We start from the raw sequence: 144,179 nt of genomic DNA on the forward strand, positions 1-144,179 counted from the left end.
AGTTGGATATTGTTTCTATCATCCCCAAGAAACAAAGGTGTTTGTTTCTAAGAATGCAACCTTTTTGGAAAAGGAATTTCTATTGGATAGAAAAGGGGAGATGATAGAACTCGAAGAGGTTCGAGAGACACCCACAATTGTAGAACCCACACCCGAAGAGCCAAGAGAGGAGATACAAGCTCCTAGAAGATACGAGAGAGTCTCGAGACCACCTATGAGGTATGGTCTGCTTCTTGAAGAGGGCCATGATGAGCCTATTCATGGATGTGATCCAAGGACCTTCAAGGAAGCGTTATCTGATGCCGATTCATCCAAGTGGCTTGAAGCAATGGAATCTGAGATGAATTCCATGCATTCGAACCAAGTGTGGGATCTTATGGATCCACCTGAGGGAACGGTTCCCATAGGGACTTGGGGCGGATGGGAAGGTATTGACCTTCAAGGAGCGATTGGTGGCAAAAGGATATACTCAAAGACAAGGAGTTGACTTTGAGGAAACCTTTTCTCCAATTGCAATGTTCAAGTCTATAAGGATATTGCTAGCCATGGCTGCATGGTATGACCATGAGATATGGCAGATGGATGTCAAGACAGTCTTTCTTAATAGGGATTTTAAGAAAGTGATTTACATGTCTCAACCTGAAAGGTTTACATCTATCGGAAGTGAGCATATGGTATGCAAACTTCAGAGATCTATTTATGGTCTAAAGCAGGCATCTAGGAGTTGGAACCTCATATTCGATAATACAATCAAAGAGTTTGGTTTTACTAAGAATCCTGAGGAACCCTGTGTGTATAAGAAGGTCAGTGGGAGTGTGGTGACATTCCTTGTGCTTTATGTTGATGACATTCTACTCATTGGGAATGATGTAGGAATGTTGCAATCAACTAAGATATGGTTAGCGAGTAAGTTCTCGATGCAGGACTTGGGTGAAGCATCTTTTGTATTGGGAATACAGATCTATAGAGATAGTTCAAGAAGATTGCTTGGTATCACCCAGTCCACATACATGATACCATCGTGAAGCGGTTCTCGATGGATGAGTCCTAGAGAGGACATCTACCAATGTGTCATGGCGTGTCCCTATCCATGTCTATGTCTCCCAAGACTGATGCAGAGATAGCGGCGATGACGAGCATTCCTTATGCATCTGCGATTGGTAGCATCATGTATGGGATGATATCTACACGTCCTGACGTGGTTTTAGCACTAAGTGTAGTGTATAGATATCAATCGAACCCTGGTCTTCCACACTTGAAAACTGTGAAAGACATCCTCAAGTAATTGAGAAGGACCAGTAAGTTGCTATTGGTCTATGGGGTGGAGAACTGAAATTGGAAGGCTATACCGACTCTAGCTTCCAAAGCGATATCGATGACTCAAAGTCAACCTCTAGGTTCGTATTCATGCTCATTGGTGCTGCTGTCTCTTGGAAGAGTTCCAAGCGAGACAGTACTGCGGATTCCACCACTGAGGCCGAATACATTGTTGCATCGGATGCAGCAAAGGAGGCTGTTTGGATAAGGAATTTCGTCCAAGCGTTGGACGTCATTCCTAATGGAGTTGCTCCTATCCCGGTGTTTTGTGAAACACGGGAGCCATAGCTCAGGCAAAGGAGCCAAGGTCTCATCAGAAATCCAAACAAGTATTGAGAAAGTACCACATCCTCGGAGAGATTGTGGAAAGAGAAGTGTCTATCGACTAAGTCGGCTCCGCAGATAATGTTGCTGATCCACTAGCTAAGCCTTTACCTGAACCATTATTCGAGATGCATCGCGAATCAATTGGTTTGAAGTATATGGGTAGTTGGCTCTAGTGCAAGTGGGAAATTGTTAGAGTAGGTGCACGTCGAGCCAAGTGTTGGCCGAGTGTTCACAATGAAACTCTATGTATAAGCAATCTTTATTTTAATAATATTTGAAATTATTGTTTTGGCACATCTTTATCTGTATACCCATGCTAGTTGCATAGATAAAGCCCTTGAATATACAAATAGTAGAAAGAATATGAGATGCTCATATGATGAGTATCATGAAACTCATATTTGGAATACTGTATATTCTAAACGGTTCCTAGTCGATTCAGCCGCCGCTAAGAAGGATATAGGCCGCTCGAGCTTGAGACTAGTATCTGCGATGTGAGTACCATGTTTCATTGGTAGGGGACATTGTGATGTCCGAGCATGCAGATAGGTGCTCCTGGTAGAGTGCACTGAACAACCCTCCATTAAAGGACTTTCCAAGTGGTTCTCACTTATCGAGTGGAAAAGTCCTAGTTTATGGTTGTACACCATTAGTCCTTATGACCCGGGACAACATTGAGACTCTATGTGCTAGAATTACACTTTGACTTGTTTACCGACTCTCATGGGGTCATCAGGTGGCAAGGTTGGGTGTTCTGTCGAAACATATAGGAGTCGATGCATTGTAGTCGGGGATTCACCGCTTACCTACGGGTATGGATATCCTATGTGTTTTTCATGTATATGTAGTTTGAAATCTCTGATCAGAGTATGGTGGTAATTATGAAAGGGGTTTCATAGATTACACCATCGATGCAACTACGACATGACACATAGTATCGATTCATTGACAACTCTCGATAAACCAATGGTTGTCGAATCGGTCGGGATATATGAGATGAAGGGACCGTACTGTACGCTAACCATAATTGAATGGTTCTTGCAGGCACTATCATTTGATACCTAGGGAATCATGTAAGCGATGCTGCTAGACGTTTAACATGATTGGTTGGGTACTATCAGACTTGAGTTCTGACGTTCTTATTATCAAGGAGTTGATAAGTAAGAATGGAGCAATTGGGGTATGCTCGAATAAGGACATGTTTAGTCCGAATCACATGGAGATGTGAACCCGCGGCTAGTTGTATCAATGAACCATTGAGGGCCACACAAGTACTAGCTTTCTAGATCCCGATGAGAAGTAAAATAGTTCAATGTGTTGAACGGCTTATAAATGAGTTTATAAGCGTAAAGAAAATGGAAGTATGACTTCTATGAGAGAAATGTAAATTTTAATTTATGGAAGTGTTCCTAAATTAAAATTTGGCCAAGTAAATAATGTATTTGAAAATTGTGATTTTCATAAACATTATTATGGACTAAATTAAATTAATTCAAGTGTTGAATTAATTAAACACTAGTGGACCTAGTAGAGTCCAAATAATTAAATTAATTCAAGTGTTGGATTAATTAAATCATATGGAGTCTTGTAGAGCTCAATTAAAATAATTATTTAACTAGTGGGACTTGGGTAAATTCAAGTAATGTTTAATTAGTCTCAAATATGTTTGAGATAATTAAATTTAGTCCATGGTTTTTAATTTGATTAAAAACCATATAATATACATGCATGGGAGGTGAAAGGTTGGGAGACTACTTTTTGTGTTTTCAAGGCATGGCATGCAACTTTTGTTTTTGCTTTTCTCACAACCAAGACAAGAAAATTAAGACACACTCCTTCCCTCCCACTCTCCACCTTGGCCGAAATTTTCAATTTTTCTCTCCAAGTTTTTCTCTCATTTTTCTTCTTCAAGTGTTGAGGAAGAAATATTCTTCTCATTGAAAAATCTTCTTGTTTTTCTAGTGCAAAACAAGAAGGGATTTACCTAGCAAGTGGTGGGCCTAATTTTGAAGGTTGGAAGCTTGTAGATTAGTCATCCTTTGAAGAGCTAAGGTGTTTACACCTTAGTTGGAGCCATACATCAATCCTTGTGATTGATAGGTACATTTCTTAACACACTATGAATGTCATTTTGTTGTTTTTGTATTTGCTACACCAAGATATGGAGGTGGCCGAAATTTTTACTTAAAAATTTGATTTTTAAACTTCCGTTGCGCTTCCGGTCACCGTAACCGATCCCCTTTCAGATATGTGATATTATGCATGAAGGATGATCAAAAGTCCAAGTCCAATTTGCTAGGTGTATGCTAGGATATTTTGTGTTGAATGATTGTAATAATTATCAATTTATAAAGTGGGCTTGGTTTATGGCCCGTTCCCACCCATATGAGATGTATCCCTATTTGCTATGGATATTTATTTGTAAATATTAGTATAGTGGAAGATCAAGATTGGAAGATGGTGGCCTTGATGATTATGAACATCGAAGACATGTAAATATTGGAAGCTTATGTAAAAGTTGCATTTGCATCCCTTGCATTTCCCTAGGATTGGACCTAGGCCCGTGTTTAGCTCACACGGGCCATTAGTTTTTGGACGATTGATCATCCTTGTTTTGTTTACTGTTTATAATATATGCATGATATGTTATAAATAATGAGTATGTGCGTTATTATTATGATAATAACAAAGTTGCATGAATCCGACAATCATACGATCAAACATGGCGAGCTTTTAAAATAAAATTAATGATGAGACCTTTCAAAATTAAAAAACCCTCATTTTGAATAAGATTCAAAATTAATATCAAGCCCGAAAAGGAGAATTATAAAGGTGTTTATAATTTCCATGTCTTCCATCGACAATGGGTGCATGATGAACGCTACCCGTGTTTGGGGCTCGGCTCATATTATTGGGGGGCCTTGGACACCGGAAAGCTGTGACATCCATTGACATGGTGATATGAACTACGTGGAACTCCCATGATTTCGGCTTATATTATTGAGGGAACTCATGGCGACCGTCCATTAAGGTTCAACATCGATGGGTAAGGCTTGACACGTAAAGATGAACGACGTCATATTATTGGGTCCTAATCAAACGTGAGACAAAAGTTTACGTAAAGGGTTGCATGAATATGCAATTGGAAACTACCTTTTAGGAATTTTGATTGACTGATATTATTCGGGATCATAATTTGCTAATTGGACCTTGCGTACCAACTGAGGAAAGGAGTTTCCCGTTTTCACTAGAGGGTAGTGAAAGATGTCAAAACAGTGGGAGTAAATATTTATAAAGTAAAAGTCCATACTTTATATCTTACCAAATATTTTAAAATAGTCAATAACATTTATCTGTTTTAATTTTCAGTACAAATTTGACAATGTCTTCGATTTGCAATCCGTTGTCTGCTATACTCGACAAACATATTTTAACCGGACCTAATTACCTCAATTGGCTAAGGAATCTAAAAATCGTCTTGAATTCGGAAAGGATCGCATATACACTGACTGAGTCGCCCCCTGTTGAGGCTCCGACTGACTGCACTCCTGAGGAATTGCAGACTTACAAGGAATGGTGTGACCATGACTTGAAAGCCAGGTGTTATATGCAGGCTTCTATGAATGATGAGCTGCAGAGGCGTTTTGAGGATGCAAAGAGTGCTACTGACATTCATTTGCATCTCAAGGAGCTCTTTGGAGAGCAAACACGTTCTCTTAAGCATGCTACCGTCAACGAGCTAATCACTTTGCGCATGCGAGATGGGGCCTCGGTCCATGAGCATGACCTAAAGGTGATTGGGCTCGTGGACAAGCTCGTTGGCATGGATCTGATGTTGCCTTCGGAGTTGACCACCGACGTGTTGCTCGTATCGCTGCCTAGCTTATTTGATCCTTTTGTGGTGAATTTCAATATGAACAAGATGGAACCGACCCTTGAAGAGTTGGTGAATATGCTTGTTACCTTTGAGTCCACCATCAAGAAAGAGAAGTCGATTCTTTATGTGGGCTCTTCATCTGGTACGAAGACTGGTCCACTTGGGAAGGGAGAGAAGCGTTCTTTCCAACGTCTCAAGAAGAACGTGCCCTTGAAGAGGCAAGCTCCGAGTCCTTCTGTGGCAGCCACGCAAGTGAAGGCTGACAAGACTGTTGACATCTGTCATCACTGCAAGAAGCCTGGACATTGGAGGCGTAACTGCAGGGAATATCTTGCCCAGAAGAGTTCTGGAAATGGTATGTTCTATATCGAAGTAAATATTTCAATTAACTCTACTTCTTGGGTATTAGATACCGGCTGTGGCTCACATCTCTGTAATGAGATGCAGGTGATGGGAAGAAGTAGGAGACTAAGGGAAGGTGAGACCTTCTTGAGGATGAGCAATGGAGCAAGAGTTGCTGCCAAGGCTATTGGAGATGTTTACTTGATTGTGAACAATGATTTTAAGTTAGTTTTAAGAGATGTTTTGCTTGTACCTGATTTGGTGAAAAACATTATTTCCATTTCTATGCTTGATAAAGATGGATATTCTTGTTTATTTAGCAAAAGTGTTTGCAACATTTACAAGAATGAATGTTTGATTGATACTAAAGAACTTGAAAACGATCTCTACAACTTAAAATTGAAAGATATTCCACTAAACAATGTCCAAGCTATAACAACAACAAACAAGCGAAAACAAAATACTCTAAATTCAGCACAATTATGGCATGCTCGATTAGGACATATTTTCCTAAGAAGGATGAACAAACTATTGGGAATGGACATGTTTGATATGTCTGATATTAATGCTCACACGACTTGTGAATCCTGTCTGAAAGGAAAGATGACCAGAATTCCCTTTAAGGGCCATATGGAGCGAGCCAAAGGGTTATTGGATTTGATCCATACCGATGTGTGCGGTCCGCTTAGCATCACCACTAAGCATGGACATGCCTACTTCATCACCTTTACCGATGACTTTGCGAGGTATGGGTATGTGTATTTGATGAAATACAAGTCTGAAGCCTTTGAAAAGTTCAAAGAATTCAGAAGTGAAGTAGAGAAGCAGTTGGGACGAAGCATCAAGACACTTCGATCGGAGCGAGGTGGTGAGTACTTGAGTGCCGAGTTCCAAGAGTATATTAAGGAGAATGAGATTCTCTCGTAGTGGACTCCGCCCGCTACACCATAGTAGTTGAATGGTGTTTCGGAGCGTCGTAACCGGACTTTGATGGACATGGTTCGGTCTATGATGGGGTTCACGGAGTTGCCACCATCTTTTTGGGGATATGCGCTTGAGACAGCGGCACTGCTGTTGAACAATGTCCATTCAAAGGCAGTTAATAAGACTCCATATGAGGTATGGTCTGCTTCTTGAAGAGGGCCATGATGAGCCTATCCATGGATGTGATCCAAGGACCTTCAAGGAAGCGTTATCTGATGCCGATTCATCCAAGTGGCTTGAAGCAATGGAATCTGAGATGAATTCCATGCATTCGAACCAAGTGTGGAATCTAGTGGATCCACCTGAGGAAACTGTTCCCATAGGGTGTAAATGGATTTACAAGAGGAAACTTGGGGCGGATGCGAAGGTATTGACCTTCAAAGCGCGATTGGTGACAAAAAGATATACTCAGAGACAAGGAGTTGACTTTGAGGAAACTTTTTCTCCAGTTGCAATGTTCAAGTCAACAAAGATATTGCTAGCCATAGCTGCATGGTATGACTATGAGAAATGGCAGATGGATGTCAAGACAACCTTTCTTAATGGGGATATTAAGGAAAATATTTACATGTCTCAACCTGAAGGGTTTACATCTATCGGAAGTGAGCATATGATATGCAAACTTCATAGATCTATTTATGGTCTAAAGCAGGCATCTAGGAGTTGGAACTTCAGATTCGATAGTACAATCAAAGAGTTGGGTTTTACTAAGAATCCTGAGGAACCCTGTGTGTATAAGAAGGTCAGTGGGAGTGCTGTGACATTCCTGGTGCTTTATGTTGATGACATTCTACTCATTAGGAATGATGTAGGAATGTTGTAATCAACTAAAATATGGTTAGCAAGTAAGTTCTCGATGCAGGACTTGAGTGAAGCATCTTTTGTATTGGAAATACAGATCTATAGAGATAGATCGAGAAGATTGCTTGGTCTCACCCAGTCCACATGCATTGATACCATCGTGAAGCGGTTCTCGATGGATGAGTCCAAGAGAGGACATCTACAAATGTGTCATGGCGTGTCCCTATCCAAGTCTATGTCTCCCAAGACTGATGCAGAGATAGCGGCGATGACAAGCATTCCTTATGCATCTGCGATTGGTAGCATCATGTATGGCGTGATATCTACACGTCCTGACGTGGCTTTCGCACTAAGTGTAGTGAGTAGATATCAATCGAATCCTGGTCTTCCACACTGGAAAGCTGTGAAAGACATCCTCAAGTATTTGAGAAGGACCAATAAGTTGTTCTTGGTCTATGAGAGTGGAGAACTGAAATTGGAAGGCTATACCGACTCTAGCTTCCAAAGCGGTATCGTTGACTCGAAGTCAACCTCCGGGTTCGTATTCATGCTCAATGGTGCTGCTGTCTCTTGGAAGAGTTCCAAGCAAGACAGTACTGCGGATTCCACCACGGAGGCAGAATACATTGCTGCATCAGCTGCAGCAAAGGAGGCTGTTTGGATAAGGAATTTCGTCCAAGAGTTGGACGTTATTCCTAATGGAGTTGCTCATGTCCCGGTGTTTTGTGACAACACGGGAGCTATATCTCAAGCAAATGAGCCAAGGTCTCATCAGAAGTCCAAACATGTATTGAGAAAGTACCACATCCTCCGAGAGATTGTGGAAAGAGGAGAAGTGTCGATTGACAAAGTCGGCTCCGCAGATAATGTTGCTGATCCGCTAACTAAGCCTTTACCTGGACCATTATTCGAGAAGCATCGCGAATCGATGGGTTTGAAGCATATGGGTAGTTGGCTCTAGTGCAAGTGGGAGATTGTTAGAGTAGGTGCACGTCGAACCAAGTGTTGGCTGAGTGTTCATAATGAAACTCTATGTATAAACAGTTTTTATTTTAATAATATTTGAAATTATTGTTTTGGCACTTCTTTATCTGTATACCCATGCTAGTTGCATAGATAATGTCCTTGAATATACAAATAGTAGAAAGAATATGAGATGCTCATAATGATGAGTATCATGAAACTCATATTTGGAATACTGTATATTCTAAACAGTTCCTAGTCGATTCAGCAGCCGTTAAGAAGGATATAGGCCGCTCGAGTTCGAGACTAATATCTGCGAGGTGAGTACCATGTTTCATTGGTAGGGGACATTGTGATGTCCGAGCATGCAGATAGGTGCTCCTGGTAGAGTGCACTGAACAACCCTCCATATAGGACTTTCCAAGTGGTTCTCACTTATCGAGTGGAAACGTCCTAGTTTATGGTTATACACCATTAGTCCTTATGACCCGAGACTACATTGAGACTCTATGTGCTAGCATTGCACTTTAACTTGTTACTGACTCATATGGGGTCATCATGTGGCAAGGTTGGGTGTTTTGTCGAAACATATAGGAGTCGATGCATCGTAGTCGGGGATTCATCGCTTACCTTCGGGTATGGATAGCACCAAAAGCGTGAGGGGGGAAGGGCTTATAAAGGAGTTTATAAGCGTAAAGAAAAATAGAAGTACGATTTCTATAAGGGGAATGTAACTTTTAATTTGTGGAAGTGTTCCTAAATTAAAAGTTGGCCAAATAAATAATGTATTTGAAAATTGTGATTTTTATAAACATTATTATGGACTAAATTAAATTAATTCAAGTTTTGAATTAATTAAACACTAGTGGACCTAGCAGAGTCCAAATAATTAAATTAATTCAAGTGTTGAATTAATTAAACAATATTGGGCCTTGTAGAGACCAATTAGAAATTATTATTAAACTAGTGGACTTGAGTGAATCAAGTAAAGTTTAAATGGTCTCAAATGTGTTTGAGACATTTAAAAAAAAGTTCATGGGCTTTGTAATTGTTACATACCCAAATAAAAATAATGTTCATGGGGAGGTGAAGAGTTGGGAGACCACTTTTTCAATATTCAAGGCTTAGCATGCTAAAAGGGGTTTTAGCTTTTTACACAACCAAGACAACTCATTCTCCAGTACTCCACACACATCTTGGCCAAATTTCACACACATTATTCTCTCCAATTTTGTTCTTCAATTGTTGAGGAAATCCTACACTTCTAAAAGATAAATGCTCTAATTTTTCTAGTGCAAAATTAGAGTGGTTCTACCTTGTTAGTGGTGGACCTTATTTTGAAGGAAAGAAGGAAGCTTGTAGATTGTCTACCTTCAAGAGCTAAGTTGTTTACAACTTAGTTGGAGCCAAACATCAATATTTTAAGATTGACAGGTATATTTCTTAAACACACTATGTATGACATATTTTGTGTTTTCGTATTTGCTACACACTTAGTGGGAGCTCGGTTTTTCATGTTCTTGTTGAAACAAATTTTAAACTTCCGTTGCGCAACCGGACACCGTAACCGATCTTCTTTCAAAACTTTCGTATTGTTATGTTGTATTATTTCTTTTGAAATAAAATTTTAATCTACTCATATTAAAACGAGCAGTTGAGTAAAATGGCCAGTTTATTCTCGGTTACAGGTAAAAACTCAATACGTGTCACATATTTTGCCTTCCACCACAACACAGAGCAGCGGCTAAAAGTCTATACGTGTCACATATTTTGCCTTCCACCACAACAGAGAGCAGCAACCATGAAACATGTTCTTCTCTCCACCGCAGTAGAGAACATAGCTCACTCCTGGCTCGCTTTTGTTCGGAGCTTCTGATTTCTTTTCTCCACAGCGTCGGCGAGCAAAAGGCAACAACAAAGGTTGGCTTGCTCTGTTCTCCACTTCCATCTTCTTGCGGTTTCCACGTTCTCGACCCTCGTGCACGGCGTTCCCCCTTGTTGGCATTGGAAAGCTCCTACTGAGTTAGTTTTCTCCCTCTTATTTTTGTTGTACTTTTTCCCAATTTTCCTTCATTATCGGGTTTGTCCTCTTCTTGCTCTTGTTTGGGGTTTCCGATTACTTGGCGTGTTTTGTTTTTGTTGGGTTGGTTTTCTTTTACTGTTTTTGTTTTGTTTTTCTTCATTTCTCTAACTTCCTCGCGTCTGCCCCTGTATTGCTTTTTTTTTTTTTGTGGTTCTTGTTTTCCTGACATGCTTCGTTGTTGCTGTCCTTGTTACTTGAGAATTTCAGTCTCATCAACCAGCCTGAAAGGAATATTATCCTAGGGAAACCTACTCGTTTTCTCCCTTCCATGGGAGCGGATTCGAGCTCTGTTCCATCCATTGCAGCTTCCGTACGGAAGGTATAGGATTTGAAAAGGACAAGCTAGACATATAGAGGCGATACTCGTTTATTCAGTATCGGGACATCCTAGCCCACTTGTGATATTGTCCGCTTTGGCTCGATGTCTCACGGATTTAAAACGCGTCACAACATGCGGCGTCCACTCAACACTAGCTTTGATACCAAATTTAACCAAAAAATGGAGCAACTCTTAAACAATTTCCGGAATCATGATTTGTACCTCAATATTTATACCAAAATGAAGCCTACGACCCAGAGAACAAAAGCCCTCAATAAATTTTTGAACTCCGGCGATGTACGACGAAGATTTAACGGCGAAAGAGACGGCGGGTTTCCGACGGTTTTTCGGAAGTGACGATTTTACTTAGCGAAAGTGGTATCAATGGATAGCTTACGTCGAGAACTTTCCAATTGTATATTTACTTGAATTTTTCAGCAAGCGGTGCGGCCACAATCGACAGTCAAAGGTGGCGAAAATGGTTGAATATGGGTACGGGAGAGAGAAAGAGAAACAATGAAGATGATGATTAAAATTTCTTTTTCCTTTTTTTAAAAATTAATTACTCAATGGGTTGGGCTTTGGAACAAATGGGCCGGGCTCTCACATACCCGCCGCCTATTTCGCCGTTAAATCTTCGCCGTACGTCGTCAGAGTTTGAAAATTTATTGAGAGCTTTTGTTCTCTGGGTCATAGGTTTCATTTTGGTATATATATTGATGTACAAATCATGATTCCAGAAATTGTTTAAGGGTTACTCCATTTTTGGTTAAATTTTGTATCAATATTGATATTTATTATATTGTTGATTGTAGGTACAAGGATTGAGCCGATTAGAGGTATCTATCAGATTTTCGGAATTTATTTGGATTAAATTCGAAAATTCAGATTTATGTAATTTGGTTTTCGAATTTTAGTGTTCAAGAATTATATGTTTAGATGCTATAGAATTGTCGTATATTAATTGTAGAAATATTAAAGCCTAAATTAAATTTTTTTGGAATTTTAGGCTTAATTAGTGAATATTGGAAAAATAAATTGAACTTGATATGAAATGTATTATTTGCCACAGGATTGGATTGTTCGAGAAATCCTTAAAATATTTCGGTGGTAAATTAGGTGTTCAGTTGAGGTACGCATGAACTGTTTTATTATGACGGCTATAGCGATGTGGAATGACGTTAAGTATTTTGTAATGAGTTGTGGCGTGTTTTATGTGCTTCTGTGAATACGTGATGCATTCATGTATTTATTTGAGTTGATATTATTAGTGCATAGCATGTCGAGCCTTGACTCCGTTGATTGCTATCATTACTGATCTGTTGAGTTGTTGAGTCATCTATGGAGCGAGTGATAGGATTAGCTCACTCCTGACATCTTATCGATTGAATGAGTGATAAGATTAGCACACTCCTGATGACTGCACGAGGACTGACCGGGTCGCTACCAGACCCTCGATGCTACGTGCATGGATGAGCGGCGCCATGATATTATGTTGCTGCATTCCTAGCACGGGTGGCCACTGTTCCTGTGGCTGATGCGTTTTATTTGGACTCCGTTTTGGTATCCATTATTTCGTTGTTACCGACACGCATTGCATTTCATTGCATTTTACTTGATTTTATTTCACGTCAGTTATTATTGACATAATTTTACTGGTTCGTCGTACTGGGATCTGACCCCTCTTTTCTGTTTATGATGTGGTTGTTTTGATGCCATAGCAGATTATCCAGGAGGATTTGACGCGTCTGGTGGAGCGTCAGGTAGCGGTGCCCAGTAGTTGGATTGTTGATAGTTCTCAGCTATATAAGTACATATATGTATGTATTATCTTCTCGAGTTATATATTTGTCAGGGGATGCCCTGTGTAGTTGTAGTGATACTTTTACGATGTTTGAATTGTTGTTGTGTGATATAGCATTGTCGGCTCTGTATATGTTAGTCTTGGCCAGTGTGGCTATAGGTTTGTGAATTGATGTTATGATTTTATTTCGAGTATATAAATGTTGTTTGTGTTGTTTGGAAATTTTTGGGATGTCATACTTACGAGAAGGTCATGCCGAAATTTCTATTGGCCCAAAAGGAAAATTTTTAATCGCTTTCGCTGTTTACATTAACGAATCTTGGTTGTTTGGTCATTAAATGTGAGGCCCGGGGCCGAAGAGGGCGGGGGGTGATCGCCGGTGCCATGAGGTTGCACGGACAATGAGCGGCTCCTGGCAGGCTTCTGGGCGGAGGGAACATGAATGAACCGATCTTACACCGGAAGGAGGGGGATTCCGAAACTGTTCAATGTAATGGACTGTACAGTTGAAGAAGGCTTAAAAGATTTGATATGTACAAATCATACCAATAAGATGCATCTTCTTTTCGGTAGCTCATCACATAAGAACTCCAAAGTTAAGCATGCTTGACTTGGGGCAATTATGGGATGGGTGACCTCCTGCGAAGTTTCCTAGGATGCGTGTGAGTGAGGACATAAGCACGTTGGAAAGACTCGTATTGGTACAGTAAGGACAGTCGTCGAATCTGGGGCGTACAGTTGGTATCAGAGCCGACCTCTCCTAGTATGGTGTGGTTCGGGGATGAACCAAGCGGAAGCTGGTGGGTATGTGAGGCCTGGGGCCTAAGAGGGCGAGGGTGATCGCCGGTGCCATTAGGTTGCACGGACAATGAGCGGCTCCTGGCAGGCTTTTAGGCGGAGGGAACATGAATGAACCGATCTTACATCGGAAGGAGGGGGATTCCAAAACTGTTCAATGTAATGGACTGTACAGTTGAAGATGGCTTTAAAGATTTGATATGTACTACTCATACCAATAAGATGCATCTTCTTTTCGGTAGCTCATCACATAAGAACTCCAAAGTTAAGCGTGCTTGGCTTGGGGCAATTCTGGGATGGGTGACCCCTTGGGAAGTTTCCTAGGGTTCGTGTGAGCGAGTACATAAGCACGTTGGAAATACTCGTATTGGTACAGTGAGGATAGTCGTCTCATCTGGGGCGTTACAGTTTATCGTGCTTGTCCTCTTCTTGCTCTTGTTTGGGGTTTCTAATTACTGGAGGTGTTTTGTTTTTGTTAGGTTGGTTTTTTGTTACCGTTTTTGTTTTGTTTTTCTTCATTTCTCTAACTTCCTCGCGTCTGCCCCTGTATTGCTTTTGTTTGTGGTTCTTGATTTCCTGACATGCTTCGCTGTTGCTGTCCTTGTTACTCGAGAATATTTAGTCTCATCACTGTCTTCTAGCTTAAAAGAGAACATAGCTCACTCCTGGCTTGCTTTTGTTCGGAGCTTCTAATTCCATCTCTCCACAGCGTCGGAGAGCAAAGGCCAACAACGAAGGTTGGCTTGCTCTGTTCTCCACTTCTATCTTCTTGCGGTTTCCTCATTCTCGACCCTCGTGCGCGGCGTTCCCCCTTGTTGGCATTGGAAAGCTCCTACTGCGTTAGCTTTCTCCCTCTTATTATTGTTGTACTTTTTCCCAATTTTCCTTCATTATTGGGTTTGTCCTCTTCTTGCTCTTGTTTGGGGTTTTCCGATTTCTAGAGGTGTTTTGTTTTTGTTGGGTTGATTTTCTTTTACTGTTTTTGTTTTATTTTTCTTCATTTCTCTAACTTCCTCGCGTCTGCCCCTGTATTGCTTTTGTTTGTGGTTCTTAATTCCTGACATGTTTCGCTGTTGCTGTCCTTGTTACTCGAGAATTTCTGTCTCATCACTGTCTTCTTGCTTAATAGAGAACATAGCTCACTCCTGGCTTGATTTTGTTCGGAGCTTTTGATTTCTTATCTCCACAGCGTCGGCGAGCAAAGGGCAACAACGAAGGTTGGCTTGCTCTATTCTCCACTTCCATCTTCTTGGGGTTTCCACGTTCTCGACCCTCGTGCGCGGCGTTCCCCCTTGTTGGAATTGGAAAGCTCCTACTGCGTTAGTTTTCTCTCTCTTATTTTTTTTGTACTTTTTCCCAATTTTCCTTCATTATCAAGTTTGTCCTCTTCTTCCTCTTGTTTGGGGTTTCCGATTTCTGGAGGTGTTTTGTTTTTTTTTGGGTTGGTTTTCTTTTACTGTTTTTGTTTTGTTTTTCTTCATTTCTCTAACTTCCTCGTGTCTGCCCATGTATTGCTTTTGTTTGTGGTTCTTGATTTCATAACATGCTTCGTTGTTGCTGTCCTTGTTACTCAAGAATTTCAATCTCATCACTGTCTTCTTGCTTAACAGAGAACATAGCTCACTCCTAGCTTGCTTTTGATCGGAGCTTCTGATTTATTCTCTCCACAGCGTCGGCGAGCAAAGGGCAACAACGAAGGTTGGCTTGCTCTGTTCTCCACTTCCATCTTCTTGCGGTTTCCTCGTTCTCGACCCTCGTGCGCGGCGTTCCCCCTTGTTGGCATTGGAAAGCTCCTACTGCGTTAGTTTTCTCCCTCTTATTTTTGTTGTACTTTTTCCCAATTTTCCTTCATTATCGGGTTTGTCCTCTTCTTGTTCTTATTTGGGGTTTCCGATTTCTGGAGGTGTTTTGTTTTTGTTGGGTTGGTTTTCTTTTACTGTTTTTGTTTTGTTTTTCTTCATTTCTCTAACTTCTTCGCGTCTGCCCCTGTATTGATTTTGTTTGTGGTTCTTGATTTCCCGACAGCTTCGCTGTTTCTGTCCTTGTTACTCGAGAATTTCATTCTCATCATTGTCTTCTTGCTTAACAAATTCGTGTTCTTGTTTGGGTTTTTTGATTTCTTCACATGTTTTTCTTATGTTGGTTAAAGGCTTAATGTATTTTTTTTTTTTTTACAACATTGTCATTGTCATAACAGTGGCCTACACTTCTTTAAATAGGGGTGTCAATCGGAGCGGATTTCGGGTCAACGCGCGAATTTTTTTCCCTACCCGAACCCGAACCAACCCGAAAACACCTAACCCGAACACGAACCCGTCTAACCCGACTCAACCCGTCTAACCCGAATTTTATTTATTTTTTAAAAAAATTAATGAAAAAAATTCGAAAAATAAAAAATAATAATAATATTTTAATTTAAACATATAATAACAAAAATTTCGATTTAAATTTGAAAGTTTAATTGTAGAAAATTAAAAGTATATTTACTAAATCAAATAAACAATTGTTAAAAAATAAAAAATATACAAAATAAATATTAAATGATGAAAATTTATCATATAAATATACAATAAATTTTGTTCAAACATACAATATATAAAAATATAGATAATATTTTTTTTAAAATAAAAAAGTTCTCGGGTCAACCCGCGACCCAACCTGAAACCCGTCTAACTTAACACTAACCATAACCCAAAAAACCCCAACCCGAACCTGATTTTTTTCGTGTTGGGTCGTGTCGGGTTGACGGATAGTGTTGCATTTTGACACCCCATCCCTCAACAATTTAATATACGACATCATATGGTATATAAGATGACTATTGTTATCAACGAAACGCAGAGAATAATTTCACACAGATTGGCCTGTAAAACAATGCCCAGTTCATTATTACCGATGGTTAGACCATGGAATTAATAGACAAGCGACACACCAACTGTACTTCTGTTCGGGCCGTCGTAGATCATGTGCCTGAATCCAGCAGCAAACCATTCTTGTTTAGCAACGAGCTTTGCAGTGTATATAAGTTGGCCAAGAATCTCACAATGCTTCTTTTCAAGATACGGAACATACAAACCAAAACAGTACCAATAAAACCCGAGAATCAGGCCACAATCTCAGAGCCTCGAAAGGGCAAATTTCAGGTTTTCGAGTCAAATGAATTTTATTCCAACCCATGTGACCTTCCAACCCATGTGACCGATGTAATCGTACAAAGGCAGTCACAACAAATACCTTGGAAATCCCTGTTAAGTCATACCTTACTTTAGGACTAGCTATATAGGTTTTCGACACTTCTTTGGTTGTAAATTGCCTCACAAATTTTTTATAATTTAAAGCTACTCTATTGTTTGTAACAATGTTATTTGCATTGACACATACCAAGAGTACTATCATACATCCTTATAGAACATTTTTTACCTCTGCGTACGTAATTTCCATTTACGTATTTTTCGCTAGCCTTCAACTTTAAAAAAAAGCGAATGTAAAAACAACAAAATAACTTGTATTACTTATTTGGCTAGTGTATAGATATTATCTTTCGTAAATGTTTTCTAATTGCCTTTTCTTAATAATATTCTCCATTTTCGAAAGTTTTTATTCGAGTTCTTACGTTTGCTGCCTATATACCATGAGGTTTTTTTTTGGGGGGGAAGCATATGAATATTTTAGATTAATCCATGGATTTTTAGGTATATGAGTTCATGAAAAACTAAAATTATCTAGCAACAGATATTTTTCTGGTGGCAGCCTAAATTTTGTGTTTTGTTATCATACTTCATCATGCAAGTAAACACCCATGAAATTAATAGCAAATCCCACAGATATATATATATATGGTAGGCATCATAATTGCTTTAGTTTACATATTTTTAATATGCAGCAAAACCAAACTATAAATAAAATTAAAATTGAAACTATTACCTTTTAGATTTACTATCCAACATGCATAGTTGTTTATTTCCCATTTCTTACTCTTACTTAGATTCATCAAGTTCTTTCAATAGTCGTTAGTTTTAATGTTCAATAGATTGAATCACACTTAATATTTTTAAAACTTGAAAAACCAATTATATGACGTTCATAAGGCCGGCCACATAAATATAGCTGATCATAAAAACCTTATACTTGTTATCATATATTCAATATTAGTACTTTATTTTCAAATTTGTGATAATTTATGTATATTGTTGCCATATGATTGGGGTTTAATTTAAACATATAGTTCATGTCTAATGTCAAACAAATTAGTAACTTCGACTTTTAATTTATCTCAAATCAACATTTTTCTTTGTTATTTCTACCTCCACAAACTTCGTAATACTCATTTCTTTAGGCGCAATTCCAACATGAGATAATAACTACGTTGCTAATATGAAAGAATGTAAAAATCACTATAGTTATAACTTTTTCGTAGAATACTATATGTGTATGTGTGTGTGTGTTCAGTTTTCCCAACTTTAAACCTTCAAATTATACGAAATTAGTAAATTTATAAATTTTCATATATATACTGTCATATTAAAACTATCGGCTCAAAAATCTAAATTAAGCAATTATATATTATTGCTGATAATATATAAAGTTTTTCAAGTGTTTCAACGGTTCTAATTAATTTTTCCTACTTATATAAATATCAATTAATATACATTAAACTATGGTACACATTCATCTCTATACATAAGTAAAATTAAACTGTTCAGATGGATGAAATAACTTCATATTAGCATGTTTTTTTCCTTCCAAAACACTTTATTTTTCTTAGATACAAAACATTAATATCTTTTTTTCCTCCTATTCATAGCTAATTTCTGTTACATTCTTTGTATAAAAAGTTTGTTTAATTCTATTATTTTTAGCTTCTTCTAAATTTTATATGTTATTCATCTTTTTCTTATTAACCACACATGTATTATCATTTTTAAAATTGACTAGGAACATGAATTCTCTTCATTATGAAACTATACACACGTCTTCATAATTGTTCTATTGTTTATAACAACGTTCATTTCACTTCCACGTATCATGAACAAATGATGACTAGCTTTTTTAGGACATTACATGTGGCAGAAATAAACCAACTATTGTGATGACTAAGGTTTCTAATTTAAAATACTAAATCATAACTTACATCTGTCAAAAATTACAGATGACTAACCTACTTTTATTGGAGTTAACAAAAACAATCACAACCTTTGGTATAAATTATCCATGACTCAATCTATTTCAAATAATATATGAAAATTCACTTAGTTTCATCTATCTTACCTTATATATACTGATATGCTTAATTAATTGAAGTTTTACATACATAATGTGTTATAATTTATCAATACTTATCATTTGCTAATTGAAAATTCAGTGTATATATTAATTCCAATGGAAAACAATCGTTAGTTTACATATATCGACTGTAGACAATATCACTACAACTACCTATTTCATAAAGAAGTTGACGAACTAATAAGAAGATTTTACTCCAACTCAGTGTGGGTCGTCATCTTACGAAGAGTACTTACGATGAAATCAAAGTTTTCGCTCCTTGTAGACTACGCAGATGGCATCGAAACAGACCTAAATACCAACGAGCTCCACCAAAACCAACATGTACATTAAATGAATAATAAAATCGTTATCTTATAGTACCGAGAATGTTTAGTTATATAGGATGTGTGTGAACTTATTAAAAATTTTAGATTATACTTTACCAAACCTACGTGTATAGAAACTGATTATCATTTCTTACATCTATGTATTTACATTTATTTTCTTTGCAGCATATCAATTGTTTCTCTGTGAATTTCTTTTAATTACATGATACTGAACTTTTCTTTCTTCTTACTATGAGCTCCAAATAACTTCTATTCATACAATTTAATTACTTTTATTATTCCCTCGTTGTAGTAATTTATTCGGTTGCCTTATGAATTAAATTAACTCTCATGTTTAAATATCTTTAAAAATTGAGGTTACCAAATTCATAACTATGTCAACTAAATTCTTAAATAAAGATTGAGATCCTCCTTTCTACAATAACATTTTTTCAATTTTTTTTTATTAATTAAACTAAGGTTTTATGTGCTCTTATTGATTGTTTAATAGATCATATTACAATTAATATTTAAGTGCAAGTTACTAAATTCATAAATCTACCAACATCAATAATTTATTATGTTTGAAAACCTTATAGGCGCTACCTTGAATTAAATATGGATATTCTATTCTCAAATTTATAATACGCTATTTGCGGAGTAGATATATGACTAGCTTTTAATATGAGCATACTCAATCATTTTCCTAACTATTTGCACTACTATAAGTTCCTTCTACTTTCGTATTTTTTTTATTTTCTTAAGCGCAATTCCAACCTGAAATAATAATCGTGTAACTACAAATATAAAAGGAAAAAATCATTGTAATCATAATACATATGGCTTTGACCAAAAAATTATAATATTCAAGGCATTTATTCTGGTTAACTAAATCAGTTTTAAAATTGGAACAATAAACTTTTTATACGTACATTACGATATGCACATACTTTTTTAACATGATTAAAATGTCAAAATTTACAAACTCTTAAATTTATAAATTTCTACATATAACATTTCATCTTATATCCAAACATATCACACATAAATAAACCAATTTATCTCATTTTTTTAATATATTACAAAATTAAATTCACATTTCTCATATTTAACATTGACACAAGTTATCACCCAATTTTTGTTTCTTTAGCATATATACTTGACACGATTATTTTTTTATTAATACCTTAAAAACTTACAATGTTTATTGTTAGCTATATCATTTAATTACGAAAAAATTACTACCTTTTTTTTAACTCATATTTAATGATTTATTGCCCATTAACAAAAAAACAGATTATTAAATAAGACCTATTCAAATATAAACACATGTTTACTTCCTATTAAAAAAATATAGATGATAAGATGTTGGTCTATAAACTTGGGTGAGATACTTCAAGAATTGAGGTTTCCTTTCCTAGTATTAAATTATTTGTACTATATAATTGTAAAAAAAATACATATATTCAATATTAAATAAAAATATTAATAAAAAATTATAAATAATTTTAATTAAATTAAAGATAAAAATAAAAAAAAGTATACATATTTATATGAAAAAGATAAATAAATATTAATAAAGTGACAATGGGGCGACGTTTGATTGATGAGATACTTATTGTAAAATGTAAAATATTTGAGGAATGGGATATTTGATTGATGATAAAGACCAAAAAGCTCGTAAATAATTGAGAGAAATGTTTGGGTTATTGTAGATGATCTACGTGTAAAATATTGTTATTAAAATTGACACATGAATAAAAGCTATATTTAATCTCTTTGGCTACGTTTGGTTGCAGGATAAAATAAACTAATGATTAGTATGTAAATGATAAAGAAAATGATTGTCGTAGATATGTAATATATGGTAGTATGTTTGGTAAGATTTTTAAGTGTAAGATAATTTTGAAATTTTTGATGAAAGGACAAAATTGCCCTTCATTTTTTTTTCTTCTTCCACTCCGGTGGCGGCAATGGTCCGGCGACGGATCCGGCAGCCGACGCGGCGGTGACGGCGGTAAGTCGGCGGTCCGGTGGCGGCGATGGAGTTCCGGCGAAGGTCTGGCGGTGCGGTCCGGCGTATGTCCGGCGGCGGCGGCGGTCCGGCAACGGCGACGGTGGCGGAGGTCCGGCGATGGCGTTCCGGCGAAGGTCCGGCGGTCCGACGACGACGACGGTGGCGGAGGTCCGGCGAGGGCGGCGGCGGCGAGGTCGGCCGGAGACGGCGGCGAGGTCGGCCGGAGACGGCTGCGGTGGTCGGCGACGGCGGGGTCGGCTGGAGTCGTCGGCCGGAATCTGCGGCGGCGGTCGGCAGGAAGCGGCGGCCGGAGGTGGCCTGCGGTGGTCGCCGGTTGCCGGTGGACGGTCGGTGGAAGGAAGTGGTGGTGAGTTTGAATTTAGGAGAAGGGTAAAATTGGAAAAATAGGATGGATTAAGAGTGGGATAAATAATCCTAGGAGGTGAGGAGGTATTATTTTAACCTACCTAATATAACCTTATCATTCATAGGAGGGATTGACTTGGTTAAATAGTCACGCGTACCAAACGAGGGATAAGGTGGGTTAAAAAAAATAAACCCACCTTATCACATGAACACAACGCCCCCTTTAAGTCATATCATATATTTCCCAACATAATACTTCCTAATAACTACCATTATTTTTTTTAAAAAAATAAAGCATAATAATTCAGAAATCAAAACATTAACTTTAAAATAAAAATTACTCTGATCTCATTATATTTCATATATTATATAATACATATATTACATAATTTTTTATGCAGATAGAATCTACAGCCGTTACTTTTGGTGCACGGGTTTTTTTTTAAAATAATTTAAATTTAAAAAATTATTTCAAAAATAATTTAAAAAAAAGTTGGACACAAATACCTCAATCCGTGCTCTGTAAGCGCGGACGCTGGTCCATGTATGCAGGGTTCGTGCTTACGAAGCACGGACCCTGTATATTATAAATTTTTTTTAATCATTATCGATTTTTATTGGCTGTTGAGATTATCACCTTCCACATGGCGCTGCTCCATTCGACCGCTNGTCCGTGCTTACGAAGCACGGACCCTGTATATTATAAATTTTTTTTAATCATTATCGATTTTTATTGGCTGTTGAGATTATCACCTTCCACATGGCGCTGCTCCATTCGACCGCTTCTTATCTCTGACCATTTCAGCTTTTTATCTTATCTCCGACATTTCACGTGAAAGCTGAAGATATGAATTTGCACGTGAACTACAATATTGTAAATCTGAATAATTTTCGCGTTTTTTCTCCTATATAATTGATAAGAAATGCAACGAATGAGTTATCAATTTTCTCGTAAATTTTCTTTCAAATTTCGTTAGCAATGTCTAACATCGACGTATTCTTATATTTTGGTGGTCATATAGTTAGCGATAATGGATTAGTTTAATATAGCATTCCATTTGTTAGACCGATACGAGTGTTACGATCTATTAATTTGATGGAGTTAGCTGAAGTTGTGCATAAAATGTTAGCAATCGATCCAGCGAATTTTTCTCTAAAGATGTCAACAAAGTATTCATTCATGGAGAGAGCATCTTGGCATGAAATTCAAGTCAATCTCGTTGATGACGATGCTTTACAGTTTGTAATGCATTGTGACAATATGCATATTTTGCATCTGTACGTGGAAGCAAATTCAATTGAGCATGATGTTGGATTTGGTGATCATGAATCATATGTTCCACATGTATCCGATTCAGGTTTCTATAACCAACCCGATACGTCTACATATGGTGGTTTCCAGGAGCAAGAATCTTATGTTCCACAGGTTACTGAAGGACTCGGTAATATGAGTTTCGATATGTAAGTGGGTCTTGGGATCAATATATCAATGTCTCGTCGGAACAAATTAATGCTCTATATTGGCCGAATCCAACATTACATACGAGTGCTCGTTGTCCGGATCAGGCCAATAATGATGATATTTGTAGGACTGACTCTGAACCCGATATGTCATACAGCGAGTCTGAAGAAGAAGATGTGAATGTTGATGATAAAGTGAATACTTTTACAAATCCTGATGAGGGGACATCATCTCGACAACCACCGCGTGAGACATTACAGAGGCAGACCGTACCATTTCTTTCAAACATTTCTAAAATGCCATCTTTTTTCAACAAATTTTTTGGGGAAGAACCTGCTAATTCTGTCGATGTACCTTCTGAAGTGCAATCAAGCTATTACAATCCGGATAAGGATGAATTATGTGTTAATATGTTATTTAAAGATAAGAATGATCTTATTGCATATGTGAAGGATTATTCAGTCAGAGTTGTCAGGCGTGAGTACCGTGTCGAGGATAGCACACGCAGTTTGTGGAAGTTACGTTGCAAAAATAATTCTTCTACGGTCATTTGTCGATGGGGACTTCGCGCTTCTTTCAAGGCCAAGACTGGTTATTGGAAAATAACAAAATACGTCGGGCCTCACACATGTATATCTACCTCTGTCGGTATAGACCATAAGAATTTGAACAGTGAGATGGTGGCACATATGCTATTGGGAGTTGTTCGTTGTGATCCTGCTTACGAGATTAAGTATATCATCGAAAATGTGAAAGATAAATATGGATATCAAATCTCGTACAAGAAGGCATGGCGAAGTTTGAAACGTGCTATGGAAATTGCTTATGGTACATGGGAGAGCTCCGTTCAATTGCTTCCGAAATATATGTGTGCTTTGTCCCAATATAATTCGGGAACAGTTGTGGAGTGGAAGCATCTCAGAGCCAACACTGATATTTGTAAACACTGAACTATGTTTTCTGGGCATTCAGGCCGTGTGTTGATGGGTTTCGACATTGTCGAAAAATAATTAGTGTCGATGGTACACACTTGTATACCAAATACAAGCACAAAATGTTGATTGGTGTGACTCTGGATGCGAACAATCAGGTTCTACCTCTAGCATTTGCTATTGTTGATGAAGAAACAACAGATTCTTGGAAATGGTTTTTGGAGAACATAGAAGACATGTTGTTCGTGGTGAACAATGGTGTGTGTCTTATTTCTGACAGGCATAAAGGAATCGTGCGAGCAACGAAAGATCTACTATATTTTCAATCTCCTTACGGTGTGCATCGTTTTTGTTTGAGACATGTGTGTTCAAACTTTAACGCTAAATTCAATGACGTGCATTTGAAAGATTTATGCTGGGCGGCAGGCACACAGAATCAAATCTGTAAGTTTGATTCAATAATGGAGGCAATCAAACAAAAAAACATTTTGGCGCACCGATATTTGGCCGGAATTGCTAAAGAAAAATGGAGTTTGGCTCATGACGGTGGTTTGCATCGTGGTGTGATGACAACCAATATGTCGGAGTGTTTAAACAGTGTGTTGAAAGGTGCTCGTAGACTTCCTATATCTGCCATAGTACACTTGACACTTTTGAGGTGCATACAATATTTCAGTGAACGTGTGACAAGAAGTGGTCGTATGGTTCAGGAAAATCAACTGTGGTCAGATTATGCATGTCGAAAGTATGAGAAATGGGCGAGAAAATATAGTGAACATCGTGTTTCCAAATACGATGTACATGATCAAACTGCTTCTGTTGCAACGGTAGGAAGACCAAGTCGTGGTCAACATATGCATATCGTCAAGTTATCAGCGAGTGATTGTTCATGTGGTAAATGGACGATTTTCGGCATCCCATGTTCCCATGCTATTTGCACAGCTAAGTGGCACTCCTTGGATCCCACGACACTTGTGCAGCCCTGGTATAACCTATCTGAGTACTTAGCAACGTACGATGGCAGATTTCAACCTCTTGCAGATGAGCGATACTGGGATCCTCCAACTTTCGAATTGCACCACAACCCGGTTAGACGTGAAAGAAGAAGAGTTGGTAGAGACAGAACAACTCGAATTAGAAATGAGATGGATACACCGGGTTTAAGAGACAGACAACAACGCTGAAGTATTTTTTTTAATCTGTATTAACATATCATATGTAATCAATTTAAGTGTTAGAAAAATGTAGTTGACAAAACTTTCCTCTCATCTCATTCAATGTGTTGGTTTTTTTTTTTTTTTTTTTTTTTTTGTAAATGGTAGCGCCGCGGCGCTAACAAATTAGCGCCTCGGCGCCCCATTTGCGCAAATATGGCGCCGCGACGCTAACACACAAGCGCCTTGGCGCCAGATTTGCGCAAATGGGGCGCCGAGGCGCTTGTGTGTTAGCACCTCGGCGCCATATTTGCGCAAATGTGGCGCCGAGGCGTTAATTTGTTAGCGTCGCGGCGCCAGATTTGAGCAAAAAAGGCGCCGCGGCGCTAACACACAAGCGCCTCGGCGCTTGTCCCCTGAGAAAACAGCGCTGCGGCGCTACGTACACAGCGCCGCAGCGCTACACCACTTACTTAAAAAAAAAAGATTTCCCTCACCTCCTCCTTCAAACTCCAATATCCTCTCCCAATTTCTCATCCCACTAAAAATCAAATGATTTCAACAAATCGCTCACGGTCGAGTTGCAATACATTTTCAGTTCATATATCAGGTAACATTATTTGTGTTGTTAATCATTCATCAATTTCATTTTAAAATGTGAATTAACAATGTTATAGAGTTTGTGCATATAACGTGTTCGATGTAATGCTTCAATTAGGAAGTTGCTAATAAAAAGTGGTTTTTTGACAAGTTCTAGGTTATTAGCGCGATTTCAACCATGCCGCCAAGGAAGAGAGGCAAGCAAGTTCAGTCTGGGGATGGTCAGTTGTCGCATGCTGGTTTTGATAGACGGCGTTTTTGGGATGCAGTTGCAGCTGAAAATTATTTTAAATTACAAGAGAAAAACATGCAGCGAGAAAGAGGGATGGATCATAGCGTCCAGGGTTGTGATACTTCAATTCTGGCTCAGCATTTGCGTTGGGCTGAGTTTGTGAAGCCACCACAAGATGCTGTGATGTCACTTGTCCGGGAATTCTACGCTAACTTGATGGTTAGGCATGAGGACTACCACGTGAGAGTAAGGGGGTAAATGGTTGCCTTTGACAGCAAAACAACATTCTTCTGTGGTCGAGTGTCATGCACAATATGCTGTGGACCAACATTAAGCAAATTCGTAAAACTTTGTGTGTTCGACCAATAAGGAGGCTGAAAATCTGGCTGACCAAACGAACGAAAGTCAGCAAACCTTGAATCACTGAAAAAACCAGGTTGAGTGGTAGAGGTTCCAGCAATATTCAATTCAGCTGGCGTATTAAGAGTAGAGGCTCCTGCAAACCCACTTGGTTGTCTAACCATGTCACTTCTCCAACCGAATGACGACTGATGCAAAAAAGAAGAAGGCGTACTGAAATTTGTTCAACATTAATTTGTCCAACAAAAGTATTGTACGGATGTGGTTGAAAACCAACGACAGTAACTTCAGGTGATATGGTGCGCACAGTGATTCGATTATACCATTGGAAGTAGTCTTCGTCAGTTTGCATCGATCGCCCGTGTCGCACCCCTTTAGAAACATATCTCAGCCTATTATTCCACAGCTCAATTGAATTTCTATGATAATCTCTCCATTCGGTGTTTCGATGTCCTATTCTCGTGATATTATGCATCTCGTCATTGTCGACGGCAGACCCTGGAATTGATTGTCGTCTTCGAAATTATCGCATGACCCGATTAGGACGATGCATCTCCACGATGTCAAAGCATATAAGGGGACAAACACATCGCCATATTTTGTTGTCGTATGAATCAATAATAGTCTTCACATCTATGTCATTCTTCTGATAAACGATCCAATTAAACTGTAAAAAAAAGTTTAAAATAATTATTCATTTATTCAAATCAAAATAGTCTGAATTTAATCACTATTAAATATTGAAATTCTATAATACCTCATTATTATTCATACGATCTAGAGAATCTCTTATAATTCTTACAGAATGTGTTGGCGAATGTGTGTAATTAAATCCAACATTCCACCTACATTTATAAAAAAAATTACATATCAATATAATATACAAGATATATATGATATTATCACAATAATTATTAATTATTACCGTGCACCATATGGAGAAACTGGAATAATAGCATCCGGATCAATGGGAGGTACAACTAATGTTAACCCATCTCGTTCGGGGTTAACACATTTAATCCTGCTCCATGCCCATAGCTGCTTATAATAATAAAAATAGTTCAACAAATTTAACAAAAAAATTGTGTTACATAATCACATCACATTAAAGATACCTGCAGGATATATAAAGGTCCGGCAATTGTAGTCTTCTCTATAAGTGACGCGTTACACAATTCACGGTAAAAAATGCTAAAACTGCACTACCCCAACTATGAGACTTCACGTTATCAAATTCTCGTAGCAGTTGCAAAAATATTAGCCTAGCAGACCCTCCTTGATAGTTAGGGAACATTATTCCTCCAATAATCATTAGCGCAACACAACGAGTAAATTTCACAACATTTACTTCTGAAGTATCATCATTAACAAGGTTCGACATACAATAATCGTATAGTGCAGTCACAGAAAGATGACCGCCTTTCAAATGTTTTGATGCTGGCAAAAATCCCAACATATCCAAACATATGTGTTGTCATTCATCAACTTTATGTGACACATCTACTCCAGTTACTGCTTCTCCATCAATTGTTAGCCCCCAAATTATTGAAACATCTTGTAACGTGACTGTTGCTTCACCACATGTAAAATGAAACATGTGTGTTTCGCGTCGCCAACGTTCAACAAGAGCAATAATCAAATGATTATCATACACTTGAGAGCCACATTCTAAAACTCCATAAAAACCCATATGATTTAAATATACCAGTACACGATTGTGTAAGTAATTATCAGTATATAACTTCCAAATCAAATTGTCTGACCTCTTCACTTTCACAATATCATCGACGGTCAACGAAGAAACTTTTGATGACATATGTGTAGCTTGTAAATAGAGGACACTGGGATCTTCTGGATTTCGATTATCTGCCATTCTGAAATATGTTGTAGATCTTCTCAACTTCGTCTCAAAAATTTTTCAGAGAGTAAATGAGAATCTGAAAATGCAAAAATGAGACGGGAAAGAAAAGAGAAGGAAAGAAGAAGGAATCCAACAGATAAGAGGCGGTCGAATGGAGCAGAGCCATGTGGAAGGTGATAATCTCAACAAAAAAAAATTTACAATATACGAAGCACGGACCCTGCATACATGGACCAGTGTCCGCGCTTTGCAAGCGCGGACGCTTGTCCACGTAGGACATGTTAAAAATTAGGAGTTTGAAAAAACAAACAAAATTGAAGAGCTTCAGGGTATCTAATTTGAAAAATATACACAAAAACTTTAATATAGACATTGAATATAAAATAAATAAATAAAATTTGAAACCAAATACTTTAGTTCAATTTACACATCCAACATATTGAAATGGGCAAAGATGGAACTCCAATGTATCCCTGTATATATGGTTCTGAATTTACACAAACAAGTCTCATATCTAAACAATACACATTACAATTTACAAAACCTATAAGCCTCGACTAATGGCTCTGTGTCTAAATTTTGAATTCAATCTTACATCTAATTATTCCACTGGTATATAAATATTTATATTAAAATTGACGAGGAAAAAAATTGGCGTATACCTAATATAATCCGAGTTTATTTATTTATTTCTTTCTTTTTGTCGATTTTAATGGTGATTTGAAGGTGTGGACTGCGAAGACGATGATGGCACCATGGAAGTAGGGGTCGCGGTTGGGGTCGGAGGCGAGTTCCTACACAAAGGGCAACTCCCATTGAGCTTAAGCCACTCATCTATACACCCAACATGGAAATAGTGATTGCACTCCGGTATACTCCTCAACCCCTCTTTAGGTTGGTAGTCACACAAACAAATCGGACATATGCCATCGGCGGGTTCCGGGAGCCGACCACTTTCACCCAACACGATCTTGGGATACGAAGCGATGGTGGACATGTCCAGACCAACAATGGCTCGGACCACTGATTGGGGTTCGGGTGTTGTGGAGGCCGAAAGGTCAGAGTTAGGACGACTCCGAGCCTTGATCATGCCGAAGGAGTATTTCGCTAGCCCGATTATGCATAGTAGTCCCGGTATTCCTATTCCGAATATGATCCCATATTTGGCACTTCTTGGAAGCCCTACGCATATTATTGTGGTATACACATCATCAGTTAGTTTGATATATAAAATAAAATATACTTTTAAATAAAGAAAGAAAATATGTATTGATATAAAATATTAGAAAGTGTTGAAAATAAAGAATTATTGAATGTTGAAAAATAAGAGTTAAAAATATTTGAATGTTGAAAATAAAAGTTGTAAACATTGAAAATTAGTGTGTAATGATGTATGTAATGATATATTTATTTTTGGATTATTTCCAAAAAAATTCTATAAACAGTTCTCTCAATTTGTGAAAAAAATCACAATTGAGTAGAGAGAAAATTTTATAAAGTGTATAGTTTAATATATTTTGTGAGTTTGAGATTTTAACTTTTTACCGAAATNGCAGTATCTGAAAATTTAGAAATGCGTCTTATGGATGTTGTTACAGCTTACTTATATGGATCACTTGATAGTAATATATATATGAAAATCCCTGAAAGATTTAAGATGCTTGAAGCACAAAGTTCAAAACCCCGAGAATGTTATTTTGTGAAATTGCAAAGATTATTATATGGGTTAAAGCAATCGGGTCGAATGTGGTATAATCGGCTAAGTCAACACTCAATGAAAAAGAGATATGTAAACAATTCAATATGCCCTTGCGTTTTCATTAAGAAATCATCCGAATGTGTAATTATTGCTGTATATGTTGATGATATAAACATCATTGGAACGAATAAGGAAATTCAAGAAGTTGTGTCGTATTTGAAGGAAGAATTTGAAATGAAGGACCTTGGAAAAACAAAGTATTGTCTGGGTTTGCAAATTGAACACGGAGAATGTGGAATATTTATTCACCATTCAAATTATACAGAAAAGGTCCTTAAACGTTTTAATATAGATAAATCAAATCATTTAAGTACTCCCACGGGTGTTAGATCATTAAACATAGAAAAAGATTCATTCCATACATCTAAGTGTTATCGGTGCCCTTATGAATCTTGCAAATTGTACAAGACCTGATATATCTTTTGCTGTAAATTTATTGACAATATTTAGCTCATATCCAACAAAGAGACACTGGAACGAAATTAAACATATATTCCATTATCTACGAAGAACGACAGGCTTGGGACTTTTGTATTCAAAAGATATCAATCAAAGTATAATTGGTTATGCTGATGCTGGGTACTTATCTGATCCACACAAGTCACGTTCCCAAATCGGATATGTATTTACTCGTGGAGACACTATAATTTCTTGACGTTCACATAAACAAACACTTGTAACAACTGCATCAAATCATGCCGAGATTATTGCACTACATGAAGCAAGTCGTGAATGTGTGTGGCTAAAGTCAATGACCGAACATATCCAAATCTCATGTGGATTATCATTTGGCAAGAAGCATGTGATACTATACGAAGATAATGATGCATGTGTTGCTCAAATGAAAGAAGGATACATAAAAAGCGACAGAACTATACATATTCCCCCCTAAGTTTTTCGCATTCACCAAGAACTTGAGAAGAATAAAGATATTGATATTCGTTACATTCAATCAAGTAAAAACTCATCAGATCTCTTCACAAAGACACTTCCTACGAAAATATTCAGAAAGCATATATATAACATTGGGATGCGCAATCTACGAAATTTGTGAAAAATCGTTCGAGTTAACATGAGGGGGAGTTTACGTGACTGCACTCTTTTTCCATTACTATGGTTTTTATCCCAATGAGTTTTTACTAGTAAGCTTTTTAACGAGGCAGTATAAAAACACGTATTGAAGACAATCATTGTATCATGATCATCATTACAAGGGGGAGCGTTGAAAATAAAGAATTATTGAATGTTGAAAAACAAGAGTTGAAATATTTGAATGTTGAAAATAAGAGTTGTAAATATTGAAAATTAGTGTGTAAAGATGTATGTAATGATATATTTATTTTTGGATTATTTCCAAAAAAATTCTATAAATAGATCTCTTAATTTGTGAAAAAAATCACAATTGAGTAGAGAGAAAATTTTATAAAGTGTGTAATTTGATATATTTTGTGAGTTTGAGATTTTTATTTTTTACCGTAAATTTTTACTTTTAACAGAAAGGATTCATTCCGAATATATGGTAGTTGATACACAATTATTTTTTAGTCGATTTCTTGTTAGACTGTCTCACGGTTTTTTATTCGTGTGATGAATTAACTCTGCTCATATTTACAAAAATATGTAATAATTCTGACATAAAAAATAATATTATTCATAGATAACCCAAACAAAATATCTGTCTCATAAAATTGACATGTAAAACCATATCAGTTTTTGTGATTTTTTTTATTCTAGATCATAAAATTTTCTTTTATCCGTAAACATCAAAGTTGCAAGCTCAAATCATGAAGTCTTGGTCTAATTTGGTGACTACCCACATATATGATATATTTATTTATTCTTTCACAATACACGTAGTAGCCATAAGTGAAGTCAATAATAAATTAATGAGTAGGTCTTTGTAAGACGGTCTCAAGGATCTTTATATGTGAGACGGGTCAACTCTACCGATATTCACAATAAAAGTAATACTCTTAGCATAAAAAGTAATACTTTTTACGGACAACCCAAATAAGATATTTGTCTCACAAAATACGACCCTTGAGACCGTCTCACACAAATTTTTGACTAAATTAATTAATTCGTTTTCTCCATACCTTCAAACAAGTACATACCAAAAAAAATTAACTTGTTCGATTCGAACCCTAGAAATTTACTTACATTCATAAAAAATAAAATTGTTTTCTATGCTATAGACGAGTATGAATATAGAATATATAATTTTAAAATATATTTAAATAAGTCATACTTTTTTTAACTGTTTTTATTAAGAGAAATCTCTTTCGTAACCAACACTATTTGTTTTAAAAATATTTTTAATCCATTGATTTCATGTTTTTTTAGTCTTATTTATTAAAAAAGCAAAAAAAATTTTAAAAATGTAAACCCAAATATATATATAAAATAATTAACTCTTAATTTTTATTTTTATTATTTGATAAGCAAATCTTTATATAATTAAAATTATCAAGGCATGTATATTTATATAATTAAATATAATAAAAAGTGGAGCATGAATATGATATATTTCTTAATCAAAGAACTCACCCGATCGGGAAGAACTGGAGCACCCGATTTGACGACCCGAGCCGCCTATATACCCGCATAACCGGCCCCGATTCTCGCAATCCCAGCAATCGGGCTGCCTCCAAACCAGCTCCAGATCTTCCGTCAAATCCGGCGACTTCCAATAAAACGGCGAGGTAGACCACTGCAGCGGGACCAAGACGCTCGCAACACCCCGGCACGACGGCGGCACATCGGAAGCCGACAACCGGGACCTAGCCGCCACGATCGTGTAGTTCCTCCCGCTCAGACAATCCAACAGCACGAAAGGATACGAATACGACGAGCTGTAGTTCATCAATCTGGAAGAGCAGTTGAAGAAAGTATATCTCCTCGCGAAAGCTCTGGCGAACGGGGAACCCGACAGGCTGAAGTTCAAGATCCGATTAGGGAGACAGGAATTCGGGTCGTTGATCAAAAGGGCCTGCGTGCTGTAGTCAATGTAGTCCACTCTGAATTCGCCCGACCGAGGAAGATTCAAAATCGTCCGGTTCTTGCCGTCGCAGTAGAGGTCAAAACCCGGGTACCCACAACCGGCGGGCTGCCGATTCACGAGCCGGAATGGGAACCGGACTTCCAGGTCGACGGAGGCGTCGCAGGTCGCCGTTTGGCATGGATCGAATGATTGAGCTAAGATGGAGAAGAAAGTGAAGAAGGAAGTAGAAAGTACGAAGGATTTTGCAATGGTTTCCATTCTTCTTGGGATCGAGTCTCCTAAAATGGCATAATATTATATAAATTGGGTTATTATTATTATTATTATTATTATTATTATGTGAGTAGGTTTTTTCATAATAACGAATTTTTATATATGAGATAAGTCAAATTTATCGATATTTACAATTTGAAAAAAAAATGTTTTGATGTATAATGTTTATTTAGTAATGAAAACATTGGCTTATTTGACATGGTGTGTGCCTAAATATGATTTAGGAAGTAAGTCATTTAATTAGATTAAAATTATGCGAATCATGTTAGAACAAAATCAAGTTGACTTTGAATAGATATGTTTTGTTTAATTTAATATTAACAAAATTAGTCATGAAGTTCGAACCCGACTCGATAAATCGAGAGCTTAACTTTTGATGGTATGCATATTAAAGCAAATGTTCCTTGTAATGAATTTATTTTTTGAAATATGAAATTTAATGATAAAAATTAAGGGTGACTAATATTGCTAGATTATATATGTTTATTAGGTAGATTAATAAACCTAACTTGCCACTTTAACTAAATCGATAGCTAGAAATATAACGATGAGAACTTCATCTTATGGTTATTATCGGAACTAAAATCACATGTTTGATTATCGTAAATTGTAAGATGATATAATTATCGCGAGATAACTATTGAGAGAGAATAATTACTCAAAATATAATAAAGATCAAATTCTATTGTTTAATTTAAAATATTTAAATCATACTATTTGTTATTTATTATATCTTTTTATAGAAACATATAGGAAAATACTTGATGGTTGTAATACCTAAAGCAAACGTCCAATCAGTCTGTACATGTAGTGTGAACTATTGATAGTTGTTGTAGAATTATGATAATTTTTAATTATACGGTCGTTGAGTGAAAGGATATAATGCTTAGTTGATTTCAAATTCTAGTAAAAAAAAACAACTTAAATTTTTTTAAAATATTTATGGATTTAAAATACTTTAGCTAAAATTTCAATTTTATTTTTATATAATAAGAATGGATTTCGAACTTCAATTGTTCGAAGCAATTAGAAATCTAGTTGTTTAATTTCCACCAACAATAAATTTAAGTCAAAATTAATCAGGTCAACTCCAAAAATTTGGGAATAGCGAGAAGATTGGAAGAATTCCATCAATAATTCAAATGGTTTGAATAAGTCAAGTAGCATGCAAATCATGGACGAGATCGTAAAAAAAGATCATGGGTAGTGAGGAGACTGGGAGAACCGCTCAAACTGAGAAAAAAATAAGGAACATCGACAGATTGGAGGACACACAACTCAACATATTCAATTCAGCAAAAAAATTCCAGCAAGTTTTATTTTAATTTACATATTGCGAATTTTTTAGTGATTTGTGAAAATAAAATCATGTTTGAAATTTATTTTCTTCAATTTACAATGTCATTTGCATCGATTTCTTTTATTTTGGTGAATAGATTTAGGTCAGGGCACTATAACTAACAGTCACGTTTGAGATTCATATTATTTGATTTCATTTAAGTTAGATTTTCATTATTTTCACTGTGCTTGTAGCACCTGACACGCCTGTATCATCTAAAAATTATGCAAACAAAATTAGAAAAGCTTGTGGGACATGAGCTACGTAGTCAAAGAAGAGGAAATGTTGATAAGGGAATCAAGGAGTCTCAATCCAACCTAGATAACCTCATATTGAAGAAGTTGCACTAGAGATTTACTGCAATGTCCCGAAAATATGAAGGTTCACGTGAACCACATACATGTAATTTATCAAATTTCTTATGTATTTTAATTAAATTGTTTTAATTGCTTAAATTGATTATGGTAGGCATGTTTACATGTTTAAAATATAGTTTATACTAGAATGCTTAAAAACTGTGTTCTAAAGGTTATTCGAGACGCAATCGAAGAACGGAGACTAGGGACTGTAAAGGAAAAATAATTTTATTGAATGATTATTTTTAATTATTTAATATGTGGTATGCTTTAATGTATATTTTCAAAAATGACAACTTTTAAGGTGTTTTTAAGAGCCGTTTCGTATTTTAAATCGGTATTCGATTTTTGACGAAAATAATGACTTTTTGGGAACTCAGCTAACATTTTAAAAAATTTTATTCAAACAAAATATTTTAAATATTATATAATGGGCTTAATGGACCTATTATATTAGGTTAATGAGCCTAAACTTACACCATGTGTTTTTATTAAAATAAAAATCCAAAAACCCTCTCCATACACACACATCACACGCGCACTTCACCTAATAATACTAGGACTCTTTTTCTCCATCAGCAACACACACTACATGAGAGTTTGAGAGGAAAGTCACAAAATTCTGGAGGGAAAATTCAGCAAGGTCTTCTCTCCGCCAACGTTCCTCGCACGCAAGTTGTTTTTTGTGCGTAAAATATGCAAAAGCACGCTTTAATCTCTCTTTTCTCATCCTTCACACCATAGTATATGCTTTGATACATGCTTGCATGCAAAAATATGATCAACATGGTATATTTTCGTTTTTATGGCTATACATGCATAAAACTTGTGTTTTTGTGATACAAAACTTATGTAAACATTACACAAAGTGGCTGCCATGGTAGGGGGCATCATATGGGACGTTTTCAGTAGGTTTAAGGGTCACAAGAGACATGGCTAAGGGCTGGACAAGAACTAGGGAATTGCTGAACGAAAACCTAGGGTTTAAGGGCATGTTAGGGCACGACTTGTGTTTCAACAAGGGCACGACCTTAGCTGCTGTTAGGGCGTGACCAGGAGACCTAAGGGGGCTATGTGATGGTCCTAGGGTGGCTGTACGATTGTTGGTCCGATAGCTAGGGTGATCACGTGAGCTTGGGGCCACACGTGACTTGGGGGGTTGCAGTTTTGAAGGCTGCGTGTGCAAGGGCAGTAGAGATTGTTCCAGGAGGTTTCTAAGGGCTTGTTCGTGGTCCTAGGATGGGTAACTAGGGGCTGGACATGGTGGCTATGGGGCTGGAGTCGAGGCAATCTAGGGATCAAACCAATTAGGGCTAGGGTTTTGTGCAGAAAATTTCAGAATTTTACTAGGCTGGTCTATGGGTCTTAATTGGCTTGATTTGGATTGTATATGGTATAGCTAGTTTTTATTAAGCTATGGTTCAAGTTTGATAAAGTATGGTTAAATTTCGAGTTTATACGAGTTAAAACCGAGATGTACGTCTAAGTTCAAAAACGAATTAGAAAATTAGTCGAGGAGCTTATGTTTACGTCTAAGAAATATTTATTGGTGTATATTAAGGTGATGTGTTAAGTTTGGATTGATTTGGGTCGTCATTTTAAGGTCTAAGGATAAATTTGGAAAGCTAGGGTTTCAGAGGATAAAACGTTAATGCAAAAAGACATGTTGCATGCTTGGTTTAAAAGAAAAATGATGTATACATGCATGAATTTTTATAAGTGATGGAAATATGAAATGTTGAAGGAGGTGAATTGATTGTGACTAATACAATGATACAATGATATGTAAGGCCAAGGCTCAGTTGACGGGTGAGAGTGTCGCTGATGTCCCCGCCGTCCGGTATCGGGTTAATATATAGATGGATCCATCGACCTACATCTAAAACGAAAGTCACAATTGAGGATTTGAATTCAATAAAAAAGGAAAACATATACGTATATGATGAAAATGAAAAAGTATATGATGAAATGAAAATGTTTAAGGTTTATGTTCATGAAAAGCTATTTTCTTACAAGTGTTTTTACTGTTGCATGTGAATGTATATGCATTACTTGCTATCATGATTAAGGTTTGTCGACTCAATAGACTCACTAGGTGTGATCGATGCAGGTGAGCATGATATTGATAGATGATTTGATGGTTGAACACATCAATTTCTCTTCTTCTCATTTTTCTTCTAGTTTAGTTCTATATACGAATTTTTAAGCATTAGCGCTTAAAGTTCAAATTTTCAAGATATAAAATCTTGAGTTTCGATTTTCTAAGTTTATACGCTTAAATTCGAACTTTGATATTAAATTCGAGAGTTGTCTTCTAGTTTTGAGTTTTTTTAAACATATGCTCTTAAATCTAAGTTTTGCAAGATTTAAACTATTAATTGAATTTTTAAGTTTAACGTTTAGAATTCGAAATTAGAAAGTTTGCATATCATCATGATAGCATCCTAAACATTTCAAGTTCGTGTGGCTTTAAAATTTGTAGTGCTACTATTTTGAAGACATAGTTGTTGTATTTTGGGAAACGAATTGCCAACAACCGTGAGCACCGGAGTGAGACAACATCGTTTTAAGGAAAAAAAGTCAAACTCTTGTCTCGACTAGTTTTTCGTAGCCATTTGGTTCACGTATTTCTATCTCGAGATTTCTCAAAATAAAAAATAAAAAAAAACCTACCAAAAGATTTATCCAATAATGATCATCTAAATGAAAAGATCTAGCTGCTTTGAGTGTTCACTTGTTCGACGTAAACGAGGAGCTAGTTCTTGTGGAGAGATAAAGGTCGGCATTGAGAAAACAATATTTACAAAAATGCTAGATTTATCCGGCAATTTCGGACACCATTGACAGTGGAGAGAAATGACTAAAATAAAAATGGAGAAGAAAAATTTGTATATGACTTTCTTCAAATGAAAACAAAGCTAAATTACTGGTTAAGATTTAGATCTAATTCAATCTTAAAACTTAACTTAAAAGATTGATTGTCAAATCTATATATACAACTTTCAAAAACTTACTCTAACCGATATGAGATATTTAACATACCCTTCACGCTTAAGAATGAACATTTGAAGTATGAAATATACATCGGTAACTCATAGAATAGTCTAACACATGAGGATGAGTCTGGACGAGTATCGGAACCTGTCTCTGATACGATGTTAAGATTGAAATTCGAATTTAACTCAATCCAAAAACTAACTCGAAAGAAAAAGAACATTCAAATCCATATATACAATTTTTGATAACTTAATTCAATCGACAAACGACATTTCACCTTATTTATTTTTCTGATCTCAAACAAAGAAAGTAGAAGAAAGAGGGTCTAAGCACACACAATTGCTGACACATGGATTGACAAGCAACTTGAGTTTATTATTGGTCGACAGTTTACCCAAACTCTAAACAATAAAACCAATAAAAATTGGTTCAACTTTTGTTCAAATACAAAATTTTGCTTTGAGCTCGATTCGTTCAAAATTTTATTTCGAAATTCTAATCATTTCATATTTTATTCCGAGTTGGATTCATTTAGCTAAGTCTAAAACACGATGAAATTATTAATATTGTGTTTGGATCAATAAATTTGATTTTAAAAATAATAATATTATATTTGGATGGATGGATTTGATCTCGTAAATAAATTGGTATCAGAATAGTTTTGCAATAAAGTTAATTTATACTCCTTGGCAGAGTTGGAACAAAATAATATCTTTCAAATCAACAAAGTTCACAAAAAATTTCAGCCATTCTTCTTTCACGAGATTCTTCAAGTTCAAGAGCGCACAGGTTTCAAAATGGGCGGCGCAGGGCAGGCGATGAAGAGGATTCCACGCATCAAGTTCCCTCAGCGGCACCCCAAAGCTTCTGGTAATGCTCTTGCCGCTTGAATCTGTTTCATTCTTGGTGAATAAGATGTTTATGATTTGATTGAGATTAGCCTCATCGTTAATCTATGTTCTTATGTGGTCATCCCTGACGTAATTGTCCCTGTGTGATCTTTAATTTGATTAATATTAAACCCTAAATTCTCTAGTCGAAATTACAGAGATGCCTGTGATTTTGATTTTCGTGAATCGTGTCCTCCCGCGTTGTCTCCGCAGGAAACATCAGTTTGTTGCCAACCATGCCCTTGTGTAGCTGTCGCCAATAGTTTTTGTTAATTGACTGGGAAATACATGACAAGATTCATCAACTACGTGTTGCATCAGTCTTGGTGTTTAGTTTATGTTTGTATATTTAATTGATGCCAAGCAGTTGATTGTTCTACTCTTTTTCAAACATTCTTGATCCATCCTATCTAAACAGCAGCATCCCAGCATCAAGAGATGGCTACAAATGAAGCTGTTGGGCAGTCATTTTTCTCAAGGTCTCCGTCCAACATGTCTGTGGGAGGAAAGGCTTCTGATCAACCAAAAAGGACGCCGGTGTCTCAAGAGGAGATTGAAATTATCATGGTATGTAAGAACGACTGATTTGAAAATTGAGGTTGATGATTTTGTTTTTCATCTTTAGTTATTTGTGACCTACTATTTATGTAGTTTTTTTCCTGGGCCTTAAATAATTTCGTTGTCCATTTTTAATCCACTATTGATTTGTTTCCTTAAGTGTATATATTAATGTTTGGTGTTCTGTTCGACATTCTTTTAAATCTGTGTTATATCGAAGCTGTTCTGAAGAGTTGCATATGTTTGAGGTCCTATATGAGCATGGCTTGAATGCTCATGTTAAATTACTTTTTAGAGCGTTTCGATGAATTTAATTTCTTTCTGCCCTAGTCAATACAATAATCATTGAAAGCCAACAAGGTTTGCAAATAGACTCAATCTTTGCACATAGATATAAACCAAGGTGCAACCATTCGATAAAGCGTGTGCCTTGGCGAGAAAGCACGAGCCTTGCTCCAAAGCGCCTTTAAAGTGCATGTATAATGTAGCGATGGTGGATCCAAGTTGAAAAATAGGTGATAATTGTTCATTTTTGCTTACATAATGATGAATATTTGTCCGATGTCATTCAATAGCCATTAATGCATATGCTGGATGATATTTGGTGAAATTCGTTACAAAATTTTAACTTGTTATTCTTTAGCGTCTCACTTGGATAAGTGTTAGCATCGCCTAATATCTTGTGCCTAGACTCAACAATACAAAATGTCAAATTTTTTGCGAGATATCGTAAATGATAAAAGAGAGAATCACAGAGGAAAAAAATCATCCCACGTGTACCACTTCCCCTGACTCCTGAGCAAGTGTTGGATTGGTCTCGACAGCCGATAAATCATGTTTTGGTTATCTTTTCTCAAATAAATTGTGTTTTTAAGACTTCAGTATCTTCTCTGTTTCCAGATCCCAATTGTTAATCGGTTGTTCTCTCTTTGGACAGTTGGGTGGCTGTGTCTGACCCTCGAGCAGAGCATTGCTGATACAGGGAGACTCATGGATTATTTTCAACAGCCATCACTGACTTCGAATGAAGTTCGTTTTTTCCCACCCATATTAACTGAGCAAATATTTTGAATTGTCTTGCGTCTTAGATGGACTCACTGACTCTCCACATAAAATATCGTGTGTTCCGAATATGAATCGACGCTGCTGAATTTTGAGTGTGTTTCTTTAATGTGGCTTGTATTATTGCTTTGAGCGGCAATACACTTGTATTCTTCCGAAGACATGGTTACATTAGTGTGTTCTTAAATCAGTTTCTTTATAAGCTATAACCTGGTGCATATTTTATTCTGTTTAGTTTAACCATGAGAGTGCAATTCGAAGACAGGCAACCAAAAGGGTTTTTCTTCAGTGAGGAAATTTTTAAATATGATTTAATGTTTTCCACTCTAAATCTATCATCGTCGAACGCCACCAAAGGGGGGTTTTACTTGATATAAACAGGGCATTTTATTCGGACTATGTTTTATTCTCTTTGATGGGCTTCTTTTCTACTCTTGCCTTCTTTAATTGGAGCAGCAGAGGTGCATATAAGAAGTTGGGATTTGTGAAGAATCATGAAGAATTGCAGATTAAAAATTGACTCGAATTTTGCCAAGTAAGCTTTGAGAGAATACGAAGAATTGAGANAATAATAATAATAATAAGAGCAAGTGGATATTAATAATAATTAATTACATGTTTGACAATTTCATTGATTGATTATTTATTATAAATAAAAATTGTCAGTAACACATATAGTTAAATTATATTTGTGAAAACGACGCTTAGGAGCATAATAGTTAAATTTTTAGGATGTTATGTATTTAGTTAAGCTATAACATGAATATAAAATTTGGTAAGAACATATTTCTTAGAAAATTATTAAAAATGAAGTGATAAAATCATTTTATTTTGAGCACTAAAAACTGGATTCATGGAAATAAACCAAAGGATTAGGATTTCAAAATTTGGCAAATAATGAGTGCCAAATATTTGTGTACGAGGTCGTAATGTAAGATAACCAATTGATGAAGGATGATAACCGTAATTATTTATGGCAATAGCAAATTAACCAATCTACCACTCACGATATTTTTCACCTGCCAATTTAAATACTTGGGAAGAAACTAAAGTTGAATAACGAGTTAATAATACTAAATAAAAAAAACAAAACAAAACAAAATTTTAAATATGAATAAAAAGATAAAAAATTTATAAAATTCCAAGATATCCGAAATACAAAAATTAAATAATGAAATCGAAATTCTTGATTCGAAAACTAAAACTAAACATGAACATTATATCAGCTGAACATATGCTCACTGTACTATGTTTGTAAGTATTTTTTCTACATATTTTTGATGAATTTTTCCCCACAATTTGATGAGTTGGTTCTTTAAAACGGCGGAATGCAAGATCTTTATTGAATTTTAACGTTAAGATATATAGTCATATACAACTTGTCCCTGTCCTCGAATCCAGGCAACCCAAGTCCCCCAATACAGAAGAAAAAATAGACCAACTTATGAAATGATTTTTGAAGAACGTACCTGATATCAACAAGAACTTCAACGATCAACATTCTGAAGGAGATGGGAGATGGGAGATGGTGACATTCGGCGCCGATTGTTTATGATTTCAGTCCAAGTAAGAGATTGAAACCGAGGGAACTTCGTTTCCCTTCTAACCCGAGAAACTTTGACAAAACAATAGTACAGAACATGAAAGTAATATTTATTGAAGTAAATAAACAAGAAGAGAAGAGATGATACGAAAAGAAAATAGGATAGGCAGTTCAAAAACATAAGAATATAAATCTGTCTCAATGTGTACTTTCTGGAGAATGATGTATCCGACTTAAATTTACTGACCCAGACACCAAAGACTCCGGCATCATTGCCTCAGATACCTCTGAAAACAAATCAGAATTAAGTAAAGTAACACATTCAGTACCATCCAAATTCAGTTCTTCAATGTTACCGTCATTTTCCATGTTTGCAGGTAAACTAGTATCCAATCCATTGTCGCTTCCCACAGGCAGATGCTTCTCCTGAACAATATGGTCCTGCAGAACAAGGTTGGATGCCAGATCAACCTGCATGTTGAAGATCTCTAAGGTGGAAACTGGCTCTTCGGATTTTACCATTGCGACAGCAACTGGTAGAATGGGCTTCTCATGGGTGGCTTCAGTGCAACCTTCTACTTTTAGCAAAGTATTCATAGGATTAACATATACATCAGTGTTGACAAGGGCAGGGCCATCCTCGGCACTTAGAATGTCACCAACAGAAGATTGCTTCTCGGCTGTATTGTCTTCTGCGTCCGGACCCTCTTGATGGGACTCAGGAATTGAGAATTTCTCCCTAGCCACAACTTTATCAAAGCTATCCTTCTGCCTTTCATACAGAGACATTGCTCTCTAGAACACGAGGGTCAAAATCAGCAAGATGACAAAGGATACAAAAAAATAACGAGATCAAATGTGCTCCACTTTGTATCAAACCAAATTGCCAGAACAAGGAAAGTATATCTTTTAGAAAAAAACAATGAATCAGTGTCTTAAATATTGGCAAAATTTAAAAAATATATGGGATCAAACAAAGGTAACCAACAGAATAAATAGGCGAACAGATATTCCCAAGAGAGTACCACAAACAGTTGCTTTTGACCAACAGAATCAATATGAGAGCAAATATTCCCAAGAGAGTACCACAAACAATTGCTTTTGCCCCCAGCTTGTCAGTAAAAGAATATGTGACTATATTATTTATGCAGAACAAAACCAATCCAACGAAACTAATGATGCTCAGCTATTGGTCTTTCCTTCTGTGGACACCTCCTAGCAGATGAGACCAAAAGCTCTAGCCGTGATTTAAAGAAAAACATAATTACATGCATTTATTACGTGATAAATATGCACACAAATTTGGCACCAAACTTACTGTTTTATTACAGTGATAAACTTGCATAAGACAGAGTCCACCTTTCTGCACTAGTAGGGGTCATCAATGCATGTGTGAAATGAATAATTTACACGAGCATTATCATATAATGATCTTCTGTGGATAAGATATTATGTGTGCATTTACATCAATAACAAACGCACCAAACTATACCATGAAAACAGAATCATCCTTCGGCGTAGGCAGGAAATATCTCAAAATTTGGTGAGATTCCACTCTGGCTTCTCCAGCTTCCTGTCGTACAAAAAAGGAAAATATATCAAATTTTAAATTAAATAATCCGAGCAGAACATGAAGATGGCGTGCATCATTTGATATACAATTTTACCTCAATGAACAATATTTTAGAATCATCTATATCAGAAACAATGATCTGGTCCATATTACAGAATCCTGAGCACTGATTAAATAAATCAGGTTCAGTAAGATCCGCAGAAATGTCAAGCTTTGAAAGGTAAACATGGCAAAGCAGCACATCATCCTTCTTTGATATTTTAGCAGCATCACCAGTGTCCTCTGGAATAATTTGGGGAGTCTTAACAGCATTATTTTCAGAGCCATAGTTCGATTGATTGACATCATTGCTCTCTGCCTGCTGGCCAGGAAAAGTTTGTTCATTCCACACCTGCCGAATGGACTGAGAAGCTGATACTTCGTCTGCATTCTGTGTAAAATTATTCTCTAGCTCAGAAGATGACATCTCCAAACTTACAGTTCTATTTGGCCCCTTCCACAAATCTCCAGTTGTATCCCATCCTTGTCCATCAGGCAGGTTTCTAGAATGGTCCCAACCTGGCCTTCCATAAATGTGAGATTCATCCCTCAAGGAAGCATTACGTGCATCCCAAGCATGCAACGGAGGAAAGTGGTCGTCAACAGGATTGCGCCATCCCATTGGGCGTCCAGGGCCAGAAAATATTTCAGTATTTCGCATATGGAAAGGAGCAGAATGGTTTGTGTCCACTGATGGTCTGATGCCAAACAATGGCGTTTGAAACGGCTGCATCACCGAATGAAAATTAACAGGAGGAGGAGCATGAGGGAAAGGCATGAAGCCATTCACAACAGGAGAAGGCCAGCTTGGAACACCTCTCCAAGCATTTCCATGCGCTCTTCCCATGTTAGGATCACCACTCCTTCTATGACGACTGTTTGACTTAAATCTACTGTCATCTTCACCAGAACCTATCAATGGGCTCTCCACCCCTGTCCGAAAGTGGGGAGGAGGTGGAAAAGACTTAGAACTGCCAGATAAATGTCTGTTTCTCATAAAAGGAGAAGACCCGGACACAGTATCAGCATCAGCTTGTGAAAGTTCATTGCCAGGAAACATATCCATGACCGACTCATGCCGTCCCCTACCTTCCTTACCAGAGTATTCATTCACATCTCGGGAACCACCACTCCTCTGAGTCGATTCTTCAACATCAATACTCCGCCTGACATCAGACCTACTAAATTGTCTCCGATCAATACTGGTTGGAGGAGATTTTTCTGTAAGTTGGGTGGGTGATGAGCGACTATCTGATTTCAAACATCTTTCACCAAAACCTCCTAAATGGCCATCTTCTTTTTGAACTTGTTTCTCCTTTGACCAAGACAAAGAAGTCTTCTCAGATCCTCCAATAGCACTATTATAATCTCTCGTAGAAGTTAAATTGTGCTGATGTCTTTCTTCATAACCATAATCCCTGTACTTGGACTCATCTTGCTTTGGGAGTCTGTGGAAAATAACAAGGATGTCTAAACATGTGTTTGATCAGACAGTATAGATAATGACACAATTTTTTCAAGAGATGCATAGGCTACAACATCAGAAAAAAATATAAAAGTAATTTCAAATTACAAGAACTAAAAAACCATAAATTTCTGAAGTGGTAGGGTTAAAAAATGGGCAATTAACGTCAAATGCGAAGTTGGAATCAAGGATGGGAAGAGTAGCATTTCAGCCATTGGTCCAAAGACCAGTGAACAACATTACTACCGATACAGAACCAATTCAATCCCTCACTAACCCATAAAACTTCACTAAGAAGGATAAAAACACCACTGTTTTAACATTACCACAAACCTACCCAGTACAGAAAAAGACACCAAAACTTTTTCCTCCTCATTTAGAAAATACAGTTCAGAATCATAAGAAAGCAGAAGAGACACTGCAACAAAGACCATAGAGAAGGATCAGTGGTAGGTAAGCATCATGACAATAAAAATAAAAACCAAAACAAATACACCAATATTAGATTAAATATATAATCTTAGATGGAAACAATGTAAAACAAAGCATCATGAGATTTGATTCAGCTAATAGAGGCATCAGAGGAAACCACAGAAAGCCAATATATTAGATGGACGAAGTAAAACAAGTTGGGGAATCTGATCCTCTAAAATCTCCCATCCATTCATGTTAATAGTTTAAAGGCTTTCATATTTTTGTCTTAGAAGAATTATTGCATACCTGTAGCGATCCCTTGGAGCTAGAGAACTAGAGCTCGGTGAACTGCGCCTTCTACTATGGCTGGAATTAATCTCTACATCAGCATTCCTAGATGCAGACCGCCCCCTATTAGGGGTTGAATCTATTTTTGAACCACCTTTTTGTGCTTCGAATCTTTGACCATTGGTAGTTTGGGATTTAATATCATTAAAATCCCCTTTTTCATTAGGTCTCTTTATGCCCTGATCATCTCTGTTCCTAGCTGTTCGTTCATCATGGGTTGGACTATAATCGTATGCACTTGATTTTCTAGAATGATAATCAGCAGCATAAACATCATCAATTGAGTGCTTAAGGTCAGATTTATCAACAGAACGATCCCTAGAGGCTCTTTCATCCCTGTACTTTGCTTCTCTAAGATTCTTCCCTCTATCAAAATCACTTCCCTGCTTACTATCTTTATGCCGACTCTCTCTTTCAACATCTTCTCGGTGCTTTTCTTCCTTGTGTCTAATATCTCTATTGGAATCTTCTTTATGACTGTTGCTCCCACGTCTATCTTTGTCACCATCTTCATAATATCTTTCATCTCCATGTCTACCCTTTTTGCTACCATCTTCACGATATCGATCATCCCTGCGTCTGCGATCCCTTTCACCATCTTCATGGCGTCTATCATCCCTATTTCGACTGTCACTTTCAGTGCCCTCCCTATACTTGTCATATCTCCACTTGGTATCTTTCTCTTCATCTTCTCGATGCCTTTCATCTTTATTTCTATTTTCTTTATCATCATCTCCACGATGTCTATCCTCTCGACGCCTGCCATCTTTCTCACCATCTGTTCTATGCTTGTCGCTCCGATATTTATTATCTTTGCTGGTTTCTTTGTGGTATTTTTCATCCCTTTGCCTATCATCTTTGTGGTTATCTTCATGACATTTATCTGCATAAATTTCATCTTTGTGCTTCTCGTCTCTATATTTCAGATCCTTGACACGGTCAGTTCTTGATGTGAATCCTCTCTCCTCACCATCTTTGAAGGCATCATGATGTTTACCCCAATCACTGGAACCTTCTCTTCTCCTTCGTGTCCTCTTCTCTAGTTCTTTCTCAAATTCAGAATTCCGTGACTCGTCTCGTACAGGAAAATCTGCAAAAAGAAAGAAAAAGAAATTAACAATTACAATGCTGCCTACTCCTTTTCAGGGTTAGTGCTTCTACAAAAAACAATTGTCAGCAGGGAGCAACCACCCTCAAATAATCATTTTCGCATTACCCTGTGATTGATGAACCCAAAATATATACTAAAAGAATTGTAAGAGATTTTCTCGAGCCTCAGAAGTCAGAACAAGTCATTATAAATCAGCTGGCAGGTTATAAGATACGTTCTCCAAAGCAACAGGCCACAATCAGGAAGAATAAGAAAAACTCTCCTGCCATGAATTGTGCATATATACAAGGAGAAATGGCGACAAGAACAAAATATGCCTGTCAATCGAGAGTAAAGATCTACCATTAAGCAAAAATTATAATGTTTTTGACCAAAATGCAATGAAATCTCCAATTTAAGTCCTGAGAAAGCAATTTTAAAATGTGACAAAAAATGAACGATTGAGCAAGAATATGTCAAGACTACATAAAGCAACGATTTGTGGAAACCAAATAAATTTTTTCTCATGCTTCCGGTTCATCAATTTGACACGACCATCCTATATCATCATAGTATTAGGTACCCAACACTGCAGCATTTGGCCAACCCCAAAGGAAAGTAAAAAAAAAAGAGGTTTTCGAGATCTTAAGAAGCTAATGGGCCCGAAGAGTACAGAACAATGTCAACTAGAATCACCCGACTATAAGCTCATTCATAATTTGAAAAAGAAAAACGATGTTACTCGTCTGCAAAGCAAATCTAAATACACCAGGCTCATCTATGGTAAGGACTTGGATTGGACCAAATAACCAAATATATGCTCCAGAAACTCAAAAGTACACACACGAGCTCAAAAAGCCCATTCATTCAAGACAAAGATCAAATAACCAAACATATCTTCTAAATTGCATAGCGGTTAAAGTTACAATGTCAGGAATCGACGAAAAAGTATAGAATGAAAAATTAAAGCTCCAATCATGTTCCCACTTAATGTTATCACGAGAACTAGGCACATAATAGGGATAAAATTCAATAATGGGACACCAACAATCAGGGTTTTCAATCACACATGTTCATGCCACTACAAAAGTTACCTTACCAGAGTTTTCTCGGACCCGTTTCAACTGTCTCTCTACAATAAGATCCACCTGCTGCAACCCCGTCCGCTTGGCAACATCAACATCTGCTAGTTTTGCCTCGTCCACTCGGTTCCTCTCCTGACCCTTCTCCTTCTCCTGACTGCGATCCTTGTCCTCACTTTCCTTCCCTTCTTTTCGAACAGAATAATCCCTCTCGGACTTCCTTTTTGACTCAGTTTTACTCTTACCCTCCTCTTCCTCCACAACTACAGATCCCAAACTCTCATTTTTCTCTCCCGTACTTCCACTCTCGTACTTTTTACTCCTGTTCCTCGAATTGTTACCTTTATTGATGAATTCGTTTGATTTAGATTCCACTTTAAAGGCTTCCATTTTAGTTGTTTCGTTTACCATAACCCTGTCACTTTTCCCTATCTCATTATCACCCCCACTCCACCTGTCACCACCAACACCAAAATTAGAATTCTCTTTCCGCCGTTTGGATGAAAAATAATTCTCAGAGGCCCCACCATTCTCATGCTCGATTATATTTTCAACTTCCTTCCCTTCTCTAATCTGGGATGAACCTATGCGCTTCTCACCATATGCTGAATCCCGGCTGACCTTAACCAAGTTATCATCTTTACTGCTTTTGTCTTTCATCTTTACATCCTCTTCAGAATCAGAATAATCCCTCGAACTGTGTTTACTCTGTCTATGAGATTTGTGCTTCGCACTCCTGGGCATAACTGTAACTTCCTTCGTCTATCACCAAAAACAAAATCCAAACAAACGCTAGCTTTCCCTCTCACTGTCGCCAAGCAACAACAAAACCACCCAAATCTTTATTTCAGAATACCTTTACCGACAAAGTAAAATCAAGCGGATACAGTGATGAGAGTTAATTCGCCACACAACTGCATAGGAAGAAAAAAAAAGAGAACAAAAATTCACATTCAGAAAACTAGAAACCTTAATTCGAATGGCATCCAAACAAAACTTCCCAACAGTCGAATCTAATCAAAGAAAAGACATAGCCTTTGAAATTCTAATCAGAACCTGAGTTCCCTGTGCCTGAAAATCAAACTGTTGACAATCAAAAGACTTTGACCCCCACCCAGATCGCTCGATTCAGCAGGAGAAAAGGGAAAATCTATCAGAAAATACACCAATCAGTAGCAAGAAAATATATTTCCCAGCATGTAATCTGAAAATCAATCCTACAGAGAAAAGGAATCGTGCAAGAGGACAGCAAGCGCGAAGAACAAATTGGAAAATTCACGAGACGGAGAGACGGGAGGCGAAGCTTGGTGTTTGGTAAATTGAAACGTGAATCGTATGGGGGAATCGCGGATAACAGGAGGCTGGAATGACCATAATAACCCTGCAACGTACGACTATTTACGACCTTAGGGCTCTGGCCACGCCGCTGCGGACACCTGGGAGTATGTTGGGGGACATTGCTTGTGCTTTGATGATGATTATGAAATGCTGAAAAAATATAATAAGCTGTGATTATTTTTTGATAAGCAATTAATATTTAAAAACGTGAGAGCGAATTTTAAGTTTTTGAAAATTTAAACGAGATTGATACAAGTTTAAAATGTTAAAAAAATTTATAAATTTAAATTTAAATTTAATTATCTCAAATAAATTAATAGAGTAAATAATCATTTTTAAGTACATATAATGGTTTTATATACTTTATCTCGCTAAGGTTTTATAGCAAGGAGAAGTTGGAGATTCGATTTTATGATTTAAGATTGATTTAGAGAATATGAACAAATAAGCTCAACAAATTCTAAAAATATTTTAGTTGAGTTAGCAACATTGAAATGAAATTTTTGTCAGTTGGATATCAACAAGCCAACAGTTTGTCACTGCGTAGAAATAAGCTCATTGACCAGGTTTGGATGCAAAAATGGCTTAAGGAATGGACAATCAGGATATCAAATGTTGAACAAGAAAAGGCTAACTTAAATGTAAATAACATGAGTTTGTTTCTAGATGTTCTGATACTTCAATTACTCCTACGTCATCATTTATTCCTTGTGGAAAGATTTCACTAAAATACTTTGACAATTATAACACTTGCAACTGCCTACTTCAGCAGGACTTACCATACAACATAAGCACAAAAGATCGATCTTAATGATCTAATTGTCCTGAGAAACATTGATCAGTTTGGCTCTTGAATGCTTGAAAATGTTTAAGCTTTTTTAAAGATGCGAGAGCGAGACTAACTGATATCTTCCTCTATTAATAGACTTTGATCTAACTGTCGGTAAAATCAAATCTAATATATGTTCCAAATAGAGTAGCTGTTGGTCACGTCATTTTCCACGTCACTGTTCTTTCGGCAATAGTACAGTGGGCGTAATGCTCATGTAATTCTGTTATTCTATCAATAATACGGAAAAATTTATCCGATAATTCATCCGAGCTTTGAATAAACTGAAGAATTTCAGGGAATGTTTGTATGAAAAGTCTGACTTATTGATTTATGATTTGGTAAGCTTCTCAAATCAGTCATCCTTTTTAATTGCAATTGGTCTCTCAATTTAGTTTGGTAAACCCTAATAGAGTCAATTTCCGTTTTTGTTAAGGACTTCAGTTGGCTTTTTGTTAAACCACCAAAACTTAATTGATCTAACAATTTCTCCTTTTTTAGTACAAAATCTGCACATTTATATACTAAAGAATTGAAATTAAATATTATAATTTTATATAAATGAATACAATAATAAAGTTGGTTCAACTAATAAGCTAGAATTATCTGATGTCTTCTTTTCCTTCTAACTGACTCTAACTGCTTGACTAAATTAATTTCCCCTTTTTTATCAACACCAGGGGTCTTTAAAATCTAAAGCACATAGGTCAGTTGAGTAGCAACAGTGTCAATATTCGAGGAAAGCTGATCATTAACTTTGTGGATTTTCTTCGAAAGATGATCATTTGAAACAGAAAACTGATCAGCAAGGTTATGTGCAGTGAATATTTGGTCTTTCTTCACAATTTCCAATTTAATAAGAATACCTGAAAGATATTTGGACAAGGATGCCACTTCCTCTAGCATTTTGGGTCTAATGTTGTCAAATGAGTTGTCAGTGCTAATTTGATATCGTCGAATATTGGAGAAAGATGATTGAAGTTAGACGAGCATTGATTTGATCCAAATAATAATTCTCTGAGGTAATTAGTTCAGGTGACAACACAAGGCTTGGAAAAACCTTGGAAACGATTTTGAGTGAAAGACCTGGAGCCTGACCGGATGAAGGTCCCTTTTCAATCATCAAAATGGGTTATACTAGTTGAGCTTGATCAATAGGGTTGTCAGTCTCTATCTCTTGAATTGTTTCTTCAATAGATTTGAGCGAAACTGACTCTTCCTCACTGGCTATGATAACCGAAAGACCAAATTCTGGTTGTTTAACAATCTTTCTAATTGAATTTTCAATTGCAGTGATGATATCAATATCAAAAGCTTATTCAGAAGAGAATGCTGGAGAAATGATTTCAGGAGCATAAATTTCTGCAGGCTGATCAATTTGAACCGATTCATCAAGTTGTTGTGGTGCAATAGATTGCACAACTTCATCAATATTCGCAAGTGAAATTTCCCTAACCGATGGAGAAAAAATATGTGTTATAATATTGGGAGATGGAGAAGTCAGAATCTCTGGAGGTTGATTGAAAGAAAGCTCAATACTAGCCTTGAGTGAACCATCTGGTACAGTGTCTTGAACGGCTGGTTCATATACATTTCCAAAGGTCAACTGAGATGAATATTCAATTACCTTACCTCCTTGGTTTTTTCTTGAGATTCCACTGGCACAAGCAGTCGATTATCTCTTTCCAGTGATTGACTTTCATTTGCAACAACAAGAGATCCGTTTCTAGTTGATTTTTATCACCGAGATATCGTCGAAAGCTATAGGTCAGGTTGTATTATAGTTGACTCATTGTTTGGCAAAACTGTGGTCAGCTTCTAAATGCGCAATAAATCGATCAAGTAGTCTCTTAGTTTTCTGCAATAACAACTATTTTAACATGATTTAACACCGATTTCTCTAGTGCTATTTATCTATCCAACACAACCTTTTTCGTAGTTTCTTCACAAAGGTAAATTTCCTAAACTCGACCAATTCATTGAAGAACTTAACTTTATCATATGCAAAATCATTCAATTCATCCATTAGAAGATCAATTTGTGTCTCAACTATTGACACTGGTTTAGTTTCCATTACTTCAGTCACATTTTCTTTTCCTTTCCCTGAAACTAATTTGGTTGAAAATATTGAGTCCAGTCCCGACCTTGTGGACTGAATTGGATCTCTTATGACAATTACTTTATATGGACAAAGGGGAAGAAGATCAGATGACATTGTAATTGTCCTTGGTGGAGCTGTAACAACTATCAGCTTGACCTTTTCAATGAGCTTTTCAGTAGCCTTGTCATCAGTTACCTTGATGCGTTGTACCTGAAAGATATGTAAATCTCATAATCACTGGATTGAAAGATCATTTTTCTCTTAGGCTTTGGAACAACAGCCTTACGAACCTTCTTCTCTGATGATTTCTTGGTATCAGTCACTGTTTCTCCGATTTCCTTCTTTACAATCATCATACCATCTAGAGAGATGTTCAGTGCCTATCCTTTAGGCCTAAGAGAGAGAATTTTTGTGGAAATAAAAGCTTTGAACTTATGTATAGTGACTTAGTCATTGAGCAAAACTCCTGCATCTTCAAATAGCATGTTGAGTGGGATAGCAAAGCCAGAAGACTACTTCTCTGATTGAATCATCGCTTTGAGAATTTGGAACAAGATGACAGATTAGTTGACCTTGACCCCAAAGGCAATGACTGTAATCACCAAAAATTTCTCAGCGGTGAAGGCATCGAAGGAGACGCCTTTCCCAAAATAGGCTTGGCCACCACATCAGCTAGCAACTGGTATTCCAGTTTCATTTCCTTCTTTTTCCCAAAAATTTTGATAGATTCATTGGTTGAAGAAAACTTAATCTTCATTTCTTCAACAGCACACTGAGGAATTTCATAAAAGTTAGTTAGCCCCTCAGAAAGCAACTAGAAAATAGAGGAGAAATAGACTTGGTCGATCAATAGATTTTGCACTGCCAGAGGCATCAGTACTTTTCCATCATAAGTAACTTTGCCTCTAGCAAAGAAATTCTTCAGTTAGGGAACATAAATCTCCAATGAGAAGCTGAGAAAGATCCTGACTCCAGATGACTCAATTGCCTTGAAAACTTATTATAACAACATCATCCATAGAATAAATTGACGCAAAGTCAATTTCTAGAGCATGCATGATGTACGAAAGAGTATCATGTGCTGCAATTTCTAGAAATGAACTTGAAGTAGAGATTAAATGATTTCTAAGTGAAAAAGAAGCATGAATCGACACTAAGAAAAATAACTTAACCGAACAAGGTAAGCCAAAAAAGTAAACTGAAAATTTGAAAGAGTTCAATTATTTAAAAATATGCAACATTTGAACTCGCAGACAAACGAGGCACGTGTCACGCTGTCTGTTAGTGTTTTAAAATTTTTCGAAATACAAGGTAGGTACAATGTACGGATCAAAATAGGTTTAAAATACATAAATAAAGAATATATCAAGTCGTCCTTAATGATTAATAAGGATAATTAAATAAGTCATCCTTAATGATTAATGAGGATAATTAAATAAGTCATTAAAGTCAATGCAAATGATAAAATCAGTTAGACTGGTTGGATTGTCTATCAGTTAAGTTGTGAGGCTAACTGTCAGTTAGTGAAACTCAAAGACTAACTGATAATTGTCTTATAAATAGAGCTTCATGAATCTGTATTCTCCATAAATGTATGCATTCTAAGATAAATCAATAAGTTTTTAAATATTTCTAAAGAAGAAAAACTTATTCTCTACAAAGTTATTTAGTTGAAACATATTCCAAACTTGTGTTCTTTTTTAACACACGATCTCAGATTAAATGATGACGAATATCGATATTCAGGTCTGAGCTTGGTCTGAGAGTGCAAAACTATGTGATAGCAATTTCACTTGTGCTGTCGCAAAAAATTGGTGACTCCTTAGCATCAACACCATAATCTTTCAGTTATTGTTGAATTCAAAGCAGTTTGGCACATCATCTCCCAGCGGCTAAGTATTTCAGCTACTGAGTTGAGGTGGAAATCGATGTTTACTTCTTGCTGAACCAAGAAATCAGCCAATCTCCAAGAAACTAACATGATCCACTTGTACTTTTTATATCAAGCTTACAACCTGCATAATCTGCATCAAAATATCAAACTAAATTGAAATATGAGTCATTAGCATACCATACTCTAACATTTGTGTACTTTTAAGATACTTAAAAATTATTTTGGCATCTAAATAATGAGACTGTTTGGATCAAATTGAAAACGAGCACACTTACAGACTGAAAACATGATATCAGGTCGACTAGCAATTAGATACATAAGGGAACCTATTAAATCTCGATACAATATTATCTCGACTGATATTCCTCCTTCGTCTTTATCAATCTTAACTGATGAACTCATGAGAGTTGCTGCAGTTGAACATGATTCTATTCCAAATTTTCTTCAATAATTCTTTGGTGTACTTTGTCTGACTGAAAAAAGTTCCAGCGTCTTATTTCTTGACTTGCAAACCAAAAAAAAAATTATAGGCTACTTTATTTACAACTTCACGTAACCCCAATAGAAAAAATAAGAATTAAAGCACTCAAAAATAACTTGTATGAAAGTGGCCAAAAAGATGACTTTACACAAATGTCATCGCCTCCTTACTTCTCTACTCACTCTTTTCTTCATTTTCTTCTATCAGATTTTGAAAGTATTACTTCAAATACTTGGCATTTATACGTTTTTTGTGTGACTGATCATCTAAACTTGAAAGTCAATATGGATTCTCTTATAGCACGTTGTGGACTTTGAATAAGCCTTTCTAATTGGGAGACCACTTGCCCAACACCCTGTCCTTTGTCTCCAAAAGCAATATGGTTTTCTAGATATCTCCTTCTTGGAAATTTTTCTTTTAAATTATCATGTTACAGATCATTGTCACTTTCTTATTTTGCAAAAATAAAGCATTATAATCTTGCATTCTCAGTTCGTCGACTCCTTCCAGTTCCATGATCATGGCTTCAGAATAACTTTAAGGCGAGAGTTTATTTTGTCTTGCAACCCGCATTGATGGGACTATGATTTCTAATGGTAAGAATGCACCATGGCCAAATGTGAGTGCAAACGGACTTACCCCAATAGCATTTTTTTAAGTCCTATAAGCCCACATTGTCTCTTAGTAATCTTGGCCAATTTCTTGGATTCTCCTCCATCATTCTCAATATAATTTTTATTATCACCTTATTCGATGCTTGGTCTTGGCCATTAGATTGAGGGTAATGAGGGGAGGAGTGAATCATCTTGATTCAATAATCTCCAACAAACTCCTTCATTTATGAACTCTGTGTCTTGGTATGTGGTGATGGATTGAGGTGTTCCGAGCCTGTAAATAATATTTTCATTGACAAAATCAATCACATGTTTTTGTTCTTTATTTAAAGGCACTGCTTCGAACCACTTTGTAAAGAAATATATGACCACAATAATGAAACAATGATCTTCGAAGACGATGGGTAAAGTTTCCCAATAAACTCCATGGCTCATCCATTAAATGATCATGATTTCACGACAGTGTGCAACTCATCGGTTGAAGTTCTTTGTATGTTGCCATACTTTTGACATGGCAGAGATCCTTTAAATATTTGATTCAATCATTAAAAAAGCATGACCAATAATAGTCACATCTTATAGTAACCATCTCATTTTTTCTCTTGACTAATGTGCACCACAAACTCCTTCATGTACATGTTTGAGTATTTCCAATGCTTCTAGAAAACCCAGGCATCTCATGGTGAACCCATCAAGCACTTTTCTATATAGATCTCCTTCTATATAATATAATTAAGAGCTCTCATTTTTAGGTCATATTGGAAGCTTCTCCCTAGTGACTCTAGCACCTGCTTTATTTCATCCTTGCAATCACTTGCTAAATTAATATCTTGATATGATCAGTTAATACAGTTGGAGTATTTGAAAGGGTGGTTGAATAAACACTCGGGCTTTTTGGAATCTTTTGAATATGAATCGGTCTTTTATTTGACTGATCCTAAAATCTTGTTTGTCGATATAAATCAGTTAAATAATAAAAGTGCGGAATTAGACTGAAATATAGATTGAATACTTAGTGTAAGGTACTATAAAAACTTGAATAGACAGAAAGATAGAACACACTATTTTTATGAATGTTCGGAGTTTTCAAATGCTCCTACGTCACCCCTTCTATCTCAAGGATAGGTTTTTCACTACAAAATTTGATGTATTACAACATATTTTAATAATCTACTTCAGTTGAACTTATGCACTGCCAAATTGAAACAATTAGTTTTTCAAATAACTTACAGAAAATAACTGAATCCCTCTTAAAGAGTAGCCTGAATGCTACAAATAAATACAATGAAAATAAGAGCTTAAGTGTGCTATTTGTAAACTGAGATATGATCGAAAAATGTATCGCAACAGATTGATGATTGTAGATAGTTTGTCCTGTATGTTTTTTACCACCCTTCTTCAACTGAATCGATCACCTATATATAGTGTTCGATTCCAACGGTCACATTGAATGTATTTAATGACTAATATCCTTTGAATCCTCGTTTAGTTCAAGTTGATGACTTTATCTAACAGTGGTACGAAATATCCGACTGTTATGCTCTGTTACATTTGTTCTGCTTATGTACGAACTGTCAATATGTCGGCTGATACTACAACTGGTGTCGCGACTAACTGATCAGGAGTCAACTGATTGACATATCAGTTCAACTGGACATTTATTAGTTCAAACTGATGTCATTTTAGTTTGGAATACTTCAGTTGATAAAGATTCTTCCAGTTCAGTTGAGCGAAGTCTTCAGTTCTAATTACCAATTCGTTTACTGAACTTTATGTCATCAATTTTAAATCTTATTTCAGTTAAAATCTCTTGATTATGTCCGATTAGTTTGGTTCTTCAGTTTTCTTTCGGATTTAATTGTAAAACTCTGAAACTTATAATATTCTAACAAATATCCAAATTAAATGTTTCAACTTTAATGCCTATTTGAATATTGATGGATGATTCCTTCTCTGAATCAATACCATATTGTGTGCGAGTTCTGAAGACATTTTCAACCCAGATGCAACTTGTATTAATTCATTCGCTTCCCAATTTTTTTTACAACAAACATGAACAAATGAAACTTTCTCAAATCATCCAATAGTTGTGAAGCTCTCGTGTAATATGGTATTAGGGATAAGCTAGTGTATTTGAACTTCCCAACCACTTGTTTCAAAACCAACTGAGAATCATCTGTTATCAACACTTCATTTTCTCCCAAATCTTTCAAAATCTCCAAACCACTAACAAGTGATTTATATTTGACTTGAATTTTTGGTGCATGGAAAAGCCAAGTTAAATGAGAGTGTTTTCACACCTCTTCAAGAGGTGTTCACAATACTAGCTCTTGCCAACTCTTCCTTACTTGATCCATCGAATTTCAATGTCCATAGTTGAATTCCGACCCTACATATGGGAATCTCAATATGTTTTTCCCCTACTTTATCATGTGAAAGCTGATCAACTAAAAAATTTGCAATAGCTTGGCCTTTCATGGATTTTTGGGGGAAATAAATCAATATAAGTTCGACTAGTGTTAAATATCATTTACCAATTCTACCATATAAAACAAGTCTATCAAGCATATATTTAATAAAGTTCATCTTAGCTACCACATATACTCTCGAAATCACATTTAAGTGGATTAAACTTCATTTCATACTGTCTCATTCTCTGGAAACTCTTCCTCAAATGTTATTCATGTTCATCAGCATGCTTAGACTTCTCCATGATGTCATCTATATACATGTCAAGATTATGTCTGATCATGTGTCTTTGGCTCATAGCTCCTGTATTTTTCTGCACAAATGACATTACCAGCCATTCAAAAGTACCAATATCCCCTGGACACCTAAATGTTGTTTTATAAGTATCTGTCTGCGCTATTTTAATTTGATTATAGCAAAAAAAAAAAAAATCATCCATAAAAGACAACAATTCGTGTTTTTCCACTGAATCAATTAACATATCGACCATATGCATGACATATACATCTATGGAAGTTACATAATTGAAATCACAAAAGTTAATGAATATTCTGACTTTACCCTTTTTTTCATGACTAGCACAATGTTCGAAAGTCATCAAGTGTAGTATCTCACTGGCCTAATTTACTTAGCCTTCAACAATTTTTCAATCTCTTCTTTCACCTTGAACTCGATCTCCTTTGACATACGCCAAGCAGTGTAATGACTGAAGTAAATATCACAATTTATTGATTTAGTAATGTGATATTACTAAATAATTAACGATTTTTAAAGAATAAAATATGACATATCTTGGCCATATGAAGTCCAAATGATTTGAAATTTGGATATAACGAGAAAACTCAAAGATATAGAAGTTTCATGTTTTGAGTTTTGGAAAATTTGATCGTTTGACTGGTCCAAAAGGATATACCAGTGTTAAAAATGTTAAATATTTTATATTATATTATATTAATAAAATATTAAAAAAATTAAATTTGATTTGAGTCGGTGAAATTCATATTCAAATGAACAGAGGATGGAAACAAATGACAGAGCAGATGAGAGAAAATAAGTTTCAGATTTCTTTTTGATCTTGTGAATTATCGATTTATCCAATCGACGAACCGACTTCAGTTTTGGTATCGTTGACACGAGATCTTCGATTTGAGGTATACATTTTATAGTTTTGGTGATGTTTGACATTCTTCGATTTCTAAAATAAATCTGATAAATTGTTAAATCATACAGAAATTGAAGATTTTTGAGTAGTATATGATTTTAACGAAGAAGAGAAGATTATAATGGTGTTAATTTGAATTATTTCCAATTTATTATAATCGTTGGACTGGAACTAGAGAGTTGTTTGTCATTTGTTATTAATTCTGATTATATATTCGGAGTCTACGAAGTATAGGCTATATGTTGATATAAAGTTTTCTTAGTTTAACGAATGTTGTAAAATAGCCTATTATTTGAAGTTAATTTATTATGGTGTATTTGATATTAGTATTGATAACTAAATACACCAAAATATTAATTGTTGAACGATGATGATATATAATCGAGTTTTATATTTTTATTGAATTTATTGTTGTTGGGCTATTTGATGTTATATATTGAGGCTGTTATAATTGTGTTGATATGGTGACAATGATCTGATAAATGTTGTTGAATTATTTAGATACATCACAAGCTTCAGGATCAAAGAAAAAGCTAGATTTTATATATATACTCGATTATCAGGTACGTGTTGACGTACAAGCATATGTTATTATTGTTTAGTATTGATAAATATTATTGTGTTGAACGATAGTAAATCACTGGAATTTGGTGATTTAATATTATATTTGTTGTTGTTTATTATTGTTGATGTTGTTGGCTATCGTTGTTGGGAGATGTCTCGTTAATGTTGTTTGTTCGACGATATTACTGTCGCCGGAGTAGGGGTGCGACGTATCTTTGATGTTGTTGTTGCAGTAGTATGGAAGTGATGTCGTTAAAAAGAAAATTTTTATGCATATGACGTCACATGTTGTATGATTACGTGGCGAGGTTTTGGGCACCACAAGTAGGCTGTCTAAAAACCTTGATTTGGAGTTGATGTTCAACCAACCCTCTATCTAAACCTTACATATCATCATAATCCCATGAAAAAAAAATCTTAAACTCCCTTAAGAAGCAAATAAAATTATTTTTGAACTCCACCTCCAATAATGAACTGACATATACAATCTTAGGATTTTTGAGATTCCTTATATCGACTTCTTCTAGTGGATCTTGCACTTTATATTAGACATCTTCCATCTGAGATGGAGTCATAGCTATCTCGTCCATTTGACGTTCGTCTTCTTGAAACTCTTCTTCCTGAGCCACTTCTATTCCGTGAGTGTCCCCAAACCTCTTATTCATTTATTTTATTCGAAACTTGCTGCACACATACTTTTCATATGGAGGCTGCAACTGTCACTTTCTCTCTACGGTTAAATTCATTCATCAATCTCCTCAATCTTCGGTTGGATCATTGACCTATACGGCACGATGACAGCTGGTTTTAGGATAAATTCTAGTACTTGGAGTTGGTGTCTCCTTGCATAATGCATTTGAATTCCCTTTTACCCATGATCTCACTGGTCTTCCGCCATTTGACCCATTCAAATTCTTTTCTAAATTCAACTTCCTCCCGGGACAACCGATGGGCTTCACCGTATGACTTATCATTTTTTTTTTTGGGATTTTCGTGTTTTCCCTCTGTCAGCTATCTTGCTTGATTGGCTGGGTCTAATTAAATGGGTCCAGTTATATTTTGGGTCCATACATATTGAAATATAGAATTATGTAAGGATGCATTTTTTTATCGACGAATTTCGATTGTAATAGGATTTCAAATGACTAGATTGGGAAGTGAATTTGAAATTGAAGAGGAAAAAAATGAAATAATTGGTCAATATAAATGATATCAAATTTTGAGTCAAACTGATACAATTGATTTGAAATCAAATTATCTCAAATCAACTCATTCAAAAATGTGAGTAGGTCTCTTGTGAGACTGCGTCACGAATCTTTATCTGTGAGACGGGTCAACCCTACCGATATTCACAATAAAAAATAATACTCTTAACATAAAAAGTAATACTTTTTCATGGATAACCCAAATAAAAGATCCGTCTCACAAAATACGACCCGTGAAACCGTCTCACACAAGTTTTGCCAAAAATGTAATGTTAGAGTGTGTTTCATTGATGGATTACAAACTATTAACTAAAAATTTTAAATATCATATGTTTTTAATTATATGTATCAATTGATTAAACTTTAAATAAAAAAGAATTTACTGAAGATAAAAAAAAAACGAAAACAAATAGCTAAAACCGAAAAGTTGTAAAAGTTGTAAATAAGATCAATAAGCCTTTCGAAGGTCGATGGGGGTGTAGCTCATATGGTAGAGCGCTCGCTTCGCATGCGAGAGGCACGGGGTTCGATTCCCCGCACCTCCAAGTTTTTTGCTTCAGTTTTGTGTGCGCGCGAGAAAGTCCCGCTTCTTTTTCCCTCTTCGAAAAATCTTCTGTTTGCTGGTGATTTTTCCTTGATCTGGGATGTAATATTTCCAAATAGATTTTTTTTTCATGCTTGAATTTGCCGATGATGCGGGGTGGTGAAAACTTGTTTCCTGCATCGGTTGGGATTCATTTTCTTGATATTGGGCTGCAACAATGTTCAAGGATGGAAACGAGATGATTCTTGCGTCTGAGGTAAAGATCCTTGGTTTTCGTCCCTTTTTTCTTCCTTTGAGTAGAGTTGATTCTTCTCCATGGCATCAAAACATCCATTTTGTTCTAATTGATTGTCTGCTCTAATCTTCAAACCAGTAATGACACAGCTGATGAGGTTTTTATACTGATTCAAGTTCATCTTCTGATCATTAAGTTATTGAATTTTATGAATGTTTTGTATTACAAGAAGAAATAACGATAGGACTTGAGCTTAATTTTTATGAAGTAGTGGTTTAAGTTATACGAAATAAACTCTGCATATTTCAAGGTCTTAAATCTTAAGATCAATTTCTTGTTCTGGATACAATTTCACACCTTTTCATTTCCAATTTCTTGTTTTAAAGGATTGGAACTGAATTGCTAGTGTTTGGTTTTGGTTCCGGTTTTGGAACCAAATCTTATCGGTTTCTATTATGTAAAATAGTTTCGATTTTGGTTCCCATATGAATGTAACCTTGAATTATTAATAAAAAAAAATTGTAGAGCTTCCCATAAATCCGACTCAACCTAAATCCTCTCCGTCGACCCCATTTTCATTTCATTTCTGACTATAATTCTCAATACAAATCGACGCAATGAGTAATAATAATCTGATAATATTAACATTTATTTCGATTTATTGTTTATTTCTGTTGGTCGATCGACTGATTGAAGAAGAAAATTTCGACCACGTTTTGGTCGACCCAAACGTGTTTCGACCATCTATCCACACTTGAACGTGAATCGACCATCTATCCACTCTTAGATCTACTCAAGACCCAACAATGATCGACCATTGTTTGGTCGACCATTGTTTTGGTCTTTGACCAAAGCTTTGGTCAAAGACCAAAGCAATTATGGTTGACCAGATTGCTTTGGTCTCGACCAACAATATGGTCGATCAAATTGCATGGTCGACCAAATTGCTTTGGTCTTTCACCAAAGCAATTTGGTCGACCATTGTTTGGTCAAAGACCAAAATTTGTGGTCGACCAAAGTTTTGGTCTTTGACCAAGCTTTGGTTGACCAAACAAATGGTCGGAGAGTCGACCATTGTTGATTGTTGGGTCTACTCAATATCTCTATTTGGAGAAAAAGACTCGTAAATTTTAATTGAGGTAAGATGTGTGTCGACTGAGAAGAAAAAAAAGAGAGAATTAATTAAGTTAAAAGAGTTTAATCGCAGTTAATGTAATAATCAAAAGTCAACTCTTTTTTTCTTAAAAAAAAAGTCAGAGTCCATATTTTTTAAATACTTTCTATCTCACTACTACTTTTTTAACTGACCCATCAGCCTTATGCATGTTGCAAAACCTATATATCACAAAGGTCAGTAAATCGACTGGGATCGAGCAGGCTCCTTCAGGATCTGCTCCTTATTTACTTATGATTGTATGAATATCAAACTTCAACGCAAAAACCGAGAATGTATGATAAATGTGATGATAAGAGATCTCCAGAATGAAGCCAACATAATCTTTTGTGATGCATTTCAAGCATTATAAAGAATAACAACTGTTCTGTCCAGAATTTTGTCTCCTGATTTCATGTCAAAGTATGTACGTGTGTTATGCTCACATTTTTGTCTAGTGCTATGTTTCTGTCGTCTGTTAAGACTTAATATCTCAGACTGTTCCATGCGGTTGGGACAAAGAGAAACTGTATAAATTGCATTTCTCTTAACATGGCTTGTAGTCATGCTTCAAGTCACAATTGGCAACCAGTTTCATTACTCTGATGCTGCCAATGCAATTCTACCTCGTGAATTTTCTAGACACGCTAACGTAAAATACAAGACTAATCCCAAAAGGCAGCATGACCATAGTAAAATCTGAATTCTGAATACCAATAACCAGTGTACTGAATTATGTAGACATATAATATATTGAACGAGAATGGAGATCATAATAATGCTTGTTACGTATTTTATTATGTGGATTTTACTTCCTCGAAAACTTGTGTTTTACTTATGTATGTGCTCGCTGGGGAAAGTTTTCGAGTTTCATACCATAAGTAGTCCATAGACCTTTCATAGACACTAGTTAGCAATTTCTCCTCTTTCTGATCTCAACAAGAAATTAGGAATTGTACCTGTTATGTTTCTGAACTTGACGAACTTAGCCTAGTTTTGAATCTTGGATTGTAAATGGTTTTGGTGTTAACTTTTTGACCGGGAGCTGTAAAAATCGGAGACATATGGTTAGGATCAAATATTACTTCAAGGAATTGTCATGTTCTTTAAGAAGGATGGTTTCCAAGTAACAAGGTCTTTCCACTCTGCTATGTCTATCTTTCCATCTCATGTAATCTGATTCATCGAATGTCTGCATATACAAAAGCAAGTATTAACATCAACAGTTACAATTAGCAGAGTAAGTAAGAAGGTCTGCATTGTCCGCAACTTTTCTATTATACCTTCTATAGTATCTTCAGACAGGATCCAGTTTGATTTATCAAGAAATTTCTTGATCATTTCCTTTACCTTGACCCAAGTAAGTTAAAGTATCTGATTTACCTGTACAAATCTTTGAATAATTTTATTATTATTACCTCGCCATCCAGTCTGCCATATACCGTACAAATTAATTATGACTGTAATATGAGAAAGTAATGTGCTTGAAAGAATGGCTAGCAATAGGAATTTAGACATAAAGAGTGATCGTTAGTACAAATCGCTTTCTCTTCTTGAGGCGTATGATCAGGATGAAATGTGTTCATAGATCTGGCGAACTCCCCAAAATCTATTGCTCCCTCATGTTTCAGGTCAAATAAATCAAAGATCTGCCGAGTTAGAAACAAAACTATAACTCACAACTACTAAAACAACATAAATATACGAAAGAGAAAAAAGGAGAGCGATTGGCAATGACTTCCTCGGTTTCAAGGACAAAAACAACTCTAAACCATGATTTGGATTTAGTGATTGGCTTCATTTTCTTATATTTGACTACAAAATTTACGTTTTTTTTCTGGTTTTGGGGGCATCTGTAGGTCCATCCTGAATTGAACTTTGCAAAAATGAAGCCAATCATTAGCTTCTTGCAGACACTGCCCTTATTCAAGCTGTGGTGATTTGAGTAATGTCTATAATCATGGAGTTTATTTATAATCACGCAACTATGGTGCTGTCCATGTTGATAGAATGTCATAGTTCGAAAATCATGAGCTGTGAAAGAAGTTAAGATCATTCAATATGAGATGATCGTGAGAGTACGAGGTGTTGAATTTGAATCTTTCAAGAATTTGTTGGTGTACCGTTTTCGTATACTTAATATGCAGCGAAAATTTTAAAATTTTGTATTGACGTTCAAAATATTTTTGGGCGTCGTATGATTTAAAATCATTCATAAGACGTTTTGATTTGATTTATCTTTGTGTATTAATTTTTCAACTTTCTAATCAAATCCACGATCTGAAATGCCGTTCCTTTAATAGATTGCACGAGAAAACTAGGAGAAATTTACGTCGAGATGATTGCCGGAATTTTTGAAAATGCCAACGATGCAGCGGCAGCGGCGGTGAGCTGGTGGTGTTGTCGTGGTATCACGGCCGAGGCTTGTCTAACAAGAGGAAGGGGCCGATTTTTGTAGAAGAAAATTCTAGCATCTAAAATATGACATCAAATGTTATATTTATAAATTTCATGGACCGACGTAGAATCATACTAGGTCTCTTGAAGATTATTAGTTCTAAGTTAGAATTCTATTAGTATTCTAACTTGTATATATTTATTTGTCAAAACTCTAATAGGTTTTATGATCTAATAACTAGGACTTTAGATTTGTATTAGGTTCTTCAATCCTATCATTTAATCCATGGATGAGTCATGATCCCATGTCGTTAATTTTTTCACATTTTTGAAAACCGCTGTCTTTGGCAAAAATTGATTTTACAAACCATTTTCTATAATATATATACAATGAACTATTTAATTAATAATTTTATAAAAACACCAATTTAAAATTCTTGAAATTACAACTAATAAAAACTAAAAAGACATACAATCATTCTCAAACAATTAAACCCAAAAGTAAAACCAAAATGGTGCCCACATAAACGTGCCATAATCCAGAATATTTTGATCCAAAATAAGTCTACAACACCAAAAACTCTAGTTATAACTATACGTGCATATTTTTTCCAAGCTTTTTTTCTTCGTCGAATCTGCCAAGTGTTTATCATTTCTAACCTATCCTGCTTTGCAAAACAAAAACCATGGTTATATTTTTAAAAAAATTAAAAAAAAAAAAAAAAAAAAAAAAAAAACCATGCATCAAAGCTATAATAGAGAGAACTGAAAATAACTTGAACAAAATCAAAAAGTGTCAGTAAAACCAGCTCCAAAATCTACCACTGTTAACATCAATTTAACTGTGAGGGCACCTGATTACCATGTAATGACCAAATAACCACGATTTATCAGCGTCAACAGCGAAAAAGAAATAAAAATTTCTGTTTGGGACTCCAGAAATTTCAACATGACCTCTCCGTAATAGGACATCCGAAAAAAATCAAAACGACATAACAACTGGATACTCGAAAATAAAGTCCATCAATTCAAACAGAAAACAAATAGCATGCAGAGCCGGTCAAGTTCGATCACTCCAAATAAAATCTATCAATCAAGTTTAACAACATACAAATACATGAGGTATCTCCTCGACAAATGACTCAAGATGTAGTTATTTAGTACTTACCAACAAAAATATCCGAAATATCTCAACAGCGCAAGAGAAGCAATTCCTTGGAAAGAGAGGATTTATACTTTTGAAACTTTGCAAATGTTCGTTCACTATTTACTTAAGATATCAAAACATCTAAATCACAAGATTAACACTTTTGTCTGACAAATAAACGCTCCTTCGTACAAGGAAAACTGGAAAAGCAATTGAATTGAAAGATTTCGCCCCATTAAACTTTTTCATAGATGTGCTTGCTCATGCCTACAAATAATAAAGTAGAGATATCAAACAATTGTGAAATGAAAAGGAAACATAGAATTATGGAGGGAAGCATTCCATACCTACTCCTAAATATAATCTTGTATACATTTTGCCAACTCAAAACGCACCGCATCGATTTCTTCTCGAGAGTACTCCGATTTTTTAAACTGTGAACACACACAAAATATGTTAATCAAAAAACGATCATTACTGAATTTGCAAAATGTTAAAATCGATCATGTAATTATTTTAAAGAAGCAATATAATATTACTATTGATCGTAGAAAATAACTCTCGATAGTTGCAATTTCTTCAATAATATGTCTCATAAATCTCATCACATAATAAGCACATTGTTTTGCATTTGGTTTTCGAGAGCCCATGGTAATTAGAAACAAATTGTTAATTAAAAATATGCGCATTAAAGTTGCCGTTAAACATAATTACACATACCTTTACCACTTCCCACAAAGCATTTTTTATGCCTTTCCTTCCTTTGTTTGAATTAAACAATCTTAAGACCCTACATACATTAATAATAATTGATGTAGTTTTTTATTGACTAAATTAAATCCTTAATAAAAAAAGTAAATAACCTTTCAAGCTTACCTGTAAATACGATGAAAAATTTTTTGTGACCATATCAAGAGATGACGAAATTATACTACTGATTAATTTATATACCTATGTTATACAAAAATGTATATATACACATATTATCTTATAATAATATTTCGTTCAGTTTTTGAATGATTTCCCAAATTCACGATTCTATCAACTTGCAAAGAAAATGATCGAAAATACTTATTCTGATTTTTTATTTTTGAATGATTCACAAAATGATAGGCTCTTGAATCACACAATTTCTTAAGAGGAAGCCCATGATTTAGCCAAGTGGGCACTGATACGGGATAATATCCAAACTTCATTTTACTTTTGTTGGGCTTTTGTCATTTGAAAATTATTAGTCAAAGTTGAAATTAATTTGATCATACATCCATCTTGGGGTTTATTTCATCTTATCTATGTGGGCATTGCTCCCATGATAAGATGAATGATCAAGATTTGCTCATGCATATATAGGACCCACTTTTTTTTTGGAAATTGTATGTGTGACAAGATTTTACCGTTGAAATGAAGTGAGGGTAATGCCCACATAGATAGGATCTCATCTACTCCATCTTGGATATCACACATGCAAAATTAGCCAACCCATTTTCATTACACTCTCCACAGTTCTCTTTCTTGTCCCCAACAAGACCTCCACATGACTTCAACCATGCCACAAATCTTGCTCTCAACACCCGACCCGACTTGACCTGATCCTCTCTCGACTTGTGCCCAGTTCAATATGCGAACCAGTCGACCTGTTTCTTTCAACTTCATCACCTCCTCCACCCTCGCCCATGAGTTGAACAAGATCGACCTGGTGAGTTTCCGGCAACTACCGGAGCTTGTGCCAGTCCTTGTACGTCCACCGTGTCGGCAGTGGTGGATCCATATAACTAGGCTAGACTGGCCCTATTTTTGAAGCTTATATATACACGTACATACACATACATAAAGCGATTTTAAACTAGATTTTGAAAATTCTAGTTTAAAAGTAAAACAAATTATTCATTAATCCAATTTCAAAGTAATTAAAATTTGATTATTATAAAATATAACTTATCTACGTTGAATTTAGATAGAATTAACATAATGAAACATCGGAAACAAATATAACAAACTTTATTTTTTTTGTATTATTATTAACAATATTGGTATCGAAAAAAATTAAAAAAAAATCACGACACTTATAAGATATATAGATTAAAATACTAAAGTATTAACATAATGTTGGAGCGATCTTCATCTATTAATTTTGTATCGATACATTTTTTCACGTAAACTTTATAGTCCCCCTTAACGAAATTTCTCAGTTCCGCCCCCGGCGCCGGGTCGGCCGGGAGGGGGGATTGCCGGGAAGTCGCTCAACTTTCAGCGCTTCACGGAGCCGGAGGATTTTCTTTCTTGTTCTCTCTCGAATTTGTCTCTGACGATGAACATGTTTTCTTTCAAGGATCTAGGCACGCCCGCTGCGATGACACCGTTTTGCGAATAGGTTTTTGGTGTCTTGGATTTCTCGAACTCAAATTTTGGTGTCTGCGTGGTTGGTTTGGAAGAATTAGCTCTGGCCTCGAGCTCCTCCAGCGTGTGGAAGGAAAAGCTCTTGCGCCGGAGCGGCCGTGCCCTTGGTGCGGAGGGACTAGTTTCCTGTATCTTCTGCGGCACTGGGGTTGGCGGTAGCAGTGTGGTGCTGAGTTTAGGCTTCAGGTCTTCCAACACCTTGCTGACTTCGTCCCACGTGCGGGGGGACTCTTCGATGGCGTTGAGCTTCTCAAGAATGGGAGCCGGCACGTGCGAGGGCTTCTTCTCATTGTCTGTCTCGGGATATTGATTAAGCCATGGCTCCTCGATTGCATAGACGTCGAAGATAGAGAAGCTTGCAGGTGATGGACGGTAGGGTACCACCACTGTGTCCTCGATCCTCTTGGATGAAGTGCACCCCATTGCAGCAGAAACTAGCTCTCTTCCTGGGATTTCGGAGAAATCGAGGAAGAACTAGATTCTGTTTTGTGCATGGAGATATATGAGAGAGTGGATGAAAGAGGAGAGGATATCGTGTTTCTTGATGTGGTTGGGTTCATGATCTTGTTTGTTATTGGTTGGAATTTCGCATCTTGTATCATTTCTGGCTCCATTTTTTTTGCGGTTGAAATGATCCCATTTGGAAGAAATTGTCATTTAGTCCGTGAATAGGATAAATGTTAGAATTCAAAATAAAATTACAACATGAGAAGAATGGTAAAAACTTGTGTAAGACGGTATCATGAGTCGTATTTTGTGAGACATATATCTTATTTGGGTCATCCATGAAAAAGTATTACTTTTTATGTTAAGAATAATACTTTTTATTGTGAATATCGGTATGATTGACCGGTCTCACAAATAAAGATTCGTGAGACCGTCTCACGAGAGACCTACTCCATGAGAAAAGATCATATGTTTAACATGAAATTTCTACACTCTATATATAACATATGTGGTAGTTAATCTATCATTTACGTTATATATACGTAATGAACTGCATTTCATCTATTATATATATATATATATATAATAAGGAAATTTACTTTTGCCGATCTCTGATATTTAACGTTTTGAGATTTTATTCTGATATCTAATCAAAAATGATTTTGGCAATTTTGAAAATTTAATCGTGGTGTTAGTCTTTTCACATGAATGTGCTTATGTAATACTAGATATATCAATACTACGCAGATAAAAGATTAAAATCGGGAAAAAAAATTCTTAGATTGAAATCGATAACATATATAACTAAAATCGTAACTAAATTTATAATTTCCAATATTTAAAAGAGGAGGCAGGCCTATTAAATTGGAGCAAAAATTTATCCACCTTTTAAGAGAGTGCACATCCATACCATCGCCAAGCATGAGTCCGTGACCGCATTTGAACCTTTATTTCAAAGAAAAATATGTTGGCATTTGATTCGACCCTTCTAGCGCGATTTTGATAATAGAAATCTTACTTCAAATGGTCCAAAAAAAAAAAAATTATATTGCAAGTATGATATATATTTTTAACTAGATTGAAATAAAAGTAAAAAATAATATTTATCTTACCATATGAACCCAATATTTTAAAAGATAAAATAACTTTATTTTTTTTAAAAAAATTATATTAGCGTCTAATTACACAAAAGAATTATATTATTTATTATCTTTTTCAATTTGATATCATTGACTTAGTAACCGGTAATTTAGGTGATCAACATTTAACATTACATTTTATTTCAGAACTCATGAAAATTTGATATTGAAAATTTCTAATTGTTTATTTTTATTTTTATTTTTTTACAAATTTCAATAACATATATTTTGTGTTTTGAGTTATATCTCAAAAAATGATTATTTTTCTAATTTTTTTTAAAAAATATTTGATAAGACAATTAATAATTGCTATTAGAAATTCAGAACACCGTGTATTGTTCAATGCACGATTCACGAATTGATTATTTTTCCAATTTGTCTATTTTTAAAATAAAATAAATGATAAAATTATACAACTAAAACATGCATATCCAACTATTAGTTTATAAACGTTTTCCAAATCTTCAAGTTATATAATTTTTTTAATTATAATAAATATAAATTTTATTTTTATATATAGTCATTATGACACCAAATTATCTGTATTTGTAGCGAAAAATAAAAATAAAACAAAGAAAAAACATTAAGTCTGAGTCATACCAGATATATTAAATAAATAATTTTGTGATAAAATAACAAGAGAAGAAACACATGGTAATATAACGAATGTATAAAATAATGTAAAAGAATTTTTCATGTATTGATGATAATAATAAAAAAGTGATTCGAGTTTTTACTGTAAATGAATTGAATAAAGAAGATAGAGTTAATACTGTTGAAGGTCATTGATTCATAAGGTCCATCGTATAACATTTCAGAACTGAATCAGTCAAGCAACTTATTGGACAGACTCTGAAGATTATCCAGAAGATTTTTTAAGGATCATATCCTAGCTGACAATATCAGATGAATATCCTTCGTACCTTACATCTTTTTATTTCGTTAAAAACGTAAGATTTCATGTGCAATATCAGATGTACTTGTTGTCAGAAAGGACGATGACGTGACACCATGTTTACTATATCTAGAACAACCATCTGATTTAAAAGGTTGACCGTTGGATCTTTACCTATAAATAAATCATTTTAGTGGATATTCTTACTCTACAACATTTTTACACATGCTATAAGAGTTATTCAAATCTCCGAGCTTCCATAAAAACTTTGTTTGCGCATCTATTTTACTTCAATTTTCCAACCTAAATGACATTTATCACTGCCATTAATTTTGTTCAACCTGATTCAGTGAGCCTACTTCCACACAGTATCCAACTGCTGGTTTGCTGAAGTCTGACTGACAAGAATTACAATACAAAGTTGTCAACCCAACAGAATTATTTTGAGACTTTTGTGAGATTAATTATTTAGCTCCCTTCTAATCAATCTCTTGATCCTAACAAATGATATAAGAGCAGGTTAATTCTTGTATTTGAACACTAAAACAAATACAATGACCTTTTTTTAGCAAGATCTCAATTTTTTTTCCAAAGAAGACTTAGATGAATGGAAGATTAGAATACATGCTCACCTAGTTGTACAAGATGATAACATGTGGTTTGTCATCACAGATTGACCAATGAATATTTTAAAGCCCAACACAATTATTTCCATTACAGAGGGTGCACCAGATGTCGAGAAGCCACGTACGGAATGAACTGGTCAAGATAAGAAAAAAAAAACTAATATAGATAATGTGGCTAAAGATATTTTGTACAAGACACAACCTTTCTATCAAGCTATTGGTCAATGAATCAATGTCTGATTTTGATGAGAAATTCAGTAGCATGATAATTGAATTGACTGCTATTGGGAAAGAGTAGAAAAACAAAGAAATATTCTTGAAAGTGGTGAGAGCACTCTCAAAAGAGTGATGCGAGAATAAAAAGACTTGAATAATCTAGAATTGCATGATTTGCAAGCAAATATTAAAGCTTATGAGTTTGAGTTGGAATCTAAGACTGATGGTGAGTCCACTTCAAAAGTAAGCAAACCACTAGTTGCTGCAACAATCGAGCCATCAGTTTCCAAAGAGAAGTATACTAAAAAACTAAGTAATGATTCAATGTCATTAAATTATGAAGTTTCTGATGAAGAATCGGGGAAACTTCAAGAGCTCCGGCAGGACGAATCATCACAAGAAGGAGTCCACTAATGAGAACAATACATGTTATAAATGTGCGAGAACTAACCACTTCATAGACGACTATGCCAAATCGAACAAGGGTGACAAGAGGTCAAATAATAAGAACATGAGATCTCATGATAAGAAAAAGAGATTAAAGAAATGCAAGAAGTCATTCAGGAAGAAAAGAGATTAGAAGATGTTGGTGGTAGAAGAGAGTAAGAGTAAGTGGTTTGAATCTGAGTCTGATTCTTCTGAATCAGAGAGTCTCTGTTGAGAATCATGTGAAACAGATGAACAAGGGCCGAAAGTTTGGTATATGATTTACATCAGAGACTGCCCATGAAAAGCCCAACTAGTCTGGTTACCAATTTAGTTCAGTAAGATACAACTCTATGAAGGGTAAGACTTACCGATAGCATAAAAGTAATTCTAACCAATGAATTCAGGAAAGTGAAACAACATTTTTTTTCGAGTACACAGAGTTCACACACACGCTTTTGGACAACCTTATCAGAACAAAAAGGGTGTTCGGCCAATTAGGTTGATCCAAGTGTGGTTTCAAAAGAGACTAATCCAGTTGGATCCGAAATGTTTTATTTGTGGGTAGACACATTTCGAGTAATATCAATGCTAAAAATATGGATGTACTCATACCTCCATGTCGGTCGGATAAATGTCTATGGAGATTGTACGGTGCAGGGATTCTTCTTCATGTCCGCTTAAGTCTAGCACGCATGAGTTTCTACGGCGTCATTCAGTGTGGTCCCATTAAAATTTTTGATAATCACTTGCTTACAACCATAGTTGAGATATGAAGTCGCGAAACACACATATTCCACTTTACAGTGGGCGAGACCATAATCATCCTACAAGACGTTTCACTTATTTGGAGGTTAATATGGATGTCATGCTCATCACTGACGTAGATATCGCGTACTGCAAACATGCACTATAGCAAGTGATGTGCAACTATGTTGGATTTTATGTCAACATCTTCTCAGATTAAAGGTGCATACCTTTATCTGACGGTTTTGCGAGACTACTATTTAACTAGTATGATTACTGATTGTTATATCATAATTAAAAATAATACAATTACAAAAACAATAATTAGTAAAATTAACTTCTTAGAAGTGTATCAATGAACAATATTAAAAACTGAAATTAATGAAAACTATTATCAGAATAATACAAAAATAAAATTAGTTCAACATTTAAAAAAATTAATAATTAACTTCCACATAAATTCGAAAAAAAAAATAAGAAAGGAAATGAAATGTTGAAGCTGTGAGAACACTGAGAATTCAGAAATTGCAGTTGTTTGAAGAAAAAATGATGGCTACTTGTTGATTGAAGAAATGAAATGGTGAAAGATTTTTCTCGCATTTCTGAATTATATAGCACATATCAACAAATATGATGAACAAATAACACACCGTGAATTATTGTGGATAATGTCTGAATCCATAGCAGACTACAATTAGATTCAAACATGTTGGGAGACTTGTGATTCAGTACCCAATTCTTCAAAACTTTCTTTTTACTCCCTGAATACCCAATATACCCTTTCAACCTTATATAATTAAATAATAAAATTTTCTTTTTGATTAAATGTCCATCATGCTTCCGTAAAATAAATTAAATCTTTTACCTTTTTGACCAGAATGTCACTGGGTTATATCCACCGTATTTTACGAACTGCTCCTCACAGTCCAACCACACGATCGCAACCGATGGTTACAGACGCAGATTCCTTCAGCAGCAATTAGCACAACCCTAATTCGTTTCTTACCTTAGGGTGTACAATAAAAGATAAAATTTTGAAAATAATACATGAGAGGGACTGAGAGCAAAGATATATTTATTCAAACACAAACATTTTTATTACATTGAAACCTCCTGTAGAGGAGGAGAGACTTGTTTAGCTACTTATAGTAGCCGAACTTGAAAAACACATAAACTAGAAAGAGAAATATTACAATTTTATTTGTTGAAAGAAATGAGAAAAATGTTCAATGATCTTCCCTTCTTTCTTCCTGCCTTATTTATAGAAGGCTTCTTCGGATTTGAAACTCGGACTTCAAATCTTGATAAGCTTTTACGGCTTGCATATGGACCATGTAGTGGTTGAGTGGTCCATTGAGGTGGTCCCTCCATGTCCTTTTCTAGATCATTAATCTAGAAATCAACTTCTCTTCTTCTTTTATTTATCTACAATACCAGTAGAGATGATCTTGTAAGATATCTGCTGAAATCTCGTCTCCTTTTTCTTTGTAATGTTTAATTATCCATCTGAGAGCTTCCAGCTGATCTCTATATTTCTTGATTCTTCTTTTCGAAACTTTTAGATATGTGAAATACATCCTTAAGTTTCGTTCTGGTGTGTTTTACTGGTTCCCAATTACTCTTATTTATAGTGTGATTTCTTAGGTCCAGTTTTCTTGTTTTTCTTTATTGGATTCTCTTTTATTATTAAAGATAAAGTATCCAATGTCCTTTTATTATTTTCCACCGATTATTGGTGGTCCTTGTCTTACCACTCACATGGTGGCTTTCTTTTTTTCTAGTGGGCTTGGTCACATGTCCACTTTAACTTTGTCGGGGAATCTTTGACTTTCGAGGTCCCGAGAAAAACGTGTATGTGGTCTATCACCACTTGGTCCTATTTCGGCAAAATTTTTCCGATCAGATCTCGGCTTGAAACTTTTACCGAATTTCGGTTCTTTCTGGTTTTGGCATTCAGGACAGATGTTTTCTGACCATCTTCCTATATGTGTCATATTACAGAATTTTCGGCGAATTTCTTTACTGGCCGACAGCTTGCTATTCCACAGAAGATTTCTTTTCTTTTCAAACAGGTCTTTTGCAAAACTTGTTGTTTTTCATGTCATGGTATTTAACAGGAACGATCCATTTAAAGAATTTTGATAAAAACATAAATGGAAACTTGACTTTGTCCATCTCCGTGAGACAGACCCATAAATCCCATGCTCTTCTGGTAGAAATATCGTCTTCATTAATTGAAGCGACCATGGGTGTTTTTTCTGTTGGAGGGTCTTTGATAAATTTTTGAATATTTATATCTGGCATCCTTAACTTGATGAAATGAAAGGCTTCATTTGAACCTTTCCCTGTAGGTTCTGGTGCTGCACTGAAAAAGTATAGCTCCAAAACATCTCCTCTGGACAAATAATCATTATTCGCCCAAGTTTCATGAACAGCTTCCTGAATCCATTTGGGTAGTCCTGAAGTTTCTGGAAAGCTAGGTGATGTGGTATAAACTGAGGCAAGAGCCCCTAATTCATACCGGGCTTTGACCTCCTTGGGATATGAATTAGGTTTCATCCATATCCTAGGATATTTCCCAGAAACATCAACCCTGTTGGTAGCTGGGTTAATGCCAATTCTCGTTTTTAATTTCTCCCAATTCTCTTGGTAAACCTGAAATGGAGAAATTGCAACTTCTTTAGTACCAACCTTAGTTTTGCCTTTGTCAGTACGAGGCCTAAGGTTGATCTCTCCCTCTTCAATCCCCGAGGTGAAGGGTTGACTTGAGGACTCGAGATAAGGATCTGGAGTCTCAATTTTTGTTTCAGCCGACTCATCTGGAGATGATCCCGACTTAACACTTGTGCTTGGGGTATTTGAATCCCCTGCTCTAGGTATAGAGTCCTGTACTCAAAAACTCTCCATTTGGGAAACCAGTGGTTTCCCAATGCCTTGGAGGATATGCCTTTGCATTACAGACCATAACTGAGTATATGCCTGTCAACATCCTGTAATTCGATCAGAGACAATTCTCTTATCAGCTTGTTGAAGCCTTCCTGCAACTTCTGCGTTCAGTGCTAACTTGTTAAACTCGGTTTGAAGCATTTCAAGGTGTTCTCACAAATGCCTCTGCATCTTGATAATAGCATCAATGTCAATGTTGTCCATCTCTAGTTAAAAAATCTGCAAGAATATTCTCATGAGATTTAATAATTAAAATATCAAAAATATAATTTTGACATAATGTCTGCCATCTTAATAATCTAGCTTTCTAAGGTTTAGACTCAATTCTATTCCTTAAGAAAGCTTTCACCTGTATATTATCAACCTTCAAAGTAAATTTCTTTGCAAGTAAAAATAATGGCCATTTTTCAAAAACTCTTTTTACTGCATAAAATTCCTTCTCGTTGATATGCCATCTGATGGCTTCTGCATCTGAGAATAAACCACTGCAATATCGACATGGTTGTTCTCCCTCAGGTGTGAGCTTAGTAAGAACTTCTGCCCACCAATGATCACTGGCATCGGTATACAATACCAGATCATCCTCATCTTGAGGAATATCCATCTTTGGAAGGTTCTTACAAATCTCCTTTAATTGACATAGTCCTTTTGTATGTTCATCCGTCCATATAAATCTAGCATCTTTTTTCAATAATGGACTAAACACTTTCCTGTGTTTTGCTAGGTTCTTGATAAACATCCAAGCAAAATTAACAACTCCTAAGAAACTTTGAAGTTGCTTCTTGTCTTTGAGACTTTCTGAAAAATTCTGCTCTTTTTCCACTATGTGTTCTTGCAAAATAATTTCTGATTCATCGATTTCAATTTCAAGGAATTCAATCTTTCTTGTAGTAATGACTGTTTTCTTTTCAGATAAAACCAGTCCTTTACAAACATTTGAGAAAATCTTCAAATGTTTAAGATGTTCATTCATATATTAAGACACTATTAAAACATCGTCAATATAAACAAACATGAACTTAAAATAATCTTTAAAAAGATTATCCATCTTTCTTTGAAATATCTGAGGTGAATTAGCCAATCTCATTGGTAATACCTCCCAAATATAATGTCCTTGTGTTGTAGAGAAAGCTGTGAATTTCTTGATTTCTCTTGCATCCTAATTTGGTAAAATCCAGACTTACAGTCGAACTTAGAGAATATCTTGGCATTGCGTATGCAACTTATTAGATGTTCTCTAGTAGGTATAAAATACCCATCAAACTCCAGAATCTTATTAATTTCTTGATAATTAATAACTAATCTGGGTTTTCATCGTTTTATCTCACCATGATTTCTTACCAGAAAACCTGGACTAATATATGGTGACATTCCTGCATTGATTAAACCAAGGTCCAAATGTTCCTTGATTATAAGCTGCATATCCTTTTGATCAATGATATTCATTGGGATAGGCTTGCAACGGACAAATTCATACTCTTTGCCTTTGTTGGAAACGAAATTCCGGCGTTTGAAAAAATATGAACCAATCTCTAAATTCTGGAGTTTGACAAACTGATCAACCAACTGATGCGCGCAATTATATTCAGCAACTGGACTTAACAACTGAAATCAGCAGATCTAATAAAGAAAACTGATCAGTTATTGTTGGAAACGAAATTCCGGCGTTTGACAAAATATGAACCAATCTCTAAATTCTGGAGTTTGACAAACTGATCAACCAACTGATACGCGCAATTATATTCAGCAACTGGACTTAACAACTGAAATCAGCAGATCTAATAAAGAAAATTGATCAGTTGGAAACCGATCGGTTGATATATTCAGCCGTATGCATCCTTCAACTAAACATGTCTCGGGAAAGAACATTCAACCGACAAAGAGACATATCAGATTGCAACTGAATATGAAACGCCGCACTTCAATCAATACAGCTTAGAACAACGCATTTCGGCTAAAGCAATTAAGATGCCGCATTATAATAAATGAAGCAAACAATGCACAAGGAATGATGAAGTGGCAATCAACGGATACAAATATTCAAATATATCTCAAGTTACCGTTGGAAGGGAAGCTTATAAATATGACAGAAGAACAGCTGAAAAAAATATACACATATCACTCTATTCAAAGCTTGCTGTTACTCTGTCAAAATCTTAGCTCACCCTCACTTGATTTATTCGTAGCAGTCAAGGCTACAATTTGAGCTCACTAGCACTTTGTAATAATCGTTAAATTCGATAGTGCTAAGATCAATTATGCACCGAGAACATTTTGTAATACTAAGAGTTTCAACTTTTGGCAGTGATAAGTCTAAACTGAAGTGGGTCAGTACAAATCTTGTATTCGATCAAAGTCTTTTAGTGAAAATCATATCCTTGAGATAGAAGGGGTGACGTAGGAGTAATTGAAATCTCCGAACATCCAGAAACAATCCTTTTATATTTTATTTCAGTTTTGTATTCTATCTTTCAGTCAGTTAATTTCCGCAACTTGTGGGGCCCTTAGCTCCTAATCGTTATCACAATGCAATTTGATTAGGGTTAATTAATCACAGCGGAAAACGAGTTTAAAATTTTCTTTACAATGAGCCCAAAACATATACTATTTGAATACTAAAAATAGTATTTCATCTCATATCATAAGACATGCCCACACATAATCAAAATCAATCATATACAAACAACTCATATCCTCGAGACATGCCCCGGTATATAGATACATACATATACTGGGAACAAAACATCAAACCTCAGCTCAAACTGTGACTCCCTCCAGAAGTACCCTCTCCGGTCTCCTGATATCCCGGAGTACCTGCCATTGTCCACACACAAAGACAACAACAGCCTCCCTTGGGGGCGAGCAAAGCTCCGTATGGAACAACCAATCATATATACCACAGATATCTAAACAATGATATATGGGATGCAATGCATGTATGTCGTAGAGGTATCGGGTCAAATGCCCATCCACTGAGCACATGTCAGAATCAAACGAATTGCTATCAAATCAATGCTCCAGCTGGCACACCGGCCTCAATAAGGGATACTCGTATGATAGCGTCGACAAGGCGCCATCAAATCCCAAATCTCATATCCAATCATCGGGGCCACAATTGTCTATGCTTTACGGGTCATATAATACCGGCATAGCGATTGTGTTCACAAACCCCAGAATCCAATCAAATCATATCAGGGTATCCAAGGATCATAGCTCAACGTGCATGTCATGTATCTATGTATGCATCAACCGATGTGTGTTAACAAAACATTTATTTTATACATCGATATCTCAATCTCAATGTCATGTATGCCACATCAATTAACAAATAAGGCATATAGACACATAATCTCATTCCAATCAATCCAATCAAACCGACATATATCATATAATACAGATACCTGTCGTATGTTATCCGGTCGCAACATACATCAATTCTTCGTTCCAGTTGATGTAGCCTGAAGATATCGGTATAATACTTTATCTACATCAATACCATACTCATTCCAATCAATAACCTAATCAAAAATCATTAATATGAGTTTCAAATATCATTTGAAACTTCAAAAATTCATATCAAATTCAAATCATAATATAATTCAATTCCGACTTCGAATATAAGTTTCTTGTCGGTTGTTCTACTATATATAAGAAATTCAACTTCAAATACATGCTATTCCAGCACTTTGATATTTAGAACTGCTGGAACTCGAAGAAAATTACCTCAGTTGGAAGCCCTCGACGCGACGATCACAAATATATAATTTGTTTCGCGTTTAGACAGCATTTCGAAGTCAATTCGGACGAAAGAAAATCAAAATCTCTCGTATTCTCTCGAAACCTCTGAAATAAAATGAAGAAAAGAAGAAGAAACCTCGTTCTTATCTCCACCGCTTCGGCGCTCGGGCAGTAGAATTCTCGCGCCCGAGCGCGAGACGTTCTGCCCCCGAGTGTCACTTGCTCCGCGCTCGGGCGGTCAAAAACTACCGCTCGGGCGCGGCATGTTCTGTCCGAGAACACCTTTTATTCCACACTGGCGCTCGGGCGGTCATTTTCTACCGCTCGGGCGCCACATGTTCTGTTCAAATATTGATTTTGGTATTATATTGGCGTCCAGCTTTTCCACTCGATCTCTTACCACGTCAATTCGTATTCAATACTTATTTTCTCAATTTCATTGTCATGATATACATCATATACATAATCACATGACAATTTCATAAATTATCGATAATCACACAGGATTTACGATAATACGATACACGGTCCTTACACAACTCTTTAGTTTAACTGATTGTCATTGACCAGCAAGATTCCGAGAATCAGTTTCTCACCAAACTAAACTGAAAACTCGAAAAGATCAGTTTTAATTGTGAGTGTTTATTCAACCCCCCCTCTCTTCTAAACACTCTTGCTACGTTAAGTAATCCTATCAAGTGGTATCAGAGCAGTTGAATCTTGTTCTTGAATACTTTTGATCTATAAACTTGCTAGCATGACTTCATTCAACAAAATTCTTATGCTCTCTAGAGAAGAATTTGATGATTGAAAAATCAGAATGCAGGCTTATTTAGCTGCACAAGATGATGACATATGGTATGTCATAACTGATGGACCCATGAAAATTCTAAAAACAAATACAGCAGTTGCCATAACAGAAGGGGCACCACAGAGAATAGAAAAGCCCAGAGATGAATGGACAACTGAAGATAAAAGAAAAGCAAATCTTGATAATGTGGCTAAAGACATTCTGTACAAAACGCTGGACAAAGTAACATTCAGCAAAATAAAGATGTGTAAGTCAGCCAAAGAAATTTTGGAAAAGCTGATCCAGCTGTGTGAAGGAAATGATCAAACCAAAGAACATAAACTTTCTGTTGTTGTTCAAAAGTTTGATAACATCAAAATGAAAGCAGGAGAATCAATGCACGAGTATGATGAAAGAGTAAGCAGTATCATCAATGAGTTAAATGCACTTAGAAAAGTGTATACCAACAAAGAGATTGCATTGAAGATAATGAGAGATCTTTCCAAGGAATGGGATATTAAGACCATGGCTATGAGGGAGTCCAAAGATCTGAACCAGATTGAACTTCATGATCTGTTTGCTGATTTAAAGGCTTATGAATTTGAGCTGCAGACCAGAGAAGGAGAACCATCTACCCCTATAGCCACAACTGCTCTAGCTGCTGTCAGAACAGAACCAATCAGTTCAGTTGAGAAATCTGCTGATCAGTTGAGCAGTGATGCTATGTCATTGTTCATCAAAAAATTTGGAAGGTTCATGAGAAAGAATTAAGGAAACTTCCAGAAGCCATACCAAAGGAAAAACTCCAAAGATGAATCAAATGCCTGCTACAACTGTGGCAAATCAGGTCACTTTATGGCCGATTGTCCTAAACCCAAGAAGGACAGTCAAGGCTCAACTGATAGAAGAAAAAAATTATATGAGCACAAAAGAAGACCCAAGGAAGATAAGAAGTCCTTCAGAAAGAAACATGAGGTACTCTTAGCTGAAGAAAACAAATCTAAATGGGCAGAAACTGACAGTGAGGAGTCAGAACCAGAAAGCTCATGCAGCTCTAGTGATGATGAGAAAGTCAAGTGCTTAATGGCTAATGATGCAGAAGAAGAATCATCTAGCCAATAGGTATTTGATTTCAGCTCAACTGATTTCACACGAGAAGAACTCATTCTAACACTACATGACATGGTAAATGAGTATCAAAAGCTTGCATCATCATTTGAAAAAATCAAAGCAAAGCAAACTGATCCCACGGACAATAAAACCAAAACTGATGAATCAGTTGATGGGTTGAGTCTAAAAAGAGAAATTGCTGAGTTAAAAGCAAATAGAAACAAAAATCAGTCATTAATCCAGAAGTTGATTCTTGAAAATTCAAAACAGACTGAGCTCATTCAGTCTTGGAACAAGTCATCTACTGCACTGAATGAGATGCAAAATTCACAAAAATCAGTTTGTAATAAAACTGGTTTAGGGTTCAACACTCAAGGAGAAATATATCCAAATGATACTCAACCAAAGCCAAAAATAGACAAAGGGAAATACATTCATTTTGTCAAAACAGCAGTGATACAAGAACAAATTGAGCCCAGTAAACTGATTGAGCAACCTACTGAGAATATGAACAAGGCTAGAAGATATGAGATTGGTTATAGTCAAAAATTCTCAACTGATTCACAAAGTCAGTCATCAAAGAGGTCTCACAAGAACTATTCGAATAGCTATTTCAATTACTATAACTGCAAGCCAGTTCAGAAGAGATATAGACTGAACAATCAGTTGAATAAAGCTAAAACAAATATTGTATCATCTGTACACTACACACCAAGCACACAAAAGCCAAGAAAAACCATTTGGACTACAGCTACTGGAAAGTCTGTTAGACTAATCCAAGTGTGGATTCCTAAGGGACTAATCAGTTCAGGACCCAAATAGATATGGGTACCAAGTTATATTATATGTATGATTGCAGGTAACAGGTACAAACAAGAACTCAATATGGTATTTAGACAGTGGATGCTCGCGACATATGACAGGAGATGCAAGTGCGTTATCCCAACTGATCAAATACACTAGTCCAAACATCAGTTTCGGGGACAATTCCAAAGGTAGAACTGTGGGTAAGAGTAAGTTTATCCATGATAACTTTACTTTTAAAGATGTTCTATTAGTAGAAATCCTGAAGTATAACTTGATTAGCATCAGTCGGTTATGCGACAGTGGACTCTCAGTACAATTTGACAAAAACTCATGTTTAGTCAAAACTTCAACTGATGAAATCATACTAACTGGCAAACGTTATGGAAAAACATATAAAGTCAGTTGGAATTATCAAACTTATGCACCAGTTTGTTTTATTGCTTCCAAATCATCTAAAAACTGGTTGTGGCATAAGAGACTAAATCATTTAAACTTTAAATCCATTGCCTATCTGAGTAAACATGAACTTGTAACCGATTTGCCCAAAATAGACTTTTCAAACGAAAAACTTTGCTCAGCATGTCAGTATGGTAAACAAGTACGATCCTCTTTTAAAAACAAGAGATGTAAATCTTCATCTCGATGCTTAGAAATGTTGCACATGGATCTTTTTGGTCCTATACCAGTCATGAGCTTAGGAAGAATGAAATATACCTTGGTATTCGTAGATGATTTTTCAAGATTTACTTGGGTTATTTTTCTCAAATCTAAAGACCATACTGCTTCGCAACTAATAAAGCTCTTCAAAAGACTTTTAAATGAAAAATCAGTTGGAATTGATCGAATCAGATCTGATCGAGGAACTGAATTCATCAATCAAACTCTTTCAAACTTCCTAGAAAATGTTGGAACTAAGCATTAGCTCTCAGCAGCCAGAACTCCTCAGCAAAATGGTGTAGCTGAGAGAAGAAATCGGACTCTTAAAGAAGCTGCCAGAACAATGCTTGCTGATTCTGGTATTTCTCAAAGATTTTGGGCAGAGGCATTAAACACTGCGTGTTATACTCAGAACAGATCAATGATTAATAAGAATCATATGAAAACACCATATGAGATCTGGCATGAAAGAAAAAGTATAATTACTTATTTCAAAATATTCGGCTGCAGATGTTTTATTCTTGATAATGGTAAAAATTATTTAAAAGCCTTTGATGCTAAATCTGCAGAAGGAATATTTCTTGGATACTCATCAGTTAGTATAGCCTATAGAGTCTTCAACAAGAAAACCCTAAATGTTGAAGAATCTGCTCATGTTGATTTCGATGAAACTGAACTAACTAATAAGCCAACTGATCAAGTTGAGCTAGTTGATCGACTTACAGATATTAGTTTGGAAGATGATGACAAAAATGAAAGTCATGGCTATCAAAACATACTTCAAACACCTGAACCAGAAGTACTGGACCAATCAGATGTGCAGGAAGTCGTTGCTGATGATCAGTTGACAGAGCATAATGATAACATTCAAATACCAGTTGATGAAGCACCAACTGAGACTGAAAAATGTGTTCAGTTAACAACTGAAGAAATTACAGATACAACAAATACTGAGTACAGATGGAGAAAATCACATCCACCTGAACTGGTAATAAGAAATCCATCTGATCCAGTAAGAACTCGCAATCAAATACTAAATTTATTTATCTATTCAGCTTTTGTTTCACAACTAGAACCGAAGAAAGCTGATGAAGCTCTTGCTGATCCTAACTGGGTAAATGCAATGCAAGAAGAGCTAAATCAGTTCACTTATAACAATGTCTGGAACTTAGTTCCAAGACCAATTTCAAAAACTATTATATGTACAAAATGTGTATACAGAAATAAACTGAACGAGGATGGTTCAGTTGTACGTAACAAAGCAAGATTAGTGGCACAAGGATATAGGCAAGAAGAAGGAATTGACTATGATGAGACATATGCTCCAGTTGCAAGACTGGAAGCAATCAGAATTTTTCTTGCTTATGCATCACACAAGAAATTCAAGGTATATCAGATGGATGTAAAGAGTGTATTTCTGAATGGTCAACTACAAGAGGAAGTATATGTTGAACAACCCCTAGGTTTTGTAAATCACAACTTTCCTGATCATGTATATCATTTGTACAAAGCCTTATATGGCCTTAAACAAGCTCCCAGAGCTTGGTACGAAACTCTTTCAAAATTTCTAACTGATCATGATTTTTCTGTTGGATCAATTGATAAGACCTTGTTCAAATTTGCTAAGAATGATCACATTTTATTAGTTCAAATTTATGTTGATCATATCATATTTGGGTCAACTAACCCCAAATTATGCGAAAAGTTTGCTAAAATAATGCATGATAAGTTTGAAATGAGCATGATGGGTGAACTGACATTCTTTCTTGGACTGCAAGTGATGCAATTGGAGACTGGTATATTCATCAGTCAAACTAAATATACAAAGGAGCTGCAGTAGAAATTTTACTTGGAATCATGTTCAGCTGCAAATATTCCCATGAGCTCATCAGTAAAATTGGACACTGATCAAGGGAGAATATCAGTTGAGGCTACATTATATCGAGGTTTAATAGGTTCATTGTTGTACCTAACTGCCAGTCGTCCTGATATTGTATTTGCTGTCTGTATGTGTGCTAGATTTCAAGCAAATCCTAAGCAATCACATTTCTCAGCTGCAAAAAGAATTTTGAAATATCTTAAGGGTACACAAAATGTTGGGTTATGGTATTCTAAAGACTCTACTTTCAATTTAGTTGGATATTCAGATGCAGATTATGCAGGATGTAAGCTTGATCGCAACAGTACAAGTGGATCTTGTCAGTTTCTAGGAGACAGACTGATTTCTTGGTTTAACAAAAAGCAGACATCCATAGCTACCTTAACAACTGAAGCATAATACCTTGCTGCTGGTAGTTGTTGTGCACAACTGATCTGGATCCAGCAACAACTGAAAGATTATGGAGTAATCACAAATGAATCGCCCATATTTTGTGACAATACGAGCACAATTGCCATCACCTATAATCCAGTTCTTCACTCAAGGACCAAGCATATAGATGTCAGACACCACTTCATTAGAATTCATGCTTTGAAGAAGGACATCAGACTGTAGTATATTTCAACTGAGCAACAAGCAGCTGACATCTTCACCAAACCATTACCCGAGACTAAGTTTTCTTACTTTCGCAATATTCTTGGTTTAATTGACTTGACTTAAAATTATTATTGATCCTATTTTACTAATATAATTATTTGCAGAAAATAAGAACACAACAACAAATTGGAAATGATACTTTATTAAGATTAAAATCGATTCCACATTAGAGAAGATAACTTAGAACCAACTAAATCTTGCCATTCTGTAATCAAATTATTCAACTCATAAATTCGGATTCTAGAAAATGATTCAGTTGTAGAAATCTTCTCAATTACATGCCATTCCTTCCATAGCATTGCATGTAACAGAACATTGTCATCAACCAGGTCTGTAACATGCCTGACTTCGAAACGATCAATGTATTTTCTTGCTGTTGCTCCTTGAGCACGAGAAGGAGCAGCACCACTACTACTTATCCTCTGCAAATCATGAATTTTGAACCATGTTGACATCACTTTCGTCAAGACATATTCCTCCATCGTTTTCTTCAACTCTTCTAAATAAGGACTTAATTGTTCAGTAACTTGAATATGCGTACTGCTGCATGCATCAGAATTACTTGAATCTGACATATTGAACTGTTATTATCTCACATTTTATCTCTATCATTTTTTTTATAGACATATGACATCAAATGTTGAAGAAGCTAAAGAGTCACGAGTCAACCGAATCGTTTTTCTCATTTACCCAGGCTTCTTATTTATCAGTTGTTCATTATCAACTGATATCAGTTTGTCATTTATTACTTAATGCTTAACTGATTTCAGTTCATAGTCAACTGATATAAGTTAGCCTTTCATCAGTCCATCTGTTTAAAGTTCGCAGTTCATATATATAACAACTGATGAAGTTTATCATTTGCAGGAAAGAGAAAAACAAAGTTAAGCTCATATAAATACTTCATTCAACCATAAACGTTTGCACGGATTACATCATCATATTTTTCCTCTACAACAATTATCCACATTTTCAACCAAGCGGATAAAGGTGCGGTAGATGTCTTGTCAAAGCTCTGAGAAACAGCTATGCGCTTAAGGATTTTCAGTTCCTTTCGAAGCATTAGCAGATAGAGATGACCATCCTTAAAGACGTCCACCCACACAGCTATGTTCAAGTGCTACCGCAATTTTTTCATCTCTGCCACCAGTTCAGGAGTGGTAGCCTCCCCAGTATTGTACAGGAACTCAAGCTTCTGTAACTTTTCCCAGTAGTGAAGACTCTTATAGAAGACTTCATCTTCTATAGCAGCCTTCCTGGCCTCCAGAGCAAACGGCGAAGCACTCGAGCTACTCGTATCTGCCATTCTTTTTTTGTCTTGAATATTTTCACCAATATGACTGAAATTAACCGTGTTACTTCTATTTATAGCCGAAATTCATGGAAGCTGAAGGGCCGTCAACGTTTCAGCAAACGATAATCTTTCTGACCCTTAAATTAATTTTATATCGTCACTCTAATTATTCTATGCACCGATTAAAGGGGAATATCAGTTTTTGAAAATGTTAACTGAGAGGACAATTGTTTGTGAATTCTCAACTGAAATGAATCAGTTTCCCAACTGATTGTTCAGCTGGATATTTTACAAATCTTCTCACATAAGTTAACAAATTTATTATATTCCAAATCAACTGACGTGACTGCAGTTTCATAATGTGACCTATTTTAAACCGCTCACTTTTTGCACACACGCTTACAGCACACATACACATATTTTTATTCAAATTTTTTTTGGACTGGCACGTATCCCGAATTTGAACAGTCACGAACAAATGTACTATGCCCGTTTCAATTCAGTTTTCTTTCTTACGCATACAATCAGTTCCTAAGAGCATACTAATTCCAAATCTTATCTTTTACGAATTTCAGATCATTTTATCTTTTGAAATGGTGAATCAAATCCCAGCTCACATGTTGAACGCTATGGCCATTGATTTTGACTCAGTGTTATCAGTTCAAGAAGCTGATGTTAAGAACGCCTTTCTGAAGATTGAATCTGCTGGTCTCAGGATGTTTTTGGGACAATCTTTGCAGGAGATATACCCCAAAGAAGTAAATGAATTCTATCTGAAGGGGTTTGTCACTACTGATGGAAGTATCTCTGTAACTGTCAATGATCATCTGTTGATCCTATCTGAAAAGACCTTCGGAGAAATTTTCTCTTTGCCAACTGATGGGTACGTCAGCTTCTCTGAAGTCAAAACATCTGACATTGAAGAAATGCAATCTTTGTTGTCTGCTGATGGGCGGAAAATTAAAGTTTCCGATCCTAAGAAAGAACTGAAGCATGAGGTTCAGTTATTAGCCGACATTGTGGCGAAGGGCATATTGGCTAAGGCCGGCTCTTATGTTGCCCTTACTCTTGAGAAATTCCAAGTGATGACCATCATCATGTGAGAGAAGAAAGCTAACTGGAGGCACATTATTTTCAATATTCTAAAGAATATGCTTCAATCTACCAAACAATCAAGAGGCTTTTCCATTCCAATCAGTTATCTTCTGAAACTAAAGGGATTGGTAGCTGACAATGCTGGAAAATCATCAAAGTTCAAGGTCTTCATTGCCAAGAACATCTTGCCTCCAAAGACCAAACTAGACATTTCTCCCAAACAGTTTTTGAAAACCAAACAGGAGGTTGGGACGCAACCACCTGCTCCAAAACCAGCCAAGAAGGCGAAAACTTTGGCCCAACTGAAGACTGCAAAACGAAAACTGATTATCAGTGAATCAGATTCGGAGAAAACTCCTTCTCCTAAGCTTGTCAAGAGACCGAGGACGAAAAGAACTAAACCAATAACAGCGGTGAAATTCATTCCAACTGAAATCTTGACTCAATCAGCTACCCAACAGCCTATTCAGGCTATACCTTTGCAGGTTGTTCCACCTGATGATTCAGTTGCTGAAGAAAAGGCATCCACTAAAATAAGAGCTCCCTTGACTCATGTAAATCGCCCTACCATTTTGCCTTGGGCCAGATCTAAAGGCGTTATATTGAGGGAACCAGTGGACACCACTCACTCTGGTTTGGATATTCCTCACATTCTCACTACTGAAAAAGGAAAAGGCAAGCTAGTTGAAGAGCCAAGGCCATCTAATGCCATCCAAACTCATATTGGCCTGGTTTGGGAACAGGTCAATGCATTTGCCACATCGAAACTGAAATCTTTTGATAGTTGGAAAAAGTTTAGGACTGAGATTTTTTCCAAAGAGCTGAAGAGCAAATCCCAACTGAAAAAGTTTATTAAACTTGAAGCGATTGTGTTGAAAATAGTCAAAGCTGCTACTATTGCCCAGGCATTGGAGAGACAAAAATATTTCTTTGATCAGATTCGAGCCAAAAAGCTGACTAGAATGGTTGAAAAGCTGAAATCCAACTACAATCCCGTAGGTCCAACTGCATATTATGATAGAGCTGTGTTCACCCAACTAGACACAGATCTTAGTGGCCTACAAATGAAAATCAGATTTTGGGAACAGGATCAGGAATTGGTTCTCCCTGAAAAATCCTCCAGTTCAAAAGCAAAAGAAGATACACTCTCCTCCCAGCAGAAAGAGCCATCTCCACAACCAGTTGCTGAAAAACCTGTTCAGGATGTGCCACAATCATCTGCTGTGGAACATCAGATGTACTCTGAAGCTGAGCTGACTTTTGCCAACATTGATGAAATTATTCAAGCAGTGGCGAAAGAATCTCTTATGAGTGAACCCATTCCTGAAGAAGTTGATCACTCAACTAATCAAATCTCTCAAGAGGTTCCTATCTCAACAGAAGTACCAGTTCAGTCTGCTGTTTCTGAAATAGAGGATCAAACAGTGGTGGCTAGCCCATCACCAACTGGTGAGCCAGCTCAAGTCTCAGATGATTTTCAAGAAGATGCATCAGCTCATGATCAATCAACTGAAGATCCTGCAGTCTCTCCTATTCAGCAGGAAAGTATCTCTGCTGAACATCATCAATCTTAACCTCCTACAGTCCAAGTGGCAGTAACTGAAACAGATGTTCCAGCACAGACTGTTTCTGAAACGATGATATCTGATAAGACCATGGTGGTCTTTGATCAAGTCTCAACAGAACCAGGAACGTCTTGTCAGTATCCGCCTCATTTTTCTACAGATCTTGATAAAGTCCTTGGAGAAATTAAGGAAATTCAGCAGCATATGAATGAAATGATCAATCATGTATACAAGATTCAGCATACTCAATTAGAACATTCTCTGAAACTGGAACATTCTGAAGAATTCAACTATCAGAAACTGACAACAATTCAAGATGCTTTAACATCTCTCTCTCGAACAGTGGATGATATTCAGAAGAACAGATGTTTGGTTATAAGTCTCTCAGTGACTCAAGACTCAATCAGCAAAAGAGTTGATGCTGTGGAGACACTCGTATCAAGAAAGATAGATGTACTTCAAATCGCTTTAACCTCTGCTGTTGAAAACGTATCCAACTCTGTCAACTTTCTATCAACAGATGTTCGAAAATTATCCTTGAAGATGGAGTTGTTTGACAAAAATGGAGAAGAAATCAAAGAGATTCTAGAACAACAGAAGAAATCTTCTCGTTGAAGAAAAATCTCTACAAGTCTATCTTGTATTTGTGTGGATTATTATTAAGCTGATCAACCTCTTATTTTATCTACAATGTTTTCAGATGATCAGTTAGTTATTATTTACTTAGTTTTGTCAAACATTATAAAGGGAGAAATTGTTGGAAACGAAATTCCGGCGTTTGACAAAATATGAACCAAACTCTAAACTCTGGAGTTTGATAAACTGATCAACCAATTGATACGCGCAATTATATTCAGCAACTGGACTTAACAACTGAAATCAGCAGATCTAATAAAAAAATCTGATCAGTTGTTGTTGGAAACAAAATTCCGGCGTTTGACAAAATATGAACCAAACTCTAAATTCTGGAGTTTGATAAACTGATCAACCAATTGATACGCGCAATTATATTCAGCAACTGGACTTAACAACTGAAATCAGCAGATCTAATAAAGAAAACTGATCAGTTGAAAACCGATAAATTGATATATTCTGCCGTATGCTTCCTTCAACTAAACATGTCTCGGGAAAGAACATTCAACCGACAAATAGACATAGCAGATTGCAACTGAATATGAAACGCCGCACTTCAATCAATACAACTTAGAACAACACATTTCGGCTAAAGCAATTAAGACGCCGCATTATAATAAATGAAGCAAACAATGTCCAAGGAATGATGAAGTGGCAATCAACGGATACAAAGATTCAAACATATCTCAAGTTACCGTTGGAAGGGAAGCTTATAAATATGACAGAAGAACAGCTGAAAAAAATATACACAGATCACTCTATTTAAAGCTTGCTGTTACTCTGTCAAAATCTTAGCTCACCCTTACTTGATTTATTCGTAGCAGTCAAGGCTACAATTTGAGCTCATTAGCACTTTGTAATAATCGTTAAATTCGATAGTGCTAAGATCAGTTACGCACTGAGAACATTTTGTAATACTAAAAGTTTCAGTTTTTGGCAGTGATAAGTCCAAACTGAAGTGGGTCAGTACAAATCTTGTATTCGATCAAAGTCTTTTAGTGAAAATCCTATCCTTGAGATAGAAGAGGTGATGTAGGAGTAATTGAAATCTCTGAACATCCAGAAACAACCCTTGTGTATTTTATTTCAGTTTTGTATTCTATCTTTCAGTCAGTTAATTTTCGCAACTACTTTAGTTTAACTGATTGTTATTGACCAGCAAGATTCCGAGAATCAGTTTCTTGCCAAACTGAACTGAAAACTCGAAAAGATCAGTTTTAATTTTGAGTGTTTATTCAACCGCCCTTCTAAACACTCTTGCTACGTTAATCGATCCTATCAGCCTTCCTTAATTTTAAAGCAAGCTTTGAGTTGATTTCTGTCCCGCCATGCCAAAGGATCTTCATTGTAGTTTTCTTTGATCTTTTTCTTGTCATCTTCCAATGATACCTTAGATTCAAACTCTACCTCATTCTTATGTAGAGCTATCTTAAGGCATTCTACTTCTTCTGGTTGGAGATGTTTATCTGCTCTTAACTGGAGCATTGTTTTTCCGAACCGTCTGGAATCTTTCATTTTTGGGTTCAGAAGTTGTCCTGAATCACCACGCTTGCTGCGAAACTAGATTGGCAATTTTCTATAAAATTCCTCTCGTAGTCTCTGGACTATGATTTTGTGGTTACAATGAGTTGTAAACACTAATCTTCTCTCCTCATTTTCTTGAGTAGAGGACTCGAACATTTGTAGGAAATTGTTTCCTAGCAAAATATCAGCTCATGTATCATGGAAATAAATTGGTGGTGTCTTTACCTTGTACCAAAGTGTTTGCCCAGCACCGCCAATCATTATTTCGGTCATCTTAATCCTTTTACCTAAGATTAAGATTCTTCTGGAAAAATCTCTTCCAGCAATCTTGGGTAGTTCTTCTTCCATATTATTTGGAAAAACTCCTCGTTTTGCTGTACAAATGCCAGCACCTGAATACATATAAGCAGCAAAATATTCTGCCTTATATTGTTCATATAACATTCCTACTGGAATGTATATGGAGAATGGACTTGTAGTCATTGGATTTTCCACATCTTATCTTTTGCCATAAACTTCATTCCATACTCTAGACGTTTCCAAGGTTTATGTTCCGCGAGAAACTCTAGTCCAAGAACCAATTGATCTGGTTCTTTTCCTGGAATCCCTGTGATATGAACTTCTAACTTGGGTCATTCCTTGGTAAGTTCCTATCATAGGTTGTTCTAAATAGTAGATGGTATTACAAGGAAATTGATTCATTTGTTTCCTTATATCAAATACTATGTCGACTTCCTTCCACCCTTCTGGGCATCTTAGCTTTCCTATTGTTGAAAAACTTTTTAGCTCCTGTTGGGTTTCTCGGACAGGGGTTTTTCCCCATCTGTAGCTTGTAATTCTATCTCCTTGAAAAGATAGTCTTCTTGATTCCAATCTAAGACTCTGATTCCTTTGTAGAATCGGTTTGTCTTGTATTTGGATATCTGTTTCCTCTATTACAGGAAATTCAATATGTTCTGGATAAATTGTCTGAGCAACTTTTCCAAATATCTCAGGTATTTCAATGAACTCATTTCTAATAAACAATTCTGAATGATGTGTATTACATAGAGCATATGAAATCTGATAAATAATAGAATATGGTCTATTACCTTCCTTCATCAGTCTTTTTTCATTGAAATTTTGATGTAATGTCAAGGCTCGACTGAAATCTCGATCTGCCAAGTTGTAAGCTATCCTTGGATAGATAACTCCTACAATCTTGCCTGCACAGATATTTCCTGAGATAGTTCCCAGCACGGAATCTTGAAGGTTCTCCATTCTTTTATCGTATATAGCAATATCAATGGGTGAATTTATACCTTCTTTGAAAGCAGCTTTTATCATAATCTGTATTTCTCCAATATGAATCCAGGACATAGTCCTTGCTACTTCGATCTTGAGTTTTTGTAATTCCTCCTTAATTTCTTCAGAAAAAATTAACTGCATCTCCATTCTATTTCCATTAAGTTCCATTGGGATTTCCATTTCTCTTCTAGAAACTTTATAGATCAGATGATGTTTTCTGTTTCTTAGGCTAAGATTTCCTAAGAACTTTTCTACCTGTCCTGCAGAGAATCCTTAATATCTTTGTAAACTAGGATTTTCTTTCATGATCCTTTGGACCATGTTATGAGATATTGTTGTCTGGCTAAAGAACCCAGACAAATCCTCATGTGTTTCGTGTCGAAACACTTCGTCTTTAGTCAGATTCCGATTCAGTTCCATCGAATTCTCCCTGACTTAGAACTTCTTCATCTTCATATATACTCTCATCTGAGGCAATGTCCTCAAATCTGTATACCTGAATAAGATCTTGGCAATAAACTGCTTCTTCAATATCCGGAGTTGTATCGAATCGTTTAATACCTCTTTTTTCATTCTCTGGACAGTTGGTTGAGATATGACCTCTTGCTCAACATGTCCAGCAATTACAATCCTTAAAACTTTCATTAACTCGTGTATGAGCTCTTCTGAAAGTTTTCTTTGTAGGTGTTCTTCCAGTGCTTTGAGATGTACTCGATGCTTGGGAGGATGTCCTACTTCTGGATGGTCCGCTTCTTTGTCCAGATTTATAAGATCTGGCTTTCTGTCTAGACCAAACGGTTCTTGGTTTCCAAGAAATTCTTCCACTTCTAGCATAATGATGAGTCCTAAAACTTTTCCTTTTATGCTTTTGTGGTTTACTTCCAATAATTGTTGGAAGATCATTTTCTTTACAACACAAAAAGGACGTTTGTTAATACCCCTTAATCGTTTGTAATTCTTTTGTAATGCTGCCAAATGGCACCATTCCGCCAATTTTCTTTTTAGTAAAGAGGCTCTCGTGCTAATGTATCTGGATTTCCAGGTACATATTCTCTTATGAGCATTTCTTTCCAAGGACTTGGCATTTTTGCGAAGAAAAGTTGCATAGCTATATCTTCTTCGACTCCTGAATTCCACCTATATTAGTGAATAACATAATGTATTCATCTACTAAACAGATGTCATGTAATTCAAGACTATACAGAGCTTAAGTATATTTCTTCCTCTTCTCTGTATCCTGACTGTTAAAATAATATACCCCTATAAATTGAGCTTTAAAAAAGATAGCCATTCTTCCGACTATCTCGCTTAGAGATTCTCCGGCTAGGACTGACTCTTTGGTTTCCACCGAAGTCATGTCCCAAGCAATTTTCACTGATCCCATAAGACTCATTCCCAAGAGTTTAATGAATCCTTCTCTGTTGAGATCAAGTGTTCCTGCTGCGATTCTCATTGCAGATGTCCAATCGTCTATGAGTTATACTCTGTTTTTGAAATCTAATACATCAAGGTTAAGCATAATCCCGTAAGGATGTATAGGATCTAAAACAGTTTTTCCATAGGGTGTTTGGTGCAAGGGAATTTGATTCTCCTTGTCCTTATTCTCGCAGGGTGTGATCTTCCACCAGTATGGAAATCAGTTTGAGATTCTCTCATGTTTATATTTTGAGATCCCACACTTTCCCATGGTGGTTCCTGAGAAGATGACCAAGTTATAGCAGGTGTTTCACCTCCTGCTGTGTTCATCTTTAGATCTACAACTTTGAGATTTGCGAAAGATTCCGCAAGCTCTTGTAGATCTTCAAGACCAACATTTTCTAAAGTTGTCATCAGATTAATTTTTTTCTGAGACAGACTTGATTAGATTGATCATCTTTTTTTTTCAGTCAAAGGTTTCGACACCACTCTGGCTTTCCCTTGTTGATGTAACAAAGGTTCAGTACCAAATGATGGTGGTAACCAACCTCCTGATGTTCTCTTACTAGAACTGGGTTGTTGTTCTAGTTTTTGAATTCTTATTTGAATATCCTTTAATATTTCAAGAATTTCTTCCTGGTTTTCAAGGATTTTTTCTACTCTTTGCAGTACAAAGTATAGCATGTTGCCATAATTTTGTACTGTCTTCTGAATTTCTCTAAGATCTAAAGAAAGCTTAGAGGAATCTGGTACTATTTCCATAAACTTATTTGATTGAATCATAAGTTTACCTGAGGGTGCTGAAGATTCCCTTTCTGCTCTGGATATCTAACAATAGTTAGATGTTCTTGTTTATATTCCAAAATATTGGAATAATCCTTGTAAATTATTTTTCTCGAACCTAAGTTCGGATTCATAATTTTCGAAATTCTCTTCCTCAAACATTTCGTTTCTTTATAATAATAAATTTTGTGTTTGAAATAAATTAACCTGGCTCTGATACCATTTAAGTTCGGTACCCCAACTCAGAGCTCCACCTTTCGCATCAGGAGACGAGGGATCAAGTGATCAATAACAGGGTGACACACTTAAGGGTACCTATCAGCTTGCTAACCTCAAACTCTGTAGAAGAGCCTAGGTTGTCCCCTACGGAGAGTCGTTCTTCGTGTCAGATCACACGATAGAGGCTCAGGGCTCTTTATAAGCTCTGATACCATTTTGAAAGCGCGGGGATCAATTACAATTAAATAAAGAATAAGGGCAATTTTTGTATATATGAAAAATCTCTCTCTCTCCAGGGAGTGATAGCCAAAATATGTTTGATATGGGGACTGATTCCCAATTAACCCAAACATGTTGGTATCCCGTCTAATCTGACCAACTTCCTTTAATTAAAAAAATAAGCCAAAAACTTGGTGAGACGATCTCACAGGTCGTATTTTGTGAGACAGATCTCTTATTTGGGTCATCCATGAAAAAATATTATTTTGTATGTTAAAAATATTACATTTTATTGTGAATATCGATAGGGTTGACCCGTCTCACAGATAAAGATTCGTGAGACCGTCTCACAAAAAACTTACTTTAAAAATAATTAGTATAAATCCAGACTTTGCTGGTCGGAAAAATGTGGAGCAGAAATTTCGGATTGTATGTCTTTGATATAGATTTAAAATTTGCAACATTTTTATAATATTTTTTATTTCTATATATTTTTTAAAAAAGCTCCACCAAATTCATATATATTATATGCATCATAAATTATGAAAAGTTATAAAAATTAATATTTAATATAGTCTATGAACAGATAATTAAATAAATAATTATTTTTTTTGTAATATATTAAAGAATGTTGAAAATTAATATTTAAAATGTGTATGTTGAATATTTGAATGTTGAATATTTGAATGTTGAAAATAAGAGTTGTAAATATTGAAAATTAGTGTGTGATGATGTAGGTAATGAAGATTTTATTTTTGGATTATTTGTAAAGATTTTCTATAAATAGATCTCTCATTTGTGAAGAAAATCACAATTGAGTTGAGAGAAAAATATTATAAAGTGTGTAGTGTGATAATTTTGAAAGTTTGAGATTTTTATTTTTTACCGTAAATTTTTACTTTTTCACAACACGTTATCAGCACGAAGCTCTAAAAGTCCTCCATATTTTTCCAAGCTCCAAAACAGAAGAAAAAAGTAACAAAAGTAATAATATTTATTTTATTGTTTATTTATTTATTGTTTATATATTTAATATATAATGTTATTATAAATAATAAAAATAAATTTTTCAAAAAAAACTTGTTATAAATCCTGGGAGGATGTTAAGACGACATCCCACACTCCCGGTAAGGGATACGACAAGTATAAAAGCCTATAAGATTTTTAAACAAAATATCTTATGACATTTCATTATAATATTGTGATATGATATAAATAATTATTTAAAACATTACTAATATTATATACACCATATTATTACCATAAAATTATACAAATACATATATTTATTTTCTTGTACACCAACGGTCATAAACGGTAACAAAACAGCTAGTTTTTGCCCTATAAATATGATCTCACAAGCATATTCAATCACTCCAACTTTCTCTTCTTCTCTAAAATTATTCTTCATCAAATTTTTGAAGAAAAAAGAAGATGGCTTTCACAAAGTTATTTTTAATTATTTTGGTTATAATACTCACGAATCTTGTATTTATCAGAGGATATCCTACTCGTGTGTTTTCTTTATTTTTACGAATGCTTGTATTTGTTGTTTATCCATTACTTTGTATTGTAATATTCATTAACTAATAAAATACATCGTAATTTTTTTAGTACCACCATGTTAAACTTGGCAAAGCTCGAATTCATTGCTCTTGATATTACGGGGAAAAATTATATGTCATAGACTCTCGATGTAAAAATGCATCTTGAGTCATTAGGTCTAAATGAGACCATAAAAGAAAATGGCATATGCACATCACAAGAAAAGGCAAGAGCCATGATATTATTGCGTCGACATCTCGACGACGGATTAAAATGTGAATATCTGATTGAAAAAGATCTCATGGTTTTGTGGAAGGGATTAAAAGAAAGATTCGAATATATAAGGGAAGTTATACTTCCGACAGCCCGGGATGAATGGAATACGTTGAGATTCCAAGATTTTAAGAAAGTCAGTGATTACAATTCAACGATGTATCGAATAATCTCGCAGCTAAAATTTTGTGGACATGAGGTTACAGAATCGTAAATGCTTGAAAAAACATTTTCCACTTTTCACGCATCAAATATAAATCTACAACAACAATATAGAGTGCGTGGATTTGCGAGATATTCTGAACTCATCGCCTGTCTTCTCATGGCTGAAAAGAATAATGAGCTGTTAATGAGAAATCATCAGGCACGACCCATTGGTTCAATGGCATTTCCTGAAGTAAATGTCGTAAGCAAAAATGAATGTAAACCTGGAAACCAAAATCATAGTTATAGATAAGATTTTGGTCGAGGACAAAATCGAGGTCGTGGTCGTGGAAGTGGTCGTGGTCGTGGTCGTGGACGCGGCCGTGGTTTTGAAAATAATCGAGATAGTTATTTCTATAACTTATCTCAAAAGAGCGTCCCAAACCACCCACCGAAAAGGCATCAAGAGAATATGAGTGTTAATGAGAATCACTCAAAAAGATTTGAAAGTTCTTGTTTCAGATGTGGTACTCCAGGACATTGGTCCCGTATTTGTCGAGCCCCTGAGTACCTTTGTAAACTTTATAAAGAATCAATAAAGGGGAAAGAAAAAGAGACCAACTTTACTGAACACAGTGAACCTTTGAGTGGTTCAACTCATTTTGATGCTGGAGATTTTCTGATTGATTTCTCAGATAATGATCAATTTGCTGGTGGAATAAATATGTAAAATATTTTTCCATGTACTCGTATGATAATGTTTTATAGTGTGTTATATTTATAAATATGTATTGTATTGTATTTTATTGTCAGTAATTTTATTTCATTGCATATTTTTTTGAAGTTCAAATATGGAAAATGCTATGAACCAAGCTGAAGTTTGCATACCTGATAGTGGTACAACGCACACTATCCTCCGAGATAAAAGATATTTCTTGGAACTAAAACCAACAAAAACAACGGTGAATACAATATCAGGTCCTGTAGACTTGATTAAAGGATGTGGTAAAGCACAATTTTTGTTACCTAATGGTACAAAATTTTTGATCAATGATGCTTTATATTCACCACAATCGAAAAGAAATTTGTTGAGTTTTAATGATATATATTCCCATGGGTATGATACTCAAACAATGAATGAAGGGAATGAGAAATATATGTGTCTTACCACATATAAATCAGGAAAGAAATATGTGATTGAAAAACTACCAATGCTCCCTACTGGATTGCATTATACACATATACGTCCCATTGAATCAAACATGGTAATTGATAATTCTTCAATATTAACCAATTGGCATGATCGATTAGGACATCCTGGTTCAACAATGATGCGAAGAATTATAGAAAATACACATGGTCATCCATTGAAAGACCAGAAGATCTTTCAGAATAATAAGTTTCAATGTAAAGCATGTTCTCTTGGAAAACTTATTATAAGACCATCACCAGCCAAAATCCAAACTGAATCACCAATGTTTCTTGAACGTATTCAGGGTGATATTTGTGGACCAATCCATCCACCATGTGGACCATTCAGATACTTTATGGTATTGATTGATGCCTCCAGCAGATGGTCACATGTATGTTTATTGTCAACTCGAAATGTTGCATTTGCAAGATTACTTGCTCAAATAATAAAATTGAGGAATCAATTTCCCGATTATACAATCAAGAAAATTAGACTTGATAATGCTGGTGAATTTACTTCCCAGACTTTCAATGATTATTGTATGTCTATGGGAATCATTGTTGAGCATCCTGTTGCTCATGTACATACTCAAAATGGATTGGCTGAATCATTGATTAAACGTCTGCAAATGATTGCTAGACCAATGATTATGAAAACAAAGCTCCCTATTTCTATATGGGGACATGCAATTTTACATGCTGCTTCATTAATTCGCATCAGACCAAGTGCATATCATAAATACTCCCCATTGCAGCTTGCATTTGGTAAAGAACCAGACATTTCTCATCTGAGAATTTTTGGATGTATGGTGTATGTGCCTATTGCACCACCTCAACGAAAGAAAATGGGACCTCAAAGAAAGATTGGAATTTATATTGGTTATGATAGTCCATCGATCATTCGATATCTTGAACCACAGACAGGCGACGTGTTCACAGCACGTTTTGCTGATTGTCATTTTAATGAGGAAATCTTCCCAATGTTAGGGGGAGAACAGAAACATACCGAAAAAGAAATTACATGGTATGTATCATCATTGTTACATCTGGATCCAAGAACAAAACAATGTGAAAAAGATGTACAGCAAATTGTGCACTTGCAAAGAATAGCAAATCAAATACCAGATGCATTTGCAGACACAAAAGGGGTAACTAAATCATATATACATGCTGCAAATGCCCCTGCTCGAATTGAAATTCCGAAGAAACAAATTGAAGATAGTCATGATGTCATTAAACGCCTGAAGCGTGGAAGGCCAGTTGGTTCCAAGGATAAAAATCCTCGAAAAAGAAAATTCATAGAGAAACACAATGATCACAAAATAGAGAATGATGTTCCTGAAGAAACACATAATGATCACAAAATAGAGAATGATGTTCCTGAAGAAACACATGATGATGAAAATGTTTTGTCAGAACCACAAACTGACGAGAATCATGAAATCTCTATCAATTATATTAATACTGGAAAAATATGGAACCGAAAAGATATAGAAGAAATTGATGATATATTTTCTTATAATGTGGCAATCGACATCATAAATGATAATGAAGATCATGAACCAAAATCTTTTGGTGAATGTAAAAATCGGCAGGATTGGATAAAATGGAAAGATGCCATCCAGGTTGAATTGGATTCGCTAAATAAACGTAATGTTTTTGGACCTATAGTCCTTACACCTGAAGGTGTAAAACCTGTTGGATACAAATGGGTTTTTATTCGAAAGCGAAATGAGAAAAATGAAATAGTAAGATATAAAGCTCGACTTGTTGCACAAGGTTTTTCTCAAAGGCCTGGAATTGATTATGAAGAAACGTATTCTCCTGTGATGGATGCAATTACGTTTCGGTATTTGATTAGCTTGGCAGTATCTGAAAATTTAGAAATGCGTCTTATGGATGTTGTTACAGCCTACTTATATGGATCACTTGATAGTAATATATATATGAAAATCCCTGAAGGATTTAAGATGCCTGAAGCACAAAGTTCAAAACCCAGAGAATGTTATTCTGTGAAATTACTAAGATCATTATATGGGTTGAAGCAATCCGGCAGAATGTGGTATAATAGGCTAAGTGATCACTTGATGAAAAAGGGATATGTAAATAATTCAATATGCCCTTGTGTTTTCATTAAGAAAACAACATCCGGATGCGTAATTATTGCTGTATATGTTGATGATTTAAACATCATTGGAACAAATAAGGAAATTCAAGAAGTTGTGTCATACTTGAAAGAAGAATTTGAAATGAAGGATCTTGGAAAAACCAAGTATTGTCTGGGTTTACAAATTGAACAAAAAGAATGTGGAATATTTGTTCACCAGACAAATTATACAGAAAAGATCCTTAAACGTTTTAATATGGACAAATCAAATCCTTTAAGTACTCCAATGGTTGTTAGATCATTAAACATAGAAAAGGATCCATTCCGTCCATGTGAAGATGATGAAGATATTCTTGGTCCAGAAGTACCATATCTAAGTGCTATCGGTGCCCTTATGTATCTTACAAATTGTACAAGGCCTGATATATCTTTTGCCGTAAATTTATTGGCAAGATTTAGCACATATCCAACAAAGAGACATTGGAACGGAATTAAACATATATTCCGTTATCTACGAGGAACGACAGACTTGGGACTTTTGTATTCAAAAGATGCTAATCCAAGTATAATTGGTTATGCCGATGCTGGATACTTATCTGATCCACACAAAGCACGTTCTCAAACTGGATATGTATTTACTCGTGGAGGCACTGCAATTTCTTGGCGTTCACAGAAACAAACACTTGTAACAACTTCATCAAATCATGCCGAGATTATTGCACTACATGAAGCAAGCCGTGAATGTGTGTGGTTAAAATCAATGACTCAACATATCCAAATCTCATGCGGATTATCATTCGACGAGAAGCCTGTGATACTATATGAAGATAATGCTGCATGTGTTGCTCAAATGAAAGAAGGATACATAAAAAGCGACAGAACTAAACATATTCCTCCTAAGTTCTTCGCATTCACCAAGGAGCTTGAGAAGAATAAATGTATTGATGTTCGTCACATTCAATCAAGTGAAAACTCATCAGATCTCTTCACAAAGGCACTTCCTACGACAATATTCAGAAAGCACATATATAATATTGGGATGCGCAATCTACGAAATTTGTGAAGAATTGTTCGTATCAACATGAGGGGGAGTTTACGTGACTGCACTCTTTTTCCCTTACTATGGTTTTTATCCCAATGGGTTTTTCCTAGTAAGGTTTTTAACGAGGCAGTACAAAAACACGTAATGAAGACATCATCGTATCATGATCATCATCACAAGGGGGAGTGTTGAAAATTAATATTTAAAATGTGTATGTTGAATATTTGAATATTGAAAATAAGAGTTGTAAATATTGAAAATTAGTGTGTGATGATGTAGGTAATGATGATTTTATTTTTGGATTATTTGTAAAGATTTTCTATAAATAGATCTCTCATTTGTGAAGAAAATCACAATTGAGTTGAGAGAAAAATATTATAAAGTGTGTAGTGTGATAATTTTGAGATTTTGAGATTTTTACTTTTTACCGTAAATTTTTACTTTTTCACAACAAAGAAGATGATAATAAAAACAAACAAAAAATCAGATGATCACAATTAGAACTAATGCGGCCTAGATATATCATTTATGGAAATTGTTTGCGCCTTGTAAATATTTGATAATTCAAACAAAATCCTATTTTGTGCGGAAAAAAATGATATACATTGTTTTAAGGGTAAATTTGCTTTAAATCCTCACACCCAAACATAAATTTGTATTATTTTTTGTCATAAAAATTGTTTTTGAACTCCTCGGTCCACGACAAAATGTGTGTGCCCAAATATTATCATCATATTTTCAATATTTTGTATCGATTTTCATCCGAAAGACAAATATGTTATACATATTTGGATAGTCGAAAATCATATATTAGTACCAAATTTGAAACAATTGATACTCAAATATCATATATTAGTATCATATTTTTAATGTTTTGTATCTTTTTTATTCAAGAAAATACATACGAGCCTAGAGAGTTCAAACACATTTTTTTTAAAACGGAGATTTAAAAACAAATTTTTGTCTGCTTTTGAGTATTTTTGAACAATTTACCAGTTATTTTAAATTCACAAATACTGTATAAACAAACAATAAAATGAGGAGGAAACTAATGGATTTATGACTGGATTACTTATTAAGTTGCAAAATACAAAGACTTGGTGTTGAAATTAATAGGCCATTGGATTTGGTGTGGAAATTAATTGGCGTAGGTTAGATATTAGAATGCAAGTGGCTTTCTTTATTATTATAACTTGGTAACATTAATTAGTTGACTAGGTGACAAATTCACACTCAAAAGTTTTTAACGAGTAAAAAAAATTATATGCCAATTCCATAACGGGGTATATCATATTAAATAAAAAAATTGTAATGAGAAAATCTATATATTATAGTAAAGTATATTTGAAGGAAAGGAAAGAAAATTGAGATACAACAATTGTCTTTGTCTTAGACATAATAATTTAGAACATAAGGTTAAATATTGTATTGTTTAAAATATTTAAATTGTACATTTATTACTTGTTATAATTTTTAGTAAATTAACAAACGTACAATTATACAAAAAAGTATATAAAAATAGAAAGATTTTTATATTTTGAAGCAGTCACTTATTCTTTTAACCAACTTGTTAATATTTTTGTTTGGACCAAATCCATGGATCATCTTTACCTTGTGACAATTAATCGTTGATCTTTTCAAATTTTGAACATGATTTGATTATATTATATTATATGGTATTTTTGTTTGGGTTTTTTTATTATTAATTTAAAAATAAAAAAAATATTTCAAAAATAATTTAAAATAAAATAATTTTGTAAAATTATTAATCGATGCGGATGCTCGTCATGCTTACAAAGCACGGATTCTCCACCTCACTCTTCATGTATATTTATAAATATATTATTATTATTATTGTTATTATTATTATTAATATTAATTTAATTCGAATGAAAAATATAAATATTTATAATATATGGTAATTATTAAATATTTTGTATTATTTGGTTGGGTGATTTAAAAATTAAAGATATGACAGGATTGAAGGGAGAAAATTAATGAGAATAAAAACAGCAGTCTTTCATCAATACACCAATAAGAAGTTTAATTTTAGTATATAGTATCGATAAAACTCGCTGAATTATAATATTTTCATTCTATTCTTAAATTTACATTGTTTATTTTATATTTAAACTATTATTATTAATTGAATTTCAATCAAAACATAAAAACTCACACTGCGTGAAAGTATATTTATAAATATATTATTATTATTATTAATTATAATTTTTAATAATTAATTTAATTCGAATAAATAATATAAAAATATAAATATTTACAAATATATGGTAATTATTAAATATTTTGTATTATTTAGTTGAGTGATTGAAAAATTAAAGATATGAGAGGATTGAAGTGAGAAAATTAAGGAGAATAAAAATAGTAGTCTTTTATCAATATACCAATAAGAAGTTTAATTTTAGCATATAGTATCGATATAACTTACGCTGAATTATAATATTTTCTTTCTATTCCTAAATTTACATTGTTTATTTTCTATTTAAGCTATTATTATTAAGGGAGGATTGTTAAAAAATACCCCATGAAAACTTAAAATTTGTGCTCAGTCCCCAATTAATAAAATAATATGCTGCACTCCCTATATCCAATTTTATTTTGTTTTGAGTCCCTAAATCAATTATTAATTAAATTTCTCTTTAATTTTTTTCCAACTAATATTTAAATAATATATGTAGACCATACGTCTATTATTAGGATTTGTTTGGACCAGACTTCTCCATTATTCCTTTTCTATTTTCTCTCCTCTGTTCGTGTGATAAAACCCTCCTTCCCCCAACCCACCAAATCGACCCTCGTTTGAGAAAATCCAGCCGCTTTCTTCACTGATCGGAGAAACCCATCGGCCGAAAGGGTCTTCTGACAACGACGGAGAACCATTAGTAAGGCGCACGAGGTAAAAACAGAATCAAGTGAGAAAGTCCGTGAGTTTCTCCGATTTTTCATTTTTCGAAATTTTTTTTATATTTTTGTGGTTTTTTGTGGATCTTACAACGTTTGTTGTCGATTTTTTGTAGTTTATTCATTGGAGAAGTTTTTTTCATTGATATTCGAGAACTGTAAGTTTTTTCATTTTTTTATATTTATTTGCATGTTCTGTCGATTTGTAAGAATGAGAAGAATTTTCTTTGTTTGGACTGCTGTGAAGGAATTTGTCCTCGTTGCCTCATTCATCATCTTTCTCGCCGACTGTTGCAGGTATGTCTCTAAATTAGTGATTCATATTTTAAAAAAAATATATGTTATTTACGTAATGTAATGCCATAAATTAATCTATGGTTTGATTTTTGTTGGGGGAGTTTTCTCCCTTTCTTTATTAATTGATTATTTTTCTAGTTTAGTGGCTTTGTTTAGTGTGAATTTCAAATATAGAGGTACGTGTATCATGATGTTACAAGGTTGGGGATGTTGATAAATTAATAGATTGTGCTCAAGTGCAAGTAAAAATTGATATTTTCCGTAGTTTAAATCTCCATTTTACAATCTAATTTTGTGGATATAAATACAATGTTCTAAAAAGTGTAGTAAAGGACTTTTACATTAGATATATCTCGTGGACCTCAGAAGAAGTTGATGTATAAAGGTCAAAACGAAACTTATAAATGAATGCTTCAAAAAATAAGATGATTTTTTGTATTATTTTGGATGACCTAGTTGGTTCCCTCTTGTCACAATAACCAAAAGGGATGCAAAAAATCTATGGTCATGTACAGAATTAGTGACTCGTATTTGCTGTAATTTGACTGTTTGAAATAATATGTGGTCATGTATACAATTATGATTTCAATTCCAAAATTAACTTTGATTGTATTTTCAAAATAAGTTATTTCGGTCGGTTGTACAACCATTATTTTTGTCGATCATGTACCACCATCTCATTGTTTTTCATCTTTTTTGATAGGATGGCAGTGTTTCTGTTTTTGTTTGCCTTGTTTTTTATTTTACTAAATTTTATGGTACAAAATATGTGGATTAATTTTAGAAGTTTATGTTGTTTTTAATTCTGTATATCGATATTGTTATTTTTTGTCTTTTATGTAGAAATGGTTAAAAAGAAAGTTGATGAAAATGATGCTAAAATGCAGAGCAAAAAAGATGCAATGTCACGATGTTCTTCTACTTATTTTAGAAAAGTAATAAACAAACTTGAACCAAAACTGAATAAGAGGCAACGAGCAAGGATCATTGGTACTCCTTTTGGTAAATGGTTGAAGATGCCTAAACTGTCTATCTACAGTACCCGAGTTGATGTCGTATTAAGGAGTTTCAACATTGATTCACTCTCTTTTATCTTTGGAAAGGGCATCGTCATCCCTTTCACATCATTTGAATTTTCTATCGTCATTGGTCTACCTCATGGAGGACAACCTGTAAACCAAGAGCTCGGAACAAAGTCTGATTTTTTGTCACGTTATTTTGCAGGGAAGCTTATCAAAGCCACGAGGAAGTCGATTTCTGAAAATTTGTTGTTAATAGCCGAATCAGAAGATAACTCACATTTGGATGATTTTGTTAGAATGTTTATCTTGTTTGCGTTTAATTGCATAGTATTTCCGCTGAGTACCTATTTGACTCCCCGGTTTGTATTTTCTTACATTGATGATTTGACCAATTTCTTTGGATATTCATGGGGAGATGCTGCGCATAGATTTCTATGCGATAAAATTTCTGGACATATTGTGAATTCGGAAGGAGCATCTGGAAGGAAAACATACTTGGATGGTTGTGTTGTCGGGATGATGGTGAGTTTGTATTATTTTTTGTAACAACTTTTATATAAATATTTTGTATCATAATTTTTATTTTATCATTATTTATGTAGGCTTGGGTGTACGAAAAAGTTCCTTCGTTAGGAGTAGTATCCGGATCCCCGCGTACATATCCCCGTTTGTTCAAGTGGTGTGAAAGCAAGATTCCGTTAAAAGTTGAAGAAGCGGAGGCTTTGATCAAAAGAATCACTTGTACGAAGGTATTTTGTTTTCAGATAATTTTCGAGTATTTCAAAGTTGATAATTTTTCTTTTTTAATATCTGAAAGGTGTTTGACATCATTCTATTTGGTGAGGAATTGGAACTATTTGATCAGAAGGAGGAAAATATAAAGGTATACCAATATATTCACAAAATGGATTTTAGGTTGTATTAAGAATCAGTGTTGATTTATTTAGGTGTTGAATTTTCAGGTGTCGTCTAAAATGAAGGATGCAGAAACAATATACAAAATTAAGAGATTGGAAAAACTTGTTGAAGACCAATTCAACGAGATTCAAATGCTTAAACAAATGTGTTGTCAATCTGATGGAATGGTGACAAAGAATGTTGTTGGTGGTCGGGTAGATTGTGAGGTGAACGTTGGAAAAAAAGACGATAAGAATGTTTCGTTTGGAGATTTTGACATCGATTTAGGTGGATACAATGGATTCCATAATGTTGAAGTCGTTCAAAATGTGATTAAAGGCGACGGTGTTGGTTTAACTGAGGTGGATGTGGGAGTAAATAAGGTTCACATAGATGAGTCTTCGAGAGAGATAATAGATGAAAGTAATGATGTTAATTGTGTATCTGGCTCACAAAATGACACAATTAGTAATGTTATATCTTCAATTGTGAAGAATGTACTTACAAGAACTAATCGTGTGAAAAAGAGAAAGCCAGACATGTTTGTCACTCCTCCAAGTTCCACCCCAAGACGCAAAACAAAGGCCATTGTAGAATGCAAAGAGTACACTGTACTTAGTGATGAGGTATCATGTACATTAATTGTCATGATTTTTGTTATGGTTTGTTTAGAATTATTTCATTTATTTTAAATTTTGTTTCAATATTGTTGTTCCATAGGGAGACACAAACATAGAAGACGAGAAGATATCAGCTGATAAAGACGAGCTAAAACTTAAAAATTTCAGGGGTAGAGAAGATTTTTGTGGTTGTGAAGAAGTATCCGAGAAGGAGCGCAATGTAATAATGAATTATCTTACGGGGGAAAGATTAAGGTACAATTCACAGTATTTTTTATATTTATTTATTATTTTTTATGATATTTAACCATAATCTTGTTTTTTTAGTGGTAGCGTGTGGGAGGGAGAAAGATTCAAAATATTTGGCATTGATTTCTANTAAATGTAATTATTTGTTATTTTATATGCTTAGGATGAGGTATTGGGTGCGTTACAGAGATTGAACAGAAAACGGAAGTTGAATGATGATGGCTATCGTGATTTTTTATCAGATTTGACAAATGATTCGAGGGGAAAATTAGAACAACTAGATAGAAAGTTGAAGGATCGTTGTAGATATTTGTTGTTCCCAATTAACATTAAATATCACTGGTTCTTACTTGTATACGTAATTGAGAAGAGAGAGTTTGAATTTAGAAACTCGATATACACATCCATGTCACTTGGAACAGCAAGATCTTATGTAAGTTCATATTTAAATGGTTATTTAATTACGAGCATGTTGTTCATATTAACTGATTGTTTGTTGTTATTGTTAGGCTACTTTCTTAGTTGGGTATATGAGGATAATGTTCAATTACAGAATGGATAAAAAGGTGAACCACGTTTTCTGCCGACAACAAGGTGCTGATTTGAATTGTGGTATTTACACATGTTTGTGGGCGGAGTGTTATGCTCGTGATGACGATGAAGCTTGGAACTATGAAAAGGTATGTACAATCAACAGTTTCAGAGCACGTATTGCTGCAACCATTCTATCTGACGATAATGGATTGTTCGGTAAAGATAAATGAGCACGTATCGCTGCGTTGGTATTTTGAGTAGATAATATTATATTCTGATTTTGTATCTATAGCTTGTTGGTGTTTTGAATAGATAATATTATCTTGTTATTTTGTAACTTTACATCGAAGAAGGAATGTTTAATTAAATATTGAAGTTGTAGTTACATTGAAGCTATTTTGCCAAGTTCCAACAGTGGCTTGTTGTTTAAAACCACGATTCTCGTTTCTGCACAGCATTATAAATGCAGACTGCCATTTCTGGTACAAAAATAGTAAATTTCAGCATATTTTGTATGAATTTCAGCCTTCATTGTATTTATTTGAGTACATATATGGTTAATTCGAGCATACATCCTGAATGACAGTAGGATAGGATAAATGCAAAATGCCATGACAAATTGATGGCCGTGAGTTGGGAATCTATTTCCTTACAATGAATCCCGTCCACCCAACAATCGTTTTTGCATCACCATTTCTGGTACAAAAATGGTAAATTTCAGCCTATTTGGTATGAATTTCAGCATATATGGTATTAATTTGAGTACATATATGGTGATTTCGAGCATACTTCCCGAATGATAGTAGGATGAGATAAATGCAAACTGCCATGACAAATTGATGGCTGTGAGTTGGGAATTTATTTCTTTACAAAATGATTCGATTCCACCCAACAATCGTCTTTTACGCCATTTTTTTGGTACAAAAACACTATATTTCAGCATATTTTATATGAATTTCAGCATACATTGTATCAATTCGAGTACATAATTCGAGAATTCGAGCATACTTTTTTGAGTGGACACTACTACGAGATAAATGCAAACTCCTATGGCAAATTGATGGGTGAGAGTCGGGAATTTATTTCTTTACAACGATTCGAGTCCACCCAACAATCGTCTTTTACGCCAATTTTTTTGGTACAAAAACACTATATTTCAGCATATTTTATATGAATTTCAGCATACATTGTATCAATTCGAGTACATAATTCGAGAATTCGAGCATACTTTTTTGAGTGGACACTACTACGAGATAAATGCAAACTCCTATGGCAAATTGATGGGTGAGAGTCGGGAATTTATTTCTTTACAACGATTCGAGTCCACCCAACAATCGTCTTTTACGCCACTTTTTTTGGTACAAAAACACTATATTTCAGCATATTTTATATGAATTTCAGCATACATTGTATCAATTCGAGTACATAATTCGAGAATTCGAGCATATTTTTTTGAGTGGACACTACTACGAGATAAATGCAAACTCCTATGGCAAATTGACGGGTGAGAGTCGGGAATTTATTTCTTTACAACGATTCGAGTCCACCTGACAATAGTCTTTTACGCCACTATTTTTGGTACAAAAAAATATATTTCAGCATATTTTATATTAATTTCAGCATACATTGTATCAATTCAAGCACATAAATCGTGAATTCCAGCACACTTTTTTGAGTGGACACTACTACGAGATAAATGCAAACTCCTACGACAAATTCACGGGTGACAGTCGCGAATTTCTTCCTTTACAACGATTCGAGTCCACCCAACAATCGTCTTTTACGCCAATTTTTTGGTACAAATACACTATTTTTCATCATATTTTATATGAATTTCACCATACATTGGATCAATTCGAGTACATAATTCGAGAATTCGAGCATATTTTTTGAGTGGACACTTCTAGGAGATAAATGCAAACTCCGATGGCAAATTGATGGGTGAGAGTCGGGAATTTATTTCTTTACAACGATTGGAGTCCACCCGACAATAGTCTTTTACGCCACTATTTTTGGTACAAAAACAATATATTTCAGCATATTTTATATTAATTTCAGCATACATTGTATCAATTCGAGCACATAAATCGTGAATTCCAGCACACTTTTTTGAGTGGACACTTCTACGAGATAAATGCAAACTCATATGGCAAATTGATGGGTGAGAGTTGGGAATTTATTTCTTTACAACGATTCGAGTCCACCCGAAAAAAGTCTTTTACGCCACTATTTTTTGTACAAAAACAATATATTTCAGCATATTTTATATTATTTTCAGCATACATTGTATCAATTCGAGCATATAATTTGAGAATTCGAGCACACGTTTTTGAGTGGACACTACTACGAGATACATGCAAACTCATATGGCAAATTGATGGGTGAGAGTTGGGAATTTATTTCTTTACAACGATTCGAGTTCACCCGACAATCGTCTTTTACGCCACTATTTTTGGTACAAAAACAATATAGTTCAGCATATTTTATATGGATTTCAGCACACATTGTATAAATTCGAGCATATACTTTTAGAATACGAGCACACTTTTTTGAGTGAACACTACTACGAGATAAATGCAAACTCCTATGGAAAATTGATGGGTGAAAGTTGGGAATTTATTTCTTTACAACGATTCGAGTCCACCCGACAATCGTCTTTTACGCCACTATTTTGGTACAAAAACAATATATTTCAGCATATTTTATATTAATTTCAGTATACATTGTATCAATTCAAGCATATAATTCGAGAATTCGAGCACACTTTTTTGAGTGGACACTAGTACGAGATAAATGCAAACTCCTATGGCAAATTAATGGGTGAGAGTTGGGAATTTATTTCTTTACAACGATTCGAGTCCACCCGACAATCGGCTTTTACGCCACTATTTTTGGTACAAAAACACTATATTTCAGCATATTTTATATTAATTTCAGCATACATTGTATCAATTCAAGCATATAATTCGAGATTTCGAGCACACTTTTTTGAGTGCACACTAGTACGAGATAAATGCAAACTCCTATGGCAAATTGATGGGTGAGAGTTGGGAATTTATTTCTTTACAACGATTCGAGTCCACCCGACATTCGTCTTTTACGCCACTATTTTTTGTACAAAAACAATATATTTCAGCATATTTTATATGAATGTCAACATACGTTGTATCAATTCTAGTATATAATTCGAGAATTCGAGCATACTTTTTTGGATCGGAACTACTTCGAGATGGGAAAGAGCGCAGATCTCAGAGGTATGGGTGTCAGTAAGAAAAATATTTCTTTACAATTACAATGATTCCAGTCCACCCAACAATCGTCTTTACCGCCACTATTTTTAATACAAAAACAATATATTTCAGCATATTTTATATGAATGTCAACATACGTTGTATCAATTCTNGTTAAATGCAAACTCCTATGGCAAATTGATGGGTGAGAGTTGGGAATTTATTTCTTTACAATTACAATGATTCGAGTCCACCCAATAATCGTCTTTTACGCCACTATTTTTAATACAAAAACAATATATTTCAGCATATTTTATTTGAATGTCAGCATACGTTGTATCAATTCGAGTATATAATTCGAGAATTCGAACATACTTTCCTGACTGGACATTACTACGAGATAAATGCAAACCCCTATGATTAATTACAACATATTTAGTATGAATATTAGCATACATTGTATTAATTTGAGTACATATATCCATAATTTGACCATAATTCCTGAGTAGAAAAAATGAAAATAAAAATGCAAACTTGTCTTCTATTACATGGGTCAGCGTTGGGAATCTATTTCATTACAATGAACCAAGTCTGCACAACAATTGACATTTACATAAGTATTTCTGGTACACAAATGTTTAATTACAACATATTTAGTATGAATATCAGCATACATTGTATTAATTTGAGTACATATATCCATAGTTTGGGCATAATTCCTGAGTAGAAAAAAATTAAATAAAAATGCAAACTTGTCTTCTAGTACATGGTTCAGCGTTGGGAATCTATTTCATTAATTGCAATGAACAAAGTCTGTACAACAATTGACATTTACACAATTGATAAATCTGTAGTATATTTCCTACATAAAAGATGTTAAATCCAGCATACAACCACAAAATGCAAACTCATATAACAACCACATATCTCAGCAAAACAATCTTGAGTGGAATGGTAGAACACCTAAAAATAGTTCCAGCAACACAAAATAGAGTTAAACAAACATTAGCAATAGATCTCAGAAACAAAAATAGATCTCAACATTAGCAATATGATAAAATAACATGAATATCAATTTCATGATTCCCCACTAATAATTCCATTGAATCAAGTATACCTTTTTTTGTAGATGTTCCATCAAAAATTCTTCGTTTTACCATCTTCATTTTTCTGTTAATTTGAGATAAATACATTAGTAGTTTTCATAATATTGTAAGATACAAAACATAACTCAGCAAAAAAAAATTATAAAATAACATGAATATAAATTTCATGATTCCCCACTAATAATTCTACTGAATCAATTATACCTTTTTGTAGATGTTCCATCAAAAATTCTTCGTTCTACCATCTTCATTTTTCTGTTAATTTAAGATAAATACATTAGTAGTTTTTATAATATTGTAAGACACAAAACATAACTCAGCAAAAAAAATATTATAAAATAACATGAATATCAATTTAATGATTCCCCACTAATACTTCCACTGGATCAGGTACACCTTTTGTAGATGTTCCATCAAAAATCCTTCGTTCTACTATCTTCATTTTTCTGTGCATTAGAAAACATGTTAGTTGTTTTGACATCAATAATAATATTGTAAGACACAAATACATGAGTATAAGATATTTACTTGCAAGCAAATAGGTCAAAAACTTATTCAACAAAACATTATGCAAAGCTAGCTAATGGCTTCTTTGCAACTGCGTCGATTGTGGCCTTGCTTATGACACCGGCCACACTTTGACACACGTAGAACTTGAGATGCTATCCTTTGTGTTCTTCTTCGGCCTGGTTGGCTACGAACATCGGGAGGATTGATCATAATTGGGTGATCGGGATTGGGCTCATGCATCTCAAATGTAGGAATCGGATTTAGAATTCCTCTATAAGTTTCACGATATGAATCTGTCTTAAAGTATTTATCACAAAAATCATATAAAGACAATGCTTTTGACTCTATTGCTGCACATGCATGTTTGCAAGGAAGCCTATTAAGCTGCCAGGCTTTGCACGAACAAGTCGTAGCACACAAATCAACAGCAAATGATTTATCTCCGTCCACAACCTCAAAACTCCAAGAACATGCTTTCAACACTTTCAAACTACGAGATTCCGCATATGTTTTTGCAAGAACATTCTCCTTTGATGGACTCAATATCTTAATCATCCCCATTGACGCTTCACGTCTCCTGTGCATAATGTCCATAATTTGAATGCGGATCTGGTCCACCATGGCAACAATAGGAAGAAATCGTGCTGCTTTAACCCAATTGTTCCAACACTCGGCTATGTTATTATTTATAACACCCCACCGATTTCCCGGAAACCATGCATTTGCCCAACTTTCTGGAGACGATCTCACTATGAAGTCTCTAGCAATTGGCATTGACTTTATTATATTGTTAATATGTTGTTCAAACTCCTGTTTTGATGGGGCATATGCGGCTTTCTTGAAAACTGATGACCAATACTTCTTGTTGTGAAATGGGTATTTCCGCATGACCTACATTCAGATTACATAAAAAAAAATATTATAAAACAGTACATATAGTAATCTTTTTCAAAAAAAAATTAATACCACAATTATACAATTATGTAACAAACCTTATTCACAAAATTATCTACCAAATGACGCAGACAATAAGCATGATAACTACTTGGGAACATTAACTCAACAGCCTTGATTATCCCGGTATGCCTATCTGAGAAAAAAGTGAACTGGTCAAATCTGGTACAGTGATGCGAAAGCAAAACACCTTTAAGTTGGAAACAAAACCACCCCCAATTATCATCATTTTCAGCATCCACGACTGAATATGCTAATGTGAAAAGATCATCGTTAGCATCCTTAGCAACAGCAACCAAAATATTTCCCTTGTATTTATTCTTTATGTGAGTGCCATCCAAGAAAACCAAGGGCCTACATCCACGGATAAAACCAGTTGCACATGCATTGAAACAGATGAATAGCCGTTTAAATTTATTACTGCAATGATCAATTTCACACTCAACAATACTTCCGGGATTAGTTTCTTTGATAGCACCACAATACCATCTCAGTCTATCATAAGACTCATCCTCTGCACCATGAATGGCATGCATAGCCAATTCCTTACCTTTCCAAACCTTGTGGTAATTGAGCTCGACCCCATAATCTCTTTGAATATCTTTCAACATCATACATGGTCGATATGATGGTTCTCCCCTTAATCTCTCCATCACAACATTGGAAACCCATGCAGCATCAGCTTTAGGATGTCCTCTACTACGAAGATTGTCATCACCACACGTATGTATTAGATTACATTTTCTGATTCCAAAAAGATTGTCAGATTTGTGTCTTGAAGCATAAATTCTCCAAGAACAACTGTTTGCACTACAGACCATAATAACCTTCTGACTATCATTCTTTTTATACAAAAAGGACCGTCTCGTAGCAATTGCATAATTTTTAGCAAATGTTCGAAATTCTACAACATCTTTGAAGATCTGACCAGCCCCACGGATGCAATTACTCCACGCGTCTATGGAATTTATTGACAAACCAACTTCGAGACGAGCATCATTAATAGTCAGCGTACCATCTTCACATTCAACCCTATTATAATCAATCGAAAATTTTATTACAGTTCATTTTTAACATAGTACAAAATTATTAATGTGGCACAAATGAATATACTCAAGTGATGTTTAACAATTCAAATGATTAATGATTTGAAAGATATAACTTACACATGATCAATATTCAAAAGAAACATACACACAACAAATGACTTACCCAACAGAACAAAGGCCTACATAATAATTAACATCAACAAAATTCATAAGGAAATCAAAAATCAAGCCATAAGTTATTACCTCTCGACATCGTGGGATCCCATTGGTTCTTTGATTATTGCCTTCATAGTAATTATAGTAAGTTTCATAGAGACATGTAGATGAGTCATAATACGGACGTCATCATCTTCATTCAACGTCACATACTTCTTCATATGAGGGGCTAGATACTGCAAGGTCACATTTTGTGGAGAAATTTCCTCACATTTTCTTCCAAGATTGAGAAACAGCTCCATTACACTGAAGCCATCAGAAATTGAAATCATATAGAGGTCATCTTTATACTCGCAGCTACCCAGAAATGATAAATTTGTTGATCCAGATCCAGATTCCATTTCTACAAGAAATCGAACACAACGTTATGTTTCATGAGTGGTTGAAAATTATAATGAAAAAAACGATTTTTGGGTGGACGAGATTCATTGTAAGGAAAAAGATTCCCAACTCACACCCATCAATTTGTCATGGCAGTTGGCATTTATCTCATCCTACTGTCATTCAGGAAGTATGCTCGAATTAACCATATATATACTCAAATTAATACAATGAAGACTGAAATTCATACAAAATATGCTGACATTTACCATTTTTGTACCAGAAATGGCAGTATGCATTTATAATGCTGTGCAGAAACGAGAATCGTGGTTTTAAACAACAAGCCACTGTTGGAACTTGGCAAAATAGCTTCGATGTAATTACAACTTCAATATTTAATTAAACATTCCTTCTTCAAATGTAAAGTTACAAAATAACAAGGTAATATTATTATCTATTCAAAACACCAACAAGCTACAGATACAAAATCACAAGATAATATTATATACTCAAAATACCAACGCAACGATACGTGTTCATTTATCTTTACCGATATCTTTATTGTTGTGTGGTCGAAAAAGTACAAAATTGAACCGACAAACACCCCTTATAAGCATGTTTAAACGCACCTTATCAATTTCTGCAGTGGAATTTTGTTTTCTTATACTTTCTCGCTCAATCTATGCAATGGAATCTTGAACACATGTTTTTTTCGACTTTCTTCGGCTTTCTCGCTCAATTTCTGCACTGGAATCTTGATTACGCAAAAAAAAAAAAGGTTTTGTTTCTTCGAAAATCGGGGATGGAATAAGAAGCTCCAAGAGATTGTTTCTTTGAAAATCGGTGGGTTTCTTTGACGTGAGTTTAGGATTTGAGTCAAGATGGCTGCCTCCGATCAATGAAGAACTGTGAAGCTGGCGTCTTCATCGTTTACTTTAGGAATGGAGGTTTTGGCTTCTTCATCGTTTACTTTAGGAATGGAGGTTTTGGGACATGACTGACGGGAACAGGTAATAAATTAAAAGTCAAATATTTTAATGATAGGAAATCCCAAAATATAAACCATAAAATGGGTCAAGAGTGAGTCGGGGAGTAATTAAAAAAATAGATTGGAGGGAGGGACTGCAGAATAAACTTTTATGACGTGGGTACTGATCACAAATTCAGTGTTTTAATTAGGTATTTATCACCAATTTACTCTATTATTAATTGAATTTCAATCAAAACATAAAAATACAATATTAATATAAAAATACAATATTAATAATATTAATATATTATAGTGGAGTGAGGTGAATGCTCGTTCACGTGGAGAATCTGTGCTTTGTAAACACATATGCTCGTCCACGTGGAGCATATGTGCCTACAAAGCACGGATAATTGTCCACCTCACTCTAATCCATGTTTAAGCGTGGATTAAAGTAATTTTGTAAAATTATTTTATTTTGAATTATTTTTGTAATATTTTTTTATTTTTAAATTAATAATAAAAAAAACCTAATATTTAAATAGGATAAAATTATAAAGTATCCCCGTGTTAGATGGTGAGAAACAATACGTGCCACCAAACACGTCCTTATCGAATTACCAACTCTCCCCCCACTCTCGTTTAATTTCCCTTTGAATTAATTTCTTTAGATGGCCCGCCCCTTGACTTTTGGGTAATTATTGTATAACTATATATTTATTTAAATAAAAATTGGGGTTTATACATCACTTTATACTTAAGGTTACTTATAATTTAGCCGCATCGGTTATTTTCATCTCTTATCTCAATAAATAATAAATAATAAATAATAAATTCAAAAATGCCCGCAATTCTTTTTACTCAATCGAAAAAAATATTTATACACGAAAATGGAAAATAGGTAATTAACATAATAATCAAAAGATATTATCTTAAATAAAGAAATCATTTTAAAATCAAATTTCAATTGTGTCGATTTATTAGCAAAATAGATATTTACTAAAACCCAAAAAAAAAAACCAACAAATTTGATTCACAACCATCTAAATGAAGGGATTTGTCCAAAAATATATGAAAAAATTTGTGTGAAACGTATCACGAATCGTATTTTATAAGACGAGTATCTTATTTGAGTTATCCATGAAAAAATATTACTCTTTATGCTAAAAATATTACTTTTATTGTAATATAAATAGAATTAACTCGTCTCACAGATAAAAATTCGTGAGACAGTCTCACAAAAACCCTACTCAAAAATATCCAACTCATAACAAAGTCATGTTTTTTACCATCAAAATAGCCTACTTTTTCTTTATCCAATTCCAACATCAAATATGAATATTTTTACTCGAATTCAATATCTCATCTCAAAGTTAAATATTTGTTGTCCATCCAATAGGGGGAAAAGGATAGCTAGACGTATAACGTTCACTCATGTATTACATTACACAAATATAACTTAATACATGATAGTACTATAGGGGAGATAGATGTGTCATATTTCCATCCCACCCACATTGCAGCAACGTTGTATTCATATTCACAGATACTGCCGTATCCTACTAACTCAAGACTCGGGATCTTCGTTTATTTTCATCATACAAGGTATACTGCGTTTTCAAGCATCGATTTCTGCAAAAATGTCTAAGAGGGATAGTGCCTGCAGGTTCAACCATTTGAATGTTAGGCCAATTTATATAAAATTTTCGAATAATCTCCCAATTTGCTCTCGAAAGGGAATGAGTATGTTCACCTCCGGTACGGTCAGTTCAAGACGGAACTTAGGACCATCGTAGTGATGGAGGATTGGCCTGAATGAATCCTCCTCCAAAGGTTCACAAATCTTCCTCGTGATCACTCGAACCTGCACGTAAATATAACGTTGAGTTTTCCCTAGATAAACATGATTTTGCTATGTTTCTTTGGAATGGTATGCTGTAGGACCGAACCTGAGCAGGAAACCGTGATTCGGCAGGGTTTTTCTTGTCCTCCCAAGCTGTTGGGTCGATGTTAGATCCACCAAATGTTGCGGCCTGCACAATTAATCCACAAGTCATGCCATAATAAATAAGAAAACCCATCAGTGGATCCAGACTTATCATCGATCAGAGAGGACACGAACCTCGAAGATTCCATGGAGTTGATGGGTCGAGTAGTTGTACAGGAAGAGGGGTAATCCTGGTGTTATCGCACGGACCGAGTCGCGGTAGCGGGGAGGCAAACCTGAAAACAAGATCGTGTGACGCTTTTAGATAAGTAAGAAACATTGTTTCATTTCAAGAACAATTTGCAAATGAAAGAAGTTTCGACAGTATGAAGCCAAAGCAAACTCCATTCAAATTCCAAAGATCTTTTTATCTGAATCCCTCGGATAAAACAAATTCAAAATTCGCAGATAATTTCCATCCTAAAGAAACTAAACCATCACCAGTTAACGGAACTCGAAGGGATCCCTTTCCACAATCCGCAAATTAGATACTTAAGATCCTGCAAATAATATTTAATAACATACCGAAGAGTTGCCTTCTAAGATTCTCAGCCATGGTATCATTGTTGCACACGAAGATATACCCTCCAATGGTTTCATTTCTTGACAAAGCCTCCGCCGGCGGCAGCGTCTTGAATCTTTTATCCAAACCATTCTTGTTTTCCCCGTTACCATTCCCAATATTCTCCTTATTAAATTTGTTCTTCTTCCCATTTTTCCCGGCGCCGCCGTAAGCTATCTCCTCTTCGTTCTTCACCCCAGACTTATTCACCGCAACGTTGTTGATAAAATGACCTTTCCCTCTGTTGTAACTCTTGATATTCAGAGATGGGGAGGTCGGATAAATCCCCTTGTTCAACCCGCCGTGTAGAGCGGATTTGGATCCGAACCCTGATAAGTCGTCTTTGAGGGGAGTTTTCCACACATCGTTGCCGAACCCGTACCCAGAAATGGTGTCATTGAACCTCAACCGGGGAAGATCAGCGTTGATCGGCGATTTCCAGTCGTCGTTCGTGAACCCGAAGTTGTTCCTCGGAGTTCCGAACCCGGAAACGTTTTCCTTAATCGGAGCAGGAGCTGGAGCCCTCCACCCCTCGTTAATGAACCCAAGATTCAACCTTTCCAGATCCGATTCAATATCGTTGACAAGCTCCAAAGGCGAGCTCACCGACCCCGCGTCACCACCGTTTCGGAAATCAAAGTTCCGGCGCTCCCGCTTAGCTGCATAACCAGTACTCCAAATCGAATCATTGAGCGACAGATTCGACAAATTATCAGTATGACGACGAAGATTGTCGCTGAACTGCCAGAACGTAGACTGGTTGCTCTCCATTCCTCAAAAATTCCACCCAAAAGATCAAAAAACCCGAAACTAGATAAAATTATTATTATTAATTATTTAATTTAATTTAATTTAATTTAACAAATAAAGAAGCTAACTTTACGAAATGGGATTGCTGGGAAAAACAAGAAACAGAAGGTATGGTTTATATTGAGAAGAAAAACTGGAAATTTCGAGGAAATAGGGATTACGTGTAGATTTTTCAAGAGTAGAGGTAAAATGGTAAACATAAACGCGGTTTTCGTAGAACTGAAGCGGCAGTGGAGATTCTAATTAAATAAATAATGGGAAATCTAGAAGGTCGTGGTAGAAAATGGTATACGGAGTTTTCACACTGCGTAGAGTGATTTAAGGATTTTAATGGCGTAACACGCGGCAGCCTAGACGAAGATCTCTCGAATTTATCCGTTCACAAAAATAGCAATTACCGCGAATTTGCCTATTTTTCGATAAATATCTTTTAAATAATAATAATAACAATAATACGTTCCGAGTTTATTGGGAGACATTATACATTATTTATTGTTATAAATATAATTTTGACTTAGATTATTATTATTTTTGTTTATATTTTAGATATTTGTGATAAAAATAAATATGAAAAAAATAATATCTATAAATATTTGTATGATATAATTTTTTCCTATAAATATGTAGATTAAGTTTAATGAAAATTGAACATGAGTATTACTGGTTCATATGAATTCGCTATTCCCTTATGAATTTCTATGTATTCATATCTCTTTCTCTTATGATTTATATGTTATCAGTACGATATTGTAACAAATTTGAGAATGAAGATAAATATCATTATGTTGACCAATGTGTTGTCAATACTTAATTTTATGATATATTATTTGATGTTATAAAAGTAACACAATGATAATTGTTAATATATTGGTGTCAATGAACTATCATGATGTTAATGGATATAAAGTAGCACAACATATTTTATATTGAGAGTTTAAAGAAATTAATGATTATGATATAATATATTGAGAATCATGAGAGATTCATGATTAAAATTTGATATACTGAAAGAGATCTATGGTTAAGATTTGATATAAGATCTAATATGTGGAGAAATATGAAGATAATTATGATTGAGATTTGATATGAGATCTAAGAACTATATATATTCTGACAAAAATTTGTGTGAGACGGTTTCACGGGATAGTATTTTGTGAGACGGGTTTCTTATTTGGGTCATCCATGAAAAAGTATTACTTTTTATTGTGAATATTGGTAGGGTTGACCCATCTCACAGATAAAGATTCGTGAGAACGTCTCACAAGAGACCTACTCATATATTCTAGAAAGATATGGATCCAATGTCAAAATGTATCAATAATTATAAATAAATATTGATCAAAAGATGCAAGATTTGTCGATATTCATGAATAATATTAATATAAGATCCAAAGTTTAGCAATATTCATGATAAATATTGATTTTCACTACAAGAAAAATGATTTTCCGCAGCACGTCATCAACGGCGTGCATTAAAAGCACGCTGCGAATATTACTTTTAACGGCGTGCACTCATATGTGCGCTGTTGATATTATTGCACTTGACAGTATTAACGGCGTGCATTAAAATCACGCTGCGGATAGTAATATCCGCAGCGTGCGTTTATGTGTGTCGTTAAAAAATTATATAAACGACAGCGTGCATATAAACGTGCGACGTTAATATTTAGCAACGATTTTTTGAAAACCGACGCAGTATTTATATTAGCGACGGTTTCTTTCAAACCGTCGCTATATTAACGACGGTTTAAGTAACACCGTCGCTAACATTAGCGACGGTATAATACAACCGTCGCAAAATTCAAATTAGCGACGGTTATATTATAACCGTCTCTAATAGCGACGGTATAATTACGTCGCTATTAGCGACATATTAACAACCGTCGCCATTAGCAACGGTTTAATACAAAACCGTTGCTAAGAGCGACAGTAAAACCAAAACCGTCGTAAATTGTCTTAAATATCACCAGTCGAACCATTTCCTACCACACCACTTCATAACACTTAAAATTTTTCTCTCTTAAGCAATTTAAGTTTCGATTTAAGGTACGTTTTTTTGTTTCAATTTTTTGTAAATTTTTAAGTGATAGTTAAGATGAATATTGTTATTATAGTATACGTTTTTTTAAGATTTATTAAATTATAAACGTAATTTTTTTATTGTAATAACAAGATTAGCGACGGATTTGGCATAAACCGTCGCTAAAATTAGCGACAGTTATTTTAATTCGGTCGCTCATTAGCGACGGGATTTTTGAAACACCGTCGCAATGTAGCGACGGTCTTTTAAAATATCCCGTCGCTAAGTAGAGACGGAATTTTGTAACTGTCGCTAATATTAGCGACGGAATGTTAAAACCGTCGCTAATTAGCGACGGTTATGCTATGACTATCAACAGCGTGCGCAGGCGCGCCGCGAATAATAGTTTTAACGGCGTGCCTACGCACGCTGCGGATAATTGTATTAACGGCGCGCTTATGCACGCCGCGGATAATCTTGAACTTTCAACAGCTTTCAACTTTGCAGCGTGCAATGTGCGCCGCGAAAAGTGAATTTGCGCGCTGCGAAAAGCCATTTTTGTTGTAGTGTTTGTTGGAAATCAATATTTAAAACATGTGTATTAAATATTTAAATGTTGAAAATAAGAGTTGTAAAAATTAGAAATTTGTGTGTGATGATGTAGGTAATGATGTAATTTATTTTTTGAATTATTACCAAAGAACTTTTATAAATAGCCTCACCATTTGTGAAGAAATTTACAATTGAGTTGAGAGAAAAATATTATAAAGTGTGTAGTGTGATAATTTTGAGAGTTTGAGATTTTTACTTTTTACTCTAAATTTTTACTTTTTCATAACACGTTATAAGCACGAAGCTCTAAAAGTCCTTTATATTTTTCCAAGCTCCAAAACAAAAGAAAAAGGTAACAAAAGTAATAATATTTATTTTGTTGTTTATTTATTTATTGTGTATATATTTAATATATAATATAATGTTATTATTTAATAAAGATCAGAAATAATAAAAATAAATTTTTCAAAAAACTTGTTATAAATCTTGGGAGGATATTAAGACGACATCTCACACTCCCGGGAAGGGATACGACAAGTATAAAAGCCTATAAGATTTTTAAACAAAATACCTTATGACATGTCATTATAATAATGTGATATGATATACATAATTAATTAAACATGACTAATATCATATACACCATATTATTACCATAAAATTATACAGATACATACATTTATTTTTTTGTACACCAACGGTCATAAACGGTAACAAAACGGCTAGTTTTTGCCCTATAAATATGATCTCACAAACACACTCAATCACTCCACCTTTCTCTTCTTCTCTAAAAATTATTCTTCATCAAATTTTCGAAGAAAAAAGAAGATGGTTTCTCAAGGTTATTTTTAATTATTTTGGTTATAATACTCACGAATCTTGAATTTATCGGAGAATATCCTCCTCGTGTGTTTTCTTTATTTTTACGAATGCTTGTATTTGTTGTTTATCCATTACTTTGTATTGCAATATTCATTAACCAATAAAATGCATGATATTTTTTTTAGTACCACCATGTCAAACTTGGCAAAACTCGAATTTGTTGCACTCGACATTACGGGAAAAAATTATATGCCATGTACTCTCGATGTAGAAATGCATCTTGGGTCATTGGGTCTAATCGAGACTATTAAAGAAAATGATATATCTTCATCACAAGAAAAAGCAAAAGCTACAATTTTTTTGCGTCGACATCTTGATGAAGGTTTGAAATGTGAATATCTCATCGAAAAAGATCACATGGCTTTGTGGAAGGGATTAAAAGAATTATTCGAACATATAAGGGAAGTTATACTTCCGACCACCCGGAATGAATGGAATACGTTGAGATTCCAAGATTTTAAAAAAGTCAGTGATTACAACTCGGCGATGTATAGAATAATCTCGCAATTGAAATTTTTTGGGCACGAGATTACTGAATTGGAAATGGTTGAAAAAACATTTTCCACTTTTCACGCATCGAATATAACTCCACAACAACAATATAGAGTGCGTGGATTTTTGAGATATTCTGAACTTATCGGCTGTCTCCTTGTGGCGGAAAAGAATAACGAGCTATTAATGAGAAATCATCAAGCATGACCCACTGGTTCAACGGCATTTTCTGAAGTAAATGCCTTAAGCAAAAATGAATTTAAATCTGGAAACCAAAATCAAAGTTATAGACAAGATTTTGATCGAGGACGAAATCAAGGTCGTGGTCGTGGACGTGGACATAGAAGTGTTCGTGGTCGTGGACGCGGCCGTGGTTTTGAAAATAACTGAGATAGTTACTCATATAACTCATATCAAAAGAGCGTACCAAACCATCCACTGAAAAGACATCATTAGAATATGAGTGTTAATGAGAATCACTCAAAAAGATTTGAAAGTTCTTGTTTTAGATGTGGTACTCCAGGACGTTGGTCTCGTATTTGTCGAGCCCCTGAGCACCTTTGTAAACTTTATAAAGAATCAATAAAGTGGAAAGAAAAAGAGACCAACTTTATTGAACACAGTGAACTTTTGAGTGATTCAACTCATTTTGATGTTGGAGCTTTTCTGATTAATTCCTCGGACAATGATCAATTTGCTGGTGGAATAAACATGTAAAATATTTTATTTTTCCATGTACTTGTATAATAATGTCTTATCATGTATATTGTATTGTATTTTATTTTTATAAATTTATTGTCAGTAATTTTATTTCATTGCATATTTTTTTTAAGTTCAAATACGGAAAACGCTATGAACAAAGCTGAAGTTTGCATACCTGATAGTGGTACAACGCACACTATCCTCCGAGATAAAAGATATTTCTTGGAACTAAAACCAACAAAAACAATGGTGAATACAATATCAGGTCCTGTAGACTTGATTAAAGGTTGTGGTAAAGCACAATTTTTGTTACCTAATGGTAAAAAAATTTTGATCAATGATGCTTTGTATTCACCACAAACGAAAAGAAATTTGTTGAGTTTTAATGATATATATTCCCATGGGTATGATAATCAAACAATGAATGAAGGAAATGAGAAATATATGTGTCTTATCACATATAAATCAGGCAAGAAATATGTGATTGAAAAACTACCAATGCTCCCTACTGGATTGCATTATACACATATAAGTCCCATTGAATCAAACATTGTAGTTGATAATTCTTCAATATTAACCAATTGACATGATAGATTAGGACATCCTGGTTCAACAATGATGCGAAGAATTATAGAAAATACACATTGTCATCCGCTGAAAAACCAGAAGATCTTTCAGAATAATAAGTTTCAATGTAAAGCATGTTCTCTTTGAAAACTTATTATAAGACCATCACTAGCAAAAATCCAAACTGAATCACCAATGTTTCTTGAACGTATTCAGGGTGTTTTTTGTGGACCAATTCATCCACCATGTGGACCATTTAGATACTTTGTGGTATTGATTGATGCTCCATCAGATGGTCACATGTATGTTTATTGTCAACTCGAAATGTTGCATTTGTAAGATTACTAGCTCAAATAATAAAATTGAAGAATCAATTTCCCGATTATACAATCAAGAAAATTAGACTTGATAATGTTGGTGAATTTACTTCCCAGACTTTCAATGATTATTGTATGTCTATGAGAATCATTGTTGAGCATCATGTTGCTCATGTACATACATAGAATGGATTGGCTGAATCATTGATTAAACATCTGCAACTGATTGCTAGACCAATGATTATGAAAACAAATCTACCTATTTCTATATGGGGACATGCAGTTTTATATGCTGCTGCATTAATTCGCATCAGATCAAGTGCATATCATAAATACTCCCCATTGCAACTTGCGTTTGATAAAGAACCAGACATTTCTCATCTGAGAATTTTTGGATGTATGGTGTATGTGCCTATTGCACCACCTCAACGAAAGAAAATGGGACCTCAAAGAAAGATTGAAATTTATATCGATTATGATAGTCCATCAATCATTCGATATCTTGAAACTCAGACAGGCGACGTGTTCACAGCACGTTTTGCTGATTGTCATTTTAATGAGGAAATCTTCCCAATGTTAGGGGAGAAGAGAAACATACCGAAAAAGAAATTACATGGTATGTATCATCATTGTTACATCTGGATCCAAGAACAAAACAATGTGAAAAAGATGTACAGCAAATTGTGCACTTCCAAAGAATAGCAAATCAAAAACCAGATGCATTTACAGATGCAAAAAGGGTAACTAAATCATATATATATGCTGTAAATGCTCCTGCTTGAATTGAAATTCCAAAGAATCAAATTGAAAAAACTCATGATGTCGTAAAACGCCTGAAGCGTGGAAGGCCAGTCGGTTCCAAGGATAAAAATTCTCGAAAAAGAAAATTCATAGAGAAACACGATGATCACAAAATAGAGAATGATGTTCCTGAAGAAACACATGTTGATCACAAAATACAGAATGATGTTCCTGAAAAAACACATGATGATGAAAATGTTCTGTCAGAACCACAAACTGACGAGAATCGTGAAATCTCTATCAATTATATTAATACTGGAAAAATATGGAACCGAAAAGATATAGAATAAATTGATGATATATTTTCTTATAATGTGACAATAGACATCATAAATGATAATGAAGATCAAGAACCAAAATCTTTTGGTGAATGTAAAAATCGGCTGGATTTGATAAAATGGAAAGATGTCATCCATGTTGAATTAGATTAGCTAAATAAACGTAATGTTTTTGGACCTATAGTCCTTACACCTGAAGGTGTAAAACCTGTTGGATACAAATGGGTTTTTATTCGAAAGCGAAATGAGAAAAATGAAATAGTAAGATATAAAGCTCGACTTGTTGCACAAGATTTTTCTCAAAGGCCTAAAATTGATGATGAAGAAACGTATTCTCCCGTGATGGATGCAATTACATTTCGGTATTTGATTAGCTTGGCGGTATCTGAAAATTTAGAAATGCATCTTATGGATGTTGTTACAGCTTACTTATATGGATCACTTGATAGTAATATATATGTGAAAATCCCTGAAGGATTTAAGATGCCTGAAGCACAAAGTTCAAAACCCAGAGAATGTTATTCTGTGAAATTACAAATATCATTATACGGGTTAAAGCAATCCGGCCGAATGTGGTATAATCGGCTAAGTGATCACCTGATGAAAAAGGGATATGTAAATAATTCAATATGCCCTTGTGTTTTCATTAAGAAAACAACATCCGGATGCGTAATTATTGCTGTATATGTTAATGATTTAAACATAATTGGAACGAATAAGGAAATTCAAGAAGTTGTGTCATACTTAAAGGAAGAATTTGAAATGAAGTATCTTGGAAAAACTAAGTATTGTCTGGTTTACAAATTGAACAAAAAGAATGTGGAATATTTGTTCACCACACAAATTATACAGAAAAGATCCTTAAACGTTTTAATATGGATAAATCAAATCCTTTAAGTACTCCAATGGTTGTTAGATCATTAAACATAGAAAAGGATACATTCAGTCCATGTGAAGATGATGAAGATATTCTTGGTCCAGAAGTACCATATCTAAGTGCTATCGTTGCCCTTATGTATCTTACAAATTGTACAAGGCCTGATATATCTTTTGCGTAAAATTTATTAGCAAGATTTAGCATATATCCAACAAAGAGACACTGGAACGTAATTAAACATATATTCCGTTATCTACGAGGAACGACAGACTTGGGACTTTTGTATTCAAAAGATGCTAATCGAAGTATAATTGGTTATGCCGATGCTGGATACTTATCTGATCCACACAAGGTACGTTCCCAAACTGGGTATGTATTTACTCGTGGTGCCACTGCAATTTCTTGGCATTCACAGAAACAAACACTCGTAACAACTTCATCAAACCATGCCGAGATTATTGCAGTACACTAAGCAAGCCGTGAATGCGTGTGGTTAAAATAAATGACCCAACATATCCAAATCTCATGCGGATTATCATTCGATGAGAAGCCTGTGATACTATATGAAGATAATGCTCCATGTGTTGCTCAAATGAAAGAAGGATACATAAAAAGCGACAGAACTAAACATATTCCTCCTAAGTTCTTCGCATTCACCAAGGAGCTTGAGAAGAATAAATATATTGATGGTCGTCAGATTCAATCAAGTGAAAACTCATCAAATCTCTTCACGAAGGCACTTCCTACGACAATATTCAGAAAGTACATATATAATATTGGGATGTGCAATCTACGAAATTTGTGAAGAATTGTTCGTGTCAACATGAGGGGGAATTTACGTGACTATACTCTTTTTTCTCTTACTATGGTTTTTATCCCAATGGATTTTTCATAGTAAGGTTTTCAACGAGGCAGTATAAAAATACGTAATGAAGACAATCATTATGATCATCATCACAAGAGAAGTGTTGAAAATTAATATTTAAAACATGTGTATTGCATATTTGAATGTTGAATATTTGAATATTGAAAATAAGAGTTGTAAAAATTAGAAATTTGTGTGTGATGATGAAGGTAATGATGTAATTTATTTTTTGGATTATTACCAAAGAAATTCTATAAATAACCTCACCATTTGTGAAGAAATTTACAATTGAGTTGAGAGAAAAATATTATAAAGTGTGTAGTGTGATAATTTTGAGAGTTTGGGATTTTTACTTTTTACTATAAATTTTTACTTTTTCATAACAGATTTAATGCTTTTTTGGGTTAAATGAGTTTTTGAGGATCTTATGAGAAATTTATTATAATATATGGAAGAATATCGAGATAAGATCTAAAATTGTTAGTATTTTTAAAGAATGTGATTAAAGATATAAGATCTTTGACTTGATATCGATTCAAAGAATATATTTTTATTAATGCTCTAGAAGAAGCATGGTCTACGAATTGCCATTATTTTTTATGAATTGTGATTTGATGTTCAATGATGAACTGCATATGCTATTGATTATAAATGATGAATATGTGGTAGTGAAACCACAACTTCATCGACAAACAAAAAAATTAAATGTTAAATCAAATGAATTGATATCATCGTCTATATAGGGAAACGACGATGAAAGTAGCATATACAAGATGATGGTAGTGGGCGATTTATGGCGCTTCTGAGTCATCTTATTTATTTAATTAGTAAACCAATTTATTTTGGTTTATTTCTCAACTTTCTTGTTTACTGCTCCAATATACCTTGAGTTTTTATAGTTAATTAATACAATATTTATCTAAATTTTTGAAAAATTCTAATGTGTGTTTTGTTTTGATTCACAAATTATTTTGATGACATAAAATAATTTATAAATTTTGTAAATCTACTCTAATGTAAATATATCACATTAGATTGCATTAATTTCTTATGCAATTTGGTGACAATTTTTAAATTTAAAGACATTTGTCAGATCTTTATTTCCTAAATTTTAATTATGGATTTTATATGTTGGAACATGACTTTTATGTTTTGGTGTTAACAAATAATTAAAGCAAAACTGATTTAATCTAAACTGAACTCCAAACCGAACAAAACTGACTATGTCTATAAGCTAATATGATTTACATAAACTGGACTAGTCGGACAGAATTGAAGTATCTTTTATCAGTTTTCATAATTCTATTTCAAGGACATCACAGTTTACACTAGAGGATTAAATTGATGTTTGGATGCTTTTATGTATAAAACAGACTGCAACAGTGCATGTTTGTCAGATAATGTTGACATAGACAAAAGACAAGCCAACAGACACTTTCTTTTTGGAACAGATCCTTTTTGAAATTCGAGATCGTTGGCTTCAAAGTCTATAAATGGAGAAAGAATTATGTTTAGTAAACTTCTACGACTTTTACAGAGATTCAAGCATTCAAGTATCTGAACTAAACTCAATCAATCGAGCACACTTTACAAATAATTGTATCTGATCATTGAGGATCATTAATTGCTAGAATATAGCATTATTATTGTAATGCCCATGGGCTGTTCCCGATCCAACTGGCGGGAGTCGGTTATCCCATGGTCCATTACTCAATGACTCTTCCAGCCCAGACACCGGAGTTTGTACCTCCCCAGACTCGAACCTAAGATCTCCTGGACATATAGATACTTAGCACAAGTCTGGTACAAATTGAGCTAAGTATCTATATGTCCAGGAGATCTTAGGTTCGAGTCTGGGGAGGTACAAACTCCGGTGTCTGGGCTGGAAGAGTCATTGAGTAATGGGCCATGGGATAACCGACTCCCGCCAGTTGGATCGGGAACAGCCCATTGGCATTACAATTATAATTCATTGTATTTGATAGCAGTCTGTATGCTGTTATTCATTCAGTTGAGTTCAAGGGCGTAGCCAGAATTTCAAAATATGGGGGGCTAGAAAATAAAAAAAATTAATCTAGAAATCAATACAATATTTTCCACATGACATAAAGATTAAGTGCAATCCACGATTTTCACAATATAATCATCAAACCTGGATAAATATTTTCCAAAAGTTCAAACATTAATCATATGAAAGAGTACACATAATAAAAAAATACAAATTACGCCAAAAGATGGTAACTTAAATAAACACTACATTAGTCGCAACCTTCGATTTTTCACCTATAAATAAAAAACCTATAAACGTTACTTTATTTCACCTAAAAGAATACTCTTCATTTAAATTAAAAGATGATAAAAAAAATTTCTATCTTTTGAGTAACCAAACATCAAAGGCACTAAATAGATAATTCATGATGATATGATTCCATAAAAGCATACAATTAAATTATTGCAAGTTTTTAATCTTGAACCCAGAATAGAACAAATTCAGATTCAAAAACACTAGAAACTACAAGAATCTTGGGGAAAACACAAACCAATGAACCCCAAGGAGAATAGTGCTTAATTAAAGAGATACGCGGCATCAGAAAATTGGCTTAATTACATAGTTTTTCTTGCAGCGTGGCATACAACCCTCGTGTTAAGATATCACACCATCAAACTGAATATGAAAGAAAAGACTTAAAGTAGTTGGTCTGAATTTGATAATCTAGTTTTTGGAAATCCTAGAGGTGGCCTTCATGTTGTGAGTTTGCATGCAAGGGTTGAAATATACTATTTCTTTTCAAATTCATGCCACTGCGATTCGGATTTGTAACTTTTTTCTTAGAAACTACAAGAATCTAAACTCGAAACCCATCAAGAATCAAGAAGGATTATGCTTAAAAAAGATTAATTAAATAATTAGAGATATACCTAACAAATACATTGAGAAAAAGAGAGAAAAAGGGCATAAGTGGGGTGTGGCGCAGGAAAGAGGGTTGAGAATTGAGATAGAAATTCCAATTTCCAGGCGCTCTTGAAGCCGTGAGAGATGAGCTTTTTTTTTCAATCGTTTTTTTTACTTTCTCTCTTTTTTTTCTTTTCTTTTTTTTTAATGGATGGGCTTAAGGAAAAAATTGGACTACACTATGTCTATATAAAAAAAAATTGATAATCTTTCCCAGCCCAGTCCATACTATGGCTACGCCCCTGGTCGCTTGAGTTGAACTAGTGGTTTAAATTTGGCAGTGTTTAAGTCTAAATTGAAATGTGATACACAATTGATACAATATAGTTTTTTAATTTTTTCTAAGAAGAGGAATATATTATCTCAATTGAACTGGTGTATGAGTAATAAGATTGACACAAAATATTGAGATATACGTCTTAATCAAATATTGTACTAAATGTACATTGGTCGCTCATATAACTATTTATTCTATATCACACATGAAGAACGCAAATGAATTTTATTGATATCTATCAAGCACGGTATAAAGTTTGCGAATATCGTTGATATCTACCCAATTTATATTTTCATATGTTGATATAAATGTATTAAAAATCTAGAAGATCATTTGATTGACGAAAAAAATGATGTGCTTGATATAATCAAATAACAATAAACATTGACGTATATGGATTTTTGAATCAAATGTCAATATTGATTTGATAAATTTATGATATAACAAATAAATAGTTATAGAAGAGCTATCGCTCCAAAGACGTAATATGCATCTTCCCTTAAAGAAAAAAAAATGGGATAAATAATGAATATTACTATTGTGTTTCGCATAACCTCAATAGTAAACCTTTTTTTTACTGGTATTGTAAACAAGTGGGTTTTTATACCAATTAAAGTATAATTTATACAAATGCTTCATAGCTTGGCATAATCGATTGGATTGAACATCAAACTTATACAAATAGCTACAAACTATTGATAGTATACAAAAATGTTAATCAAAGATCGAGAAGATTTTATTATGTCAATATCATTACTAAAATTAGCAAAAAATCCTCATATTATCTGGAATGAATAAATAAATATAAATGTGCGTCCACGAATTGATGTTGGCAAAAATACTTATTGAGAAAAATTTCTATAATATATAATCAAGACAAGCTTTATTAAAATACAAAACACGCATATCAATTTTATGATATAAATATGTTGATTTCATTAATTTATTTACCTCCAATTTTACTATTAAGGCGATTGGTTTTGAGAATAAATATGTCATATTTTGGGATGTCTGAAACATCTATTGTGAATATCATGTCACCTAATTATGTGTTAAAAATAAATTTCAACTTATTTACCAAAATGTCATCAAAACTATTTTATTTTCGGGGTCTCACATTATAAGATGTATTTGAGCTCCTATTCATGCGAAACAGTACCCTGGTCACGAGCCCTGTTTCTGAGTTGGTTGCTCGTGAATTCCATCATCTGGTTGAGGAGTTTTTCATCCATTTCAGACCATATTTATCTTGTAAACTTGAAGCTTGGGTAATTTTTGTAGGTTTGAGCCTTCGAGGTATAATTCGGCGAGTTATAAATTTAGTCGGATTGATTTGTGCTATTAATTTGGAAATTATGATTAATATGTTGATTTTTAGAGTTGTGGGGACTTTTTTAGGAGCGAAAATTAGTTAATAAATCGTATTGTTTGAAAGCTGGAAATTTAAAACGAATTGTTGAATAATTTGATATTTAGTCGAACTTGGGATTTAAATTGTGAAAAGAAGTATTATTGAGAATAATATGCGTATTGGTGAATTATTGAGAATATTGGGATTAAGTTTTAATAATTAAATCCTTAAGTTGAATTTTTAGTCGTATTTGAGTTGTTTATGTGATTTATGTGAATTAAATGTCTTGTTGGTTTATATGTTCAATTAATTGATACATTTTATGATGTTTAGTTTAGGGTATGATATTATGACATACACGTTGAGACCTATCATTCTTGTTAACCATTGTTCTGTTATATTGTGCACACTGTTTCGGAATCAACTGGTGGCTTATGAATCAAGTTATCCCTGATATCGAAATTATGATTGTCTATTTCTTAATGCATTTTCTGTGTGATATGCACTTGAAATATTGACATCATACGTGGTTAGTTATTGTGACTTCTTATTGTATTGTTATCGTATTAGCTGTATGGAGGTCAAGTCGTGGGTTTTTATTAGGCACATCACGACATACCTAACATACTTGGCAGGGTGGTTTAGCTGCATGACGATGTAGCTCTCCCGTGTGTTGTTGCTCGAGCATTACTTCTGTTATTATCGCACCGTTTATTGGCTCATATTCTCCCGTTGTTATTCAGCCTTTTTCATGCATTGCATATTTCATTCTTTTATATGTTTATGCTTGATTTATGTTTGTTGTTATTATTGTTGTTTTGTGCCTAGTTGGTATTTGTGTGTGATTGTTTATGAATACTGCAACGTCATCCTTAGTCATTTTTCTTTTGCCGGTATTTTAAATTTTTTGTATGTCCTGTTTACGGGGAGGCTATGTTGAAATTTTTTCAGGCTTTGAGGTCCATTTTTAAATATTTTAAATTATTTTTTCGCTGCAGATTTAAATGAATCAATATTGTTTGATAATTAATTATAATTATAATAATTGGTGCCTCATAATTTAGCTCCACTCTTCCTATACATATATAGATCCTGATAAAATTTGAGATGCCAAATGAAATCAGATTCAACATTTAAAATCAAGTTTCAATAGAGCCTCATGTCATCATACATATTAAGATTATCATTGTACATGTGATATATTCAACTTATTGCTTTTGAAAAATTTTCTAAAATGGTCGAGAATTTGAAATATAAGTTTGTGATTAAAGACATGGAAAAGAACAAAATCATGTCTAGAATTATGAATTGAACATCTCATCATTTCATAGAAGGAATATTTGTTTATAAGTTATAGTACGTAGAAAAAGTACTAAAATACTTGTGACATATATTGATGGTTGTTCGATTATTTGATGCTCAAATATATTTTTCGCAAACTTGAATATGAATAAAATATATCTGATTTTGAAATACCATATCAAGGACAATTTATGCATCATCATATCTAACAAATTAGACTAGTGATTTCTGTATCATAACCTGCATCAACTTTTGGAAAATCAGTCAATGTACAAGATTTGCATACGAAAAGTTAATATTTTCAAGTGATGCTTGCAATATGGGGAACAATCAAAATTTTACTTCTATATTTTCTCACGGGGTTTTTCATGACAAAGTTTTTAACGAGGCAAGTAACAATCAGCGAGATATCTCATACTCTTTTCCTTCACCAGGATTTTGTCTCATAGTTTTTCCTAATAAGGTTTTAATAAAGAATGTCCATCATCTGGAGGACATTCAAATAAATATTTATTGTTATACTTTTTTTTCCTACGCTCAGATTTTTTCCACATGGTTTTACTTTCAATATTTTAACGAGTCAAAATTTGAGTCCCGAAGAATTTACCAAGCATCCATCCTGCCAAATGGAGATTTTTGACGAATCTGTTGTTGTGCAAATTATCATCTAAGGGAGTGTTATAAATATATTCTTGTTGTAGATAAGTATTCTTATTTGCTTAGATTTGATATATTTGTGATCGAGATAAATATGAAAAGATAATATATGTAAAGAATTGTATGTTCTAATTTTTTTTCATATATTCTTGTTGTAGATGATATTCTTATTTGCTTAGATTTAAGATATTTGCGATCAAGATAAATATAGAAAGATAATATATATGTAAAAAATTGTATGTTGTAATTTTTTCTTATAAATAGGAGGATTGAATACAACGAAAATTACACATGAGTATTGACTCATATGAATCTTCTCTATCTTATGAACACTCTCTATTCATCTGTCTTTCTCTTATGCTTTAAAATATTTACCAATAGGAAATATTTAATCAAATCACTTTTGTTTGATTTGAATTCAAAATCACGATCTCAATTTCTTTTATTTTGTTTAGCCTATGTTTTTTCTGTATGCTTGAAGGTAGAGATGTCAATTTGGTTAGTCATTCTAGGCAACCCAACCTAACTTATCTTAAGAAAATGATAGATTTGTCACGATTTTAGCAATTCAATTGAATGTGTGTTAAAACATGTTAGCCCATTCATGTTATGGTTTGGTTGGATTGGCTCGTCATTTATTTTTAAAAACATTATTAATTATTAAACAAATTATTTTTATCATTTGGCTTAATTGTTATGTGATTGTGTGTAGACTTGTAATGGAGGGCCACCCGACGTAACCCGCCAATAGGCGGGGCTGGTCAACCCGTCATTTTGGCGGGCCTCTAAATGGACAACCCAGCTTAACCCAAACGAGCTCAGCCCTTTTGACACGTCTCGGTTAGGCCCGCCCCGTCTAGGCCAACCCAGCCCGCTACATTTAGGCTCGCTTTGTCTTGGCCCGCAACCCAAACGGGCTCAGCCCTTTTGGCTCGTCTCCAAATGGGCGCTATTTTATCAATTCAACTCGCTCAATTTTTATAACGGAACGGGCCAGCCCGATGACTTAACCCAATTTGACAAGTCTAATTGTGTGATAAAGTTGAGTAAAGTTTTGTTTCTAACATTTTCAAAATTAAAGTATGAATTTTACAAAAATAAAACTAAACTAACAGACTATTTGATAAGCAAATAATATCATAAATATTATTTCACGATATTGGTGGGGAAACGTTTAAAAAGATATAACAAAATATTTTTTTAAAATTTAACAATCCTCCTCTTGTGTTTAATAAAAAAATAGAATTTTCTCTAAATTTTTGTGTGCTTGTCCAGTGCATTGAAACACCAATTTGTGAAAATAAATAAAAATCAAAACGACTCAAATACCCAATTTGACCGTTAGTTCTAATCTCATGGGTTGGATGCTAAATATAATAAAGTCACTCGGAAATTAAATTAATAAACAACATGAGTACGAATTATGTCATTACGAATGAAAACCAACATTTTTCTAGAAAAGGTTGAAGATTTGGAACTAAAGACTATGAAAACTTTGAACAAAGAAATTGACTAAATTGCAAGCAAACTAAGATGATTTTTCTACTGGAAACTAGATTGATTTATGCAGATTTTGTTCTGCATAATCAGAAACCCATAATAGGTAAGGTCGGGTTGATGTTTTTCCAACCCACCGAATTGGCATCCCAACCTGACCCGTGATATCGGGCGAAGATGGTTTGGATCGGCCCGTTTTAACATCTCTTTATAAATATCATTTTTCAATTTTTTTAAAAATAAATATCACAACTCAAAATTGATGTTTGGCAATGTCATTTTCCAAATTGTCCCTAATTTAATACGAATATGTTTTAACAGCAAGCGCAGAAGTAAATATTATAATCTTCTAGCTACATAAGCCTTGGAAAACAATGTGTCTTGCAATAAGAAAATTGGTTGGATGATTGAAAATTGATTTTTAAAATAAAATTTATGTCTAATATTTTAAATTATCAGAATATTTTTTTCATATATATTTCCAATATAATCAATTTTTATTGTTCAACTATTTTTTATTATACAATATTCAAAGCTATATTTTAGAAGCTGATCACATAAACGTAACTAAAATTAATTATTATCATAGGAGTTCATTCTAAAATTGTTTTAATTATTTAATTGATTGAATAATATTATAACAGATTCCCAACATATCATAAATTTCTTGTCGGGTAATTCCAACTCGCACGAAAGACATAAAGATGTGGACGCTATTAGTGTATAGTATTGTGTATTCTCTTGACTATAGGGAGCGTTAAAGCTTAGATGCCAACAAATCTATGTGATAGCTTCTTTTTTCAAAATCTTTGCGTGTTGAAACTGTCAAACCGTGACAAAAAATTTGTAAAAAGTTTGATTTAATATAGATAATTATATTTTGAGTAGGTCTCTTGTGAGACGGTCTCAAGAATTTTTATTTGTGAGATGGGTCAACCCTATCGATAGCCACGACGGTATATGGGTGATCGTGGACAGACTCACGAAGACTGCACACTTCCTACCCATCCGAATGAATTACAATCTCGATAAGTTGGCTTCACTGTACATGGATAACATTGTGAGACTGCATGGGATGCCAGTGAGCATCCTATCTGATAGAGACCCGAGGTTTGTTTCGCGCTTTTGGAAGAGCTTTCAGAAGGCTATGGGAACGAAAGTGACCCTAAGTACGGCCTATCATCCTCAAACCGATGGACAAACGAAGAGAACCATCCAAACCTTAGAAGATATGCTGCGAGCATGCGCTCTTGAATTCAGTAGCAACTGGAGCACTCATTTACCCTTAATCGAGTTTGCTTACAACAACAGCTATCACAGCAGCATCGGAATGGCTCCATACGAAGTTCTTTATGGAAGGAAATGTCGATCACCACTTTACTGGGATGAAGTGGAAGAGAAAGCCGTGGTGGGACCCGAGCTAGTACAGATGACAGTGAACAAGGTTAAAATTGTCCGAGAAAAGCTCAAGACCGACAGAAGAGCTGGGCAGATCTTAAGAGAAGACCGGTAGAGTTCAATGTGGGCGAGAAGGCTTATGTGAAAGTCTCGCCTATGAGAGGAGTCGTCCGATTCAGTAAGGCCGGGAAACTGAACCCTCGATATGTTGGACCATTCAAAATCTTGGAAAAAGTGGGCACGCTAGCATGCAGGCTGACACTGCCACCAAGCATGTCAAGAATCCACAAAGTGTTCCACGTGTCCCAACTGAGGAGGTACATTCCAGACCCAAGTCACGTATTGGAAGTAGGACCACTCTTGACCGAAGGAAACTTGGGAGAAGGACTGAAATACGAAGAAGTCCCTATCAGAATCGTGGACGCCAAGGAACATGTCCTCAGAAGACGCATCATTCCCTACGTCAAAGTGCAGTGGTCCAACCACACCGAGCGATAAGCAACTTGGGAAGTTGAGGAGAAGATGCGAAAGAAATATCCCTACCTATTTGAAGACCAAGCCAACTCCAGTTTCGAGGACGAAACTTCTCATAAGGAGGGAGGGATGTGAGAACCGAAAATCTCACACTAATATAATTAATATTTGTAAGGAAACTGTAAGACTTGATTATTTTAATAAATACCAAGATATACATATGAAGAGATAATTAATTGTTGGAGTCTTTGTCACCAAGTAAAGAATACCTACAATATGACATGCATATTTTCGAAAATATGCAAGGAAATATACAAGATGTTTGTGAGGATTAGATGCTTGGTTATTTGGAAGGAGATCATCAAAACTTTGCACCAAAACCGTTGGATCTAGCCACCATATTTTCAAGCCAAATCAAGGACCATGAGATCAAGAAATCTCACTAATCAGGGAACCATATTTTCGAAATTAAGCAAGGGGATTGGAGCCAAATTTTGAGAGATTTGGAGCAACTTTTGGTAGGATTTTAGTGCCAAATTTAGATCCCTCTCCTTCACCTATAAATACCACACCATCCCTACTCATTCTCCACCCCCAAATTTCGAAATCCTAGAGCTAAAATTTTCGAAATTTCAGCACCTAGTCCTAGCCGAAGTTCTACTCAAAAATCGTCCCGAAGTTAGACCAAAAGTCGAAGCCGAGGCGCTGTCCGAGCAAGAGCAAGAAATTCTCAAAGCCAAACACCTACGTTTTTAGCAATTTAAAATACGGTAAATGGGCTATTTTAAATTTTAAAATTCGGATTTATGCATGTGTTCGGTTTTTTTTTGAAAAATAGTCTAGTACAATTATTCTTCTACTCTTTCTTGTATTGTCATACGGTTTTTAAAGCGCTGTGAGGAGTCGACTGTATATGGGTGAGAATCCCAACCATGACGTACCCTTACGCGGTGGGGGACATAACCGCTATACGGCCTCGTCCCCTTAGAGGAGTAAAAATTAGGGACTGACGTCAGTAAACCATAGAAAGTGGATGAGTCGCAGTGCTTGGTAAGTGTTTATGCATGTGATACGAAAACTATTATGCCAGTCATGTTCTATTTTCGAAAGTTATGCATGTTGTTTTTATTGTGCTCGATATTCCACCACTTGCTGAGTATTCCGAAATACTCACCCCCCTTACAACCCTTCCCAGATAAGCTTGAAGAAGAAATCGATGAGGAAGAATCCGAGCAGTTCTGGGGATGGTGATTTTCAAGAAATTAGATTAAGTTTAATTTTATTATTATGCAGTTTTACGTTTCCGCATTAAACTCTGTCATTTTCGGACTTCGGTATTGTAAAGACAATGTTTATTTCGTTGAAATTATGATATATAAACTGGTTCGGTTTATACTGTGCTACAAAAGGCTTGTTGTTTCGATCGTGTGATTGTTAAACAACACCGGTGTCAATCCCGAGTTTCAGAGCGTGACATTTAAGTGGTATCAGAGCCGCCAGTTTCATAATCCGGTTGGGAAAAATCGATTTCAAAAAAAAAACCTAAAAATTTTTGGACGAATTTTTACTCGAGGCCGACGCTATTCCCTCCGAAACGGCCCAACGAACGATAGTCACCACCCTAAAGTCGTGAGGTAGGGGCTGAAATAGCGAAATTCCTTCGTTTAGGCCTCCGAAACGTCGTTTTTGCCGTTTTAGGAAATATTCGTAAACCCTATAACTTCTCATAGGAAATTATTGTCTCGGAATCCTCTCGACATATGCTTAGAACCCATGTGTCAAAATCCCAACTTTCCATTTTTGGAAAAAAAATATATATATTTATGTATTTCCGAAAATTTCATATATAATGCATATTGTCCCTTGTTAGATATTGCCTATTGTCGATTCTGAGCATTTCCATTTTTTGATTTCAAGAAATGGCTCCGTCTACCCCTATGTGACCCCGCACCCGTGCCCAAGCTGCCATTCGTATGAAGGAGCTTGCCCTTCACTTTCAGTCCCGTCAGATTCAGCGACTTAGAGCTAGACTGAGTGAGAGAAAGAGGGAGGTCGAGCTTCTAACCGCTGAGAAAGATGAGATCCATGTCCGCCTTACCCAGTCGATCTATCAGGGTGCGCTAGTTAGGAGTGATAACATGGACCTCAGAGATGACATAGCACAGTGCAAGTATCAACATGGAAAGTTACGAGAGGATGTGGAGCGTTATCGCAAGGAACTGGAGGAAGAGAAACAGCAGAATGCCAAAGGTAAGAGGAGATTGGAAAATTCAGGTGATGCCATGAATAGCCTTGCCTATGTGAATCAACGTCTGGTCCAGCAAGTTGAAGCTCTAAAGGAGCAAATCAAGCAGAAGAAACAGTACCATCTACAGTATCAGCAGCATTGGAATGACGAGATGGACGTGGTTGATGCGGAGAGACAGGAACTTAAGGCACAGGTGGCCCAGCTCACGGAAGAGAACGCCCAGCTTACGCATATGGTGGAGGTACTTCAAGAGGAGGAGCCAGAGGAGGAGCCTATCGAGATAAATGAGCCGATAGCTGCAGTAGGAGATGGATAGATAGATGGTTAGACTATCTTAGTGACCATTCATTATTACTAGGAGTTTTACTTTCTCATTGTTGCTACGTTATTTCTTTCAGTACGCTTTGTTTGATTCAGTATTACTTGTTTCATTCAGTTGTTTCCCCTACGTTCTAAAATTAATAAAAGTTATGTTTATTTATTAACTTCATTTGTTCCAGCATAACTTAATTATTCAATCATGTCGATATATACAACAAATTCTTAGAAACGTTCAAATTTTAGGAAATGGCCGGTAGACCTCCAAGGCAAAACCGCAACCCCCGTTATGCCAACAACAACAACAACACTAATGAAAAAGGCAACGGACCTCCACCTCAGTTCAATCTCAATCAAGCGGACCTAATGGCTATAGCCACGATCGTGGCAACGACAGTTCAGGGGTTAGTGAACCTCAATGCTAATCAGCAGCCCCCACCACCACCTCAGCACGGAGTTAAGTTCCATTACGAGTCCCTCCGTAAGAACAGGTGCCCGACATTCCATGGGGACGCAGATCCCGAGCTAGGCCAAAACTGGTTGAAAAGCATGGAAACGCGAATACGACTGCTCGAAATATCCGATGCACTCAGAGTGGATGTGATAGTGCCTTTCCTTGAAGACAAAGCAAGTAAATGGTAGGAAGCAGTCTCTCCAGCCTTGTTAACTGCCGGACCAATCATATGGCAGCGCTTTCGAGATGCATTCCTCAAGCAGTACTTTCCAGCCGAGGTCAGGTTGCAAAAGTTGAGTGAGTTTGAAAATCTGACCCAAACTCCGGGTATGTCAGTGGTAGAGTACACCTCTCAATTCAATGCCCTTGGATCATATGCTCCAGCGATTATGGCGGATGAAGTTCTAAAATTACACCACTACAAGAAGGGACTAAACAGCAGAATCCAGTCGGCTTTGGCAGTCTATCAGCCAACGAACTTTTCAGACTTCATGGGCGCAGCTATCCGAGCTGAAACTGATATCCAACGCAGAGAGAAAGAGAATAAGAACTAAAGGCCTATGAATAATCAGTTCTCTCATGACAGTCAGTCGTTCAAGAAGCCTAACCAGTCCGGTGGACCATCTAAAGGGCAATCCCCCGCCACTAACTATCAAGGACTCAAGCCATGCCCAACATGTGGTTTCAAACACTCCGGGGAATGCCGAAGGGCCAGCGGTGTATGCTTTGGATGTGGAAAATCGGGGCACAGAGTTGCAGAGTGTCCCACCGCCGCCAAACGACCAGCAGGGCCGAACAGAGGAACTGGGCCAAATGCAGGAGCAGGCCCTAGTAACCAAAAGAAGACAAACCTAATGCCAGGGTCTTTGCCATGACTCAGGAAGAGGCCAACGACGCAACTGAAATCGTGTCAGGTACCATTCTAATTCAATCAGTGCCTGCCTATGCATTATTTGACTATGCTGCTACCCATTCCTTTATGTCTAAGAGGTTTGCTAAGAAGTTAGGACCTAATCCCGATAAGCTAACTGAACCTTTCCGAATAGCCACACCTACGAGTAGAGCCATTGAAACTGATGAGATTTACAGAGATTGTAAAATCAGTATGGGTAACCAGACTTTTAGCGTCGACTGGATACAATTGATCATGGTCGATTTCGACGTAATCTTAGGAATGGATTGGTTAGCAAGAAACAGTGCGATGGTAGATTGTAAAGGAAAGAGAGTCAAACTCCTAACCCCAGATCAGGAAGAAGCCGTGTTTCACGGTACATCCAAGGAACGGAAGTCACTACTTTCCGCATCTCAAGCCTGGAAAGCCATGAAATCCGGAGAGGACATCTACCTAGCGATGGTCAGTGAAGTAAAAGAGGAAGTCGAGCTGAAATTGGAGGACATCCCGATAGTAAGAGAGTTCCCAAATGTTTTTCCAGAAGAACTCTCGGGGACAGTCCCGAACCGCGAAGTGGAGTTCGAGATCAATCTGGTTCCCGGTGCTGCACCAATCTCTAAGGCACCTTACAGAATGGCACCAGCCGAACTCAAGGAGCTGAAGGAACAACTCCAAGAATTGCTAGATAAAAGGCAGATTCGACCAAGTTTGTCGCCGTGGGGAGCTCCAGTACTCTTCGTGAAGAAAAAAGACGGGAGTATGAGAATGTGCATCGACTATAAAGAGCCGAACAAGATCACAATCAAGAACAGGTACCCTCTGCCTCGGATAGATGATCTGTTTGATCAGCTTAAAGGAGCCGCCGTCTTCTCTAAACTGGATTTGAGGATAGAATACCACCAGTTGAAGGTCAAGGCAGAACACCAGCGACCTGGAGGGTTGCTGCAACCTCTGGAAATTCCCGAATGGAAGTGGGAGCATATTTCCATGGACTTCGTGGTAGGATTGCCAAAGTCTAGGCAAAGCCACGACGGTATATGGGTGATTGTGGACAGACTCACGAAGACTGCACACTCCCTACCCGTCCGAATGAATTACAATCTCGATAAGTTGGCTTCACTGTACATGGATAACATTGTGAGACTGCATGGGATGCCAGTGAGCATCCTATCTGATAGAGACCCGAGGTTTGTTTCGCGCTTTTGGAAGAGCTTTCAGGAGGCTATGGGAACGAAAGTGACCCTAAGTACGGCCTATCATCCTCAAACCGATGGACAAACGGAGAGAACCATCCAAACCTTAGAAGATATGCTGCGAGCATGCGCTCTTGAATTCAGTAGCAACTGGAGCACCCATTTACCCTTAATCGAGTTTTCTTACAACAACAGCTATCACAGCAGCATCGGAATGGCTCCATACGAAGCTCTTTGTGGAAGGAAATGTTGATCACCACTTTACTGGGATGAAGTGGGAGAGAAAGCCGTGGTGGGACCCGAGCTAGTACAGATGACAGTGGACAAGGTTAAAATTGTCCGAGAAAAGCTCAAGACCGACAGAAGAGCTGGGCAGATCTTAAGAGAAGACCGGTAGAGTTCAAAGTGGGCGAGAAGGCTTATGTGAAAGTCTCTCCTATGAGAGGAGTCGTCCGATTCAGTAAGGTCGGGAAACTGAACCCTCGATATGTTGGACCATTCGAAATCTTGGAAAAAGTGGGCACGCTAGCATGCAGGCTGGCATTGCCACCAAGCATGTCAAGAATCCACAAAGTGTTCCACGTGTCCCAACTGAGGAGGTACATTCCAGACCCAAGTCACGTATTGGAAGTAGGA

General features: G+C 35.3%; 8 protein-coding genes, 1 long non-coding RNA gene and 1 other non-coding gene across 14 annotated transcripts; 4 read left to right on the top strand and 6 right to left on the bottom strand.

Moving 5' to 3' along the window:
- Positions 1-24,105: 24,105 nt before the first annotated feature.
- Positions 24,106-25,167, top strand: LOC140983917 (uncharacterized). Its single transcript, XM_073451072.1, has one exon. It carries the CDS (start codon positions 24,106-24,108, stop codon positions 25,165-25,167), a length of 1,062 nt encoding a protein of 353 aa, XP_073307173.1.
- An 868-nt stretch (positions 25,168-26,035) lies between these two features.
- Positions 26,036-27,370, bottom strand: LOC140984068 (uncharacterized). Its single transcript, XR_012176533.1, has 3 exons — positions 27,255-27,370; positions 27,087-27,174; positions 26,036-26,996 (listed from the first exon to the last, which is right to left on the bottom strand). It is a non-coding gene; the product is annotated as an uncharacterized lncRNA (long non-coding RNA).
- Positions 27,371-28,648: 1,278 nt separating this feature from the next.
- Positions 28,649-33,250, bottom strand: LOC140984249 (RING-H2 finger protein ATL22-like). Its single transcript, XM_073451518.1, has 2 exons — positions 32,497-33,250; positions 28,649-29,372 (listed from the first exon to the last, which is right to left on the bottom strand). Exons 1-2 carry the CDS (start codon positions 33,206-33,208, stop codon positions 28,900-28,902), a joined length of 1,185 nt encoding a protein of 394 aa, XP_073307619.1. The 5' UTR covers positions 33,209-33,250; the 3' UTR covers positions 28,649-28,899.
- A 5,340-nt stretch (positions 33,251-38,590) lies between these two features.
- On the top strand, positions 38,591-40,634 carry LOC140984179 (uncharacterized). 3 transcript variants are annotated; one of them, XM_073451420.1, is made up of 3 exons: positions 38,591-38,785; positions 39,227-39,372; positions 40,264-40,634. In XM_073451420.1, exons 1-3 carry the CDS (start codon positions 38,713-38,715, stop codon positions 40,432-40,434), a joined length of 390 nt encoding a protein of 129 aa, XP_073307521.1. In that variant the 5' UTR covers positions 38,591-38,712; the 3' UTR covers positions 40,435-40,634. The 3 variants fall into 3 exon arrangements, with proteins under 3 accessions (XP_073307521.1, XP_073307520.1, XP_073307522.1); XM_073451419.1 differs by having other exon boundaries at positions 38,595-38,785; positions 39,224-39,372; XM_073451421.1 differs by having other exon boundaries at positions 38,595-38,785; positions 39,224-39,372; positions 40,301-40,634.
- A 1,427-nt stretch (positions 40,635-42,061) lies between these two features.
- On the bottom strand, positions 42,062-49,414 carry LOC140983739 (uncharacterized). The gene is made up of 6 exons (XM_073450855.1): positions 49,036-49,414; positions 47,997-48,893; positions 45,766-46,897; positions 43,636-45,028; positions 43,461-43,541; positions 42,062-42,763 (listed from the first exon to the last, which is right to left on the bottom strand). Exons 2-6 carry the CDS (start codon positions 48,721-48,723, stop codon positions 42,167-42,169), a joined length of 3,930 nt encoding a protein of 1,309 aa, XP_073306956.1. The 5' UTR covers positions 48,724-48,893; positions 49,036-49,414; the 3' UTR covers positions 42,062-42,166.
- An 11,694-nt stretch (positions 49,415-61,108) lies between these two features.
- Positions 61,109-61,181, top strand: TRNAA-CGC (transfer RNA alanine (anticodon CGC)). Its single transcript has one exon. It is a non-coding gene; the product is annotated as a tRNA-Ala (tRNA).
- Positions 61,182-68,359: 7,178 nt separating this feature from the next.
- Positions 68,360-68,932, bottom strand: LOC140983918 (uncharacterized). The gene has a single exon (XM_073451073.1). It carries the CDS (start codon positions 68,930-68,932, stop codon positions 68,360-68,362), a length of 573 nt encoding a protein of 190 aa, XP_073307174.1.
- Positions 68,933-105,016: 36,084 nt separating this feature from the next.
- LOC140985088 (uncharacterized) lies at positions 105,017-108,851 on the top strand. 2 transcript variants are annotated; one of them, XM_073452843.1, is made up of 7 exons: positions 105,017-105,142; positions 105,986-106,686; positions 106,767-106,913; positions 106,982-107,047; positions 107,127-107,687; positions 107,782-107,936; positions 108,094-108,851. In XM_073452843.1, the coding sequence occupies exons 2-7, from the start codon at positions 105,988-105,990 to the stop codon at positions 108,122-108,124; spliced, it is 1,659 nt and encodes a 552-aa protein (XP_073308944.1). In that variant the 5' UTR covers positions 105,017-105,142; positions 105,986-105,987; the 3' UTR covers positions 108,125-108,851. The 2 variants fall into 2 exon arrangements, with proteins under 2 accessions (XP_073308944.1, XP_073308945.1); XM_073452844.1 differs by lacking the exons at positions 106,982-107,047; positions 108,094-108,851 and having other exon boundaries at positions 107,782-108,052.
- Positions 108,852-113,296: 4,445 nt separating this feature from the next.
- On the bottom strand, positions 113,297-116,842 carry LOC140985018 (uncharacterized). Of its 2 annotated transcripts, none has more exons than XM_073452737.1 (4): positions 116,480-116,842; positions 115,557-115,775; positions 114,303-115,296; positions 113,297-114,201 (listed from the first exon to the last, which is right to left on the bottom strand). In XM_073452737.1, the coding sequence occupies exons 2-4, from the start codon at positions 115,769-115,771 to the stop codon at positions 113,377-113,379; spliced, it is 2,034 nt and encodes a 677-aa protein (XP_073308838.1). In that variant the 5' UTR covers positions 115,772-115,775; positions 116,480-116,842; the 3' UTR covers positions 113,297-113,376. The 2 variants fall into 2 exon arrangements, with proteins under 2 accessions (XP_073308838.1, XP_073308837.1); XM_073452736.1 differs by having other exon boundaries at positions 115,557-115,872.
- A 1,243-nt stretch (positions 116,843-118,085) lies between these two features.
- Positions 118,086-120,400, bottom strand: LOC140984954 (DCD domain-containing protein NRP-B-like). The gene is made up of 5 exons (XM_073452662.1): positions 119,330-120,400; positions 118,940-119,040; positions 118,767-118,850; positions 118,571-118,681; positions 118,086-118,477 (listed from the first exon to the last, which is right to left on the bottom strand). Exons 1-5 carry the CDS (start codon positions 120,135-120,137, stop codon positions 118,436-118,438), a joined length of 1,146 nt encoding a protein of 381 aa, XP_073308763.1. The 5' UTR covers positions 120,138-120,400; the 3' UTR covers positions 118,086-118,435.
- Between the last annotated feature and the right edge of the window lie 23,779 nt (positions 120,401-144,179).

This window comes from Primulina huaijiensis, chromosome 9 (genome assembly GCF_012295235.1).
Source record: "Primulina huaijiensis isolate GDHJ02 chromosome 9, ASM1229523v2, whole genome shotgun sequence".
In the NCBI taxonomy this organism is placed as follows: Eukaryota; Viridiplantae; Streptophyta; class Magnoliopsida; order Lamiales; family Gesneriaceae; genus Primulina; species Primulina huaijiensis.

Excerpts from the sequence above, each read along its gene's own strand:
- LOC140983917 (XM_073451072.1), top strand. The coding sequence starts at position 24,106 with ATGTTGATTGGTGTGACTCTGGATGCGAACAATCAGGTTCTACCTCTA.
- LOC140984249 (XM_073451518.1), bottom strand. The coding sequence starts at position 33,208 with ATGGAAACCATTGCAAAATCCTTCGTACTTTCTACTTCCTTCTTCACT. Across the intron at positions 29,373-32,496 it reads CTCCAGTTCTTCCCGATCGG|GGCTTCCAAGAAGTGCCAAA; the intron begins GTGAGTTCTTTG and ends TAATATGCGTAG.
- LOC140984179 (XM_073451419.1), top strand. The coding sequence starts at position 38,713 with ATGGGCGGCGCAGGGCAGGCGATGAAGAGGATTCCACGCATCAAGTTC. Across the intron at positions 38,786-39,223 it reads GCGGCACCCCAAAGCTTCTG|CAGCATCCCAGCATCAAGAG; the intron begins GTAATGCTCTTG and ends CTATCTAAACAG. Across the intron at positions 39,373-40,263 it reads AGGAGATTGAAATTATCATG|ATCCCAATTGTTAATCGGTT; the intron begins GTATGTAAGAAC and ends CTCTGTTTCCAG.
- LOC140983739 (XM_073450855.1), bottom strand. The coding sequence starts at position 48,723 with ATGCCCAGGAGTGCGAAGCACAAATCTCATAGACAGAGTAAACACAGT. Across the intron at positions 43,542-43,635 it reads CTAAAATATTGTTCATTGAG|GAAGCTGGAGAAGCCAGAGT; the intron begins GTAAAATTGTAT and ends TTTGTACGACAG. Across the intron at positions 42,764-43,460 it reads AGGATGATTCTGTTTTCATG|AGAGCAATGTCTCTGTATGA; the intron begins GTATAGTTTGGT and ends CTCGTGTTCTAG.
- LOC140983918 (XM_073451073.1), bottom strand. The coding sequence starts at position 68,932 with ATGGGGTGCACTTCATCCAAGAGGATCGAGGACACAGTGGTGGTACCC.
- LOC140985088 (XM_073452843.1), top strand. The coding sequence starts at position 105,988 with ATGGTTAAAAAGAAAGTTGATGAAAATGATGCTAAAATGCAGAGCAAA. Across the intron at positions 107,688-107,781 it reads ACACTGTACTTAGTGATGAG|GGAGACACAAACATAGAAGA; the intron begins GTATCATGTACA and ends GTTGTTCCATAG. Across the intron at positions 107,937-108,093 it reads CTTACGGGGGAAAGATTAAG|GATGAGGTATTGGGTGCGTT; the intron begins GTACAATTCACA and ends TTATATGCTTAG.
- LOC140985018 (XM_073452736.1), bottom strand. The coding sequence starts at position 115,870 with ATGGAATCTGGATCTGGATCAACAAATTTATCATTTCTGGGTAGCTGC. Across the intron at positions 115,297-115,556 it reads GGATCCCACGATGTCGAGAG|GGTTGAATGTGAAGATGGTA; the intron begins GTAATAACTTAT and ends TGATTATAATAG. Across the intron at positions 114,202-114,302 it reads TAGATAATTTTGTGAATAAG|GTCATGCGGAAATACCCATT; the intron begins GTTTGTTACATA and ends ATCTGAATGTAG.
- LOC140984954 (XM_073452662.1), bottom strand. The coding sequence starts at position 120,137 with ATGGAGAGCAACCAGTCTACGTTCTGGCAGTTCAGCGACAATCTTCGT. Across the intron at positions 118,851-118,939 it reads AACTCCATGGAATCTTCGAG|GCCGCAACATTTGGTGGATC; the intron begins GTTCGTGTCCTC and ends TTAATTGTGCAG. Across the intron at positions 118,478-118,570 it reads TTGAACTGACCGTACCGGAG|GCACTATCCCTCTTAGACAT; the intron begins GTGAACATACTC and ends TTGAACCTGCAG.